General features: G+C 38.2%; 1 protein-coding gene across 3 annotated transcripts; it reads right to left on the reverse strand.

Annotated features, from left to right (window-relative positions):
- Nucleotides 1–11,086: 11,086 nt before the first annotated feature.
- Nucleotides 11,087–101,582, reverse strand: KHDRBS3 (KH RNA binding domain containing, signal transduction associated 3). Of its 3 annotated transcripts, none has more exons than XR_005630122.1 (11): nt 101,090–101,582; nt 74,924–75,042; nt 63,811–63,927; nt 61,610–61,756; nt 56,767–56,906; nt 46,040–46,232; nt 33,933–34,015; nt 18,750–18,808; nt 15,321–15,414; nt 13,833–13,889; nt 11,087–11,821 (listed from the first exon to the last, which is right to left on the reverse strand). XR_005630122.1 is itself a non-coding variant. In XM_039731510.1 (9 exons), exons 1-9 carry the CDS (start codon nt 101,175–101,177, stop codon nt 15,323–15,325), a joined length of 1,038 nt encoding a protein of 345 aa, XP_039587444.1. In that variant the 5' UTR covers nt 101,178–101,582; the 3' UTR covers nt 14,806–15,322. The 3 variants fall into 3 exon arrangements, 1 of the variants encoding a protein (XP_039587444.1); XR_005630121.1 differs by having other exon boundaries at nt 11,088–11,821; nt 15,265–15,414; XM_039731510.1 differs by lacking the exons at nt 11,087–11,821; nt 13,833–13,889 and having other exon boundaries at nt 14,806–15,414.
- Between the last annotated feature and the right edge of the window lie 42,597 nt (nt 101,583–144,179).

Consider the following 144,179-nt stretch of genomic DNA (forward strand, 5'->3'; position numbering starts at 1 on the left):
ACCCCAAAGTCAAGCTTAGTGTCCAAACCAGGCCCCACCTCACTCAGCTTTAGCAGCTGATTTCCAGATATGAAACTGACATTTGTAGAATTCACCATTGTGAACAAGAACCAAAAGAAACTTTGTTAGATACATACATGGGAAACTCCTGCCTCCTTTCACCACTTCTTACAGCCTATTCAGCAATTTTGCCCAGAGAAGTTGTGGATGCCCCATCCCTGGAAGTGTCCAAGGCCAGGGTGGATGGGGCTTGGAGCAACCTGGGATAGTGGAAGCTGTCCCTGGCCATGGCAGGGGGTTGGAATGAGAATGTTTTTAAGGTACCAAACCATTTTAGCATTCTATGAATCAGAGAATCTCATACTAAACTGAATGACTTTTAATTAACCTATTTAAATATATGTCTTTGCTTCATTTGGGTTTTTTATCTGATATCTATAATTTAGAAAAGCACTCCAACTCATCATCCAACCCAGTCGTGACCATGACTTGTCCTGTTCATGAGACATAACCCTTCTACAATGTCAAATTCTTATTCTACATTGTGGAAATTCTTTCAAACCTCTACTTTAAAAAAGGTAAAGTTGCTGAAATGAAGGCAAGCTATGGAGCTTGCACAGCAGGAAAGTGAATTTCATATATGCACAGAGAATCTTTGTGTGAAGACTATTTTTAGGTGAGCTGTACACAAAGACCAATCCTGAGGGTTTGGAAAAATTAGCATCCTTGAAGTTTGCAGCAGCTATTTCTAAGCTTGGCTTGGCTAGTCCTGAAAACCAGAAACAGTTCATGACTAGACTTTTCTCTGTGACTGGAAGGAGCTTGCACACCACACATGGCTAATCTGAATGAACTGCATTGGGGTCACTTCACAGTCCACATTCTGTGTTATGTAAAATTGCCAAGATGATGCATCTTCCTTCTTAAAAGAAAAATAGGTACTTGTTGTATGGATGTGTTTTGTGGTTTGTTTGTTTCTTTGGTTGGTTGGTTTTTTAACATCTTTTTTGCATAATAGATTGTTTACTTATTATCTAATTTTACCAAAACACTTATGTCAGATCTTCTGGTACAAATGGAGGAAGTCAGCTGAAAAACTACAGTTGGAATAAACACAAACTCAAATTAAATATAACTCACCCCAAGAACAGGCAGAAGGAGCACATCTGGTAGAATTTTAAGGCTATTTTTTTAGTTTCAAACACAAATGACCTCTAGTACACTGATATTTAATTACAACCCTTTAGTCTGATTTAGTAAGCCTAAAAGTCTGTTCTGCTTCTTTTCTGTGTGGGGTGAGGTGAAAAGAAGTAGTTATTTGCAAGGATATAATAATTTAAGGTTGCATCCCTACTAATATCGGATTTTAAATCTGCAGATGTTTGAAAAAGATTTTAAAGTCAAATAAGGCAGAAGATTAGGAGCTCTTTACTCCCAGGGAATTTCACATGCCTGAAGAACAGCAATTGCTTTGTCTTCTGCTGAAATGCCACTCTCTCTGGGGTAAAGAGAAGCAGCTGTGTAATAACACATAGTGATGCCACACAGGAACTTGACAGGAAAGGAAAAATTGCATGTGAAACACAGCAGCACCAGGAACTTCGCTAGACAAACTGTGCAGTCATTACCCTTTCAAATTTTTGGGACAGAGATGGAAATTAGGCTTCCTGTAGCACAGGGCCTTTAAACACTCCTCTGTGGCAAAGTCTGAAGTCTGATATCTTATTTGAAGCCTGGCAACCACCAGCTCACAGGGCCCTTTGCTCTGATGCTGCTGCAAGTGCTGCTCTGATGTCACAACAGCAGATACAAGCTCACTCACAAGCAATCTCTGGTTACAGAGTTTGCTGGTGCAAATAACTTTGGCTGCTTTCAAAAGGGGGTGGGGGGAAAAAAGAAAAAGAAAAAAGGAAGAAAAAATACAGGAAAAAAACCCCTGAAAAAACAGAAAGGCAGCAATCCAAATATGAATCAGAAGCTGTACCACCTACTGAGTCAACAGGAAACTGAATTGAGATAATAAATACCTGACTCTGGATGAATATTAGAGGCACATCAACGTGCTCTACTTGCTTTTTAAAGGGGGAAGTGCAGGGTGAAAATGAACACTGTTGCTGGATATCTAAGAGACAAATAACAAGCTTCACCAAAGGCTTAGAAGGTGGAGATGGATTTGCCCATAAAAGAATTTTGCTACACCTAATTAAAGCATTGGTAAATGTAAAAGGCACCCAGAGAAGGAACACTCAGGCAGCTGTTGTGGAGCTCACAAATCAGTGCTGTAACCAGGAGGAGGGGAGGTGATCTGATGGGTCATCAGAGTTTTGCACAAATTGCCTTTGCCTGAGCAGCCTGGCGGGAGGAGTGTGGCACACTGCAACTAACCTACAGGCCTGGGCAGGGGAGCAAGAGTCATCAAAACATAAAGGTTGGAAAATTGAGGCCAAATGTTAACCCTGCACTGCCAGGTCCAGAACCAAACCATCCCCAAGCACCACACTGACACATTTTCTGAACCTCCAAGGACAGGGATTCCATCACTTCCTGCACAGACTGTTCCAATGCTTGCCCACCAGTGAAAAAAAAATTTCCTAATATCCACTGAAGGTTTAAATGAAGGATGGAGACACAGCTGAGTAGATGCTGTCAAGTCCCACTGGGGACCTGATCTGTACCCCAAAAACCCCAACCATTTCCAGCACTTTGTGAGTCAGTTCTGCTCTTCCCATTCACTGTATATGGACACAGAGTCGGGAACCCCAAACAAATGAGGCATCCAAACCATCAGTCTGGAAATTTTCGTGGTAAGTAATGCTTATCAACCTCAATTAACACTGTGATGGTGATTGCTGAGTGATCACTCCCTGTCCACATCTCCACACACCAGTGAGACTTCCATTATATTTTCTCCCCTGACCAGTTAGGAAGAAGACTAAAAGAGTAGCTTAGTGGACAGGAAAGAAAATGAAATCTTGTGAATTCAATGAAGATCAATAGGACAAAGTTTGGGCCATTTCTGTGTGTTTCATGTCGTGTCATTCACTTTTCATGTTTTCGCTTTTTTTTCAGAATTTTCTCTTGTCATTTTGGAGCATTTAATTTCTTCCATTATTACTCCTGTCTTTTTGTTTACCTTTCTTGCCTGATTTTGAGAATTCAGTGTGAATAATTTTGGCAAGTTTCTGTCCTTTTCACCGTTCCTCATTTTGTCTCAGTCCATTTGGTTGTAGTCGCTGTATTTTTATATATTTTTTTTCCAATTGCATTTGATTTCATAATTTCTCCTTTCCAGAGGGTTTGTTCTACCTTTTGTTTTCTCTTTTTTTTCAAGTCAAGATTTCTACTTTGCCCAGATTTGCAAATATGTACCTTATTACAAAATTTTGAATTTGCCTAAAGGTCAGTGACTTGTGCTCTGATGATTAGATGTCTAAATCAAAGCTGTAAATCTTTCCAGCCTGTCTCCATTCTAACTAAATATAGTGTGTTCAGGGAATTTAAATTCTAACTTTTCTTTTGAAATAAACCAATACATCATGAGGCATATCCTAAACTATAGTTTTTTTTAATTTTGGGCTTTTAAAATTTTAATTCCTCTTACATGGAACTAATAGGAAAAAGACATTCATAGATACATGTACTAATGCAGAGTTGTGTTCTGCTCACTAGACCTGAAATACTCAGTAGGTGCTGAGAAGAAAATAAATAATATATTGCAGTCTGCTAGATATTCTGATGCTTTAATACTGAGAAGCTCCTTGAAAAATAATTGCCTGCATATATTATGAAAATTCTGCCTTGTTCTCTAGATGTACCTGTAGTAGAACAAAAGATCTGCAGGGGTAATTAATCTGTAGCACTGTTCCTCAAGCACCATCTGATTAACAGTATTTCCACTTACACAGTCCTTCACTGGAATGAGCAGAACAAGGTTTCAGCAGTGAAGGACAATAACAGGACTGGTGGTGAAGTAGCATAAGGAAATAAACTCTTTCCTGCTGATATATGCTGATCACTGTGAAGTTATTTCTAATCAGCTCACTAAATTCTGTGTTTGCACAGTACAGAAGACAGAGCAGGGAGCACCAACTTCATATTTAGTGTGTTTATTCATTATTAAATTAATTTTTTAACTCTATTAACAACTGCAATTATTTCAAAAGCCATTTCCCTGAGTCAGTAAGGAGGTGTGAGATAACCTGAGGCAACCAAATGAGGCTCTTGGCCTAGGAGCAGAGTTCCTGATGTTTCCCAGGGTAACCAAATCACACCTGGCACACTGCTCCCCCTCTCTTCAATGGCTTTCTACCATAACTGTCTATAAAGGAGCCTAGAACAGCTACAGGCCAGGCTTGGGGTCACATTACCTGGGTCTGACACGCCTGAAACACATAAACCTCAATAGACACTGATGCTGTGCAGATGCTTCCAAACTATTGAATAAAAGCTGTAATGGTCCTAAGGCCTGCTGGCTGAGGGAGAAATAAAGATTTGAAAACATCTTTCTTTTACCTGATGGATTTGAGAAGAAAAAGTAACAGCAAGAAAGGATGCAGAGTATTTTTAACCCCCTCCTCATGCATTTTTTTACAGAAGTGGAAGAGGGGAGGACCTGTGTCAGTGTGGGTTCCACTCAAGTACCTTCACTTGGGTGTTGGGTAAATGCTGACTGGTACACTGTCCTGAAAGAAAGTCATCCTTTAAAAAGATACATTTTTTGAAAATAAATTTTGAAATAAGTTATTTTAAAATTAAACAGTAACTCTGTTCATGATCCTTTTTCTTCTGCAGACCCATGCTTTTCTGGGAAAATTTCAGCTTCCAAGGAATATTTCACCAATGTTAAACTTCAGGCTTGCTTTAGCTCTTTTTCTGTATGGTGCAAAAATTATCTACCTGCATCACTACTCCCTTAACAGAACAGTGTTTGAAAGTTAGTGAATTCCTTAAGTGTTATGAGCCACAGAGGTATAAAGTCTTAGATTTTCATTAGTAGAAGTGCTGCATATTTTCTCTTTCCTAGTTAAAAGATACCCTGCACATACTCCAAAGGACAGATAATGTTATTTAAACTGCTCAGGATAACCGGATACATACACTGGAGGTTTTTATTTTCCTTCTGTGTAACATCTAATGGTTATTAGTGTGGACTGGATACTAATATTTCAAACAATAGACTGAAAAAGGAAAACTTTTACTTCACATTGTTCTAAGTTTTTATGCACAGAAATTCATCTGCTTTTTCTGTCCTCTAGGTTTTCCTTCAGGACTTAAGTTTTCTCTTAAACACAGACCAACATTTTCAGCACAACCATAAATTCATAGAATCACTGAATATCCAGAGATGGAAGAGAATCACAAGGATCACCAAAGTCCAACTCCTGTCCCTCCACAGGATAGTCCCAAGAATACAGATTCAGAGAATATCCTGAATTGGAAGAGAAATTCCCTCTTGTATAAGTCCTCTCAGCCAATATTCTACCTAATCCTGAGATTTAAGATGCTTATAACCAAAAGCATGTGGCTGTGTTTAACAGAAGGTTCTGGAAACAAATACTGAGCATGAAAACCTCCTGATCAATGCATAAACTAAGAAGGTTGATAGAGAAATATTCGGAGCAGAAGCCATCAAAAAAGAGTCTGCCTTCTTTTGCTCCTTGCTGTTGTTTTAAAGGTATCGACAAAGGTAGTTTTGGAACAGAAATATGAGTGAGATTCATCATTCTTTACTTCAGACATCTAAGGTTTAAACATCCAGATAAGTTTAATCACCCACATGAGTCAAGGGGGAAGAGCCAGGTGCTTTCAAGGGTGAGTCAGTCCCCTAAGCTCAATCCATTTCTCTCTCAAAAAGCTGATTTTTCCTTTGAGATTGTTTCTCTTGGTCGATGATAAGGGGAGCCTGGGCAAACAGTCAAGAGTTTGTCATCTGAATTGTATATACATAAGTCAGAACTAAAAAAATCCAACATATTTCTTTAACAAAATTAAGAGCCTTCTGTTAATTCAAAAAGTAGTCATTTAAAAAGTGCAATTTGTGAGGTTATCACAGCAATACCCAGAATTTCTAGGTGCAGCCTGCACGAGGAACAAGAGTTGTGTTGGTGTGTCAGCACCAGGAAATACTGACTGATTTCCCTCTCAGTTTGCAAGGACAGTAGGATGTGCAGTAGATAAAAAAACATAGACAGAAATGGAGAATTCACCCCTGTGAATAAAAGGGATTTTGATCATCTTAACTCTCACGTTAGTCTGAAAATCAGTTAAAGAAAGGAACAGTGAGAATTATTATACAATAATCATTGATCCATGACTCTCAAGCTTAGACACAGTTATGAGATCATCCAATCTAGCTGCTACGCAGGAAAACAAAGAGAGGCCCTTTCTTTTCATGTAGCTTGCTGCTGTGGTTAATCACTCTCATTTGAGCCTAATTTCCTATTTAAGACTGCAGGGTTTTTACTCAGCATTAGTTCTTACTTTTTTCACTACTAGATTAGAGTAATTTAGTACTTGTTATTTTCTCCCTGTGCGAGCAATTATAAACCATAATCAAGCTTTTTAAGTCTCTCACAGTAAGATATCACCTTCTGTCCTTTGAATTATTCTTTTGAAGGGCCCTTACCAAAACCATTAAATTATGTACACATGCCTATAAATATTATTCAGTACACAAAGTGACCTTTCAAAGGAATATTGATTGTGGCATTTACAAAAGTTATATGCTTATATCTTTGAAGTGTATCACCAAAAATTAGTGCTGCTGTTGCTGCTAGGTGAGAAATTTCAATGCCAGACCAGTTACATATAGGCAGAAAAATAATAAAAAAACCCCAGTTATCACAGGCCATAACTGTGACCTGTATTTTTCTTGCCCCTCTGGACTAAGATGCATCACTTCAACTTCCTAACATCAAATATGTTTAAACTGAGAGTGAACTTCAGGAAAAAATAGATGGAATAACCTAAACAGAAAGGAAAAAAAATTAAAAAGCAAGAAAAACAAGATCAGCAGCTATTACATGGCTTCCAAAGCTAGCTTAAGGAAGGTATGTTCTGGAACATGGTGGTTTTCCTCTTCTATTCCAGACTTTGAAATCCAAATTTTCTTTGAGTATTTAGCCTTCTTTTTAACAACCACTTCTCAGTTTCCTTTTGTGTAATATACTTGTATTATTTTTTACATTTTCATCTCCTCAAGCCTGTAATTAGTCTAATAAGATAAATGCATTTTATGGTCATCACCATCAAACACACCACAAAACTCTGCCACAATCCCTTATGAATTCATCCTGTAGCTCATTCAGGAGAACTGCCTGGGGATCAGCTCTGCTTCTTGACTTATTAATTCTGTCAGTCTTAGAGCGATCCTATTTCTGATGTTAAAAAAAAAAATAGTCTTAGAATGAATAATGAAAAAAACACACACACTTTTCTTATTAGTAAGCTGTATGAGAAAATCATCACTGGAGTATTTTAAATATCTAAGGGAATTTTCTATTCAAACCATTTGAAGTTAGGCCCTCAAGTGCCATAAAATAGTGGAACTATGCATGGTACATGCTCTAATTTTGAATTTTGAAAGTAGGTTTGTGCTGTCTTATTCGTTGCTTATAATTGAGATTGGCTCAGTTGGTCAGAGCACCTTGGTGCTGATAACACCAAGGCTGTGGGGGCTGTCCCTGTAAGAGATGGACTCAATGATCCTTGTGGGTCCCTTCCAACTCTCTTTCTGTGAATCTCTAAACTTCTACTAAAAAGATTAAGGCCAACTTTCACATGTGAATAATTCTGATAATCAGCATTAGTCAGATGATTTTCAGTATGCATGCAGGCAGAAGTCTATATAGTCTTTGACTTCAAACTGTAATTAACTGTTTGATTTCAAACTGTAATTAACTATCCTGAAGGTCTATCATATTTTCTAAATAGTAAATATTTATATTGTAACATAAATGTTGCAAAATGTTTTAGCAAAAGCCCAGAGTCCATGAATGCAGATTTAGCAGCCTCACTATCAGAAGCAAGAGCATCTTCATCCATGGATTTCTGAACTCGTAATTGCACTATCAGAAGAATCAACTCAATCAACAAATGCATTTTCCTTTTTTAATTTTTTTTTTAAATTATCATAATAAGAGTTGTTAATTCTGAGATGGAGCCTGCATATCTTCTCTCAGTAAGAAAGAAAACAGACAGCTATCTCCATACTAAACTCTTAACAGAGGAACAAAAAAACCAAGGCAGGTAATCAAATAAAAAGTGTTTCACCCTCCTGAGATGTTTAGGACATCAGGACCTTTGTGTTGATCTTCATAACCAAATCAACAGGAGCAGCACAAGTTACCACCAACTCTTTTGCCCCTGAAGACAAAAACTTGAGTTCCTGGGTTACTTCTTGAGTAAGCATTTGGAGCAGTTTACTATGTTTTGTCTAAGGGTGAAAAAATTCGCTCTCTGGAAGTCAGAAAAAACCCCCACAACTTCCCATTATCTTCACAAAGGGGTTGGAATTTAACTTTGGTTGAAAACTGTTTTTTTATCTTAAATTTCAGTAGGAACATAAAATTATTTATGCTATTTCATGCCAAATGGTTCTGAGCATAAAGAATGGGTTTAGTATTTAGCTTTGCAAAAGCAGAAACTATACTCCAAGGACTGATTTATATTTGATTTTTCCCTCTGTAATAAGATCAGAATCTTGTTTAGTCAGGATTTCTGGCTCAGTGGCTATCTTGAAAGAAAATGAGTTTTTTTGATTATTGGATATATAGATTCCTGATAAATTTTGCCATAAACCTCTACTAAATATAAATTATTTTAATTTCATATTTGTCAAGTACATCTCTGACCAAAAATTGGAAGTGTCCATTAAACCTATTTCCTAATGTCCTATTTTTAGGAGTGTTGACATCTCACACTTTTTTAATACCTTCTCACTGATGGGGAAAAAAGACCTAAAAAGAACTATACAGCAAAGCAGCTTTATTTTGGCCCCTGGCTACAGCTTAAATATCTTTAAAATCCAGGTTTGCCAGAGATGTTCTCTTGACTTGCAATCATGTGGAAAGCCTGCCTGAAGACAAGGGTCAATGCACAATGAAGTATCTGAGGCTGCACAAACATTTATCTTCACAATGTCTGCTTTAATACTAAATACCTTCAATAATTTCCATTACCAAAGGGGTTTTTCTCCCCATTAAACAAATGCAGCTGTCTCAGATAAAACTGCTGAGCTTGTGAAAGTAATCCTCAGCCCCTTCATCCAATTAGTCTTTTTCATAAAGTTATAAAGTCAAAGATATTTGGTGTGTATTTACTTCAGCTGCCAACAATTCTGGTGTTCTTGGACATGGGCAACCTGGAAATTCTTCTACAAATCTCACCTTTTAGCACGCATTTGTGAACTTACTAAAGAAATCAAATTATAATAGCTAAAATAGTTTTAAAAAGATTGCAAAATTCTGTGTGGGAAAATTGGAGAAGAACCACTCAAGAACAGATTTGATTTTATTTATACCAAATCATTATATATGCATTTTAACTTGAGCTTTGCATTCTGATCTTTAAATTTTCAGTTCCTTTGTTACCAGAAGGATGAAGTTCCAACATGAAATTTATGTTCTTCAACATCACTTAGAAAGATATCTGATCTCAAAGTATGTTCTAAATCATAGTCATGGAACAAACATCTTTTCAGAGATTTATTGTGCCTCATAGGTGGGGTCATCCCCAAAAGAGCAGACACAATGGTACAGGCTGTGATGCAGACTGAAGTAGCAGGCTCACATCTTCCTCAAAACCTTGGAAGTAAATTGATGAACTGGCACCTGGGAACAGAGCACCAGGACTGTGGCACAGTGTACCATCACTGAGGCTGCACAAGGCTGCAGGTGTGCTCCTGAAGTGAGTGACAAGTGAGACCCAGATTTCACTCAAAACACAATCACAAGAACTTAAATTTATACCTAGTGATGATAAAACCCAGCAGAAATGGAGCCACAGAGTCTTAGAGTGGTTTTGGTTGGAAGGGGCTGAAGTCCAGGCTGCAAAGGCTGGAGACAGCCAGTCCCTAAACTCTCAGTGAAACAAAGCAAAGTACTGGTAACCTCAAAAGCTGGATAGCCACAGGCAGCCCACCTTGACCAGACCCCAGTGGATCCTCTTAGGCCACTCAGCAATCAAACAAGATCCCAATAAAGCCACATTTGCCAGATAACCCTGACAGTCACACAAGTCACACTAGCAAAATGTTTTAGTATTGCCATTAAGCAGCCCATGACCCCAGAATGGAAGGTGATACTTCACTCCTTGAGTAGTTCATAGTGCTCCTCAAATGAGCTTGTGCTGGCAGTCCTGGTGTCCAAATTACAGAAAGTGAAATTGCATTCTGCTTATCTAAATTCTCCACACAGTATCTATACACAGTTTTTATACTTGGCCTGCATTTAAAATGTAAGGTGCTGTTCTACACCAGAGGCTCCTGCCTGTCAGTCTGAAGGAATTATTATTATACATCTCTTGTGCTTATTCAAAGAAGATTTTTTTTTCTTAATTTTGCTTTCACTTATTTAAATAATTACTATTCCTGGCTGTATAAAACAGTTTAGAAATGCAGTTTTAGCACTGTGAGAAATGAAGGCAGGGAAAACCTCTCCAGATGGTGAGATTAACTGACAAAATCACCTTAAATATTCAGAGGTTAAACATACAAACTTTTTAATGGTCAGCTTACTAAGTCTATTAAAAACTGCCTTACTCAAGATAATTAGCTTGGTGCCACAGTTAATAGGAAATCTTATTTTTATCCACAACCCCACAAATTCCAAGATATTTTTCAGCAGTCAGTATATGGAATTAGAAGTTATGAAAACCTGTTGAAGAGGCAGCATTTTGGTGTGAAACTGTCAAGTGGTATTGTTTATGTTCAAAACAGCAACAACACAGAACCAAATTATACTTTTGTTGGCAATAAATTGTGATTCAGCGAAGCAAAATGCATCTGATGGAACCATAATTATGAATGGGGCACATGTGCTGTGCAAGCAGTATTTATAAAAAAGAACAAAAGAAAATAAATTACCAGAACTTTATTTCTGCTACAAATTATCACAATCACAATTAATATAAAACAGAAAGCATTGAGGAACCATGATTGTTGGATACAAGATTTATCAAGGTGTAAAATTCTCATCCAAGACTCTACTACTAGAAAACCTGTGACTGTGTATTAGAGAAAAGATTTCTAAGCATCAAACACCAAGTGAAAGAGAATAAGCAGCATACTATAATTGATAGGGATTAAACACTTCTTGTTATACAAGTTTTTGAAAGAAATGGAAGTTGGAGCATTATATCTACCCAAGAGTCTTGTCTGGAGCAGACTTGTTTACAATTAGCTATTAAAAAAAGCTTCAGCAGAAAACACTAATCTTCATTTTAACTTATCCATGTTGTCCATACATTAGACAAGCTATTTCCAGAAGCATTTAAGTTCTAGTCATGAGACTTCACACACTCTCTCACACTTGCTGCATAAGGCTAAAAAGAGTCACTAAAGAAAAGGAGGTCACATTATTGCTTTGTAACAGGAACTTAGATGGAAATTCTTTATTGAGCTCCAAATAAAACATTGTTGCATCACTATACAGTTAAGAATTTCAATATACAATTATTTTTAAAAAGTGTATGCTGTATCACACTTTAAGGCTTTCATACAAGAAATGATGAGCAGGATTCTCATACTCGTTCTCGTCAGTGTCTGAGCATACAAGGTAAGTACAGTGCTCTAAGCAGTCCATAATTAACATGGCAGAAGTTCCTGAAAAAGAGCAAAATACACTTTATTTGTATATATCTTGAGACTAGACATCATGAATTCTCTGAAGCCTGTCAAACTGCAAGTAGAGGAATCAGACAATTATGCATATAATAAATGTATGTGGATCTAGGCAAGCATTGCAGAAACTGCTATCACTGAAATTCAGTGGAAATTTTAGAAGAAGATTCAATAAAGGCAAATTATTGATATGACTAATTATGACCATTAACATTACTTTTTTGACCAGTAAGATACAGTAACAGGCCAGTGTCAGAGTGCAAAACTCTACTAGAATGAAAACACACTTCTAAGTTTGTCACAATGGAAAGAAGGCTGCCTTCTACAGTGGTTTTCTTTCATGTAGAGACCTTTTTAGATTATTTTTCCCTCTGCTCAGAATCAAATTGATTTAATTTAGGAGATTACTCCACAGAAAAACAAAAGTGCCCACAAGAGAAATGCAATAGCAGAACAATGCTAGTGCATGTTATTTGAGGAAATGCCAAGATAAGTTTTGCACTGCAAAAATATAGTTTTGAAGAATATCCGATACCATTTGTTTGAACTGATGTAGTTTATTGTGCACACATAGGACATGAGAATTGATACTTTTTTTTCTTTGAAGAGGCATGGATACACATTTTCTTAGGAGAAATAAGATGTAGAGCATTGGAAGAAGGAAGACTTCATTCACATGGTAATCATTCAGTGGTGCACTTAGAGCCTCTGTTATCAGGGAGACACATTTATCTACCCCAAAGGGAATCTAAAACAATTTAAGGTTCTGTAGGACTTCAGGGCAGAGTAGCAGAGAAGTGGCAGAAATAACACATGCTGATCACACGTTCATCCTCATCCATATGGCATTAAATGAAAGAGAGTTGGATAAACAATACAGAATACTGAATCCACTTCTGATTCACATATTTATCTATTAGCCACCCTTGCTACTAGGTATTTTAGTTTCAACCCCTGAAGTTTCATTCTATTTAAAATAATTCATGATGTTTGCAGATGAACACTTTCTATGAAATTCATCTTATTATATGATTTAAGATGTGACCAGAAGGCGAGATTGTGCCAATTGTTATAAATATCTTTAAAAGATATTTATATATTCAGTTTTGCCACAGCAATTCTAGCAGCTGGTATTAAATCTTTCCCCTCTGAGCCCCAAAGGGGAGAAATCTTCTTGAAGCTCTCCTACTCTTAGAGTCCTTTGATTTAAGCCCTTAAAACGCTCAAAACAGTTCTAAAGCCATTTTGTGTGTACAAAAGGGTTCCTTTAGCCTGTGACAGCAGCCTCTTAAATTTACTGCAGTACACAGAGGCAGTGCAACTTATGCAATATTTCACAGTATAAAGCTCTATTTATCTGAGCCTTGTCAACTAAAAACACTGAGATCATGAGGTTAGCAGGAAGAATTACCATTCCAAGTAGAAAGAAATCTGTTTTATTTAAAATACACACCATCTGAGCATAAATACAGTTAAATTATTTCTTACTTTATATATTGAATTGACCAGAAACAGTAGAGCCAGCTATTCTTCAGCTAATGTTTCTTAATGGATTTGTTCTCCTTCAATTAATGCCAGAAATCAGTCTGCTACTTGTGCAGAAATGCCTGCTTTGAACATCAGGTTACAAAATGTATTTTTCATATTTTAGACATGTTTGTTGACCAGATTAGAGTTTTAAATTCCTATTTGAAAACTACAAGCATCAAATTACATTTGGTTTCTTCAGTTTCCCCCGTCCAATCAAAGACTTAATTGTTTGTGATGCTGCCAAAGTTATGCACACCTTTCAATAAACTGCCAGGGGAGTGTCCACACACTGTGACAGCTTAAGGTCCTGATTAATGGAAGTTTAAAGCTGTTGCTTTTCTACCAGAATTGAACTCAGACAGTGACACACAACTTAAAGCTTTGTGCAGAATTAAGGACCTGATCAAATATTATCTAAGTATTCCATTATCTAATAATTTCAGAGTTGAGTAAAGATACCTACCAAAGCATCAGAAGATTAGGGTTTTTGTTCTCTTGGCTGTCCAAGGAGGTGAGTTTCCTGACAAGAGAGGAAAAAAAATGTTTTTACTAAATTTCAAAGAATTTCAAATAAAAATTAAAGAAAACAATGCAAATCAAACTGTAATTAATAGAAACAATGCTTAAAAAAAGCTTTAGATAACATTTGCAATGTTTAAGTTACTAGAATTTATGGGAAAATAATATATTACAAACTATTGGTTATGAGGTTTTACAGTTGTTTAATAGGGAATAGTTTGTCCAAATTTAACTAGCTAAGCTAAGGCTTTTTAGATGACTAATACAAATTAAACGTTTTAAAATGATAATTTAGGTGTCCTCACAAGTATTTCCTACATTCTAAAATGAAACTTTCTAAGTTGTAGCCCTCCCTGTTTTTATTGGTTATATTAAGATAACTTAAGTGAGATTAAAATCTTATTTGATTTATTTACCTTTGCAAATGAAGACCGTTTTAAGGGTTACACATCCTCTGCCTCTGACGAATGCGACCTCAATTAGTCAAGTCAGAAAGTCTTTAAAAGCTTTGTGTTTATTGCTTCCAGCACGGAGCGAAGTGGTCATTAAGGTACCAAAATTCTCATAAAAATTCCAAAGTTGCACTAGTGAAAAAATGCTCAACAAGGTGAAAACTAGTCACATCTTTTTCCAGAAAATTCATTAGCTATTTTAAACCATTTTTAAACAAAAGTATTTTGATTTAATGTGGCACTCAAGCAGATCCATACCATTTGGAGATTTTAACCAGCATTTATATCTACTGTGAGTATATAGAGAGATACATTTAAGTTTAAACCATTTTGTTTTAAAAGAAGTTGCACAATGTTTAATATGATCCTTTTATGCTGATCACTGTTAAACACTTCTCCCTGTTTACTACTATTTATGAAGTTTTATTATAAGATAAAGCATAAAATTAATCTCACACACACTGATTTTCTTTCAAAAGTTTATTTAGTATCAAGCAAGGGTAAAACTTTGCTTAACACTACAGAACATTTCAAGACTTGAGTTACAAAATACCACATTATTCGCATTTGTAGTTTGCTTCCCTTTTTACGCATGTTTGCAAAGAGAAAATCTAGCAAATGGCTGAAAATAAAAGCTAAAAACTAAATTGTTGAAAACCTTTAAAATAAAAGGTTACACTTATGTTAAAAAGAATGGACTAACGTATTTAGTAAACCTATTTTTTGTTTAACACTAGTTAATCAAAGGTTATTTTTTTGATCACCTATTTTTTCAAACACAGTTTGGAAATAACAAAGTTCCTTGTTTTACATATCTTTCTGTCCAGGTTGTTCTTTCAACAAAATGTTTTAAGTTCAGTCCATCCATTCAGAATTTTATGCACTTTGAGTTAATAAAAAGGGATTGTTCATAGAAAAAATTACTTTGAACAGTATACAGGACTGGTGGAGATTGGATATTTCACAACATCAGACAGTACAATCAGTATCTGGCATATGGCTGGTCTCTGTAGACTCCTTTTGTTGTCCTTGCAGAAGGTGTCTTGTGTCGTGAGTTGGTCCATTCTTCTTGCCCTACAAGGAAAAAAGAAAAGAAGAAAATATGGTCAGAGCCCTTCCAACATTTTCAGATGCTGAAAGTAATTTTTCTTATCTGTGAATCAAACAGCCACATTCTGTTTACAGAAACCAAGGTGTACAAGTCTAACACTTGAAACAAGAAATCTGGCTACAGCACATCTATCTGAGCCATCCCACAGTGATTTCTCAGCACACAGGACCAGGGAACATGACAGGCTAATGGCCAAAATATTTACAGCTGTGGAAATTCAGCTGGACCTGCTTGTTGCAAATGCACAGAAATGTCAGCTCCTGTAGCAGACACACCAATAATTGCAATGGGATGAAATGAATGGAAGGTATGAATTATGTATAAGGAAATAAGCTGTTCTCAGAAATAAGTTTCTCTGCATCAGTGCCAATTTAGGCCTAATTCAAACATGCAAACCAAGCCTCAAGTATCACTACAAACACCTGTGGCTTTTAGCATGCTAGGGCCAATATTCCATTTCTCTGGAGGTAAACATACACCTCCTCTGAAATGCAAGAAATAGGAGGGCAGATTTTAAAAAAAAATATTAAAAAGACAAGTAACATTGGTTGTTTGAAATTTGGATATAAAATAACTGTGTAAAAAAAAGCCTGTGCTGTATTTAATGATTCATAATCCTACCACCTTTTAATAGTGATAAATATTTTAAAAAAGTAGTAAAAGTTATTATCTTAAATGAGAGTCAGACCTACTATGCCAGGCAGTTGCAAAAAGGAAAACAGAATTAAATGCAGAGTATAAGGAAACAGTACTTAGGTACGCTTTAATGATGAAAACAAATCAGAGTACTATGTCACATCTGCAAGAACACAAAAAAGCAGCAACAAAAAAAAATCCCCAAAAGAAAACAGATATGAAAACAGTATGTGTGTTTCCATACTTATTTTTGCTGAACTGTCCTGCCCTAAACAGACAGGTCTTCCAGTGAACCCAATGCAATCCAGACAACAAAGGCAGACTACAAATGTATGGCAGAATAAATGCAGACATCACTTTGTCTTTAAAAAAAGAACTCAAAGAACCCCTGCAATTTGAATGCTGAGGTAACTTGCTCTGACATGAGATATCTGAAATTAGATGACAAGGATCCCATATGTCAAGGGTTCAGTTTCACAATCCCTTCACAGAAGCCTCATCCTAACTACTTTTTAATAATGTAGATGGTAGGTGGCTGCCTGCAGAGTCCAGGCTATAAATCATACCCAGGTGGTCAGGACATTTGCCTAGGAGGTAAAAGGAACAAGTTCAAATTTGGTGAAAGGCTGAAAGAATTAAACTTTCACCTCAGGTGATTTCCAGGGGCATCTGGTAATAACCTCTTGTGCTTCTTCATCACACAGAAAGCAAGGTTTACATTAAAAAAGACCCTGAGCCTAATAGTACTGGCAGCTGACTGAGAGGTAGGAATTAAAAATATCCTAGCTTTAAAACACTGCTGCAAGAACTGATTAAATTAAAAGAGAAGTCTTGGTTACAGTTTAAGGGGAACAGTTGCTCTTTTTCAAGCAGTTGATCAAATTAGCAGGGTAAATTGTACAGGTCTAACACTTGAAACAAGAAAACAGTTGAAACAGAAATGAACTGTTTCCGAGTTCATTTTGGTGCTGTTCAGGGCTCCAAATCCTAAAAACACTGATATTCTTCCTACATCTTCTGGATTGTTACCTCAGTTTCTCAAAGGAAAAGTTGATATACCACCTGGGAATCTGAATTTCCTCCCAGCCAGCACTAGACAACTACCTGCTCACTAGGCAGTGTTACTTATTTTGAGGCATCTAATGTTCTTCTTTACATGTAGTGAAGATGGTTACTAATCTCTAACTCTGCTTTTAAGGGATATACTTAAGAAATAAAGCGTATAACTATTTATATGAGCAAAAACTACAGTGGCTGCAACCCATAATCATTCTTCAAGGTATTTATAGTCTTTCTTTCAACTTGAATAAATACACCACTTAATATTCTGAGTGGCTGTGCTTTGATAAATAGAAAACCAATTTTAAATGCAAAAGCAATGAAAAATCCATATTTTCAACCTTAAATATTGCAATCAATATCTCTCCCCATCAGTCTATCTACATTAAGCAGTTTCATACATTTTTTCCCCATGAATTTTGCATTACTGAAATAGTCTTAGAAATACCAGGTTTATAATGGGAAACAGTTTATTTTAATGCTGAAATAAAGATTTAAGCTATATATCTATCAACACCAACTGAAAATATTGGGGCACAGAGGAATTTCAAGTGATCTCTGCTTTTGATGAACTGTCTTTCTCCTTAAGCAAAATAATTAGTTTAAGCAGATATGTTGGGCAAACTACTGCATTTGGTGCATTTATCACAACTTAGTTAAGGTCATTTTAGTTTCAAGCAGGAAACACTTCCACATGGAGTTGAAGAAACAGACCTCCAAAAATTTCAAGAGCTCTAAAGTCATTGAAGCATTCCTCACTCAGAGTCACATCTTTTACACAGGTTACTAACAATCCTCAAATGTTTGAGATTTGAGAGACCTAGATTGTATTTCTCTGATCTCTAGCCAGAGACTTATCATTTATCCCTTAATCAAAGGTGCCTTTTAAAATGCTTTATGCTTCTAACCCGTAACAGATTTCTTTAATTAAATCTGTCACTATCACACTTGTATATTAAAAAAAAATAAAAAAGAAGAAAAAAGTGATCTTTACATTGGCATGGGGTTTTTTTTGCTTCATTATGCATTGTTTTGTCTCTGTAACCCCCTGCCCTCATGTCTATTAGCTACCTAAAGTGCTTCCCTAACCTTTACATAATGACTCCCTGCTTGATTTCCCAGGACTGATGCATGAAAATGAATTAAAACAAAAGCATCATACAAGGCTAAACCACACTCAATTAGGCCCTAATTCAGCTGGGAGCTTCAGCAGATTCCTACCTTGTACCAAGTCTCAATGCAAGCTGTGCCACACCACAAGCATTTGCTTTTGGCAGCCAAAAGCTCCTGGAAAAAGGTCCTCCACCCCCATTTTTTTCTTAAATCTTATTGAATGTGACATGAAAAAGCAGCATGCTTCCTGATTTAAGTTTTATTTTCTCTACATCTTTGGTTTTAGTTTCCCATGACTGCTTTAGCTAACAGACCACAGAGGGCATTTTTCTCAATAAGCGCACAAGGAGCTCTGTGACATCTCAGGAATCCCTGAGCAGCCATTACCAGGACTAAGCCTTGCCTCACAGAAATTATCCTTTCATTATGATTTTTTTTTTTTTTGCCAAGAGTCTGTTGCTGCAGTGATTGAGCTGCTAAAGCCACTCACCATAGGAGTCGTAGGTGTCTTCACTCAGTCCGTGGCCATAGTCGTAGTAATCTGCTCCACTGCAGGGCAGGAGGGGCATGGAGAGAGCAGGAAAGAAAACATGAGAAGAAATAATTACACATTCTACCTCCAAAAAGAGAGCTTGAAGGACATAGCACATGCCCTAAGGTAAGTATCCGCGTGGCAGTGACAACTGATGTCCTGCTTGCTTATTGATTAGAAACTATATTTAATTTCATTCAGGATTTTTTTTTCATTACTTGGCTACTCATCCATATTGTAAATGGATGTGGAAAATTTCCATTTAAAATTATAGTTGGGAAAGTTAAAGATCTTACAACTGTTAATGAAAAAAATCGAGATGTGGGTACTGAACCAATTCATTCATCTTATAAATTCCTTTTTGTCAATTACTAATATTTTGCTTTTGTATCTTCAAATTCACTGATAAGAATGCAATAAAAGGCAAATATTTGGTGATTGGAAGGTTATAAAACTGCTGTGTGTGTACAAGTTCCAGTGTCTTCAAAACAAGACAGCAGAACACAAATATAAAGGCTATCATTTTAACAGGAAGAAATGACAATAGGAACTACCTTAAAAGATTAATCTGTAGTTGTTAGGAATCAAAAGTGTGGATGAATACCATAATCACAGCCTAAATCAGTCGTCCCTTTCATAATGGTTTTTATATTTGTGTTAAGACCCCTGAATGGAAACTGAAGAACAGCCCTTATTACACATCATTCCACTATGCTCTCACATTTCATCCAAGTCTAGCTATGTGTAGTCTTTAACACAGTTTGTGGGATATGAAAAGCAAGTGCCTAAATAGTTATTTTCCTTTTCTTTCTAACCACAGCCAGACTCAGAGCTGACAATATCTGGAAAATACTCTATGAAATGATGCTACCAGATCAGTAGACTCTTAAACTTTTTATTTCCCTTTAATGAATTTATACAGCAAGGAAATACCTTTTCATAGAATCACCTCCCGAGTGAGAAGGAAACCACTAATAAATGATCACTAGCAAGTAATTACTGATATTGACAAAATGTTCCTAACATTAAATTGATTGCTAACAAAATAAACACCAGAGTGAAAATAAACCATTTATAGCCTTAACATGAATTAGCAGGTAAAGCATTTATATAAAACAAACAACACATCACAATTACTTCTGAACTGACAAAAGACTTTGTTGTGCTTCAGTTTGTGTTTATTTTTGGTTTCTTCTTTTTTTTTTTTTCCCTTAAACTAAACATTTTAAACTCCTCTAAATAACCAGGACAGAAAAAAAAAACAAACCAGTTTTGGTGTGTATGAATGTATATCTAAAAAGACTGGATGAGTATTTTTTATTGCTGGTATAATACTTCCTAAACAAAAACTTAACCCACTGCACTTTGAAGACCCACAAAGAATTATCCCTACAAAAACTTCTCTATGGTTTCTCAGGTGATGAGGATCTCAGAATAAAGGCAAAGTTTGAATAAGAAGTATTTTTCCCTGTAGCAGCCAGTCATAAAAGTCTTTATTCTGACAATGAACTGAAAACTGACATTCACTATCCTTCCACACAGAACTTATTTATTTTAAGACTGTGATCAAGTTTAGAAGTCTACAGCAGCTGAGCTCTGTCAATCCTGTCAGAATGACTTTGTGGAGTCCCATTTCATAGATCTAATACATCTATTAAACAAAAAAATGACTCACTTTAGAGCACACAAACTGCAAAACAAATAAACACCACAAAGGAAGGAACCTTTCACTTATACTGAGAGTACACATACAACTCAGCTTTATTAACAGACAAACCCTTCAAAATTAATCATCTGTCTGAAAAGTACAAGGTACAATGGGAAGGAAACTTGCCCAATGCAATTCAATACTCCCTGCTCTACTTCATTCATGTTCCATGAATAATGCCAACATTTTCCAGTCAACTCTGTGGTAAACACACCCAAAGCTTCAGATGAGAAAACTTCAAAACCCAAAGGAAAGCATACTGCCTGCAAAAAGCAAGCTTATTCAAAGCACCCTAAAGCAACGCTAAACTTCTAAATTGTACATTTTAACTCATTAACTGAGATAACTGAGATAGTTTAGTTAATTTCTGCTGCAAAGACTTCAGTAGCTACATTAAATAATTCTTCTTGTGGACAGAAGATATAATACACATTTTTGCTTTAAAATCATCCTTTACATTTAGGCTTTTTATATATATTCTCTGACATCTTAGCAGTCTGACTGAAGAATATTAAGCTTTTTATTTCCCTTAATGGATTACTCTGCAATGAAAGGCCTTTTCACAGAATCACAGAAAGGGTCATGTTGGAAGGGACCATAAACATCACTTAATTCCATGGGCAGGGACACCTTCCACTAACCAGGTAGCTCAGGTTGCCCTTCTTCCTTTCACTTTGTCTCACAGAAATCTAAAAAAACTGAAAAAAAAAAATCCACAAACTCAGTTAATTTTCTTCTTTATCTCACGTGACTCCATCTTTTCACAAAAAAAAGGAGAAAACATGACATGGATTCTTCCTTTTTGAACCCAACAAGGCTAGATAAGGATTATGCTTGGAGTTTTGTTTTCATATGTGAATTGCCTTCATAAAACCACTTTCTTTATTTTTCTCATATCCTATGCATCTACTATTTTAGATAAATAATTGGATTCCATGCTATATTCAGCTCAGTTGCCAAGAATCTTCCTAACCATCAAGTAAATGGTACAAGTGCAATTAACACTGGAGAATCAGCTGTGATTCAGATATCTTGTACACACAGTTCTTTTGCTTATATCCCTTCTTTTAGCTTATTTTGTATTCCCATTCCAGCATAATGGCTTTGGGCTGACAAGAGAGAAGACCGAGATGGCAAAGAAAAATTGCTTTGATTTTCCATGTCAGCATAAAAACTTGAAACCACTTAATGTTATGTCAGGATTAGAAAACAACAATAAATCTAAGTACGTTGTTTCTAATTGCTGAGGGCTGGGCAGTAATCCTACAATGCTCAGAAGAAGTGTGAAATGAGGCTTAAATAGTGTAAGTAAGGCCAGGGAAGAGCCTGTTTTCTGTGTTAAGAGAAAAAGCTTCAGACAGAAAGGAGCAAGCTCAGACTCTAGCACAGCACAGCTGATGAAACAGAAATGCTTCTCTATGGCTTTATTTAGTAAACCAGAGGACTGGGAAGCTTCCTGCCATTTCTCTAGAATCACTGTGAGAAGTATCTTAAAATACTTAAAATTAGAGGTATTCAACATAAATCTTCAAAGGTCCCAAGAAAAATTACTTCAATTTCTCAGGCTTTTCTACTAAGCTGATTTGTTTCTGAAAATATCTTGATGAACAAATGTTTACAAAAACCAAACAGGAATAACTGCTCTCGACATGATGGTGAAGTCTTAAGGAAATTGACCTTTTATACTTTATTTGCTATTAGGTTATTCTGACTAGAGACACTGAAAAATTCTCCTAGGACAGATATCAACAGTGGTTTCAACCCACCTCTCATGGGTCCCTCAGTACAAGACAGACACTGAGGCACCAGAGTGTGTCCAGGAAGGACAGCAGAGCTGGGAAGGGTCTGGAAAGTCAGTCCTGTGAGGGACAGCTGAGGGAGATGGGTGTGTTTAGCCATAAACCTGGAGAAAAGGAGGCTCAGGGGAGACCTTATTGCTCCTGAAAAGAGACTGTTTCCTGGGGGGGTCGGTCTCTTCTCCCAGACAACCAGAGACAGGATGAGAAGAGATGGCCTCAAGATGTACCAGGGAAACTAAGGTTGGACTTCAGTTAGAATTTCCTCACTGAAAGGGTGGTCAGGCATTGGAATGAACTGCTGAGGGAGGTGATGGAGCCACCATCCCTGGAAGTGTTCAAAAAATGTCTGGATGTGGCACTGAGTGCTGTGGTTTAGTTGACATGGTGGTGTTTGGTCAAAGATTGGACTCATCTTGGGAGGTCTTTTCCAACCTTAATGATCCTGTGATTCCATATCAGAAGAGGTCACTAGGCTATTTCTGGGACAAGCCTAAAACAGGCAGATCAACCACACAGTCCAAGTGCACTTCCAAAAATGCACGAAAGTAGCAAAAATATATTGCACTTAATTAATGTGATTGCCACAGCTCTTTACATTTGATACAGGCATCTTTTAGAATGGGCATGATGACATTTCTGCATTTGAAACAGAAGCAGCATGGCAGGGAGCCTGTTTGCTAAGGGAAGATTAAAAGGTCTCTGACTAAAAGCTCCTAGTTTACTGGAAAATCCCAGACTTAAGCACTGACAAGCCTGGTATAAGCACCAAGTGATCTGAAACTTTCTTTGGCTTCTAATGAAAAACAGCCTTGGCCAACAGTTCAGCTTCCAGTAATGCTTATGAAAAAACTGACCAAAAATTTCAGCTTTTTCACGTGAGTATCAGAAGTAATTTTGATTCCTTTAGGCAGAAACCAGGGCAGTTTCAGAAAGTGACATTAAAACCCTTGCAAACACCAAGGTTTCCTTTTGTGCCAAGCGAAGCTCCAACAAGCACCACCCTTTGTGCTTCCACCCAGAGTTGCACAGAACAACAAAACAGAAAAAGCAAATGAGGATCTCTCTAATAACAGTTCTTATATGTTAGACCCTGACTGATATGATTACATCTGAAGAGAACTCTTGCATAAGAACAAGCCTCTCTCCATCATTCCTGTCAGATCTTCACGCTCAGCTACGTCTGATAGCAAAAAGCATCTGTCAACAGCAAACAGGAAGAGCGTCCAAGACAACAATCACTTCAGTGAAGCTTCTCATAACTCTGTAATGTCTTGAGCATTGGGTACCTGTTCTCAATGCTTCTGTGGCTCACTAGAACACCCTATTCTGGAACCCAGCTTACAGCAGGACAGTAGAAATCCAGAGCATTAAGAGGAGACCCACATCTTTGCTTGTATCTTGTAGATAAATTTTCAGTTAATACCCAGTTAATTTTTCTGCTATTTAGTAGAGACTTCTTTAGTACATATATTTATCCCTGCAGCTCAGTTTATGTCTGTCAAACAGATAATAATCTCAGAAAAAAACTGACACCCCTATGTAAACACTTTAAAAAATACAGAGAAACTACACAATCTTCCTTGAATTATAGCCTATTGTACTCTCAAATGGATCATACAAACAGCAGATGTGTTATCTGTAATCCCAGAAGGTGGCCAGAGTGCCCTCTCAATGATCCCCTTAGCTATCACTATTTAGAAATTACTTTTTATGGCAGAAATGAGAAATTTCACTTCTGAATAGTGAAACGTCCTCAGAGGCATCTGCATTCTGGTGCTATCTACCAGCTCAGACCTATCTAGGTATTTCTGGCAGAACTCTACACAGTTGCCTAGAGCAGTTTTACCATCTGAATTGTCCAGTTATTGCTGTCTCAACTCAATTAGTCTTTTCATGCTACATTCTCATGTGCCACCTCTCAAGAGAGTTAAGGAAAATGGCAATTAAAAGAGGTGACTGAAGCACGTGGTACAAATAAGAATTCTCAGGAACAGCAGCAGCAGAAGCTACAGCTTTACCTTGAAACTATGAATAGAACACAGCAACAAAACATCCCTGAACATGAGAAATGCCAATCATATTAATGACAAAAATTCACTACATTAAATAAGAAAGTACCAGCAGAAAAACTAAAAACTGAAGTTGCATAAATTTAGTATTTTGGTTTGGCTGGTGAATTAGAACCAAGCCCCAGACACCCTACACCTCATCTGTCTGCTTTGCAAAGCAGGGTGTGAACTGCTACCATAACAAGCTAAACTTGAAGTCTTTAATTATCTAGGTATGTACCATATTTCAGGTGCTAAATGGAGAAAAAAGACATGACACAACATTAACATCAGAAAAATATGTTTTCTTCCCTTTCTCTCCCAACAGACAAGATTAATCTGGGCAGTGGAAGCAGCAGAGAACAGTGTATATATGAGAGAGATCAGCCAAAATTTCCTTAGACTATTCACTGCAATACTGGAAAGATCTGGGGTATTATTCCAGGTAATTCTTGGTTATCCCCCAAGTTCTGCATATGTCGTTGTCAGAGATCCAAAACGATGTCACTTGTCACAGACTGGAGTGCAAGACAACACTGCCTCTATCACACTGGCCTCAAAAAGGGCACAAGTGGTTTCTCACCATTCCATCAGCACAAATACTGCTCCAGAAGATTCACATCATAGCTTCTTATACTTTTAATTTACTGAAGGAACAGTACAACTTTCAACACCTTTCTAAAAATTTGGGACCTTACACATTGAAATTGAAGAGAGAAAAGTTATCATACCACCATGGGTTTCTATAATTCAAAAATAATGAAAGTGACATCAAGGAATACATTTGGTAAAAGAAAGTTCAGGTCTAATTGTTTTCAGGGCTGCATGATCATAAGCTTTACAATGTTCAAGGTCTTTCCAGTACTTCCCTAACATCCTTTGCACCAGCAGGGTTCAAACCTTGCCTCTCCAAGTACAGCAAGGCAGGACTCTTCCTCCAAAGGACAATTCAATCCATTTAAGTGCCAGGACTCATTTCCTGGCCTCATGTGAGCTCCACTACTTCTATCCATATTGATATTTGACGTACTTTACATACAGCAGGCATGATACAATGATACCGAGATAAATGTGGTTATGATGGTTAGTAATGCATTATTTTTCACCATCTATATCTGAACTATATCAAAATTGTGCTTAAAAGCACAACTCACAGCCCCCAATATTTCTACTAAAATAAAATACAAGGATAAACAATTAAGACCATTATAAAGTTTTCCTGCAACCATCTCCCATTTTTAGTTGCCCAATTAAGTAGGTATTTCCTTACCAACAGAAAGAAGGAAGATTTTTCTTCCCTTGAAAAGCAAACTGAATACAACAGGGTACTCAAAGAGAAAATTGCAACTTCCAATTACTGCTAGTAAGCAGCCAAAGTGTGTTGACTGTCAACCAGCAAAACAGTGTCAAATCTTCATCTACAAAAACATGTTCTGTGACAAAAACACGTTCTGAGCTGATGCAGCCTGATTTCTCATTCAGCTAACAGGCACTGGCTTCCAAGTGTGAATTTCCAGGGAAGTTCCTTCTTCACCCCACACCAGGGAAAAAAAGAGTCTTCCCTATATATATATCTATCTATATATCTGTATATCATGCCCTAGTCTGCAAATGTAAATTTAAAATGGCCTTTCTCTAGTCTGGAGAGAATAAGTAGTCTCTTTTCCTCATCTCTGTATCTCTTAATCAAACTGCTGGGAAGTTAATTATAATGTGAGATGTTTGAGAAGTCCTTTCTAAATGAATAACTTTAATTTGTAAGATTGATTATCCATGTTCTATCTCCAAAGCCCATATATCCACCACATTTCTACACCATCCTGCTGATGCCTGGCAACTGGATAGTCACCCTTCTTTGTTACCTCCATCCTCCAATCTTAAAGAACCTTATTTTTAAAACAAACTGTAATTAATTCAAAGCTTTCCTATAATTAAGATTTTTTTAAACTATGACTGATTCCACTAGTTACACTAACAGGTACAACACAGCACTTCAAGTTTAAAAATATTTCCTGTAAATGATTGTTTTTTCCTATTTTGGACTTGGAAGATCCACTTTGACCTTGTGGTTTCACTTCTGTAATCAAAATCCTACCAACTACTAATGTTCTTTAATTGTATTGTGAAATTCAACCATCCAGTTTAAGATGCTGTAAAATCACCAAAGTAAAATTAAACCAATCATGCAAAATTAATATAATTTTATGAAATTACTTTTCTTGATTTCTCAATACTTGTAATTTGATGTTACAGCTTTTTTTACTACTATAACACCTGCATATTAGTTCTTCTAGCAGTTTTCTAAATTTATTTTCAAATGCATTTTTACTTGTTTCCTAAATAAGGAGGTACAGACACCAGACACATTTAAATTTAACAGCAAAATGAGGAAGAAAACCAAAAGAATTTTATTGATTATAATTAGTACAGATTAAGAGTAATCCTAACATTTATTAAACACTGAAGCCATCTATCAGTTTCACCATGAGGATTCAAAAAAGCCTTTTCCAGTTTTATGAGTGCACTATGAGATATGCTTGTGTTTTTTCCATCACTACAGCTAAATCATTTTAGTGATATTCCCTTTTACTGGCATTTCAGACAAGATTTCTCTTAATCAATTAAAAAAATTAAAATATACTAGATTCACAGTTAAAACTATCTATGCTATTGAGGAACTTCTGAATAGTTTACCTTGTCACATCTTAACATGTAATTAAAAAGAAAACATCTATCCAAACCTGAAAAATTAGATCTGAAAAACTTGCAATAAATCTCTTTCAATAATGTAAGAGCAAAAATTAAGCAGGAAACCACATGCCAGGATTTTCATTCAAAAGCTACATTAGCTTATTTATGCTAATGCTTTAAGGCTTTATTTTGCAGAATTATAACCTCCAGTACACTCTGGTACATACCAGGTGTTCATAAACAACAGCAACACAAAATGCCAACCCTTTGCACAATCCCCAGAAATCAAACTCCTGGAGACTGATTTGATTTATAAGTCAAAGCATGAAATACAAACAGCTACAAGCATTAAAATGGAGAGAATTACATCTTGGAAAACTACAGTAACAGACACTCATTTGCATATAATGCATATTTATACATCCTGGAAATGCATGATTGCTGACAAACTCAACAATGTAAATTTAAAACACTGAGCATCACAAACAAACTGTTAGCAATTAACTTTCAAATACCAATAGCAACATCTCCATAAGCCAATTTCAAATCCATATGCTCAGCTCTTCATGAAAATTCTCCTATTAAACAGGAATGTCATCATCTTTTGTGTGACTACTAAGCATAGATTCAAAAAACACCTGAAAATTTGAGCTCCTAGTGGGAAATGAGGAGGGTATTTCCAAGAGCTACATACCAGGAATCAGCTTCTCTTGTAACTAAAGTGCCTCTGGAATAATATAAAAATCAGTACTTAAGAGATTTGAAGGATTTTTGAAAAAACAATTTAGTTGCGTGCTTCAAGCATCAGTTGAACAATAGCCACTGCTGGATTTCAAGGTGTTTTTCTAAGTCCTTTTCAACCCAGCATCCAGTTTCTCCACTGTTAGGTAACTACCACAAGCTGCCAAATACAAAATTCCTCAAACCTTTCACACCACAGGGGTTTTGTGCATAGTCTTCCTTATTACAAAGCAATTTTTTTTCTTGAATCGGTCACTTTTGAAATAAATGGTAAATAATGTAATGGATGACAAAGAAGACTCAGGGGGAGCCTTATCACTCCCTACAACTCCCTGAAAGGAGGCTGTGGAAAGGTCTTCTGCCATATGAGAAACTCTGGATATTGGGGAAAATTCCTTCACTGAAAGGGTGGTCAGGCACTGAAACAGGCTGCCCAAGAAACAGTGAAAATCTTAAAAGAAGTGTGGATGTGGCAGCTGGGATATGGTTTGGTGGTGAACATGGTGGTGCTTTGTTGACAATTTTATTTGATCTTTGAGATCTTTTCCAACCTGAACAATTATATAATTCATGACACCATGTTTTTAACATGCCTAGGATTTACCATAGGGGAAGTTATGTTTTTATGCATTTAAGTAAACGATCCAACAAAGTTACAGTGTGTAATACTTACTTCCCAACACACAGAATAATTTAGTGGCACTGAATAAACTTAGGTACATTAAAAAGAACTTGCCAGTTCCCTCAGCTCAGATTAGGTTAACTGTCTGGCTCCAAGGCTCACAAGCAACTTACAAGAATTTTAATTTATCACACTTTGGTATGATTGGAAGTGATAGTATTTATTGTTAGATATGCACAAAGAGCAGTTGAGAAACTCTATTTAAGTAAATGGCAAAATGGTTGTTGCCAAGAAAAAACTACAGTAGTATTAAGTAAATGCAGAAAACTGTAAACAAATCCAGCAATTTCTCCAAGTCTGAATTGTCCCATTTTTATGTGTGTGTTTAAATTAAATTCTGCAACGGAGTGAAGGTGAGATCACCTCAACTGAATATCTAAAATACTTTTAAAATTATGAATTATAATTAAACACAAAATGACATTGCTACTTAAATGACTCATTATTGTCCCTCACCAGATAATGGCATACAGCTACACAGAGTGTTCCTCTTATAGTTTAGGCTTCTGATCTCTGTTGTAGCGAGACAAAATAGAAATTTTCCAGAGTAGAAATCCATTTTCCCCAAAAAGGAGCAATCCCCACGTGCGTCCAGCACTATAACACACATACCATCTTTACAACTTTCAAAAAGTTATAGAATATGTTTGCTTCTGCAAATCTAGAAAAACCTTTTATTTTTTTTTTCCTAAGAAAAGTATCCCATTTTAAATGCTAGCAGACAAGCCTAAAGAAGTTCTTTGAAACTTCTGAGTGCATGAAGCAGACAGATGGGTTTTTTCCATTATTTTGTGCACTACAGTAACTGTATTAACCATCCTCTCTCGATAGTAGACCTAAAAGCACACAGTAAACCCTCTAATGCTACTGGAGAGGTAAGAAACCCAGCCCAATTTTCTCAGCAACCTTGCCACATAATCTGGATTTCAGCACCAAACCTCATTCCCTGGCATGTTAACTCTCTGCAGCATCTGTCACTGCTATGAATGGTTGATCATAAGTACCTCTGTAGTCATCTCAATGCCATTAAGCAGATGGCAGCGCTAAATCCAAATGATGTAGTACATCTCCCTGGTGGACTTTGTTTCCATACACCACCATTATTCTACAATTCCTCAGTGATAAATCTTATGTATTCTAGAGAACATTAAACAGTGAGCTGACAGAGACAATTGATTTATTAGCATCCATTTCCCTTTGCCTCGTATTTCCTTATTGTCCTCGCAAACACTTGTGCAGATCATGTACGGAGTCACTAAGGGACCAAAAGCACTTTGGCTCAATTTGAAGTCTATTTCAGGGATTTAAAATAACTAGATTGTTTTCAGGCTGAAAATGTTTAATCTACAGTTTTAAATGAAGATTCAACTAAATCCTCTTGATTCCTCCACAATACTGTTGGGTGAATTTTCGTAATAAACTTGGTCTACCATTAAAGGTCTAGCACCTGGCTATTAAAGCACCCCCTACTTTCTGCAATAAATCTAAGTAAATAATTACAATTCTAGACAGGCTTAGAAAGTGCTTTAAGAATGAGCTAAGTTGTACAAGAATGCTGGTGACAAGTCTACCTGTATCTGACATAGGCAAATATCAGCACCAGGACTCAAGTTTGGCTTTCACTACTGTAACTCATATTTTACCATAAAATCCTGACAAGGCTTTTGGCACACAACTGCACATGTGAAATTAATAAATATGTATATAGGAGAAATTTTATTAAGAATTTCTGACTACATAACATGCCCTTGACTGCATATCCTATAACCCTAAAGATTCATTGCATATTGGGGCATGAAGTGATAGAAGAGGATATGGCTTTAAATTAAAAGAGCAGAGATTTAGATTAGATATCATAAAGAAATTCTTTCCTGTGAGGGTGGTAAGGCACTGGCAGAGGCTGTCTGGAGAATTTGTGAATGCTTCATCCCTAGAAGTGCTCAAGAACAGGTTGGATGGAGCTTGGAGCAACCTGGTCTACTGAAAGTTGTTCCTGCCCATGGCAGGGGGCTGGAATTAAAAAGATCTTTGAGGGCCTTTCCAACTCAAACTATTCTATGAGTCTATGAAGCATTTGCTACCCTCTGATTTTCAGAAATTGCAATTTTCTTTAAAAAAATTTTAGATTGCTTTGGTTTTTTGTAACAAGACTAAACAGTACAGTTTATTAAACATCCCAGTTTATACTGATAAAATTATCTAACAATCCCTCTGCAAAAAACTATACATGTAATTTAATCTTCTAAAAATCAATTAGATATCTAGTAAAGCACAGTACAGCTTCAAGGGATATTTTAAGTCTTTTCGACCATAAAAAATAATTCTGTTAAAGATGTCCTGAAGCACTATTTGGGGCTTTGTTGCATGAACAAGCAACAATGGATAATAAAATGTTCTAAAGGAAAACAACATTTTTTTATAGGATTACAGGGCATTAAGATAGATGAGAACCCAGAAAATTCTTATGTTTCTCTTTCTTGTTAGTGCTGTGGCAGGTTTTAACTCAAACTTCAGCTTGCCAGACACAAGCAAGGATTCACACAACGTCAAATAAAATAACATTACACTTCTACCCACTCATGATTTTGGTGTCAGCAAGCAGTTAGTACATAGAATGGAATAATTTATTTGCAGAAGAAACAAAGTCTCAACTACCTTGATGGACACAGAAATGCAAAGTTTCCTATTCTTCATCTCTAGACATGTCACTCATCCTAATCCAACTCAGATTTGCCATTTAATGTCCAGATTAAAAGAGCAATAAAGGAGAGTCACACTGTGTGGTGCTGAAGACTGAATTTGGAGCATGCGCTCCTGTGCACCTACAGCAAAAGATTTGCTGTCATGCAACCTCTTCAAGACCTCCAAAATTACTCAAGGTATTTTAGACTCTATTGCAAGTTTCTACATTTAACAGAGGAATCCCTAAATAAGACAACTGTTTAAAGCAAAAATGAAAATTTTAGCTCTGCCATATCAAATATCATAATTGTACACTTGAGAGCATGAAGCCCTGTTCCTGCACTCAAACTTAGTCATGTACTAAAACAAGTAATTTAATGAGACAACTCATTTTCAGTTTACTACCTATTTCTCAGATTTCCTCTTTAATACACAGTATCAATAATATCATGGTATTTCTAGAGGCATCAGTATCAGAAGACATACTAGAAATACTATTACTTCAAGATTACTATTTTCAATTTAGAAAAATAAAGAGTAAGTAATTTCCACATGCTGGTCACCAAACAATGCATTTTAAACACATCACTGCTCTCCATGTGCAAATGCAATTTCTTTCCATGTTTTATGAGGGCAAAAAATCAAGAATAAATAAGGATAAATTATGAAAACAATGCACTTTGCCCTAATTTCCTTCATAGTAAGGCATTGTAATGCTCCTAAATATGATAAGTGATCTCATTGTGGTTACAGAATGATATTTTGCAATATGGGCTACTACTTGATATTCAGATTAAATATAGGAAAGCTGGTCTAGGTAGCTCAGATGGCTGTTTATAGTTATTACTTTTTGCCTGCCAATACTGTCCTAAAAATCTTTCTGCCAAGTCAGAAAATGTCCGAAAATGAGTGTTTATATCCTGTGAGAAAAGTGCAAGTAAAAAAATTTCTTGTTTCCTTTTTCCACAGAGCACTAAATAAAATGAGATGAAAAAAGTAAAATAATCATTAAGAAGGTAACATGGTCGTTAAAATCTAACGATATATATATTGTGAAACTATAGATAAAATACAAAGTAAAGCAATCATTTTATGAAATATCTCCTTCTAGACAGCTAAGCATGTGCAAATGTATCTAAGAATATTATACATATTCTTATGTATTAAATCCTTTACAAGAGCTATTTCATTCCTGGGGAGATTTGCTTTTTTCCGAATTTTAGTTCAAAGGAAGAAAATCTCAGTGAAAACCTTCTTAATGTGGGAAAAAAAAAACAACAAATCAAAGTAATGTTTAATTTTGACTCAGGCAAATGACTTTGTAATGAAGTCCAAATGTTTGTGTGCAATAAACTCATTTACCTACAGCACAAGCAAGAAGGCAGAACAGAATTGCCAACATAAAAGTTGAGGACTACTTTGGCAATTGTCTTTTAGGGGAAAAAATCCATTATCAGCAACTGTTCTCGAAACGTGACACTCTACAGAGTCTCATATTTTGAAGTTTCTAAACTGCAGATTTCTTAAGTCATATTTTTATCAAGCTTAGAGTCCGTAGGAGCCAAGTATCAGCCACAAAGGTAATTTGATTATTTTAGTTCTCAACAATAATGACACTTGAACTTTCCACTATGCTTTTTCACATTGACTAAATTGTTGAACACAGAAAAATATTCATTTACATAACAAAACTAAAGCTGGGTGTGACAACACTACAGCAGAGCACATGCCAGGTGTAAACAGCTTTGTTCTCAACTTTGCTGTGAATAATTCTGCACTATTTCAGATAAAGCTGCATTGTAAATCTTACATATTTAGTGGAAGGTAGAACAAATCTGCCTCAAATACACTTTTCAGTTTAATTCACTACAAGGGATTTATCAACAGGAACCTCAGTAACCCCACTTCAGATGCAAGTCATAACTTTGCCATAAAATTTCGGGACATTGTCAAAAACATTAAAACATCTACTATTGAGCAAATTATGAATGCTTGGTCTGAGAGAAAAAGAATGAAAATAAATTACAGTTCAGTAAAAGGTGGAGAGAAATTCTGTTTCCAGAAGTGGAGATGATCATCCAAGCTGCTCTATTTGTAATGAGATTTTTGCCATGAAGTTCAAACCACATAAAAGAAGTAGTTTTACTTCACAGCATGTTTCCCATTGTTGGGTCATATTGTTATTCATGGAGTTGCAAAATAATGACTCCTTTAGGAAAGCAAAATTAAAAAAAAAAAGTCAAAAGTGCTTAAAAATACTGCTGACAATGAAGTGGGAGAAGGAAAACAAATGGCAAGAGATTCAAATTTGTCACAAGGAGTTCCAGAGGAGTAAAACAAACTAACAGGTGTATTTTTCTTACAGTCAAATACAGGTAAAATACTTGAATACAACTTTGTAAAAGTAGTAAGAAAATTTAATCAGTTGTGTTTCAGAAAATTCAATACCTTCTAGAAAGTTGTCCTTTTTTCCTCCTTTTCCCCCTTTACCCCCTCTTCCCTCCTACAATGAATCTGAATTAAATTTCCCTGAATTTCCTGAACTTTTGAAAACTTTGACTTAGGATTTGGCATCACTAAAACTATTACAAGTTCTCAGTTCTGTTTCTTTTCAGCCCCTCAGAAATTTAACTTTTATACTTATGTGATATTAAAGACAAGTAACCTGGGGGTTATTTCTTAAATCCTCTCATAAAGTTTTTGCTGTTTAAGATGGAATCAAAAAACTCTAAGTAAAACTAACTGGCCAACCACAGAATACTTCAAATGCAGTTACATTTGGAGGCTTACCTTTGTGCTTGAGTGCTATAGCTGTTATCATAGGAATCATAGCTTTGCTCATCATAAGCAGCTCCATAGCCATCATCATACTCCTGAAATGACACAAAAGATGCAATATTAACTTCAAGCACACTCCAGAAACAGAGCAGTAACCCAGTTCTACACGTGAAAGACGAGAACTCTCCTGAAATGTATAACATATGTACACCATGAAGCGGCAAAATCTGAATAACCTATTAATCTTAGACCATAATTTCTTTAAAGGTATTTTAAGCTATTGCAATGTGCTTTGGAAATTTTTTTTTTTTTTTGGTTAACACTGGCTTGTGCAGATGACAGTACAAGAATTTCATGTGTCCATGTTCTCGAGTTGGAGTGAGCTACTGATCTTCAAGAAAGCTCTGGGAAGCATCTCAGGAATCAAAATATCTGAATAAATATTTTACAATTGACTTAGGTAGCTGACTTATTTCTGGACAATAAATTAAATATTCTATGTAATTTTGGATAGGAATGAACTTCCCAAGAGAAAAGATTAGCAAGAATGACAATTTTACTACTCTGAATGCCCTCTGAATATACTTCAACTTGTGTGAGTTCAGCGCTCAAGAAGAAACTACAAGTAAGCATTTCTTCTCTACACATTATGCACACTATTTAAATATACCATGTAACACTCTTCTCAAAACAGTGCTGTATTTGAACACCAATTTGAAGAAACTACTAACCCCAGCCATATAGAAGTCTAACATAAACAAGTGACAGTGATTATGTGTTTTCATAGAGAAGCATGAGCTATACAAATGTGAAGAACCATCATCAATTCACTGTTTTGTCCAATAATACACCTAAGTGAGCTAAACACAGGAAAAGCAGAAATGGCACATCTATGGCATTGATTCCTAGGCTATCCTAATATCTAAATCCTGCCTCAATATGCCAAAGACCTCAGTGGATATTTAGGAGTATGTTGTCAGATAAGAATGACCTAATGAGAAGACACTCTGAAGACTGGAGAATCATCTTTAATATAAATATATGTGTGTGTACGTGTGTGTGTGTATCTATCTATATAAAAATGGTGTTTTCTCAGCAAGTGTGTATCCAGCCCTGGCAATTAAAGGATAATGCCTCATGAAAGAAGCAACATTTTCACAAATGGAATATTTAAGAATCTTTCAGCAGTGACAGAAAACAAAACCAGCAATCAGTATCAATCAATTTAGGTCGGATCGACAAATGATGGATTGTCTAACTCTAGTAGAAAACATCTCCAATGATGGGAATCTGACAGCTTGCTACAGCAGAAGGCAGTGACATCCTCAAAACAACTGACAGAAAACCTAATTTCCTCTGAGTTTTTAGCAAGTTTTTCAGTTATTTGAAATTGCTTCTATGGAAAACAGGCAACCTGCCCATCAATAGGGCTTCACCACTGCTAGATCAGTGCACATGTTTGTTTCCCAGAAGAGATTTAGGAGAAGGGTGTCTGTGAACATTTGCCAGCACAGTTGAGTGAGTTTATTCAGTGGTTTGGAAGAAGAAACTAGGATTCTTTCAACTGCCAGTTGCATGGGGATCCATGAATAAATAGTCACTCATAAAAGGAAATGCATTTTGTCTTTCAGTAATTCACTGTCCTGAAACTAAAAATTAAAACGGACTCTTAGGATTTTCTTGCCCATCAGATAAGGGTTTTCTTGATAAGCCACAGACTAAACCCCAACCCCACTGCCTCCTGGCAGTATTCCAAACAGGCATTTTATTATTTATTGATGCAATACACAGACATCGGTTAACAATACAGACCCTGACCAACAGCAGAAGCTGCCTGAGCCAATTTCTTTGCTCTGTTCCAGAACATTTACATGACATTTGGTCTCCTCTCATAGACTCTCCCAACTGTGAACTAGCCATCCCTAAAACTTTCAAATCCCTTCCACATCCCTTCCAAACATCAAACTGGGCACATCCAGCAGTGGCAACAAATGAAAGTGGAGGACTGAAATTAACCTTTTAATTAGGAAAGTTTTGCCCCCAAGGAATCAGTAGAGACCTCTTGAGTAATCCAGTCCTCTCATTCAAATTTATGTTAACTATTTCACTGAAAAAAATGGGTCATAAAATAAAGATGGTAAGAGACTGCTTTGAAGTTATGTTTTTTCTTTGACTTCTTGAAAACAGAGGAACAAAATAAATTTGAAAAGAGAAGATCCTTCATAAGATGTTCAGCAGAAAAAAAGGAATATTTGGGGGAGGTCCATTCTGTATCAGACTGAACTACTTCTTTTATTAGCATTTGTCTTCCAGAAAATTTTTGCCCAGGATTCATCACTGTTCACCACTCCATGTGTGAATAAGTTGCCAACTGCTGAAATTAAGCCCTGCATTATGATATTGTTGATGGTGAAGCCATTACAGGCTTAGAAGCCTTGTATGGAAAGATATCTGGTTTGTGGTTTATATGTGGGACTCATCAGAATTAAAACTGTTAACATAGGCTTTTGAGATTACTGTAATCTGTTTAAATAGATCTATTGTCTTTTATTGATGTATTTCACAGAATCACAGAATGGTTTGGATGGGAAAGAACCTCAATGATCATCTTGTTCCATCTCCTGTCATGGACAGGGACACCTTCCACGTGTCCAGACTAGACCAGGTTGCTCACAGAGCCTCACCACCCACACAGGAAAGAATTTTCCCCTAATATTTACAGTTATAAACCTCAAAGTTTACACTAAAAACAAGATAAATATATGCAACATGATCTAAAAATAAAATGGGTTTGCTCTCAATAGCTTGTTCTGTTAAGAAATAAAATATTCAAATTCCAAAATATATGTTTACTCTGCACAACTCCTTTGAAGTAGCAATTAGGCAGGAGCAGCTGAAATATGTTTCAGAGCTTTCCCTGAACTAGGTCTGACAGTATTTGCTCTTAGTCATGCAGTATTTGAAAACGTTCTCTTTCAGGAGGTTACAAACAAGGTCAACCAAGACAGAATTTTTAAAATTTTAAATTAAATTCATGCTACTTGACTATTTACTTTCCGAATCAGACTTCTAGTAGCTTCAGTGAATGTTTTCTTTAACTTTATTTAGTATTTAGGTGAAATATCCCAGGCCATCTGGCATATCTCAGTGCTATAAAATACCATGCTAACTTAAATGAAAATAACTGTAATTTTTACACATATATAATAAAAATGGACAGCACTGAACTCACACACACAGAAAGCCTGTACTGAAGTGCACCTTTGTACTAAGTACATTCTATTAAGCCCAAGCATTGCTATACAGATTCCTTTCTATGTAATAACAAAAGAATTATACTTTCATAAGAACCTTCTCATTATGTTTTTCCTGCTGATTTTTGGGCATCTTTCAGGTACTTATAAAAGCATTCACTTTCATATTTAAAGCCATTATTCTTCTTCACATAGATGACAGTGTCTGTATTCCTTCCACCTACAAAATGTAATACAATGGACTTCCCTTTCTATTCATACTACCTATATCTATGAATTTTCCTAAATGTACTCAGATATCAGAAAGTTTACTGGTGAACCCATATTCCATCTCCCACTTCAAAACCCAAAAGCCAACACCAGATCATGTCTTCATGGCATGAACAGAAGTCTTTCATTTGTTATTCATTATTCTGCTTTTCAGGACAACCCAGAAAAACTTAACTCTTATCAGATTAGTCTGATCAAAAGGCAGCAAGTGTGCTAAACAGTCTGTGCTTACAACAGAAATGTGGGGAAGAAAGGGCTGAAACTCCTGAAGTCCTTTTAAACTACAGGTATTTATCACCCAACATTTGAAGTAACCGCCTGGAAGGTATCAAGAGCAACTGTCTTTACTTCAGGCTTAAAAATCTTCTCCCAAAATAACAGAAAAGCTGGAGTTACAACAAAGATCAGCTGAAAAGAATATAAAATCACTCTGTAAAATCTCAAAGCTTAATAATAAAGTCCTTTATTAAGCCAACCTATAAGTGTTTCTACTTAAAGAGAGCTTCTGCCTGCAGTGGTCTCAATGATGGTGCCCACAGGTGCAATAAATCCAAAGAGCAGCACTGGTAGCTGTAATTGCTCCATGTAAAGAACAGACATTATTCATTAATAGAATAAAAGGCAATGTGTAAATATGCACCATTTGAATATATTAAGTTACTATCATGGGTCAAAAAATTATAAAAGCAATCTTTGCCACAACCTCTGCACTCCCAAAAACATTATAAATCATGCTAAGCCTTGCTCATCAGTGCTTTTTAATTAAAATAGTACTCTGAACAAACCCTTGCAAGTGGAGAATAGGAAATGGTGGTTTTAAATTGGAATCTGTTGGCAGTGACAATGATAGACTATTGTTTGGACCCTCTTTAAGGAAAACGAACAATGTTTCATAGAACAAGACAGAGAAACAGGAAGAAAGAAGAGGGTAAAAGTGGCTTTTAACAGAAAGGCCATTTGCAGAGCTCGGAAAAAAGATCATGAAATCAATAAGAAATCAATTTTCCAGCTTCTCCCATCTACAGAAATCCATCCAAGGGAAAAAAATAAGGACACTACCACTACAGCTAAAATGTTTTCTTTTTACACTGTTTCTTTTCCTCATCATTCTTTGAAATTAATACTTACACCACTACTTTATCCCAGAACACCGGAGGAAAATATTCACATATTCCTTTTAGATCAAAACCATGAAATTAAAAAAAAAAGTTTATGCAGAGATTAACTTGAAGAAGACAACACAAAACAACATCAGTGCAATGAACTCCTTTTGGCAAATTGGAACTGTAAAGGGAAGGAACAGCCATTTTGTTACATGGGAATAACATCCCCCCCTCATTTAATGAACAGGGAATATGAGGCAATCAGAACAAATATGGGTAGCTACAACCATCTTAAGTCTGAGCACCAACATCAAGGACATTAGCAGCAAACATGCACAGACTGTAAGCTCTTATTTTGGAGATTTTCATCTGTTTTCATCCAGAAGGAGCCTAGTGCATATCCAACCAGAACAAATAAGGTTTTCATAGAACGAGAGATGCAGGAGTGGATTGTTTTTCATGTACCTCAAAAAAACCCTGAGGAGTTGCTAATGAATATAGACAGCAACATTTAAACCAAATTACTATCAGACCAAAACAAGTCAGGTTTTCTATACACAACAGCAGGGAGCAGTGCCAGAATCAGGAGGACTCATTCAATAATACCAAGTGTCAGATAAGCAGCTTAAACTAAAATAGTTAGAAAGGAATTTTACAGGAACATTATGGGTGAGCATTAATTTATGCAAGGAGAAAAGCTCTTCATCCTTTTCTCCAAAACACTCCACTTTTTCCACAGCAAATGCCACCCCAGTTCCTGGGAAAATGGAAACATTTGGCATTGTCTCTCCATCTCATTCTGAAAACCCCAGAGAAGATACAAGATTTGAAATTAAACAAAGCAATTATTTGAAAGGCTTAAAATATGAAGCCTTTCCCTGCCCCCCTCCACATTTATTTCTTATCGCTTGTCTTATTTACTATGAAAAAAGAACATAGTATTGGGAGAAAAAAAGCCAAGAAATAATGTTTTCATGTTATTAACTTGCTTTCCAGAAGTCTTACACAAATTCCCCCTGAATTTAAGAACAGTGTTAGCACTTCTAAAAAGCCAGAACTCAGCAAACAAACTGCTTAGAAAATGGCACAATACCTAAATGGAAACCACAACATTATCCACAAAGGGGAATAGGGACAGCATGGACAAAAGATAATTTCTCTGCTTCTTAGAGACTGAAGCTAATTCAAGCCCTTTCCAGGAACCCAAACAAAAAGCTTCACATTCAAACAACTAAGCAGATAAACTCACTGATTTAAAATGCTGCATGCCATTAGGAAGCTATCAACATTCACAAGACCACAGTAAATTAGAACATGGTGCAAATCTTGCAAGTGACACTGAAATTATACTTGAACTCCATTCAAGAATTTAAATTCTTTTCAAAGTCATATGCCATCTGGACTAGCCTTTACTTTCACTAAGGTTTTGCTACCTCAACTTCAAAAAGCCTTTATTTATAAATTTTAAAAATTAGGTTTTTTTCATATGGTATACAGAGATTTTTCTCTTTTTTTTTTTCCTACAGATCTTACCTTTTTCAACCCCAAACAGCAAGTGAATGTTAATGAGAAAACTCTACTTTAAAAACAGTTCACCACTCAAAATCAGCAGTGTATTAATAGCTCCAAGAAATTGCTTCCACATTAATCCTAATTTTCAGTTTTTCAAAATCTAAATTAATTATGATCTCAATAGGGAGACAGGGAATTCAAGCTTAAGACTGGAGATTAAAACAGAATTTGCACTGGTTTTGTAAGGAAGTGAAATAAATAGCAGGATATAGGTTTTTCAATGGAATGGGCCCTTCCCTGTAAATAGTAAGACTGAAATTATTCTTTTATCTAATGGATACCTGCATTCATATTTTTCATACTCACTGGATCATGAAATTAGTTTCTTAGCCATCCAGACAAATATTATTTCTGAATCAATTTTCCCTAAGGCTTACCAAATGTGTAGGATTTCCTGCAAAACCAAAAGGTCAGAAAGTGCTGTGTATGCTGGGACAGTACCATGGTGGCCCAGCACATCGTCTCCAGAGAGAACCAAGGGAATCTGAATACCTGCAACAGGATTTTGAACCACAGGCCTTCCAGTATCAGAAAAATACTGATATTTCACTTACAAAGAGAGACAGAGCAACACACCATCTGCTCATTATTTTGGGTGAGATCTTGTTAGACAGCAGGTTACAGTAATGTTTTGGGTCTTCCCCATTTCTCATGTGACACAGGACAAGCACAGTCTCATAGTATTGTAGTATCTGCAATACACATGTACTTCACAGCGCACATATAGTGCTAATTACAGTCTCACAATGCAGACCTAGTGAGAACTACAACCTTGAGTCTGAGGTCTGCTTTATTCATCAGTTAAAGCAATGTATTTCAGGAAATATCCACATATGAATGCTTCAGGAACTATAAATGTTATAAAAATCCCTGACCTTAATGGTTTTGCAGAAAGCAGAAGTAACTAAATGTACATTTTAAAGAGAATGTTTTTAACTTTGTTGCTATCAGTAACTTTTTTGCATCCAACTGTTCTGTACATCCTTTTAAGTGGCCTGTATCTGTACCCAAGTTAAAGTAATTTTGAAATCTAATTGGAAAGAAATTTGAAGTGCTCTTTTTCAAGTTACAATTTACTTAACATTAGAAAGGCTCCCTTGGTCTCTTATTGGTAGGCATTCCATCTTTGTTCCATTTCTTCATACACAAAGCAATGTCATTGAAGCTTTAGCTGCTAGAAACTACACATGTGGTCAGTTCATCAGAAAACTCTGCCCCTGAGTTAACCCTTGTCTGAACACAAGAAAATGTAAATAAATTGGCCAAAACCAGAAATAAAGCTCTGCCACAAATCTTCCCCAGAACAGGGAGGAACATTTAGATGTGACAGTCTTCAAAAGCAGTGTTGAACCAAATCTTGGCCACAACATACTAGACTGATGAGTTATTTTTTAGTGTATACATTCCATACTGCCAGAACAATAGATTTTAAATCCATTTTTAAAGTTCTTAATGCCTAAAAATGTGATTAGGAACTCAGATAAAACTCACTTTGCATTGAACACAATTAAGTAGCCAAAAAAGGACTTGACACAGCATCATCACAAATATATTCATGCAATGTACAGAAGTGAAAGACTGGAAGAATATTGGCAAAATATTTGCCTTTGTAAAATGAAAACAGCATCAAATAAAAATCTAGTCTTACAAAGCTTGTTGCTAATTTGGAAGAAAGCCTTAGAGGCTGGAAACTGTGAAGAAGACAACAGCAGGACGAGGCCAAGAGCAGCAAATGTTATGAGGCAGTAACTGAGACTGAGCAGTTCTGTTCTAACCCATGTTTGACTCAACATTTGCTAAGGAATTGACCTTACACTGTTACTAATTTCCTGCTTATTGGAAAATTGTAGAAAAGCTTAAAATTTTCAGCTAGTACTTAAATACAGTTTCTATTTCTTATCGTAATGAAATAAGTTGTCAGCTTAAAAATCCATAAAAATATTTTTTCCTCTATTGCACAGTATAGTTCAATGAGTAGAGAAAAAATCCTATTTAATTAAGAGAAAAATGTTCCTGAAACCATCTGTAAGTTCATCAACAAATGTAGCATCCACCAAATATGGTTTCCCTCATTTAACTATTTCAAAAATAATCCTGGCCATGCTTCACATGTCACAACATGTTTTCTCCTGACCTAAGCAGCTAAGGAAAGAAAAATGAGAGTCCTGTTGGTCTTCAGAGAAAGTTTATCACTGCAACCAGAGCAGTGAGTGGAGAACAGTGATTATAAAGCTGGCTGGCTGTAGAGGCTGGAATTTTTTCTATATAAGCTGATGCTACAGCTATTAAAGAGTCAGTCTTCAGAGAAAATAATAAGGAACTGTCATTTAGTGCCTTCAAGAGCTTCATCATGGTACTAGCAGTGTAGTGGGGTCTTAGGAGGAATGAGTCCTGCAGCTGAGATTCATACATAAGTGAGACTGGCAATAGTGGAGTGGGAAAACTGCTTCTATTGAACTGGAAAGAAGTGCCAGTATTGCTGCTAGCCCAGTATGTTGTGTGACATCTGCAGAGAAAGCCAAAGCATTCAAAGGACACCAATGCAAAGACCCCAGAAAGCTGACAGAAAACAGAGGCAGCTCACTCTGAGCAGAGCCTTCTGTAGTGGGCAAGATTCTGGAACAATCCCCTGTGGGCTCTAAACACAGGACAGCAATGCTCACACAGTTTTCTTGATCTTACATTAAAATGCATCTCAAATTAACGACCTTTTGCCTGTGATATTTTTCGCATGTGAAATACTGCCTCCAGAAGAAACTCTTCCAGTTCTTCAGAATGAAACAGGCATTCCCTTTCCCATTTTGAAGATAACTATTTATTAAAAAACAGCTACTTAATCAAGTAGGGGAAGGAGAGATATCAGGATAAGCAGGAGGCAGAACTGAGTTTGTCACAGATGTTAAAAATCCATTGGTTTCAAGGGCTACACAGAGTTAGCAAAGAGTGAAGAAAAAAGGAAGCGGTAATTCATTGTCTGTAACAAGGTAGATTTAATAGCACCCAACAGAGGAAATGGGCAAGGATTTTACATACTGAAAGTCCTCAATTACCTTTGAGATATTCAGTTACAGGCGTGAGCGGTTCAAAGCTTCCATGCACACACAGTTTGCTTCCTCCTGGACTTAGTTTAATGAGTACAAAGCAAAGGCTTGTAAGCCTAAGGGAATGAAAAGCTTCATGAATCCTCAGGACTTTCAAACCCTCAATTGAAAGTCTTCTTGTGGTGCGTTGACCCTGACTGGACATCAGGTACCCACCAAAGCCATTTTGTCATTCCCCTCCTCAGGTGGACAGGGGAGAGAAACCGTAAAAGTCTCATGGCTCAAGATCACTCATCAGTTACTTTCACAGACAAAACAGACCCAACTGGGGTAAATTAGCTTATTACCAATGAAATCAGAGTAGGACGATGAGAAATAAAAACTCAATTTAGCAACACCTTCCCTTGTACTCTTCCCTTCTTTTCCAGTCTCAACCTCATTCTGAAATTCTCTACTCATTCCCTCCCAGCAATGCAGGAGATGGGAATGGGGGCTGTGGTGAACTCACCACACCTTGTCCCTGCTTGTTCCTCCCCGGGGACAGGACACCTACCACTCTTCACCATCTCCAGCATCAGATTCCTCCCACAGGGACAGTCCAACACAAACTTCTCCAATGTGAGAAGTTTGGGCTGCAGTCGTTCATGAACTGTTCCAGTGCAGGCCCCTTGCATGGGGTGAAATCCTTCAGGAATAGACTGCTCCAGCCCTTCCCTTGGGCTGCAGTCGTTCATGAACTGTTCCAGTGCAGGCCCCTTGCATGGGGTGAAATCCTTCAGGAATAGACTGCTCCAGACTGGGTTTTTTTCCTCTCCCTAAATGCATTATCCCAGAGGTAGTACCACCATTGCTGGCCTTTGGCTTGGCCAGCAGCAGGACCACCTTGGAGCTGGCTCTGCTGGACACAGCTGAAGTTTCCAGAAGTGTCTCACAAAAGCCACTCCTGCACCCCTCTGCTACCAAAACCTGGCCACAAAAAACCTAACACACTTCTAAAGGTTTCTCTGTAACATTTCTGGATACCTCAGTCTCCAAAGCTTTGATAGTGCTTAAAATAGCTTTTGGTACCCCCCAGTGTTTTTGAGAAGTGTCTGTAGAATGAGAACATCAATCAACAAGACCATGTGCTCAGGCTGGCAAACCAGTGCTTTAGTATTAGATATAACTAAGCAGGAATTAGTAAAGAAGACACAGAAATACTACTAATGACTCATACCATGTTCCCTTCACATGTAAAAGATAGAAATAAGGCACTTAGATAATGCACTGCAAATGGACAGGTAAAAAAATACCAAGCATCAAATTTAATACTGAATATGCAACACACCAATGGCTTATGCCCCTGCTAAACCTTCTTCTAAAGAAAAAACAGACCACCTAGGACTGCTTTATCAACTATAGCTTTAAGTACTATAGCTATCTAACTATATCTATCCCTGCGCTAAGGTATCTTTTCTGGAAGATAAGTGATCCAGTTCTAAAGCAAATTTTAAAAAAAAGTTATTTAGTACAGCACTAGTTTTCTGTAGAGTGCTATTTTTTAATTATTCTCCTAAAAGTGAAGCATACTTCAGGATACTGAGGCAAACAGCTGTTACTTCCACACCACTGCTATAGACATATTCTGTAAATAGCAGATCATAAAGAAATATGAAGTTACTCAAAGAGGTTTCTAGTCTACCATCTCTCTATATGTTCTAAAATGTGTGTCCTGGAAACAGGTGTACAATGAGGACTGGTTCCTTGGAAAGCATTGAGAGAGAACCACTTATTTGCAGTACCCACTTTGACTAGTCAAGTATAGCCAGGGGAAATTCAGGCATGTTGTTAAAGTATTCTTCCTCAAAATTAATGAACTACATTAACGTCTTCTGATTTTTTTTCAGTTATAAATGTTTACACTAACAACATTGAACTTCTTCCCTTATACAGCTACAAGTCTTGTACAGAAAACTGGTTTTCTGCCAAAAGGGAAAAAGCCTGGTATTTGATTTAGATGGTTTTGGTGGGGATCTTTGGAAGAAAAGAGTTAAAGGTAGGTGAAAGAAAGGATTAGAGAAAGGCAAAAAAAAATCGAAATAGCAAAGACATTTTCAGGAACACAATCTCCTTTTTTGCCAGTCTAAACAATGAACTACAGACACACTTGGTCATAAAGAGGGCACACTAAAACCTTTAGTATTAAAAGCATTGCCCTTGAAGGTATTATTTTTCTGTAGACTAAATTCATTTTTATCACTCTAGTTTTGACTTAATGATCTTTTTTCTCTATCTTATTGCTCTGTAAGTTCAATTTAAGTTTTCCTTAACAATTCATAACTGCATAATTTTGTCATATAAACATAAAAAGTATTTTGATATGATTCTAATGTTTAATACAATAAAATCAAGATGAATATGTATGGCTTATTGAGATACACTGGGCATTGTAAAAATTTTAGGATTAGTTCTGAAGCTTTCATAAAAATACTTTACATGTCTAATCATTAAACTACTATATGACCACAAAGGCTTAGGAAGGAAGATTAGAATATTATTCTGTTTTAGTTGAGAATTAAAAGTCTACAACAATCATGATTTTTCAGATTTTTTGGGAAGCAGAAACCTAATATTAAACATTCAAGAGGCACATAACTATTTTGCCAAATGCACTGTAAATGTCTTTATGGAGGTGTATACATATAACCCCATTTTTTTTTTTCTTTTAATTAAACAGTTCAAGCCTGAAATGATAAAGAGAGATGACCACATTTGTCAGAGATGTTGGGTGCAGGACTTGCTTAGGTGCTAATTACAGAGACAATACAGAGTTCTGAAGGGATCTGACCTCTCTAGAATGACACAAGTTCCATGCACAGCACATCCACAGCTCCACTTACATATTCCCCGTAGGTCTCCTGTGCCGGGGGCGGCGGCAGGGGCCGGTACCCTGCCGGGGGAGGAACTCCTCGTGCTCTGGGTGCCAGAAGTCCCCGGCTCCGACTGACTGGTCCTCTGCTGGGAGGGACTCCCCTGGGAGCTGGTGCCCCTCTGGGCACTCCTGCTGGTGGTGGGGGCACTCCCCCACGGCCCCTGCAAACACACAGATCGCTGGCCATTAAACACTGTACCCAGGGCCTCCCTCCCAACACCTCCTTCCCCCATATCATGGCAGATTTGCTTTGCTACAGCCAGAAAAAGTCCAGAAGAGATTTAGAGTTTGTCCTTTCTCTGTACGCTTAAATCTGATTACACGCGTTATGCAAAAAATGTTGGAAGATACAAACTAGACATGGGATTCAGTGATGAACCTTGCACTGACTTGAGTCATTCTCACACACTCAGACACACCCAAAACAATCTGCTGGAATCAGTCAGCTTCACTGGAATTGTGAAATCACAAGCATAGAGTAACAGCTTCATTTGAAGGTGTCAGGCAATATCACACTCAAACCCTGCACAGAGGAATCAGTCACCACTCCCTTCTGATCCCATGGAAGCTTCTGAACACAACCCAAAAATCACACTGCAGTGCATCACAAAAAGTACATTTTCTTCTGCTTCTGAAGAGATTTCCATCTGTTTCAGAAAACATCCAAATGTAACAAAACATGCAGGGTGATTATAGGATATAATCTGATGTCCTACATCCATTTAAGAACACTAAATATATTTGGTCTCAAAATTCTGAAAGCATGATAGGCACTAACTTGCATTCCATTACTTTGGACACTTAACATACGGATGAAAAATATGAGACTTCAGTTGAACCAGTTTTCAAAAAACATTTGATCCATTTAGAAGTGGCTTTTCCTCCTACTTTCCTGTAGTAAAGAGAGAGACTTAGAGGTACAATCTGTAAGAAATTTGCGTAATTTACTCTCTTTTAAATAGGACATCTAAAACATTGGTAATAGACATCTCCTTTTTAAGGAGATAATTTCAACCCATGGACTATAATTGAGCCTGAATAACTGCTGTTGGCAAATAGAATTGTTCCAAAGAAGTCAGACCCTTATTATACACTCTAACAAATACATAGAAGGAAACAAAGCACAAGCTCTACCCTATCTTTCTACCTACTGAGCCATTATCTCAATCTCAAGACCAGTAATTGAGTAAAAATGTCCTGATTTCAGTAGAAATTTCCAACTTGAACAGCATGATAAAGATCTAGATTTGGCCTTATGATTTCCTATCCCATTTTATACAAGCCATATAATATCATGTCAATAAACAAATCAGAAAATAAGACAATTTTACCACAAATAAGTAGTATTTAAAAAGCTGCATCACTGAATGAGGAATGCAAAAAATGTGAAGATACAACCAGGTTAGATTTTATTAATTTTATTACTGATCAATACATAGTCACAAAGTATTTTAAACAAGCCTAGACAGTAAGTGATTTAAAACTGTGCTTGTTACTAGGTTTTCGCTAATGCCTCCTCAGGACAGGGTACCAGCTGCGGCTAATCTGTAGAATGCCTCCTCAGGACAGGGTACCAGCTGCTTATTTGACTTCATTGTAGTGGGGGCAGGGGTGAGCAGTGAAGTTTCCAGACACAGCTTGATAAAGTAATATAAGGAAATACCAAATGTGACACCTTCCAGGAGAAGCCAGAGAAAGGGAAATGAATCTAGTGGCATAGACTACAGTCAATACCAAGTCAAAAAAAAAAGAAAAAGGTTGGTAAAAAAACTCAAGAATCATTAGGCACAATCATGACAGCATCCTTCAGGCAGGGTGCAAGTGGAAACAGGAAATGGGATAGGCTGAAAAACATGGAAAGCCATTTAAGGGAAGAAAAAAGGCACAGTTTTTTAAGGTACCACAGATTTATTCTTGAGAAGTAATTAGAAAACCAGATCCACGTGATGAGGTCTTTTCTGCATTTAAAAAAAAAAACAGTTAATAGGATTGGAATGGTGATGGGTAGGAAATAATATTTCTCTTGCATTATGACACCATTTTTGATCTTAACTTTTCATAACTTTGCTCATTCCTCCTACACAACCTCTTAATCTGAGATGTATGGTTCTCATGGTCACTGCACCAGGCTGCAGGAGACTGGAAAAGCTCTGAGACAGAAAACCTAAGGACAAGAGAGTTCAAATAGCACCACACGGATTTGAGTTGTATCAGGTTATGATGCCAAGAGGAAATTTTTAGAAACTGTAAATTGTTATTTCTTTTAACCTGCATAAAAGTTTGTAAATTGTAAATCCTTTTAATTTAAGAACTAAAGAAGCTTGACAGACATTTACAATGAACAGACTCAAAACACAGAGGAACCACTTGAACAGGAACCCTTGCACACCTCTGAAAAACAACAGATCTGTTCAGGTATTGCTTAATTGGAAAAGGGCAGCTATACAAATTATGTTTAAAAATGCTTAAAAGAGTAAAATGTGCATATATAATATTGGGAGACAGCAATTCTGTGGGAAGTCAGAACAAATACACAATTATCAAAAAAGAAAACACATGAGAAAGGGCAATAGGAGCTCAGTAAGGCTAGAACAGGTTTTAAAAGAAATATCACTTAAAAGGCTGAACCCAACTCTAATCTCAAAGGAAGAATCCTAACAAAACAAAATACTCAGAAAACCAGGTCCAAGATAACTGAAGTCCTTCAATTGTCCCAGAATCAGAAAACCTCCCAGAGCGAGCCTCAATCATCAGAGCAGATCAATTCGTATGTATGAATGTCTACATGCATGTGTACATTAAGGTTTTGCTACACAATCAAGAATAACTGAACAAGCTGCTCATGGTAGAGCTGTTCTTACAGTAATCCACTGGATAGTGCTGCCAATGCTTTAGAGACAAATTGCAGAACTAAAGGAGCAAATAAAAATATGTGCACTATTTTTCAATAAACTACAACAGAGGTTTAGATGCCTACTCTAATTTGTAGTTGAATCCCAACCTGAATTTTTTAGAAAAGAAAATTGCTAAAAAAATCCAATTTACAGGAAGGGATATTTGGGAGTTAATACCTACACATATATAAATTTATATATCCTACCATTACACAAACTAATAGGTTATGCACTATGACTGCCTACAGAACATCTAGCACTAAGATTGGTTCAGAGGTCAGGACGAAAATAAATACAATTTTAGAAAACATAAGAGTACACACAAAACTTCACTACTCAACTGTGCGTATTCACAGACTTGTTTCCTAAATCAGCTTCTTTCCTAATTAAAAAAACAAAAACCTCCAAACAAAATAACTGGAGGTGCATCAGAAACTGTGTCAAAGATGACGAGCGGTCTAGAACCATTCACATATCAGGAACAATTAAGAAGATTAAGGCACTTCATACCACCAGTGACAACTGAGGCTTATCTGACAGGTCCAACAGAAACATCAGAGGAATGGAGAAGGCTGAGGGGGTGCCCTCAGCACAATCTACACCTTCCTCAAGGGGAGCAGTGGAACAGGAGGCGCTGAGCTCCCCCATGGTGACCAAAAGTGACAACTGAGGCTTATCTGACGGGTCCAACAGAAACATCAGAAGAATGGAGAAGGCTGAGGGGTGCCCTCAGCACAATCTACACCTTCATCAAGGGGAGCAGTGGAACAGGAGGCGCTGAGCTCCCCCATGGTGACCAGACACAGCATCAAACAAAACTGAATGAAGCTGAGTTTGAAATTTTGTTCTTTCCTGAACTTTTCATGTCCTAATCAACTACTTTTGAGGGGTACCCATCTGCTTCCAAAGACTCTGAAGAAATTGCACTCTTTCATTGAAGAAATTCTCCACTCTTTCCTCTCTACAACTATCTCACCTATAACTGAAAGAATCTTTGTGCAACTGCTAATAATTAGAACAATTATTTTACATATTTCATCCCAGCTATGTTTTATTGTATTCAGAGATACCTTAGCATCAACTCAAACTTCTCATGGCTCCTAGACCAGTTCCACTATTTGCTTCTTCACCCAAGGACATGCTTCTGCTAGGCAAATTTCAGGTGCCACCAACTCTCTTTGCCTTTGCTACCAGACTGCTGGTTAGTTTTATTTCCTTTATAAAACCTTTGCAACAAGTTACGCATTATCAAAGCTGGTTTGTCTGCCCATTGTCTGTCTTGACTACCAGCTCATTTCTTAAAACACAAGAAAGGTATATTTTTGTCTTTATTTTCCCTCCTCTCTACCACAGTGTCACCTCTGTCCCTGTAAGAAATCTTTCAAATGCCCTCAATAAGAACCCTTTTGAGTAAAAAGTCATAAAAAACTTCTTACAGTGCTGAGTCCAGACTGATGGCATGCACTGAATAATAAGCACTGAACCTCCCACAGATCTGTCTCCAAACTTTTTGAGAACTTTGATTGTGCAAATACTTTGGAACAGGGTTAGAGTGACTTTTTTTCAGGAAAGGTGAAATAAAAAGGTCCTTGCCAATTACCTCTCAGAGTATGACACTGCAGTCAGTACACAAGTGCTGGAGCATCACAGGGGACTCTAGCATTTAAATTTCTTTTTGCCTTGTTTTTGAGAAAAACTTTAAGTACTGATTAACTGCAATTTCTATCAAACACTAGTATTTAATTATTGGCAGTAAACACACTCAGCAAATCCTGCTGCCTAACCAGGTGCTGTTATTGTCACTTCCAAAAAGCTTTAGCAACAAAATGCTCAGCTATGCACTTGAATCCATTGTGCCCTACTCTCAAAGAAACATTTTATTGCCAGATTATTACTGCTTCAAGAAAATTTGAAATATTTTTTTCATCTTTATAATCACTTTGGGCTTGACTTTCTTGAATTTATTAATCTGGCAGTGGTGAATCCAGTGAAGAAGTTAACCCTTCTCCATTAAACACACAAGTAATTCAGATTGTTAAATTCTGAATAATTTTACTCCCAAAGCTGGGTAATTGTCTTGTAGGATCTGCATTAAAAAATGGCAGAGCCTTTTTTGGTACCATGGACTGGACTAAGTAAAGCAATCCCAGTAACTCATTTAATATCTTTTATTTCATGACAAAAATGGGAGGAATAATCTAATCTAACTCACATACCACCTCATCCCTTAAAGATATTGCCATGAAATGTGTTTTTGTTGGAATCTAACTCTCATGACATTATTTCATTACTTGCACTTGCAATTCAGTGCATGAGGAAAAGGAAAATACAAAGTGAAGCACAATTTCTATGAAACTATAAACACACTAGAGAAGGGGAGAAAAGCCTCTAACAAAAGTGTCAGAAGGTGCTAAAGTGATTTGTAAACACTATGGGGTAATGATAGATGATGGTTAATGTCTAAAAACATGGAAATGCAAAGTCTACCTTACTGTATCCACTTATAGTATTACTTAAGTATTGCATTTTGTGATTAACATCTCATTGTCTGAATTCTGAATTTGTGTAAGTAAGAACATTTTCAAGAAAATCTAACACCAAAATCTAATGCCATTTAGAATGCTACCCAATGTTAGACTCAAAATATTTGCGAATGTTCAGAAGGAATTCACAAGTACTGATCTATTTCCCACTGAAATAGTATTTTACCAACTTATACAACTTAGATATTTCCTCTTTGTCCTTTGTTAGCAATAATATTTAACATTTCTACATTCTACTAGTCCCACAGTGTTTCTAGGATTTATTTCCAGCAAACTAACTTACTGCCCTTGCCCACAGCAGCAGGCACAGCATCTCATTTACACTCATCTCCAGCTGCCCTCAGCAACAGCCACTTGCATAATTTCATTTAGCACCATCTCTGCTCTAGAATCACACTGATTTTTATTTCAAGTTCAGCCCATCACTGGATGGCTGAGTAAGTAAAATTATTCTGATCATGAAATCCCAACTAGAAACAGTTCACAGCTTTCCTTCACTTTTAATGAAACAAAAAATTGGAACAGTTAATGGTATGAAGATCCTTTTCACTATTTCCCCCCAGAAATATTAAATGGAAGAATAGTTTTAAAATAAAAATACTAGCAAAATTTAGGATCAGTTCTCAAACACTACATTATTCAATGAGGAAACACTTGGAATTCTTTAATTTTAGCATTCATAGTTCTATATATCTGCAGGGATTTACACTGTTCAATAAAAAGATCTAACAAATTTGGTTACCAGATGTTGATATATTATTTTCATTTGAGGACAGACAGCTACATTCAGGGTACCTCAAACAATAAATATTTTTGTTTTATATAAGACATCTGCAAAATAACAGACTGATTATTTCAGTGATAGTATTTTAAAATACTAAAACACTGATATCTGGATACAACTCAGATTCCTGACTTTTCCTCTTCTTGAAGAAAAAAACCGAAAAAAATAAAAGAGCCACTATTGACTTAACACTCTTACAGAAGTTTTATTTCATATTTATATTTCAAAACAGTAATATATATGTTCATGTTTCAATTTTGTGGAAAATGGGAGAGCACAAAACTAAAACAAAACATGGTGAACATTAATAATATCTGCCTTTGGCTAGATCCTGAACTGGCTTTGTCAAATATTTTTTTTGTGCTGCAGAATCTTTTGCATTTCACTACCTACATCTTCTCAAGAAAAAAGTGATTCTTCAAAAAAAGAAACCAGTTCATTCCAGATGTGGCAGGAAAGCAGCTGGAAGTTGTGAACACACTGCAGCAGTGATCCACATCAGCTCATCTTACTTCTACCATGTAAGACAACAAGTTCTAACTCACAACTTCTGTACAAGTTTTATTTTTCCCCACACAATACAGTCATTCAACCATTAGGACCCCAGCCATGCACAGACTGAAATATGAATAATAAATGGAAAAGAAAAAAAAAACAAACCCTCCACACCCTCTTGAAAGCATATATCAGAAATCTGCCATTTCTTTAATGAGACTATTTTTTTCAAATACAATCTCTCTTAATCTGAGGTGTGAACTCAGCCAGCTCTACCTTATTGTGACCTTTCAATAACTAAGTGAAACTGCTCATAAAAAAAAAAAAGGAGTCATTTTATCAGGGGCCATACTGATAGGACAAGGGACAACAGCTTTCAATTGAAGAGGGCATGTTGAGATTGCACATAACAAAGAAATTTATGATGAGGCTGGTGAGAGAGCACTGGAACAGGTTGTCCAGAGAAGTTGCAGATGCCCCATCCCTGGAAGTGTTCAAGGCCAGGGTGGATCTTGGAGCAGCCTGGTCTAGGGGAAGATCTCCTGCCCATGGCAAGGGGTGAAATGAGATGGTCTTCAAGGGTCCCTTCCAACCCAAACCATTCTGTGATTGTAGCACTGTTTTCTAGCCATAAATGGCAAGAAATGGTTCCCCTTATGCCACCCCAAGGTATCAAGGAACTTCTAGACAAATTCTTAGACTTACTATAGTCATCCTCTAGAATTTCACTTTTAAAACATCTCAGTTGGAGTCACGAGTGATCCTTGAGTTTTATTTTTAGTCTTAAAATAGTGTGTAGTTTTAGAGAGAAATGCTGCCACAGCTGCAAAACCTCCTTAAAGGTGTCATTAACATGTATAGAGTCATAGAAAGTTTGGGTTGGAGGAGACCCTAACCATCATCAAATTCCAACTCTGTTTCCATAGGCAGGAACACCTTCCACTGGAATATTAATGTGTGAATTTTAAGTCATTGGTTAATCAGAAATTAAAATTCATATTTTGGTTGCTATAATTTATAAAGCACTGATTCAGGATGGGAATACACATGCACTAAAGAAACACTGACTCCTAAAGAATCACATTTTCTCGTTTCACACCTTAACAGCATCACATTAAACAACATGCATCCTTCTAAGCTTGCTATCACAATAAATTAAAAAGCAACTGGTATGATCATTTTATACAGTTGCCTCCAGAAAAGAATTTAGGATCATAATAAAAACAAAGGAATAAAACCAGACTTTTACCACTTTCCCTTCTTGTTGTACAGAAGAGGGGTTATGTCAAAATAGTTAAAGTGCTCAGCATGAACACTACAGAAAATGCAAGTGCTGTGATTACATCTGAAGGTCATCTTTAACAGTATTAGAGACAAAAACTTGGGGTAATTTGGGGGGGAAAGGAAATAGCTATAGGAAGCAGCTGTATCCTCTGAGATGAATGACGAGAAAAGAGCATTCCTGAATGTAAAGCTCACAACACACACACAGCTCTTCCAGAACAAATTCCGTCCAGTCACCCACAAAACCTTATTTGGCTCTAGAGTTACCAAAATTTAAGCATGAAAACCAGGAACAATCCAGAAAAAATAATAAAGTTGCTAAACCACAACCATTAGGAAATTACTTACCACACACAGGAATGTCTGCACATAAACTAAAATTTTTGTATGCAAACACAAATGTACAGCTTTCTACAAAATAAATTGTTATGGAGCTAAAAATAGATTTAATAAGATGTATTATATCCAGTTCCCACATTTCTGATAAGGAGCAAAAAAAGGCATAAATTAGTACTTTTTTAACTGAAACTATTCAAGAATAATAAAGGTTCCAAAAGTGGGAACTTAAACACACTCAACAGGATGTTTAATGTATAAAGGCTGGTATCATAACACCATTTCTGCAGATTACAAAGAAAGGTTAGGATCAAGGTTTTAAACTTCATTTTGCAAGTCTTCTGAGGCTTTGCTTCAACTTCTCCTGGATATCTCAGGGATGCTGCCTATTGAAACTGTTTTATCCAACTCTGAGACAAAGCCTTTAAAGCTTTGCTTCAACAAAAGTGTTATTCATTGAAATCCATTTCTGCTAAAAAAGAATCAGAGCTTTACAGCTGAGTTTGAGATCTTCAGCTCAATGGCTGTAGAATCTCAGTAGCAACAGAATTGAACTTCACTTAAGGAATATCCTAACAGAGCACTTCAATTTGAGAGAAAAGTCTCTTGGAGTTTAACACAAGCCTTGAAGTAAGGACAAGTCAAACAGACAGCCTTTAACTTTCCTTTAAAATGTATGTGAAAAATGATGATGACAAAACCACAATCTTTTACGGTCATCTCCAAATCAAACACTAATAGCATTTAAATTTACCCTTAAGACACTTCAACTATTGAAGACCAACTTTGCAGGATTCTGTAAGCTCTGTAACAGCGTATCTCTTGCATAAAATGCAGATTTGAAAAAATAATTTACCAAAATCCAGAGGAAAGAATGTTATGTTAGAAATGTAGATAAGCATGTACTAGGTACTAACAGTGTAAAATAGTTATCAAGCTTTGCTGATAGGAGCCAACCAAACAATAGCTTCCGTATCCCAGAAAAATTACCTGAAGGACATGGAAAATGAAATAAGCTTTAAATAGTACTGCAGATGTATCTGTACTGGGAGTCTGTAGCAGAATTACAGACATCTGTGGCAAAATTACAAACAGCTATTTAAAAAACAAAAAAAATTTGCAAAATAAAAACCCAAAAAACAAAACAAACCCCAAAAAACTCCAAGACCAAATGAGGTCTCCAATTTGAAAGAACTCTTGTATGGCTGATTGCAATACCAAAGGGTGAATCTTGGTATATGAAATTAACACTACTCAGAACATTAAAATCAAGAAAAGCAGTATATATATATATTTACACAATATTACAAAACACAAGCACAACAATTTGATGATTGAGAGAATTTTTTCTTCCAGCACACAACCCACAGTAAGAATAATTTCTTTAAATTAAGATTCACTCTGCATTGCATTTGAATAATTTTCAGGATACATGTAACTAAGCAGATCTATATAAATTGAGTATTTCCTTAGTGCTGCTTCTTCTAACATGCTTCATCATCTAAGGTAAAATGCTTCAGGGTATTATTAAGAAATTAATTTCTGAGAAATGCATTGAAAACAAGAAATTAGTTTACAACTTGCAGTCAGAAATGCAAGTTTCAAGTTGCATTGACAACTGTACACAAAACAGAAGAAAAGATCACCACAGTTAACAGTCACACTTAGGTGCTGCAGCCACAATCCCTGTATTCTGTAACGTAAACAGTTATGAACTTTATTTAGGTTTTGTTTTCACACTTGAGAACTTGAAGGGGTTTCAACTGTCATCTCAGTACCGCAGTGAAGATGGGAGATGCTAGAGTAAAAATAATACATCTCCTGTGACAAAGAAAAACAGCAAAAGCAGTAGACTTTGCCTACTCCCAAATCAAACAAAAGCCACTTTTCACAAAGTGCCACTCAAAGATGAGAATCCAAATTCTATCTCCAGAGTGCTTCTGTATCATTTCATCATGACTATGACAACTTAGGACCATGAAAAAGAAAAGCACACTGTGTAAGTTGGAGATGCTGCCTGAAATTCACGTCAGTTGAGGTAAGACAGATTTACTGCTGTCGACTCCATAGGGCCCAAACACAAACTGCACCTAAGGAGGAGCTCAAGGCTACAATGAAGGTGCTCACAGTAGGATTGAACATCTCCTATGCTGTGCACTGCTTCTTTAAAAAGGCAGCATTCAAGTTCCACAAAACCATTGCTAATTCAGTCCAAATGAATTAAACTCCCATCAATAAATGAAGGTTGTTTCCCCAATCTTCTGGTCTTCTTTTGGGAATCCTTCATGTTGTACTTGGGAGGGAAACTGTGTTGAGGGAAAAGCTTGAAATACATACATTCCAATGAAATTCCAAATACCTGGACAAAGCAGGAACAGGTACTCCTCTTGCTCGAATCGATGATTTTCCACGGACAACTGGAACTTCTGCACTTTCTGAGCCACCATTTAAATATGTTAATTCTTGAAGTTGTGCCTGTCTGATTTCATCATTGTAGTCCTAAAACAAGGGGGAGGAAGAGTGAGAAAAAAAAATCAAATTCTTTACCCATCACTCTCAGCAAACACTGTTCCTGAAAGTTTCCTCTTAAAAAGTTGAACATTCCACTGAAAAAGTTTAATATATAGAGTAAGATAGGAATAATATTCAGTCCAAACATTATTAGAGAATTCTACATAGTAACTTCCATTTTTTGCTCAGGCATATATTTATTCCCTTTGCATATATTTTTATGCAGTTTTACCAATTAAAATGGCGAAGTTAAAGTGCTGCAGAGATAGGAGGAAACTAGGAAAAAAAATAAAGATCCCATATTCTGAACTGAGGTTGAGTTTGTAATTCCAGCTGTAGAATGATTGTGTATAAAAGCAGGAAAAAGAGGAGAGAGAGAGAGTTGCAAATGAATAGAGAATAAATACACTGTTGAGAACAGCACATGAAAATGAAGGAATAGATTAGGAATCTACACTTTTAAAGTCAGTGTTATAGAATAAACACAGGAATTCATTCAATACATACACCCACTGTTATCTAATAAGAAGAGCTCAAAAAATTAAATTCTATAATATGCAATGGTAAAAATGCCAAGGACATATGGCTTATTTCTGTCTGCACAAATCCTCTGCTCTCAAGGTCTAGCAAAAAGAAAGCTCAGGTTTTTACACACAGAATTAATATGGTACTTCTCAAGCACAGTTTTCAGGGACCTTGAGTCAACCTCCAAAACAAGCAGAGCACACAGGAATAAAACAGACCCAGCACTGAACTCTTGAGATATAAGTATTTTTCTCTCATTTCTCCTCCAATTAAAGTGAGCCAAGCAGAATGAAGCCATAAAGGTGAATTAAAGATAACTATTTTACCCAAGGTGCATCTGTACTGAGTATCAAAATATTAATAGGGGCTCCTATAGGAACAAAGGGATACTTCTGATACAACAGCTCTTCTGCAAATCCTCCCATTTCAAGAAGGAAGGTTTGTTCTAACACCACTCATTTTACAATTCAATGACAAAACAAAGAATCTGCATCTCACTGCAAATCTGAGTTTATTACATTTACTCACTAGACAGGGACCAAAAGATTGTCAGGCAGTCTTAAAGACTTTGAAACATAACCCTGCACTGAAAGGAGATTAAAACTTCCATGAATTCAAATCTCTCAATTATCCTTGAAACATTCTGCTTCTCCTAGACTTCTATAAACGGAAATAAAAAAGTTCTCCTTTATATGCCATTGCTGAAGAAAGTTACTGGTGTTAAAGCACCATAACAGCATTTTGTCCAAACTGCCTTAAATAGGTTCTGAAATTTAACTCCCAACTGCCCACCTGAGATCATCATCTCTTCAGCAGCAGACAAAACACCAAATATGAAAAAGACTGAAATAACTAGAAGACTGAAATAACTGTTTCAAATGGCTAAGTTCTAATAGCCAAAACTACCATAGCCATAGAATCACAGAATTGTTTGGGATGGAAAGAGCTTTAACGACTATGTCATTCCAGCTCTCCAGCCATGGGCAGGGACACTTTCCACTAGACCAGGATGCTCAGGACCACATCCAGCCTGGCCTTGAAACCCTGATATAATACAGGGACAGGTGAGGTTGAAAGTACCTGGCTTTCTGACCTGACAGAAGTAATTCTGAGATAACCTGTATCAAGGACAACAAATCTAATACTCAAACTAGAGTGCTGACCAAAGAGTCTGGCCAGAATAAAGGGACGAACTAAAGAGTCTGGCTAATTTAAAGGAAGGTAAAAGAATATCCTTAAAGTCAGAAGCCACAATTCCAACTGCAGAAGAAAGGTAAGACTCAAGGCAACATAAGCATAGCCAAAAACACCCTAAAAAAACAGTTTTTATGTTTTGGGTTGAGTAATGCCAATAGTTTAAATGAAATTACACCACTGTAGCTACTTGAGGTTAAGTTTCAATGCAAGGGAAATGCCATGGATCCAAAGATCCAATAACAGAGGTTGAGGCATTTTTCCTATAGTCAGCTACTACAAAGATATTCTGTATTCTGCATTCTAGCACCAAATGTGATGTTATGTTCAGCACTGATCTGAAAGATGAACAATAACCACATTCATAAATTTGGTCTAGCATCTAAAACTGTAGGAAGTCATAATGACCCCACATTGTAAGGAGAAGGCAAATTATGATCATAATCATATATACTCATAGCAGGACATCTTTCCTGAACTAAAACAAGTAATTTCTTAAGAAAGTCACAACAGAGCTTGGAGGGAAAAAAAAAAACAAAAAAACACAAACACAACAACAAAAAAATCCAAACAAACAAAAAAAAAACCAAAAAACCAAATCAAGTTGCATTTGGCAGCAGTGAACCAAACAGTAGTTCTAGAGAAGAAAAAACTGCTCCTTATTGCTTCAGTGGCTGCTGCAACGGGGGGGCAGGCAAAAGAGATTACGGTATTTAGAGCAATTCTGATAAGCTCACATTTGAAAAGCCAAAGGGAAATTAAGACAGTATTGGCTTGATCCCACAGTTCAGGAAAGATTATGTAGCATCAGTTCAGCTCAGTATAATAAAGATGCAATGATCAAAAAATAAAGATGGAAAAGTGCATAACCACCAGTCAATGGAATTGCTCATTATCAGTCTGTAATTCTACTGGCTTAACACACTAATGAGTAGGTTTTGATAAGCTTACTTCATTTACAGCAACATTAGGGAAATCAAGCTCAGTGAAGAAAAGCAAGACCTCTGATGAAGGGGGCATGGGGATCAGGCATATCCTTCCTTCCAGCATGTACAAGAAGCATTTATCAAATTGGACATATTTCTATCTAAAAAAGGCAGCTGTTTGCTGTCTGGAATAGCCAAGAACTTAATTCTCCCTTATCTCTCCACACCATTAAATCATGAATCATGTAAATAGAGTAACCTTTGTCATTATGACAGTCCAGCATTCCTACAAATATTCTGTAGAGTATCCCCTGTCTGATCTGTTAGGACATCTGAACAGTAGTGTGCTCATTCACCTCTTTTCATATGCATCAAAAAAAAAAGCCATTTGGAACCTGCAGACAAATATACAATGTGATGCTTGATTTTTTGTAAGATGAGAACATAATGCCCAGGACATCTTTACTTTTTAACTGTCCTAAAGTGCATCTACATTAGGGTTATTTCATATCAGGACATATTCCTACTGAACTACCTGATGACTGTCATTTATCATCATTTTGTTCATACCACAGTGTAGTATTAGGGCACGTGAATTCACTTCATTCAGACAAAAAACAGATCAGAAGAAACAGTCAAGGAGCACACAGCTCCAGTCACCTGGAGACTTAGTTTCATAAAATATGTTCGGTTGGAAGGGACCAAGAGGGATCATTTAAGTCCAAATCCTGGCCCTGCATAGGACACCTCTAAAATCCCACCATGTGCCTGAGAGCATTGTTCATTCCTTGAACTCTGTCAGGCTTGGTGCTTTGACGATTTCCCTGGGGAGCCTGTTCTGGTGCCTAAACACTCACTGGGTGGTTTCATAGATGTGAAGTAGGTTTGGTACAAACTATCATTTCCAAAATACACACAGGAGCACCAGCAGTTAAGTCACCAGCACCAACTGCACAAGACACAATCCCACCAGGTTCCCAATGTGGCCACTTTGGCTCCACTCAGACATTTCCAAGCTGTCACTCAGACACATGCCTCAGGAAACTTTCCTTGGCCAGATTCCCACAATTCCCAGATCTGACACAAATAAAGACTAACACTTGGGTAACATTTTTAGCAGTAAAAATAAAAAGAAGTCAATGCACCTTGAGAATGCTTTGCTTTCTATACTATTCCTTTGATCACCAATAAAGGCAGAAGAAATGTTCACATAAGAGCTAAAACAGTTGGGAACTTCATACAGAGAAATATCACCTCAAGTGCTCCAGAACTTCCTAAGAGAGGCTGGATATTTTCAAGCAGTTTAAGATTGAAAAGAAGTAAGGTTGCTTTTTACATGAGGAGCAGATGAAGTTACCTTCTTATAGAAGACATTAGAAACCCATTACCTATATATATCCCAAACCTGGAGTACAAAATTGTACTGGAAACCAGATGTCAATTTATACACCCATACAATGGAAGCTGAAGTATATACCAGAGAACAAGTACAGCTCATGAATCACTAGTATTGTGATAAAAATGAAGATACAAGATAAACCTGTATTGATTCTCAGCACTCAAAACCAGGATTACAGGTGAGAGAAATACTACAGCTTCAAATGTATTAATTCTTAAACAGAACTGATGCTTCACGTGTACCAAGAAAACATTAAAGGCACATATTTTACAGATATTTACAATTATTTGTAGTCTATGATACTTTGCATATGACTAGTTAAGCAAGAATAAGTTTCTCTTTTACTGTAGGTCAGGTGATGAGATTAGTGTGGACTGTTACAGATTCACCTAGTAACTTGCCTGTATCAAAATAAAGTACTTGACAATCATAATTTCTTTCATAAAGGAAATCAAGCAACATGACCTGACCAATACTATGCACTGTTCAAAATAACAGAACAGTTTGGGTTGAAGGGACCTTAAACATCATCTAGTTCCAATCCCCTGCAATGAGCAGGGATACCTTTGCTAGACTAGCTTACTCAGTTTTAGAGATAACACTTCTCACTCAAGACTACCAGAATTCTCATTAAAAAAAATACTAACAGGAATGAGGAACTTCTTAATTTCTTCCAATGCATGTCCCATTCTGGCATATGCTTCTGCAGGTGGAGCAAATACTTCAATTAAAACATGTAGGTCATCATTTAGGTGGAAATACTTTGCCTCTCCACTTTTCCTCAACTCTTCCTCCTAGGAGATAAGAAAAAAGATTGGTTTTACACATTCTTGTTTGAAACACTGTAATGCAAGTGTGGAATTTTCTCCAAAGGAATTTGCAGACACTGTTCATTCATGTTCAGATGTCTGCAAATAAAAATAATGTGAAGTTAGAGCCAACAGCTTCTGCTCACATACAGAAATTGTAGCACAAGGAGGAATGCTTCCAAGAGTTTTCCCAGGTGCATCAGTTTCATGAAGACACTTTTTTTGAAAGTCTACAGAAACAGGTTTGATCTAATATTCCACAAGAACAAGCTTCTTTTACCAATATTATTTCAATCTCAGTATTACTATGCTGTTCTCACTGAAGTTTTTATCCAATGAGTGGCATCCTCCTCAGAACTGAGCTATTTGGACATAAAGCTAACAGCATATGAAATGAGGGAAGAGAACATGAGCAAAAAGAGTTCACCAGCTATTTCAGTAGCAAGCTTATTTCTTTCATCTTCCCTCACCCAACCCACTTCAATGACTGCAAAGCTGAGTTCAATGGAGTAAAGCAGAGCTCAGTTCTCAAATACTGACATTCACATGCAAAATATTCACAGAGCAAAGGGGCAGCACTTGCTTTTTTCAGGCTGCCCCTCACCCGTGTGTACTTGACTGGTCCAAAGGGATGAAACCAGCACTAAAAATAATTTCACTGTTTTACCAGACAACACTATACCACATAATTAGCAGTTCTGTTGTCTAAAAAACTAACACTCCCCTGCAGCTTCCTGTATTTGACAAGCACCAGATAAACACTTCACACTTAAGATTACTAAAATTGTAAGTTGCAATGATAGCTGAAATCTCCCTTGCACACCCCTAATTATGGGTTGAGGTTTACATGTGACAATCCACTTCTGCTCCTCATGAATAACATTCTTATCAACATAATTTGTGTTTAACTATGAATATGTTTAAAACAGAAAAAATAAGTCTAGATTGCTGTCAGAGCACCCAGACCAAGAATATTAAGAGGTCACTCAGCAAGACTAGACTCCATCAGTAAAGTCATTATTTTGCCAATAAAAATAAGAGATCATATAAATAGAAAGTAACCTAATATAAACATGACAGCTCAAATATTTAGTTTTAATAGGAACTGCTTCTCAGTTAAATACTTTAGACACAGTTAGTCAAAACATGAGCCACTAGTACTGGAAGCTAGTTGAGTTCTCCATATACTGGTTTTTAGTATATACTTGCACCACACATTCCCTGTCCTTTTCCCCTAAAGAGAAGAAAAAAAATCACTGTGCAGTTTGTTTATGCAGAAAACAGAGTGCTAAGAAATTTCCTTTCTGTGTTTATCAATCAAGTTGGCTGATAAAAGCAATAAGCAACAGAAGAGTCACCATTTTCTGCGTAGGACCTGGTAAAAAAGCATTTCAATCAGCACCCTCAACAAAACATACAGAATTTCAAAGCAGGTTTTTTTAAGACCATTCCCATAACCAAACTTTTAAGACCACTCTGTGCTTTTTTTGCTAAGTTCACTTTATTATTGTATTTTATTTTAGCTCTGTAACATGACTTGGCAGTGCTTCCATTACTTCCTCCACTACTTGCAAGACCAGAAGTTGGACTTTGATGATCCATGTGGGTACCTCCTAGCTCAGGATATTCTATGGTTCTATGAAAACACTACACACAAAAACTCTTATAACAGCACACAAATTAAAATGAGCTCACCCACTCACTGGCTATGTCTCACAACCTTGGGAACACATTAAGCATTTCAGGTTTTTTTTTTTTGTTTCCCATGAAAACCAACATAAAAGCCACAACTTGCTCCCATTCCCTCTTTGACAGCAATTAAGCTTCCATAAAATTCTGTCTTCCATTACTTGACATCTCTTGGCTTGACTCCACTGCATATGAAATCTTGGCTTGACTGGCCAAAGAGACATTAACCAATAATCAATATTAGAATCTCCTATGCTTTTTATTTGTTCCAATTTTTGTTACAAGGTTTGTTCCCCTCCTCAGAAATTTAAGGTAAGTATCAAAACTCCACTGATATAGTCAGGCCTTACCTTTGTCTTGTCCCTCATAGAACCTTTCCCCAAAATAGACATTTTTGTCAGTGTTTCTTCCTGTAAACGCTTTAGAGAATTGCCACGTGGACCCAAAAGTTTTCCCACAAAGTTGAACTGTAAGAAAACAAACAAACAAAAACCAACACATTAACTTCATTGGATTTTTAATTGTAAATTAATGAGCAATGAGTAAATTAAAAGGGATATTTTGCTGAAACAGATTTGGTCATAGGTGCAAATAATTAGATCATAAATTAAAAAATATTAAGTACAATCATATAGTACAATTAATAGAATGTCAGTGGCTCCAGCAACACAGAAGTATCTGAACTGAAGCATGACTTGGTGTCCATTACAAAGCCCTCTTGCTCCAGCTAACAGGAGACATCATGCCCAAAGGCTTTTATCCCACTGAGGGACTCCAACCATCCCAACATCTGCTGGAAAAGCTGCAGACAACCCTGGAGACCCCTGGAATGCATGTGGGACAACTTCCTGACCCAGGTAACAGACAGACCTACCAGGGGGGAGGCATTACTGGATCTGTTGGTCACCAACACAAATCAGCTCAATGAGGACACCAGGATTGGAGGCAGTGATCGTGCATTGGATGTGGATCAGGTAAGGAGTAAAGCTGGCTTCAAGAATTTTAGGGAAGCAGACTTCCCGCTCTTTGGGGAGCTAGTCAGTGGGATCTCCTGAGAGACTGCCCTCAGGGATAAGGAACAGAGCTGGCAGATCTTTAAGGAAGTCTTCTATTGAACACAAGAGTTAGTGATTCCCAGCAGCAAGAATTCAAAGGAAGGCAAGAGACCCACATGGCTGAGCAGGGACAGGCTGGTCAAACTAAAGGGCAAGAAACAAATGCACAGACAGTGGAAGTTAAGACAGGTGATCTGGGAGGAATACAGAAATGAAGTCTGCTTGTATAGAGCTGGGGTGAGGAAGGCCCAAGCACAGCTGAAACTGAATCTGGCAAAGGACACAAAGCAACAGAAAGGGTTTCTCCAGATGTCCCAACCAGAAAAGGAAGGTTAAAGAAGCTATTGTTCCCCCTTTGCCCTGATAAACAAGCCTGGAAAACTGGTTACAACAAATAAGAAGGTTGAGATACTCAACAATTGAAGTGACACAATCACGTTAAAAAGATAGTTTTAGGCAGAAATAAAATATAGTGATACTGAACAGCAAACAAGATTAAGCCTTACCGCCTCAAATTTATGAAACAGTTTCTAAGTTCTTTGCTTGTCCCTCTACTACCATGTCACTGAAGAGCCACGATGGGCTGCACTAATCTCCCTGTTCCATCTGGAGTTACTTGAAAGGACCTAACAATGGAGAAATGGCCGTCCCAAATCTTTTGTTGTTACACTGGAAGTGCTGATGGAGCAAAGGCCCAGCTGCACTCACTCTACAATACAGAAAGTCTACAGCTCCAGTTAATTTCTTTCAGCTTTAGACAAAAAAACCCCAAGCATTAAAGGTCAACTAAATAGGGAAATATAAGTTTATTCCCCTTACTAGTTGCACATTTAATTCCCTATGTAGACCTGACACAACACAATTGAGAAAATGGCTTACAGATGACTAAAGTCCACAGAGTTTATTACATTTAAGGCCTTGCATGAACCAGTCTTTTCTGAAATTATCAGGTCACATCAAAAATTCTCAGGGAATTTCTTTGATTTTTTTAATTAGAGTTGTCAATTTTTTTCTTATAGGTCCTAAGATACAGTCAATAAAAATATTAATCAGAAATATTGAACAGATACAGGCAGAAATTTCCCTTGCTGAGAATATTCAGGATTCAAGGCCACTGATGGGGTCCTGTGCAATTTAATTTACAATCATTATTTCAACAGAAGTTTGAATATCTGAAGGCACAGATGCTCTCCAGAGACTCCTTTAACTTGGACTTCTGGTTTTATTGTTTCTGAAGATATAACTAAGGAAGGAAAACAAATTGAAACAATTTGAAACAAATTTGAACCTCAAGATGTCAATTACTCCTTTTCAAGAGTTTCCTTAAAGGAAGCTCATAGTTCAGCTCAAAGTAAAGCTTTCATGTAGAGGAACACCACCTCAGTTTTTTAAGCATTACTTAAGATTACTTATGTCTACTTATAACAGCCTTTTAAGCTACAAAATAAACACTTACATTTTACTGCAGCCATATTCTTTCAGTTAAAACCAAGTAGTTTACTGTTGTGTAAATCTAAAATTTGATGTACCAAACTTCAATACCTCCAAAAGTTGTCATCTTTTAAAAGCCATGAAATCTCTAGTGCCAAAGTCAGACACTACAGAAGCTATACAAGGACTGCACAGATGACATGTTCTAGACACATTTCAAGAACATTAAAATGTATTGTCTGTATCCTGAGATCCACTGAACTATTCTTTTCTGTGCACCAAGGCTCCAAATATTTGATTTGACAAGTCTGAAGCATAAGAAACTTGTGCTGCAAGTCTGAAATTCTGCTGATTTAAAAGCACAATAGGTGTAGCTCAAAAGCACAAACAAAGGTTAGTAAAATACAGCTTGAAATGCACCCACAAAGCATTTTTGCTCCCACATAACAAAACTGAAAGGATCTGGAACATTTCAGTTGATTATTCCATAAATAAAACCCATTTATTATATTGAAGGAATCCTTTCAGGAGAAAACAGATTAGTTACTTTGAACAGGTAATGCATTTTGTTCAAACTATTGGTTTATCTCCCTTTTAAATCAAATTGGAAACATCTGATCAAAGGTTTATTTTGAGATATTTCATAGATACAGGAACACTCAAAGTATCAGTCACTAAGTTACTATTATTACTTATTCACTGCTTTCAATCAAATAATAGAATGAATCAAACCTAAAGGTACAAATTCAGCACACAGTAAAAGAAATTTTACTTACAAAATTAACAAATCCTCTTTATCTGCTGGTGTTACAGAAGCAAGAAAGCCTGGCAGATCCAGGTTAAGCTCTTACCCAAGACTGCTCACATACAAGTTGCATGGGGGCTTCCCATGTTCCACATTTAGGGTTTATTTGCCCCAAGACCACAAGAACAAAGAATAAATTCAGGTTGATAATTGAACTCAAAGGTTATAAAGCTTATAAGGTTTGAGTTAAGCTTATTCAGCTATATCTGAATTAGACACACTGGATAGTAACAGACAGACATCTGAGCAGCTCTGCCCGAGTCAGACCAGTCACGTTCACGAGTGCTGGGTCACAACCAGACATGCCAGACTCGCCTCTTTACTCACCCCTCTCAAGCAGCACAATCACCTCCAAACTGCTGTAAATACCAAAAATTGTCCTCATTTTCACCAATTTCAGCGTAACATTGTATTAAAGCAGTCTCGCTGTATTCCAGTGCAAGTTGGTGAAGTTTTCTGTTCTACAGCACAGATGAACTCTTAAGAGTCAACCATAAACGTCACTCTACACTAGATCAACTTTGTTAAATCAGGAATTGTCTCTGCACTAAGACAGCTTCTAATGTATTAGGTAAGTACCAGTAAACTATGGAAAATGGCATATATAAGAGGAGATAAAGTCCCCAATTCAAATTTGCTTTTAGACTAGCTCTGAGGGATTTGACAAATATGGTATCTCATACAAAATTACAGACATCTTTGCAAAAACAATTGCAAGACTCAGGTTAACAGACCTGGGAGGTAAAAATTAGATAAGATGGGAAAAATTAGCACCTCAGCTACACTTCTAACTGAATAATATTCTACTATTGATAAATGGTACCCTCTGAACAAAATATAATCTGATAATACATTCATTTGAGCAAAAGGATGCAAGATTTGAGAGGTGTTCTTATTCCCAAAAACTGAGAACTGGTTTACTTTTTGGGTAAAGATACACCATACAGTGCAACAGCCCTTCCTCAAATTCATGGGACATGGGATTTTTCTCTTGACTATGGTGTCCATTAGCTGGCAAATACTGGTTAACTGTACTGAAGGAGTGCATTTGTTTCCCTTTTACAGATTATCATAAAGTCTGTAACAAAAATCTCTAATTTAAAATACATCTTAAATATAAAACATCTTTCACAACAGAAGCAACAAAAAAAAAAAGAGGTTTTTGCTTCAAAATTGTCTCCTTTCTTAGCTGTTCATAAATCCTCATTTAAGAAGCATTTTTTCAGTTATTGTACAATGGAGATTATGGGCATCACTTTGCAGCACCCATTTCCTCAGAATCACCAAATCAAAACATGAGTTGAACAGTTGTCTAGAGATTTGCTTCCTTACCACAGCACTGCTTGAAACTATTCCCTGAAAACATTTCAGAAGAAACACAGTTACAAAGAACATTCAAAGGACAAGATATTCTCTTCAGAACCATTTGAACTACTATACGAATTATAACAAAAAAAAAAATCTAATTCCAGTGCTGCAGCATTTTTAAATGTATACATTACAGAAAAGGGGATGTAATAGAAAAAGTAATCCTTGTTTATCTCCAACCAAGGCAAGTCTGCTAAGAATGGTTCATCCAGCTTAAAACACTTAGTGAAAGTATAAATGCTTGACCAAATGCTTTCCTGTACAGCTTTAAGCACTCCATTGTTATTAAAGCCATAGAAAGCTTTCCTGACAGATTAGTTTTCTGCAATGGTTTCTCTGTGACAGGGTCACTAGGAAAAAAAAAAGTTAAGATTCAGAGCACTTTCCCCTAGAATGACCTGAAACAAGGCAAACTTCAAGGTTTTTCCTATTCATCTCAGAAAGATAAAGTTTTTATAGAAAGGTAAGTGCTTCAAGCATCAATGTTACACCACAAACTACTCTCCTTCATGTAACATGGTAATGGACCTTTAAACATTTATTCATAGCAGAAAGCTTGGTCAATTTTACTATAAAGTTGCTCAAATATCTCTGGTATTACTAGTGATGCTTATTCCTCCACATTATTTCTGGTTATGCAACAACATTTTCTCATTTCTGTTTTAAGAAATGAGCTATTATGAAAAATTGCTTTCTAACTAGTCATGTGATTAAAACATTAATCTCTCCATGACTTTACATAACAATGGCAGATATATTGTATATGACAACGATATTTTAAAACCAGTATTTTCACTTTGAAAGTTGAGCTAAAAGGCTTAAATGGATACCAGTTCCACAAGTCAGTAACTTTTGAGAAAATATATTTAAAGTATTACTTGGGGGAACAACAGACCATTTCTTCCTAACTTCTGAGATTTACCCAGTATTTAAGTGTAGATCTATGAGCAATTTTTAAAATGGTAGCCTGTCAAAATGGAAATAATTATTCCCCACAGTTTTGATCCATCTCATGGAAAGCCATCATGATTCCATTTACTATCCCTGGAAGCTATTTTCTTCACCTAATTCAGAACACCCAGGTTCAGCAAACTGTCAAAGCAAAATCAGGCTCTGAGACTAAACTACTTCACGATGCATATTCATTAAATGTATGGGAGGGGGATAACACCTTCCTGACTCACAAATACACAAAGCTCTAAAACACCTTTCACATGTGATGGCTCTTCATAGCAGTGCTGAGACAAATCCAGAACCCCTCCACAACCACATCAGGATCTTCCTTGAGCAGCCAGCTCACCTTTTATGCCTTTAAATCTGTGAAAGTTTGAAGATTATTTTCAAGCATGAAACACAAAAGAAATACAGGTTTAAGCATCACATTCTCACACACAACTCAGTCAGGTTAAGTATTCAGCAGATCAAAGAGCAAGTCACTCTAACCCTAGTGACACCCTTAGTGCCCTAAGCTGACAAGATCTCCTTCCACTACCTGCAGTTTAGACATCCAGCATCCACATGGACTCCTTTCTATAGGTAACTTGATTTAGAAATAAGTTCTACACCAAAAAGTTAGCCCTTTTCCTATAAGGCTGCATAAAAGCCCAACCTTGCTAATACTTATTTGTAGTAGATGTCCCAGTTACAACAGGATTGCAGACAGCATTACCAAAGCTTATTCAAGCTTCCCCTAAATACCTCAGATTAATTTCTGTATCACAGCTCTTCAGGCCTCTTGGAGGCATCTGCAGAGCTGAACCAAACAAAAAACCTCTAAGACCCTGCACAACAATATTTTGAAAAGATGTGACTGAGCCTGCAATCTATAGAGGAGTTTACACAAGGTTTTATCTTACTAGGTAAGACTGTCGCCATATCAAGACATATTAAATCAGGGACTTTTTTTTTTACAGAGTCTGTAAATAACACAAGGAAATTTATTCAAATACACAACCAGCTTCCAGGAGAAACTGAACATAACTCCTGGGACTAACCATCTTGAGTTATTTCATAGCACAGACAAAATTCAGGCTGTCTTGGTTATTCCATCACCTTCCATGAAGGTCCAGGTATTAAAAAAAACATTTAGACCAACTATCTGTAGCATAAGATTAAGCATGTTAACTAACACTGACAAGAGTTGAGTAAGACAAAGGTTCCCAGTTAAAGGATATAATTACAGAGTATCACAGAAAGAACCAAGAGCTCTTAGGCAGGAGGCCAGTTAAGCACATCACCAGGAACACTCAACTATTTGTGCACTAAGCAAAAGACCAAAAACTCATTATTTTTCAGGGTGAGCAAAGATGCCCAAAAAAGTGCAATACACACTTTTCAATGTGAGGTATACCAGTTTATTTTCCAACAGAAACCCAGCTGCTCTGCACTTCAGTTGAAGAGCTTCTGCTGCACTTAACCTGTCACCTTCCAGGGCTGTCAGAGGTAATTGCACAGGACCCAGCCATGGGCTCATGAGAATGGATCTGACAGGACAGGAAATGTGGGCAAGCATTACCAAGCCAGGCTGATCTGATCAGAGCCTGGACTGCCTGACCTGTGTTGAGGCTATTATGATTTATTCAAGGAATCAGAGTTACAGAAAAGTTTTAAGGAAGGAAAAGGCAATGTAATATACATTTCAGGTCTAGCAAGCTGTCTTGCTTGGGAAGAGGGAAGTGATGGGTTGTTTTGGTTCAACAAAAATTAGGATAGGATTAATTAAATATCAATATACATAAACAGCAGGGGCATCTTTCTTTCCCAGAGTCATCCCTGGAAAACATGAACACAGGAATAGTTTCTGTTGGCAAAAATAATTTATATTTGTGGTTAGTTTCAGTTTCATCTATTTAACACTGTTAATAATTTAATAATTTTAATAACTTGGGGGATTTTTTGGATCTAATTTAAAAGCAGGATCGATTATTTAGGGGAATATTTTGTTAATGAAGTTGAAGCAAACTTTGTTTTTCTCACTACTTTCTGGTTACCAAAGTTAGTTAGATTAAACCCAAACTGCAACCCAATGTTTGAGAGATTTATCAATTATTACAATGATTTTGTCAGCCTTCAACAGCCAATTCCCAGGTCACTAACCCCATAAAAACTACATCTCCTGAAAAAAATGGAGAGGTCTTTGTTCAGAATCTTGCGAAATAGGTAACGGCATTAGACTAGATTGCAGGCAAACATGCCAGAATGATAGGAGAACTCTGAACTCAATACTGGCATGCAGAAGATTTTTTGCACAGATTTCATCCATATTTAAGTCTGCAATTTCATTCTTTTGAAGCATTTGTCACCAACACTAATCAGGAGAAAGAAAACTCAAAAATGAGAAATAAATTGTCTAACCAGTTTTCTGGTTAGGAATTCTCCCTTGGTATTTTCTACCAACAACACATTTGCAGCAATACCAACACCTACCACGGGTAAAATGGTCTAGGAAACTGCACACGTACACAGAACAGCAGTGCAGAGGCACAGAGCATTTATGCAAAACAGCATTTAAGGTTTTCATGAGGATCACAATATTTTTGCTAAGCTCTGCAGAAGAGAATCACAGGATGGAAGGTACCTTAAAGATCATCCAGTTCCAAACCCCTTGACACGGGCAGAGCCACATTCCACTCAATCAGGCGGCTCAAAGCTCCATCCAGCCTGGCCTTGAACATTTCCAGGGATGAAGCATCCACAGCTTCTCTGGGTAACTATACCAGATAGATGCCTCACTGCTCTGTGAAGAATTTCTTCCTACTATCTGATCTAAATCTCTCCTCCTTCAGTTTAAAACCATCCCCGCTTTCCAATCACTCCTCGCTCTTGTAAGAAGCCTCTTTCCAGCTCTCTTGCAAGCTTCCTTTAGGTACTGAAAGATGCTGTAAGGTTACCCTGGAGCCTCCTCCAACTCTCTTATCCAATCTTCCTAGCAGAGGTGCTCCAGCCCCAGTCATCCTCATGACCTCCTCTAGACTCATTCAAGCAGGTCTCACCAGAGCACAGCAGAGAGGAAGAGTTCCCTTCCTCACCTGCTGCCCACAGGGCTTTGGATGCAGCCCAGAACACCTTTGGTTTCAGGGCTGTGAGAGCACATTTTGGGATCATGTTGAGCTTCTCTTCCACCAACACCCCACGTCATCCTCTTCAGGGCTGCTCTTGCTCTATCTTCTGCCCAGCCTGTTTTTGTGTCTGGGATGGCCCCAACCCACAGAGATCACCTTGCACTTGGCTGAACTTCATGAGCTTTGCACAGCCCCACCTCTCCCATCTCTCAAGGTCCCTCTGGATGCCATCCCATCCCTCCAGTGAGTGTCAGATGCACCACACAGCTGGGTCAGTGAACTTGCAGAGGGCACACTCAGTGTCACTGTCCATGTCACCAACAAAGATGTCAAACACTGCTGGTCCCAGCACCAGCCCCCAAGGAATGTCACTCCTCACTGGTCACCACTTGGACACCGAGTTGATCACAACTCTGAGGGCGACCATCCAGCCACTTCCTTACCCACCAAGCCAGCCATCCATCAACTCCCTGTCTCTGCAGTTTAGGGACAAGAGTGACACATGGAACAGTGTCAAATCCTTTGCACAAATCCACATAGATAACGTCACTTGCTTTTCCCCCTTATCTACCAACCCTGTAACCCTGTCAAGGGAGTTCACCAGTTTTGTCACACACAGCTTGTCCTTAGTGAAGCCACCTTGGCTGTGTCCAATCAGACAACATGGATAAATATCCAACACATGCGCCCTGCATACAGTTCAGGGGAACCAAGATGACTGGAACAACCCTATATCCATCCCATAAATCTTGACAAAGTATCTCTAACTTCTCACCCCTCCTCTGAACACATGAAATATAAGTAGGATTAGCACCTCAAAAATGTATTGATGCAAAAAGACTTTTCCTCCCACATACAGGCATCTAAAACTCATGTCAGTGCAGACTACATATCCCAGGATAAGGTTGCCATGTTGAAGCTTCATACATAGTATCATAATTTATTAAATCTCAAAAATAAAACCAAAAGCCTGGTTCTAATACCAAGCGATAGCAAATTGCAGTGACTCGTTGTGGTTTAGGGCAGGTGCTTTTCAGAGGTATCAGGAGTACCTATCATAATTCTGAACTGATACTCCCTATGCAGTGAGAAATTTTAGTTCATTTTGACTCTACAAAATATTTAATGAGCAAACTTTATCAAATATCCATCTATATGCAATAAAATTGAAATTTTTGAGAGAAGTTGAGCCCCCAAATATTGGGGTAAAAATATTCTTAAATATTAAGTATCTAGGATTTATACACTCTGGTGGAAGAGAGATATATGTGAATAGAGATACCAATATTATCCTTTCTGTGGAGCAGTTGTAGTAGAGATGAAGGAATTCACATGACATTTCTGTTCTGCACAGCTGTTTTATTTTGCACCCCTGGACCTGCCTGGACACAAGTTCAGGCTTATTTCCATGGCACACACCAGGCTTTATTCCAGTTCAGTGTCTTTATGGGTCAGAATCAAACAGCAGAGCATTTCTAGCCATTCAAAATATGGCAAAGGCTTTCCTACTAGCTATCCTAAATAATTTCAGTGTTTAGTCCTATAAAGAAAGTTGACACTAAATAAAGAAGCAGAAGTATCTTTGAGAAGGCAGTGTTTCCCTTTTTAATAGCCAGTTTGCCTGTCTTGCCCCTGAGCCCAAGTATCTACATCTCAATATTTAGAAGTAAAACATCCTGTTTGCAAACACTGACCATGGAGTAAGGGGTTCCTATGTTTTACCTTCCCATCTTTGTATTTCTCCATGCTTGTACATAGCTCTACTTAACCATAAAAATGACTTAAGTCAGAGTTTCAAAGAGGCGCCCACATGATGTGCAGTCTTGCATTCACTCAAGGAATATTTAATGAAACTTTGAACAGCAGCAAAGAAATCCCTGAAAATTATCCTGCACAGGCCTGTGAGAAAAACACTGATACTGTGCAGAAAAAAAACCAAACAACCAACAAACAATTATAAAAGGTTTTCCTAAATAGGAGGGAGGAATGGTGACTTTTTTTTCCTCCATGAACAAATAGTCTTGAAACTTCTAGCAGGAAAAAGCCATTTCAAACAAATTAAAAAAATGCTAATCTGATTGTCATAACATTAACCTTAAAATTTTAAGCAGCACCAAAATAATAAAGTTCCACAGCCTACTGAATGTTGCATAAATGCTTCCAGGCAGCAATATTTTAGTGCAGGATAATACTTGGCAGTAAAGAAGTGTTAAGAATTCATGGTGGGCAAAGATATTAATGAAACAGTCTCTACCCCTCCAGAACAGACTGCATAATTTAGCAGTAAAGCTATAACTCATTCAAGAATAACAATGGCTGAAGCTTTAGAGAATGAGATGAAAATTTTCACAATTAGTTCCTTAATGGTGCATTTTAAGCTGCACTTCCAGCTACAATAAGAAAGTTTCAAAGTCTGGCATCAGATTCAACTTCAAAACTTGCTTTTCCTTTTGATATGCGGAAGAGGAGGATCCTACTACCCAAAAATATGGTTCAATTATTGCTCTCAACATATACTACTTTGTGTGATCAGCACCACTTTCCTGCACATTTATTCCAACAAATAAAGAATGTAGGAGATCTAAGGTAGAATCACTTCTGCCTTAGAGCTCTTACAGAACAGATTGCAGAAGAGCAACAGTAGTGACTGGCAATAGTTTTAAATGTTACATTAAATAGTTAAGATACTAGTGAAATATCATTTATAAGAACTTACATTCATCAAATATAAAACTGGGCTTACCTTAGGGAATTGTTTTACTGGAATCAGAACTTTTTGTCCCAACTTCATATTCTTATTGATGACTACATCAATATACTTTTCTTCTTCCTTTCCTTCCCCTTTTTGGAATTTTTCAATTTCTGTTAAAGAAAAAAGTTGTTTTTTAATTTAATGCAGAAATATAAAAGCCAAGAATCTTCAAATTCAGTATAAATAAATAAATATCAAAGCTAATACTGTATGGCATACTTATGCTAAATTGTGTAATCAATACATATAATTGGTTATACAGGGCCAAAAGGGTAAAGCATGTTTCCCTTTTTTGTATATTCATGCTTATACCAGCACCTTGAATTAGCACTGCAAACACTGTACTCACTTACCACTTAGGATATATTTTTTTATATGGCTCAATCAGTGAAAACTATTCCTAGATACCTTTGAGCATGTATAAATTAAAAAACATAGCATAGTTTAATATTCAACAATTTTATTCCTCTTCTATAAATAAAGTGTCAGTTTTCATGGTGGCTTTCTACAGTGGACTTAGGAACAAATGTCAAGTTAATCTTTTGGAATTTCAGAAATGTAATTGAGGCACATAGATCATACCCAAAAATCCGAGATTAGTGTTATACCAACAATGACATTATTAGGAATGGGATTTAGAAGTTGAAACCCTGGCTTGCATGACTCTATTCATTCCAGAGGTACACACAAAACTGACTCTTGATTATACTTTTCTCCAAATATTGACTCTCTAATATGCTGATGAAGAACTGCAGATTTCATTTCATTAGAGAGGATTCATGAGCACACAGGGAGACGAAGTGAAGCACTTCTTGAGGTATTTTCTGGATTGGGTCCATCATGCTGTGGGCTGCAGCACTGAATGTCAGCACACACCAAAATCCAACCCATTTCACAAGTGCCAGAGAAGTGCTCCTGTGGGAATCTAGCACTTGTCCTGCACAAGCATCTCCATGTATCTTGTTAAGCTGTTACAACAAGAAACACCCTTCTATTCTACTGGACCTCTAGAAATTAAGGACATTCATCAAGACCTTGCAGTTTCTTTAATGGGAATGTGATCTTAGGCTGAGAGGAGACTGTAATGAAAACTTGAATGCAAAGAAACCAATCAAAAATACAGGAGAAACCAGCCTTCAGTAAGTACACTTTCAAAGACAGTCTGGTTGGAAATTAGGTCCAATGAAAAAGAGAATAAACCAACAAATTTCTAACTACAAAAAAGTCCATGCATTATTAGCAGATTTGTTTAATGAATACCACTCCAGTTCCATCTACCCGTACAGAATTCAGATGCCAACATCTTTTTTAATAACTGAAACTTATCTTCCATGCAAGTTTTAACTTCACTAACACAAAACAGGAAAAAAACAATTTATCCAAGTTACTGTTCATTTACCCAATTTATTCAAGGATTGTTCAGTCCCTGAAAACTAAGGAAGTCAAACCAGCCTCAGAATATCTGAAGGCTTCTTGAAGGAAAAGAATTCCTCAGCTGTACTTCCAAAACTTCTTGTCAAGTCTCCATAAAGTTTTTGATTCCTATGGGTTGTAGCAATGTAAAAATTCTGAAGAAGCCCCATCAAAGTAACCTTGCTCCAGCATATCCTTTGTTTGGCCATGCTCAGTAAACACAAAGTCTCCAGCACCATTATCCCACCAGCTAACAACAACTGAAGAACATTTCAATATTCAAAATCCAGGTAAAAATGGAAATTTGGAAATGCCACATTACAGACTGGGGAATTATGAGCAATTAAACAAATATACAGTTACATCAATTTAAATAGGAACTCATCTCCAGGTTAAATTAAGACTAAAATTTTATAGGTTGTCATGTTCCCACTCAAGAATCAGCTGACTGGTACCTTTTAGAAGTCAAAGCTTCCAAATATCACATTCAGGTGTAAAAGCATAATACTGTCACAGCATTCAAATACAGATACACCTCACACTGCTCTTTCCTCATATAACAAGGGCAGTAGTGACAAAGCTCTTTGATTTCTCACGATAAACAAGATGAGGTACTTAGAGATTTTTATGCTTTACAAGTAAAAACACTAATTTTAAGGCTGCTGTCGGCATTACTGTTAGTATAAACATTCAAAGCTTAAAACTGATCAGAAATTTGCTAATCTTTAGCAATATTTTACACCATGAGATGCTGATTATTAAAACTGTAATAAAAATACATCAATTTTTAATGATTGAAGCAAATGCAGTTGCAACAAAATTTGATATGATTTGGTTTATTATTGATTTTAAATGTTAGGACTAAAATTTTTCCTAAGTCAGAAAAGTACAGTTAAACTCCATTAAATATTAAATTCAATTAATGCATTTTGCTGTATTTTTTTTTAATGACAGAGCAGTGCACCAAGACCCCCCAGGTAGTTCAATTGATCCCAGCCTGGTGCAAGACATTTGAGTTCTCAGTCACTCTAATTACTGTTACAGTAAAGGACTTTTACTTGAAGCATCTAAACTTAAAAAATAAAAGTATTTTCAACATCAAAGCCCATGAACTGGTAAAGCTAAAAATATATTCTCTCATGTTGAGTCATACACTGTTATCCCCAAATGCACAGCATGGCATACACTGCAATCCCCCTGCCCACCCGAAAGTGAGAGCCACAACTTTATGAATCAGCAGTGGCTTAAGGAACTTCCTAGAAATTGCCAAAAAATATTACACCTGGAAATTAGTTGTTTCAGACATCTCTGATGCACTTAAAATACACTTTAAGCACAGAGTTCTACCTCAGTAACATTCTTTAGCTGAGCCAGCTGCATAAATTCCTTAAGCGATCAATACAGTGCTAATTGTATTTCCTAAATACTTTAGCTCAGAAAGGTTATTTGAATTGGTATTTGAAGGACTTGGTTGCAACAATGTGATTAATGCTAAATATGCTCATAATATGGGACTACTTTGAGTTGATAAAAAACATGAAAAGACCATTCTCTTCTTGCTCTAGTAGATACTGAACTTCCAAGTCACTAAAGTAATTATTAAAAGAAACACTTTATTTACTCCTTAAATCAGTCTTTCTACCCCAAGTATCTACACACTTTATTGAGCATTTTAAGCAAAAAAACCTTTATTCTTTTACTTGCACTGTTTAAACAACTTTCTTTTTGCTTGAATAAGCTACTGAAACCCATTAAGAGGCTGCAAATCAGCTCTCAGCAAAATGGATCACAATTTCCCCCATTTGTTTTAAAGACAAATTACTTTACTAACAAACAGCTATAGTCCATTGCCAAAGCAGTACAAAGATTAAGTAATTTTTTCCTGTTATGCTCTAATGTTAATCAAACTGATTTAAGACTTTCTGCCTCTTCATTGCTGTTGTAAAAGACTTTAGTTTTGTATTAACAAAGTCCAGTCCACTAATCACATTTTATCTCAGATTTCACTTTATTTCTTGCACTTGAAATCTAAGATGAACAGGAAATACAGTTAAGCATTAGAATTTTATCCATATCTGCACAGTTCTTGCAATATCATTCACACACATCAAGTTTAGATAATTAGGGAAAAACCATGCCAGTTCACACAGGAAATCCAATCAGATTTTCAAGGTCAAATGGATAGGAAGATTTGCCTTTTCTTAATCCTTAGATTACATTCTGCACTGCTTTGCTATATGAAGCAATACCATTTCCTAGATCACAAACAGTAAATAAACATGTGATTAAAGCTTCCTATAATGCTAGAGATTAAAATCTCATGTTCTCAGACCAAGGATGCAGCTAATGCAACAGGAATTTCACTGCATGCAATAATAAATGCAGGGATCGTAAATCTTTTCTTTAGATTTAATCATAGCAGAGATCTAAGCAATGATTAGTCCTCAGTTAATTCACCAAATAACAGTGGTAGATACATCAGATAATGAGAAAGTAGAATTGTTTCTTATTCTTCAATTAGAATTAATCTTCCTGGGGCAGAAGTACAATCCAGGATTCCAGCTCCCTTGGCTAAGCCAATATAAATACTTGTGTTTAATGCTGAGCAAAGTGATGCCCTATTTGTCTGTAGTAAATCAATATAATAAACATAAGAAGTAATGTCAACCTCAAAGTAAATAGAAATGTTTACTGCATTTGTCCTTAAGGCAACATTTCACTTACACAAGATCAGGAGAAACAGACACCAGGTCAAATTGCCTGCAAATCCTTAAGAAAGTTTCTACTTTATTTCCTGAGATTCAGATGTCTTACCAAACACACCATTATATCCAAGTAATTTTGAACTAACTTTTTCCTGCTTTGGATGAAAGAAAAAGTGAAAAATGCAAGGCTCATTCAAGGCTATCCACACGATCACAGCTTAAGAGAGCAGGGCATTGATGGAACTGCACTGCAATTGCACTAGAAGTAGTTTCCACATTCATTTTGAAAGTGAAAATATTCTTAGAATTATATTATCCTTTAAAAATACTCCTAAATCAAGCAGGTTTGAAAATTACTAACATTATACAATAGAAGCAATTGATTTTGCTTTATTTGGGCAATTTTATTGCCTTGTATCTAAGAAAAGGAAACATCAACATTTAGACTGACTCAATCAAGCATGTTGTACAACTACTGAAGCATAGCCCAACAGCAATAATATTTCTCAGTGAATTCTCACAACTTCACAGCTGACTAAGAAAAGTCACACCCTCCTCAATTCAGAAAGCTCTTAAGTCAAACTGAAGGCTAAGCATCTTTACATACTTCCCCTGTCCTTTCAGCTCTTGAAAACTCACAGGTTTTGCCCACTGATGGAGACAGAACACTGAGCAGGATGGCCATTTCCTCTGGCAGCACGATTCCTTTTGGTTTCACATCAGAAACAAATCAAAGTGATTGTACTACAAAAAACATACCTCAACTTATTAGTTTGCATTTTAGGAAGACCTCCTTTAAGGAATACAGTCAAGCTTTGGTAAGAGACAAGTGCCCAGAGGAAAAGGGGGCTCCAAGTCAGTTGTAGCTGAATTTCAGGAAAAAAAAAGTGTTTCCTTAATGGACAAAAACTGACAATATCAGCATTCCATACCGTTTATTTGGAAATTTTCACTGTGGCAAACCTCGAAATTTATCCCAGAAGACATATTTTAAGAACACCTATCCTTAAAAAATATATAAAAACTTTTCCAATGAAGCCAAGCCATAGAAGTCTGCTGTGCTGGATGCTGACTAATTGCCCACAGACTTTACAGGAGTTTTGTAAATCCAGAGCACACAAGATGGTGAACTCAATTACAATTCTAATTTTTATTAAATTGATGAGAGCTTAATCTCATTATTGTTGTAGTAAAATGGTCTTGATTGTGCTTTAAATTATACATCTTTTACCCTGGACTCCTTTGTTCCCTGCCCTAGTAGAGGATGAATTCAAGTTCTTTGAATCAGCACCTCTCCAACCAATACTTCTCAATTTTGAGCTGAAAACAGTACTGCACAGCACGAACTTGAACTAGAATCACCACACCAAGGCTTTAATACACTCCAAAAGTCTTGCTGAAATAAACCTCACAGACTTCCTTACAACAGCCTCTAAAATACCTACTGCTCATTCCCTGTCCTCTTGATCAGCATGAAGCTGCACAACCTTCCCAATTTTTGCACTAAACAAGAGGCAACATTAGCCTCCTACTCCTTTTGAGTATCTTAAAACATGTCTAGCATAGTCCAGTTTGCTCCAAAGCAGTTTCTCTTTTTAGACATTCACAGAAAAATGCAGAATTTCTCAATTTCAACTGTATATGGCATCTCAATCCCCCAGAAAAACACATAATTAAGTTCAGCAACTAAACATTTTCTGATATGAGTAAATGCTTAGACAAATATCCCTTTTGCTACCCTCTAAGATGTTTCCAAAGTAAATACTAATTAGTGTGTCTTCATTAAAAACACACACACACAAAAAAGGGGGAAATTAGGGAACTAAAATAATCAAACAAAAATAGCCTCAAAATATTTAAAATAAGGAAACTAAATATATGTGGAATGGCAATATTTGGACTCATCCTGAATGGGTCTAAAACACACATAAAAATGCAACAGAATTTTCCATTTTAATGCTGTTTTTCTATTAATGCACCCATCCCCATTCCTTTAAGAGCTTCAGAAAATTTCATCTATTCTCCTCAGCCAACATTTGAATCCTTTAAAAATTCTTTTTAAAAATTGCAAGTTTTGCATCCATAATAGCTCCTAATTCTGAACTGGCAGAGAAAGTAACGCATTAAGAACATGACTTGTGCATAAAAAACTACACTAATTTGTTTCAACTAATGCTCATTATTACAATAGTTGAATTCCAAATAACTGTCTTTCACATGCCACCTTAATTTTCTAAAAGCAACTGACAATGAATCTAATTTCAATTTACAATAAAATAAGCAGTTCATGCCAGAATGATGTCTACAGCATTCAGAATCCTCAAATTAATAATAATATCCCTGTTGAAGGACTCAAACCAATCTTTATTTAAATTGCATTCACAGGCATTGTAAGTTCTATTTTACACTCTAGGTACTACTATCTGCACTGATCTGAAAATAAATTTCAGTCACCAACATGACAAATATTTTGAATGGGCTTTTTTATTTAAGCAATTCAAAACTAAATGAACACCCATTACCTTCACATCAAAAATGACTCCACTAAAATCTGTTTAGACTGATTAATATTAGCAGTAAGGTAGGAAGTACCACAGTAGGAACTGTCAAAATCATGCATAAGGTATTAACAGATGTTTAATCATCTTGCTCAGGAAGAAAACAAGATGTAGATGGCAGTCCCATATCCTCAACCTACTCCACTGAAAATTATTTATCTCATTGTGAAGACAACTTATAGCAAAATGCTAAAATCAGCTGTATGATTTAGCTACTCTACCTACTGTACATTTACCTACTGCAGATCTTTCTTTAAGCATTAATATTTCTAAATTAGCAAGGTCAGGCATCCTCTAGCTACAAAAAGTCAACTCATTTGTTCTGTAACTTAAAAATAAAATCCAGTGTACAGAGCATCTTAGACTACTTGGTTCATAGGACCCAGGCAAAATGAAATTAATATTTTGTATCAGGAGTCCTTCCAAGCAGCTGTTTCACCTTTTTCATTTCAGCATTTGAACACAGCCAGGTAGCTCTTTCACAAGATTCCACTTGACATTTTGGTGAGGAATCAAGAAGGGCCTATAATCTTTCCTCCTTATCACACACACAGCACTGCAGAGTACTGCTAACTTTCTGTGACTCCTCTGACAACTTTCACAAGAAAAGGCATAAATCAGATCTCAACTGAAAAATGGACACAACCTGCAGCTCTCAATATGCAAATATCACATTTTAAACTATTGCCAAGGTGAAGCAGTAGCCATAACACATCCAGTTGTTGACCATTAAGACAGACTTGAGCACTATTAAGACCACACTTTAAGGCACTGGCAAAGACTGCAGTCTAAAAATCCGCCAGCAGATTCAAACAAACCATATTTAATACTTGAAGATAGCTATGCTAACAAAACACATCCCTGTGTTTTGTATAATTGATAGTTACACAAATAAGTGTGCAGCTGTTTACTTAGCATTATGCAAGATTTATGTAGCCACCAGCAAGACAAAGTGTTCTCTTCTACTTCTCTAAAAATCATTTTTAGGCAACTAGAGCTTTGCCAGGAGCTTCCATCCCAATGACAGAAGACCAGGGTAGAGCCTCACACTTTGGCAATCTTTAATTCAATAATGTGTCACATCCCACTGATAAATATCAGTAAAACACAACTCACTTCTGTAAGTCATAATTTACTTGAAACCATCACTAAAGCAGAAGTTTCAGGAAACATGCACAAATACTGACAGAGATAGCTGATGTCATCAATAGGCCACTGTTTTTGTAAGGTCATGGTCATCAGGGAATGTCACTGAGGCAAGCATTCCTATCTTCAAGAGCACGGAGGAGGATCTGGGACACCACAGCACAGTAAAACTCACCTTGATCTCTTGGAAGGTGATGTAGGAAACAGCTATTGAAAACCATTTCCAAGCATAGAAGGCCAAGATGAGAGAGCAGTTTGCACAAATTCATGGCGGGAAGTTACATGTACTAAACAGCACTATGAACAATGTGAGATGAGAAAAGAGCTGATGTGTCCACCCCATCTGTAGTAGGGCTTCTGAGAAGCCTCCCACACCCCATTTTCATGTGGACTGATGAGGCACACGACAGAGACATGAGGCAGACTGAAAACTGACCTGCCTGGCTCAAAGGACTCTGTCAGGGGCATCACAACCAGGCCAGACAGGGCCAGACATCAGTGGTGAACTCTGAGAGTCAATGATGTTTAACATCTTCATCAGTGACCTGGCTGAAGGCACAGAGTGCAGTTTCAGCAACTTTACACAACAGAAAACCAGGAGCAATCCAAACACGAGAGGGTTGTGATGATACTCAAAGTGCCTCGAAGAGGTGGAGGAATGGGCAGCAATCCTATGCAGTTCAAAGGGAAGTGCAAAGTTCCCTGCCTATGGAGGAACAAACCCATGAAAGAGAATGGCCTGGAAACCAAACATCAGAAGCAGCTTTGCAGAAGAGGACCTGAAGCTCAGAAAAAAAAACAAGCAGAGCATCACCAGGAAGGTGCACTTCCAAAGGCCACCAGCACCTGGGCTGCACCAGAACAGCACTGTCAGCACTTTGGAAGTGGTGATCCTTCCTCTAATGCAAGTTTTAGCAAGTGTCTTGATTTCTGTTGTTTTGTTGAAGTTTTGAAATTATTTTTTGGAGCAAAGATTTGTTCCATCTTTGGTATTTTTTTAAAAACTAATAGTTCAAATAAATTTTTCCCCCAGCCCAAGATTTATTTCTCATTAAATACTGAAACATAGAAAGCCATGATTTGTTACCTGAAAGCATGGCACAAATCAATGTCATTCATTCATCACAGGAATGCTAGAACAGTCCAGAGAAACAGATATGGCCCGACCCAGGGTACAGCAGTCCATTGTTTTCCCTCTCCACTGCACATGGCTGAAAATGCACACAGCATGCAGCTCTTCCCACTGCTTCCCAGAATGCAACATTGTCCAAAATGCATTTCATGTCCAATAAAAACTTGTCACTGTCCAAAGAGTTAGGGAAAGGAACAGAGATAAAGCTATTGCAAGTATCTATAGTGTTTTTAAACTCTTATATTTAATTCAGTGAAATTCAGAGTTAGCACCAGACTCTGCTATGACTTAAATTCACACCCACTGATCCTACATAAGCTTTACCAACAAGTATAACTTCAATCTTACTATAGAATTGATAAAAACATCTATATATTCTGTGGCATTGCACTGATTGAGTGAACTCAAAGTGAATGCAATCACTGCTTAGCGCCTCTAAAAGATGAACCATTAAAAATAGCATAGACACGGAGTATAGCATAAAAACATAGCAAAAATAGCATACATGGAGTAAGCTTCATGTATAATCTCTTGTTTCAACCTACTGTTTGTAATTGTCTCAATTACTGTTTGTAATTTTTTGTAATTGCTGATTTTTAACACAAGCTTCCTGTGTTCTTTGATGTAAACTTCTCAGAATCCTGAGAAATTCCATGTCTGAAACTTTGTTTACTAAAGCACAAAATATATGTATATGTACAAAATATAAAGCAAGCTGTGAAAAAGTAATCTTGTATAGACAGAACACAAAACCACAAAAACAGGTGTATGTATGTCATGGGTCATAAAATAGATGAGTTGTATATTTTACTCTGAAAAACAAACAAAAAAAAATCACAATTTTTAAAAATGCCTTCATAATACTTATGAAAAAGGTAACACCCTAAAGCATCCTAAAGCATTTGTGCATTCTGATGCACAGATGTAGGAAACAAACCTATGGACTGTAATTGGCACATGCAAAAGAAAAGGGACTAATTCCAACACACCCTCCTGGATTAGTTTAACACAACCCTAATCCTCTAACCTCAAAGCCAGGTTGGATGGGCTTTAAACAAGCTGGTCCTGTGGAAGGTGTCCTTGCCCATGGCAGGGGGATTGTAACTAAATGAACTTTAAGGTCCTTCCAACCCAAACCACTTCATGATTCCTTCAGAAGGACATCACTTCCACTGCCAGCAGATAAAAGAGGTAAAGCACCACTTTTGATAAAATTATTGTAGGCAGTGCTTTTATTTTTGTCACCCATTACAATCCTGGGCTGCAGTAATGTAGCTTGGCAAGAAAAACATACAAAGGCAGCTTGCAACTGTCCTGGGGGAAAGTGCAGCTTAAAGAAATGTGTAGTAATTTTTTGTATGAGCTTCAACATAAATTGGATGTTAAAAACTTCAAACATCCAAGTTAAAAATTAACTAGCAGAGGGATAACATTAATTACAATCCCTTCCACATGCTCAATAGCAAGCAAACCCAAATTATTTTCTGTGTATGAAGACATTACACAGGATAATGCATATTGCTACCATATTCAATTTTTTTCCAAATATTTTGCTATTAAACTTCTTTTCACTTCACAGAATGGTACAACAAGATCAGACTCTCCTAGAAGTGTTTTAAGCTTGAAAGTCCATCTTAAGGACTCAATCCAGCTGAAAATCTTAATGAAAGGACCAAACATCTTTCAACAGACCAGTCTTTGCAGGAAAGTGGTCACATCTACAGCTGCAATAAATCTCTGCCTCTGTAGGACCATGTGCCTGTCAATGCAGCATCTTCCCTGAGGAAGGCAATCTTCCAACTTTCCTGGCATCTATGAAGAAAAGGTTTTTTTCTTTAACTAGTATTTCTAGCATTCACCTAATAGAACATTATGCATCTTTCCAAATATAAGAAAAGCTGAAACAGACCATGTTTTATACCTGCATAAATACCTGAAGTAACTACCAACTTGCTCCAGTAAGGTTTTGCTGAAACACACCTTACAAAGCTAAAATACACTACAGTTTTAGTAGCATTTATGATATGGGTTTACTAGCAATAAGAAACAGCTCTGACTCAAAAATCTTTCTCTAAAGAAAGTATCTTCATGTTCACCTTAAACAGAACTAATCAGCTCCTTCTGGTTAAGTTATATTTTGACTTAGTAAATTCGTTTACAAAAAGTATCTTCCTCCAGTAAAAAGTATTTTTAAAAGTCCAACTTTCTTTCCAACAGACATGATTATGGTATAACCTTAAGAATCAGGAAAACTGCATGTTCTGTGCAATTACTCAGCAGTCAAGACATTGCAAATTTATTTGTCTTACTAGTTTGTTTTGAAGACAGTATAAAATCAAATGTTTATATGAAAATCTAAAATGTGATGTCTGCATTTTACTGCAGTCAAATTATATCACATAATTATTTGATAAATTAACTTTAGACATGTTACTGTTTTAGTTTTCATCCAGCTAATTTCAGAATGCCAGCTTTCACCAAACACTTCTTCCCAGTGATGAGCACATGGGTTCTTAGGTGAGTAATTCCTACATTCAATAGTTTAAACAGCATATTTCAGTACATTTCCACAGATTATACACTGAAAATCAACTACTACAAAGAGTCACAGGCACAAAACAGCTGACACCTTTAAGTGCAGTAGAACAATTCACAGTCAGGGAAGTTCACCTACATTCATTCAAGGTGAGACAGCAAAAACAAAATTGGTCATATTTTTAACAGCCATGCTGGGAACCTGCAGAAGCTGCTTCTAACCAGACACCTGCCCTGCCTGTCCCCCACCTGCCTTCACGGCCCCATATATTCAAGTTTCTGCTCCTTCATCACTTCTGTCTGCCAAGAAACAATAAGAAAAGTGCCAACGCAAACTACCTGAGGTGCCATTACTTCTAGATTCAGTGATGCTTAAATTGCTTTTATATGGGAAAGAAAATGTTGATGCTCCATTTTCCAAAAGTACAGAATGAAGTTATCTTCTAGATGGGGCAGAGGACAAAGGGAATGAATTTTAAAAAAAATACAGCTGCTTAAGAAATTTTGAGTCTGGGTACCTAAAGGATGAAGGTTATTGCTGAGACAGCAATAACCAGTTAATAGGTAGACTTTTCTATTGCTCCTTACTACGAAGGGAAACGAAGCAAAAAATGAAATTTGGGAAGAAACTTTAACATGTGCACCCATGAAGTCTTCCTAGAGAAAGGGTCATATGTTACTAAGTTTCAAATCTCACCTCCCCCTCTCCATTCATTGACTTAGAGCAAGTGCGGGGATGACACGTCCAGTCACATACAGAAGAACCACCTAAAGAGGCTGGAACGTGTTATTTTGCATACACCCAAGAAATAAAGGTGCTTCACTGAACTGAAAACTCTGACTGTCCACTAATGCGTCAGAAAAGAACATTTAACCACAGGGAATATAAACTCTTTCTCATGCCAACAGGAGAGACACACTCGCAAATCCCTCTACCAAATCTGACATGTGGGTTTAAAGACTCAATCACCAGTGTCACAGAGCCAGACAACACCAGAAATGCTACAATGAATTTTCGTTGATCATAAATGGAATTACATTCCCAGAGCTGCTCCTTTGGCAGGATCCCTTTCTAAAGCAAGACACAACTAATTTAATAGATTACTACTCATACTTGTTATAACTGTAACTTTAAAAATACAAACATAACAGTAAATTATCAGAAAGAGCTGGGAATGAAGGAAAGCTTTTATCACTAAATTCATACAGCTTTCACTTTACCCTTGCATAATAACGATGTATTGGCAGTATCCCTTGACAAGAAGCATGAGATTAACTATGTAGCTGGCCAGGAATATCTATTCTGTTTAATCTATTTTTCTGAAGGGGCCATCTGCTCTTATTTCTTCATTTGGTGGCTTAGCTTGGAATTGCATTCACTATTCTGTTAGGATTTCAATTAGGTACACAAAAAATTTCTCCCATGTCAGGATGGCTGTTTGAGGGTAAAGTACTTTAAGGGGAAAAGGTGTTATTACAGGAAGTTGATTGACTATTATTGATACAGCTCAAACAGCTGATTAGTCATCAATAAAATGAAAGAAAAATAATGCTAACATTTGTTTTATTGCAGCACAGCTTGACATCCATTACTAACAGTATGCACAGCCATTTTTAAGGTACCAAACCTGAATAAAGGAACTACATTTGCTTTCTACATTCCCTCCACTCAGCTCTTTTCCAATGACTCTGCAGAAAATCTTCAGATCTCAGCTTTAATAACAGCTCCTTTCCAAATCAGGAGCCAAAAAATACCTCATACAGATGCTGACAAGACATTCCGACGTGATTAGCATCATTTGCACAGACTTAGAAATAATGAAGTTACTGCTAAAACACTTACTGAAATACAAGCTACAGGGTTGAGCTCTAGCTAGTTACTACTACTCCAGTGCAATAATAGAAAGTTAAGCAAAATTGTCTGAAAGAACAGTAAATAATTAAACCTATAGTTTTACCTTATACTTTATCCAAGTGGGGGAAAATAAAGTACTTTTGATTCCGTTATTTCCTATCTATTTCACTGCTTTCCCCAGAAAAATGACCAAGCAGGAGGCTATCCAGCAAGCTGAGTACTTCAGCTATTGCCTAGAGTAACTAAATAAATACTCAGCATCAGCCTCATGCAAGGCATCAGAGCAAGCAGCCCCCGAGTCCAGGCAGTCACTGGAAGCTTGGGTCATCGCTCTGAACACAGGAACAGGAATAAGGGATTGGTACCTTCAGGACCTACAACCTACTCAGAGGCAGAAAATACATTATGTCAGCACAATGCTCAGCACACCAGTCAAGTCTAAACTATAATCTAGAAGTTAAGAAAGCAAATCACATCCATTTTCCACTATCAGGGCATTAATCTAAAGGATAATTCGCTTAGAGCTCTTTATAAACCTGATCCCACAGCCAGTTACTTGCCACTTATGTGGTAATGAAATACACACCAGCATTTTTAATTAATTTTACATTGAACTACATGAACTATTACTTAGGGTTTCAAACAAGGCCTATTATTTCAGGTCTACAAACTATATAAGTGCATCTATAAATAAATAATTTATAAATACCATTATGGTAATTTCCCTGTACTCTCCATTTAATCAGTGGATAATAAAGGAATATTTTAAGAGCTTGAAATTTAGAAGTCTGGGAAAATTTCTTTTAAAATTTTGTTCAAGATTTTTCAAATTGGACTGACAGCGGTCTTAATAGTTTAAGCATACATGAAGAAAACACCACGGGGCAAAGCTACTTCATTGAAGGGTTTGGGGTGGAACTGACTTTAAATATCATCTAGTTCCATACCCCCTGCCACGGGCAGGGACACGTTCCCCTAGACCAGGCTGCTCAGAGCCGCATCCAACCTGACCTAGAACAATCCAAGGATGGGGCTTCCACAGCTTCTCTGGGCAACCGGTGCCAGTGCCTCAGCACACACAGAGAATTTCTTCCTAATATATAATCCAAATTTCTCCTCCTTTTGTTTAAAGCCATCCCTGTGTATGATATGGTGTTATCCTCAATATATGAAGTGTGGGGCAGAAAGAGCTGGTGAACATTTGGAGTGGGAGGAATGAGGAAAGGGGAGGGTGTTCCAGGTGGAAGCGTTTGTCTCCTCGAGCCACAGTCAGGTGTGATGGAATCCTGGAATTCCTGGAGATGGCTGAACACTTGCCTGCTCATGGGAAGTGGAGAAGGGATTCCTTGTTTTCATTTGCTTTGTGTGCAGCCTGCACCTCGCTTATCAAAGTATCCTCTCTTCACACAGAGTTTTGTAGTTTTTAATCTTCCGATTCCCGTCCCCATTCCCTCGCGGGGGAGGAAGGGAGCGAGCGGCCGCGGGCTGGGGTTACAGCAGGACAGGGACACAGCTGCGCTTGAGGACAGACAGACAGAACACATCTGGCTGCGAATTCTGCTGCCACGGCCAACACCGACGGCACCCGCCTGGCACCGAGCCCGCTCTCCCGAGGGGCTGGAACCTGAGCCCAGCCCCGGGGATCACACCCGCTCCTGAGCGTTCCGGGGAATCACACCCGATCCCAGGAGCCCCAGTCCCGCCTCTCCCGGGGATCACACGCGATCCCGGGAGCCCCAGTCCCGCCTCTCCCGGGGGATCACGCCCATACCTACAGCCCAAATTCCGCCTCTCCCGGGGATCACACGCGATCCCAGGAGCCCCAGTCCCGCCTCTCCCGGGGATCACACGCGATCCCAGGAGCCCCAGTCCCGCCTCTCCTGGGGGATCACGCCCATACCTACAGCCCAAATTCCGCCTCTCCCGGGGATCACACCCGATCCCACAGCCCCGATCCCGCTTCTCCCGGGGATCACACCCGATCCCACAGCCCCGATCCCGGCTCTCCCGGGGATCACACCCGTTCCTAAAGCCCCGATCCCACCTCTCTCGGGGATCACACCCGTTCCCACAGTCCCGATCCCGCCTCTCCCAGGGAATCACATTCGATCCTACACCCCCGATCCCGCCTCTCCCGGGGGATCACACCCGATCCCACAGCCCCGAGCCCGCCTCTCCCGGGGGATCACACCCGTTCCTAAAGCCCCGAACCCGCCTCTCCCGGGGGATCACACCCGATCCCACAATCCCGATCCCGGCTCTCCCGGGGGATCACACCCGACCCCGGGAGCCCCGCAGGGCCGGGCCGCTGTCGCCCCCTCCTGGCACCGCTCCAGAAATAACTCCCGAAGCGCTCTAAAACCCTCTCGAAACGGCTCCCCCACAAATGAAACATAGATCCCCTTTTCTCGTAATTAGTGCCCTGATCATAATAGAGTTGCCTGGCAAAGATGCATTCAAAAGTCGTTCTGCAAAAGCTGCATCATAAATAGCTCTGCATCACTACATGTAAAACGCTGTATTAGAGTCTTGTGGGAGAGCCCACTGTGAAATGCTTCCTGTGCTCATATTAATAGTTCATAATGGCCCAAGATCCTAAAATTCACAGATGATATAAGGCTGGAAAAATTCTTCAGAGGTCATTAATTCTCTGTCATGGTTTAGCCCCAGCTAGCAGCTAAGCCCCATATAGGTGCTCCCTTCCCACTAAGAGGATGGGGGAGAAATCTGCAAGGGTAAAATTAATCAGACTTTGTGGGTTGACATAAAGACAGTTTAATAGTAGGTAAAGCAAAATCCATACACATAAGCAAAACAAAACAATTAATCCAACCCTTGTCATGGCCAGACAGATGCTCAGCAATTCCAAGGACAGCAGGGCTCTACCACACGTAATGGTGACTTGGGAAAACAAACACCAATGCTCCAAACTTCTCCTCTTCCTTCTTCCCCCCAGCTTTATACACTGGGCATGATGCCATACAGTCTGGAACATCTCTTGGGTCAGTTGGGGTCAGCTATCCCAGCTGTGTCTTACTCCATTCCTTGTTCCCTCCCACCTCCTTGCTGGTGGGGTGAGGAGCAGAAAGGCCTTGAATGAGCATAAAAGGCCTCTGTGTGAGCTCTGCTAAGCAGTAATGAAAACATCCCTGTGTTATCAACACTGTTTTCATCACAAATCCAGAATAACCTCACATTGGCTAATCCCAGCCAAAAACACCACATGCCTCACAAGCACTTTATGACTACACTTACATCATTCCCAGCATTTGTTTCACGTAGTATTAACAGGCTTCTGTGAAGACTCAGGTGCCTGCAGAAACAAAAAGGTCTAAAGCACAGATAGAGCAAGCCTTAAAAACATGATAAATATTTTGTTGTATGCTTTCATACGGTGGGCCAATAAAAACCTAATCATTTTTCCAGACCATGGATGCATGGTGTAATAAAAAGGTCAAGGGTATATGATAAGCAAAAAGAATCTTTAAGACTAATCTTTGTAACACAAGACAAACTGGACCACAAGAGTCTTTTCCAGTGTTTAAGATCTAGTACTAGGTGCTGCATTTCACCTTGCAGACTTATCCAGCCTAGGATATTACTGGGATAACTCTACATAGGAAGCAAGTGTTAACAAGGGCTAAAGGTATCACTGCAGCCCATCTGCTGTGAAACAGCTTAGCTCCTCCAGACACACCAGGCTTTAAATGGAGCAACTGAAACAATCATTAAGAACAAACACTTTTCTTCTGAAAACATCCTCTGAAACATCTCCAACTATGAAAAATATTTTGGGGAACCATTTAAAGTAAGGCAGAAAACTGATCTGTGACCAAGTTTTTCTTCAAAACTAGGATTTCTTGAGCCTAAAGTAATAGGCCAGAAGTGGTCATGAAGCAGTTGGATACTTAATAAAGCAAAAAAATGCTTTCTGAACTTTCATGACTCTACAGATGGATCAAGAACATCATACCCAAACTGTGTTTCTATAGCTGAGAAAAATCTACTTTCCTTCAAGCTCAGGAGGGGAGATGGGGCACAGTTAAACACAATAAAAACTCAAATAACCAAAGAGACATGAAGAACCATAGTGCCTTTCATTTTCACAGAAGAGAAATTTATCATTTAGCATTAGTCTGGTGGACAGAGAAGGAAAGGGTGATTTTTTTACTTCACTGCTTTACCTCATGGAGCTGTATCACTGAAGTCAGCATAGAGGGCACCATAGCATTTCTGCTTAATAGCAGAAGAGAGGCAACAAAAATGTCCTTAACCCTCAAATACTGCAGGGAGCACAAACTGGGCTTCTTACCAGGGACACATCAGGACTGGTACTTGACGACCTCTAGTTAATTAGGACATGGATCAAAATGAACCAGTAACAAAAACCTTTGTACACTACCAGCAAACAGAAAAGGACACATGAAAGGAAGAATGGCCACATTAGAAGCAGTCCTTCCATTTCTACATCTGAAAATCACAATTTTTATCCCAAAGCAGTAGGAAAAATTGGCTGAAAACATCTAAAACCTTTTGCTTTCAAACACATCTGCGTCCCAGAGTACTGTTACTGAATGGTTTGAGGCAATAAAAGGCTACAGACACATTTCTTCTCCAAGCATTCAACAAATGCAGCAGCAGTGAGAGAAGTAATTTACAGAATTATAGAATATCCTGACTTGGAAGGGACCCACAAGGACTGAAGTCCAACTCCTGGCCCCGTACAAGACCAGCTCAAGAATCCCACCATGTGGCTGAAAGCATTGTTCAAATATTTCTTGAGCTCTGTCAGGCTTGGTGCTGTGACCACTTCCCTGGGGAACCTGTTCCAGTGCCCAACCACCCTCTGGGTGAAGAGCATTTTCTCAACATCCAACCTAAACCTCCCCTGACACAGTTTCAGGCCTTTCCCTCAGGTCCTGTCGCTGGTCCCAAAGAGAAGAGATCAGTGCCAGCCCCTCATGAGGATGTTGCAGACTGCAGTGAGGTCTTCCCTCAGTCTCTTCTTCTCCAGGCTGAACAAGTGACCTCAGCCACATTTCACATGGCTTCGCCCCCAGACCATTCATCTTCATAGTCCTCCTCTGAACACTCCTATATTTTTCCTATATTGTGATTTATATTGTGGTGTCTGAAACTGCACACAGTACTTAAGATATTTTCCTACACTCTTTGTCTTGTCCACATAAAGGCATCTTACTCAGACTGTTCCTTTTGAACAACCCTGATGGATTACTAAAGTCAAAGAAAATCAGTAAATCCTCAAAGGATTTGCAACTTCAGATTTTCACTGTCACTATATTATACCAAGATCAGCACAGCAGTGGTTGTTATAACAAATTTTTTGTTGGATCAAGTACAATGGGCTTACTGAAATGATTTCTAATATTTTAGGTTTCCAATTACTTTGTCAACAAATTCTTCCTAGAAAATAAAGACTTATAAAAGAGCACCTATACAAGCCAAAAATGTGAAAGATTTACCATCTAAAAGAATTAAACTGACATTTTTTTGCTGCCTTGCAACTATGTTGAAGTTGAGTTGCTACCTGCAGCCAAAAGTCTGATAAACACATCAAAATAAGAAATGAAAAGCATCCAGAAAATAGCAGCTAGAGATGGAGAACAGAAAAGAAATCCATTTAACTGCCTAGTTTCTTAATAAGTTTGCCTTGACAATAAGGTAAAATAGTGAAAAACAACAACACAACATAAAAGAACCATAAGTGATGAATATGACAAAGGCAAGTTGAAGCAAAGGAAAATTTAAAGATAGGATAAACACACAAAGAACAAAACATACACGGCGCAGCTGTTGAGGTACAAAAATACATCAGTCAGTCTAACAATGCTTTTTCATGCATCATCTCCAGTTACTGCTCTTGAATTTGCTCCTTGGCATAAACAGCCAACCTACAGCTACTGTACAGCCCAAGTCATTGACAGTTCAAAGAGCTTAACAATTTAGCAGGGATCAAATGTCCATAAATGCAACTCATTATGGGGCAAAGATGTCAAGATATTCAAAATCTACTGGTCCTTATATCTGGTTTAAGAGTTAATCATCCACTGCTAAAGCATTGTGCATTTTTTCATTTGTACTTCTTGGCCAGACATTTCTGCATCAATTTGAAGGGCCTCTTTGCACCTTTATTCACTCCTGCAGGCAGTCAGGCTCTCAAAGCACAAGTCAAAGATCCCTTTCACACACCAATCAGACTAGCAAGAGGCCTACAGACCTTCTCAAACTTGCAAAGCATTGTATTTTTCCATGATTTCCTCAAAGATTAAGACATATGGACTTGTGTAAGTAGAATGTCACAAGAAAATTAAATTCCTGAGTCCATATGCCCTTATGGCCTTAGCTTAAGGCCATAAAGATATTAATTTTCTAGCTACTGCTACACTTGAAAAAAAAAATCACATTTGGCTAGAAATATATGGCTCTAAAATAATTCCCAGAACTATCACCACCACTACCAAACAGCTCCCCTAGCATGGGTGAGACTTGCCTTCCCAGGAGTCAGGGGTAGACAACCCCACTTTATCAAGTATTCCACATACCCAGTATAGAAGCCTTGTCCTTTGTTATGTTCTATTTGAAAAACAGCATTAATAATGTAAACATTAAGCATGCAAGATTCCTGCAGAGCTCAGCTAAGAACAGTCAGTTAATTCACCATAAAATATTAGGTGTGTCAGTTACCAGTTAATCTATTTAAACATGCTTTTTACTGAACCCTGCTAAATACTAATTAAAAAGTCATGCAGTACCACACTGAATACTTTACAGGCGCTTCTCAACTCTGAACTTGGATACCTGATTCCTTCAAACGAAAGTGCATCCTAAATTCTTTTGTTTCTTAATTATACTTGAAGCCAGAGGGCAGAAAGGTCACATACATAAATTCTAAGTACATGCAAGAAAAGTCAAACAAGCCACAGGCCAGAGGAACAGTGCTGTGACCTTCTTGCTGATTTCCCCAGTAAATAAGTACTCAGAAGGTTACGGTTTTAATTTGCATGGCTGGTGTCAAAAAGGATTGAAAGTGACAAACCATGTCAGGCTGCATTTGAAACCTTTAAATTCAATCTCTCTCATTGACTGCCAAAGTGAGTGTGCAAGTGAATGAGGAGTCAGCTTTGCACTAACTGTGATTGCAGCGAGTGGCTCTAGGCTCAGTCAGGCTTCAGAACAGATGAGCCCAGGGATGGAGAAAGTATAATTATCTTCAGCTGCATTTTGCAGAAGCCCTGTTAACATGACTGGAATATCTGATAAATCACTTCCTCAGCCTTTTAAGAGAGCAAGATTGGAATCTAACTTTTAGGAAGCGCTCTGACTGCTCCAATACAGTTTCACTGCAGTAAAAGCAAAGAGCAACCACAACAAAAATGTGAACTTCTGAAGTTTTACCAAACACAGATAGCTGAGATGAGAGACAGACTCTGAAATATCCCTTCTGCCCTCCAAGAGTTACTACTTTTCATGCTGCTTTAAGAAAACAGAAATACAACCCAAGTCAGCCTTCCCTAGTTTGATGGTGCAACCATTACATCGTATCCATTCCCATTACTGCCACTTCAATTTCTCATCACACTTGGCCTGGAAAATATCCAATTCCACCTAAATGTTTTGCTTAAACTCTTGTCTTCTAGTAATCAGACTAAACCCAGAAGAGTTTATTTCTGGTTAACTGCTAAGAATGGCAACTGAAAGTGACCAGCAGTCTGAAAAAAATCTGAGAAGCACAAAACTTACTACGTTTCATATGCCGCTCCGAATAATTTTAAAACACAGTCAGCTTTCTACAGCCATATCTCATTTCAAGTGCTTTGAAACCCACAGAGAGTAGGACACTTGAAACAAGTATTGTTTGTGACTGATACTATAATGACAAAAAGGAGAGTTTGGGGTTACACAGATGGAGTACATTCAACCCCATTAGTGAATGGAAGGAGCAGCACCATGTGTCTCTGCCATGCCACAAAACTTGTCCACACAGGAAAGTGGATGCTTCAGTGGCAAACTGATTACTTACATTACAACATAGGTATGTCACCTACACAAAATCACATTTGTTTTTGATAAATTAAATAAAAGCACAAAAACCCTTGCATACCTAGATTTATTGAAAGTTGTCCTGGTTTTGGCTGGGACAGTTTATTTTCTTCCTAGTGCCTGGTACAGTGCTGTGATTCAGATTCAGTATGAGTTGACAACACAGTAATGTTGTGGCTGTTGCTAAGTAGTGCTTACTCTAAATCAAGGACTTTGAAGCGTCTCACGCTCTGCTGGGGAGCAGGTGCACAAAAAGCCCAGAGGGAACACGGCCAGGAGAGGTGACCTGAACTGGACAAAGGAATATTCCACAGCACAGGATGGATACCCAATATATAAACTGTGGGGAGTTGACTCAGAGCCACTGATTGCTGCTCAGGGACAGCCTGGGCATCAGTCAGCAGATGGGGAACAACTCTATTATGCATTACTTGTTTCTCTTGGGTTTTAGTCCTCTTTTTAATTTCCAGTATAATTGTTATATTTTACTTTATTTCAGTTATTAAACCCACAAGTTGTACCTTTTTTCAATTCTCCCCAGATTCCACCGGGGGAAAAGCAATGAGTGGCTGCACAGTACCTACCAACCAAGCTGAGCTTAAACCACAACAAAAATCAGTAATATATATGGAACCTTAATTTACTGTTGAGCTCCTACTTCAACAATTTTTACAAAGCCATCTCTGCTGAAAAGAAAAAAAAACTTAAACCACTAATGTCTTCCACAAAGCAGAAAGTGTACTCACCTCACACTCAATTCTCCCTGATATTCAGGGAGGAACAGCTCTGATTAGTGGTCCCAAGCAAAATTTGACACAAGAAACAGCAAGCCCCTGCTGATCACCACTAGCCATGTGGCTCAGGGAAGCCATTCAACACAGTTAGCACATACAGCCACCTACTGATAGGAAGGCTTGGTATTCCTGTACATCATCTCATCGACATTCTAAAGGAAGCCTTGCCAACTTCAGATACTACCTCAAATCTCAAAGCAGCTAAAATGAGCTTCTAAGGAAGAATTCCAGAGGTCCAGTCTGCACAAGAGAGCTGTCTTTCAGCAATGGAAGCAACCCTAACTTTCATTATGTACACATTTAATTATCTACACAAACCAAACAACCGCCAATCACCCATATTCAGGTCTCCCCTGTTGGAAATGTGTCTGGTATCACCATGTTTTATTTACAGTTTGCTTCTTCCATCTGCAGTTTCACATACTTCATTCAACATTCACTAACTGCTCGTCTTGAATCGCTACTATAAATAAATGTGAAAGAAGGTAAAGTAACTTTTCTGTCATGGATCCTTCAGTATTTTTAGAGCATCACTCATGAAACAAGTTATGAGAATTAACACTACACTTGCACGTTTACCAACATTTACATACAACCACAACTGCAGACAGCCTTCGAAATAAGGCTTGATTTCAGAACTACCATCACTCCCACAGAAAAATATTTTTCAGATTTCACATAAAGATGAGCACATGAGAATTGAAACTAGGAAAACACAAATGTACTAAGCTTTTCTTTCTCAATGCAATCTCATCTTTCCCCACGCTCCTCATTTACAGAACTTGCTATAAGCTAATAACTGGACAAAATTCCAGTTTCCACTGTCTGGTACCAGCTGCAAATTAATCCTATTATAATGCAATCTCATCTTTCCCCAGGTTCCTCATTTACAGAACTTGCTATAACTGGACAAAATTCCAGTTTCCACTGTCTGGTACCAGCTGCAAATTAATCCTATTAGCATGGTCATCTTACCACACATGCAAACAAGTCTATTTCCAATCTATAACATGCTATCTATAACAGGGTTTATAGGCAAAAGAAATCCCCTTTTTTGGATAGCTTAATGTTTGAGTATACAAACACATCTTAATTAGAAGAAGAGATAAAGTCTAGTCTCCTGGAAAAGATTCCCACTGTTCTAAAATTTAAGCAGCAGCTAAACGTTTCAATGACTCTTTAAAACAAAATTTAGACAATAAGTATTGTATTTGTGTCCCAAGGAAACGGGGCATCAAATCTTTGAACAGAGTTCCCAACAAGAAAAATCAGGACTTGCTATGCAGGAACATTGAAGGATACTGATATTTGATTTTACTGCTTTCAAAACACTGTTTCAAGGCAGAGAAACTTCTGTCATATCTTAATTCAGAAAGACAGATGAATAATACTGCCCACAAAATTATTCTTACAGCATCTTAGTTATTTCCACATCTTTCTTTTTTAACTGAAATGTTACCCAGGAACTTGAAGCAGGTCAAGCTCCACTTTTTAAATTTAAAATTATGTAATTTGTGCGTACACAAATTATAATGTGTAATTATAAGCATAATATGCAAATTAATCCACTTCCATTTGAAAACTATAATTACTACATTTCAGAAGTCTAGACCCAGGATTTTCCATAGAAACCAAAATTCAACATGACTGGAAATTTGTTAGCCATTTGGCTCTTCTGTCTAAGCAGTAAACATACCTCAACTACTTCAGCATCTCTAAAGGATTCTATTTCCTCCATACAACTCCTACAAATTACTCTTGAGTTTCTGAAGAAAGCCAGCTGATGTACAGTAGCTCAGTTTAAGTAAATACAGATAGCAAATTTAATGCCACTAAGACACCAAAATGCTATTACATAATTAAGCTGGTTATTTAAAGCACTTAAAACCTTTGCTAAGACATTCTCTCACAGATACCCAAAAGAAGCCAGACTTGGAAACCTGTTTCATTCTAAACTTAAAAGATAAACAAGTCCAGTTAAAAAACTAGACAAGCTATTTTATTTGCCTCCACATGAACTAATATAGAAAATAGTCAGTGGACCTGGCACACAAAATCCAAGCCAGAACCATTATATATACATTTCCACTAATAATTATCATTCATTTAAGTGCATAGAATTATTGCCATTGAGAAAAAAAAAGTCCCAGATAAAGTTATGTCATGGCAGCATGGGTTTGTAAAACATCCCCTCCTGAAGTCGTATTTCCCATCTGTATTATACAGGCACTCGATTTGATCTGGGTCTTTGGTGGTTCTACAATTAGACTATTTTAAATAGCTACTACACAGATTTCCATTTTAAACTGGAGCTAACCAGCTGATTAGTCACCCTCAATCTTTCTTTTCTCCACCTCTAACATGTGAAACACTTCAGATATAATTCAAGACTTCACTTTCAAAGTAAACAAAAAATCAGGACACCTACTAGATTACAGAGGTTGGATGCACATACATCTATACTTTTACACTGACAATACAGGTTCTTTTTCTGGAGTTGAATATATGCATGCAGATACTGTGATGAAAGGCAAAAGTTTCAGTCCTCCCATTTATCATTTCAATAAGAACCTCAAGAAATATCATAAACTCAGTCAAAAGGACAGATTTACTTCCTTTAACACTGTTTACAAAATAGTAAATCACATACTTCTGTAACTCCCTGGAATAACTTACACATGCAAAATGATTCTTCACTACCTGGAGAGGAACTTCAATAATTTGTAGCCAGCAAATTTAATTTTTACACTTTTTCATTTAGAGCTAACACAGGAAACAACTACTTTTTTAACATAATTCTCCTTTCCCCACAATCAACAGGGACATTTTTACAGATTTAAAGTTTGGGAAAATATGCAAAATACCAACCACCCATGAATATGGACCTTCAATTCACTTAGCATATGCATTCCACAGTTGAAAATGTGGCAGCTACCCCTAACTCCAGAGTATTCAGAAAACAGTAATTCTCCTTCTCATTCTGAGACAGGCATTTGCATCTATTACACATCAAAACCTACAACACACAAGAAGAACCCACATCAACTTAAACTTGTTGTTATAGGATGCAAAGCACACCAAGCACGGCTTTGTAATCATTGCAATTGAAGCCAAAATAATTTTGGCTATCACTATATTTGGTGTGTTAGAGGATCAGTTCATAGCTTATTTCACTTGAGCATCCTAAGCACTAGACAAGCATTGTCTTTCCAGAGCTGTACTTGAAAGTCGCCTGCCAATTATACAGTATCTCCAAAGGTACCTTAAATCATACTTTAATTCACATAGAATGACTTTTTAGTCAGGACCGCATCACTGAAACAAAAAACTAGCACTTTAAAGCACATCTGACCTGACAGATGCAGAAGGGGTGGGAGTAATTTATTATCTCGAGTTATATAATTGCAAAATAAAATATGCTTTGTGCTTTCTTTAAAGGCTTACTAAAACGTAGCAGAGCCTAAAGTTTCTAGGAAAAGCCATCGGCAATAGGCTCGTTGTTACGAAGGCTCACACGCATGTAAACAATCGGCTGTTCATTGTTCACAAACAGGGTAGAATAGGAAAACCTTCGGGGGTTTGAATTGACATGCAGCCCAAGCAGAGCACAGCAGACACGGCCATTCAGCTCGGAATAATCTATAACTGGAGAAAACACGGCGGGAAGAGGGGCAATGCGGGCAGGCACCCAGCGAGCGCGGCTGCCCGGCAGGGGCAGGGGAAGGCGCCGGGAGCCGGCGAACACCGACAGCCTGAGCACAACAAACCCCCCCAAGCGGTGCAAGGCAAGAGTGAACCCCGCTCCGAGAACCACCGGGAGCCTGAGCACAACAAACCCCTCCGAGCGGCGCAATGGGGAAGGGTGAACCTCGGGCTGAGCATCCGCGGCCGCCGCCGCTCACTCCGGCCCGTCCCCACCGCGGGACAAGGCACCCCGCGCCGCCCCGCCGCCCCTCACCTTGGTTGACCAGCCGCAAGGCGTGGGTGAAGGACGGGTCCAGCGAGTCCTTCTCCGCCATCAGCTCGGGCAGGTACTTCTCGTCCATGGCAGCGGCCCGGAGCGGCAGCGGAGCCGGGGCGCCGGGTGCGCCCGCGGGGAAGGAGCGGGTCCGAGTCCCAGGCAGAGGTAAATCCTCGGAGGCAGCGCTTCCCCCCGGCCGCCTCCCGCCCGGGGCTGCGGGGACGCATCCAGAAGGAAGCGCCGCAAGCCCCCGGCCAGGAGGGGGGAGAAAAGGGGCGCGGGCCGGGGGGACGCCCCCCCTCAGCAGACAAGGGATGCGGACAAATCACTCTGCGGAAGCGCTCAAGGAGGAAAGACGGGGAAGAGACGCGCCCCGGGAGCCGCTGACCCAGGCAAGACGGGAGCCGCACACACAATAAAAGAGCCTGTAAGGCGGCGGCAGGCGCTGCGCACAGACCCACAGCACAAACAACACCGGCGGCGACACAGCGCCCACTGAGCGCGCAAATCGCGCCGCACCAGGTTTATATACTGCCCCAGACCACGCCCCCGGCGGCCTTTAGCCCCGCCCACGAGCGGTGCCCCGCCCCGGCTCCTTCCAATGGGCGGGGATAGCAGAGCCCCCCAAGTGTCGCCGCCTTGCTCAAATGAAGGCTCCTATTGGATAGCGTGTCCTGTCAGTCAGAGACCAGCCGCAGCTTCTCATTGGTCGCTGCTGCTGGCCCCGCCTCCCCGCGGTCGGTGAGGGGCCGGTGCTGAGGGACCCTCCCAGAGCGGCTCCGCAGCGGGAGCCGAGCGGGAGCGGGACAGGGACAGTGCTTGGAGCAGTGGCGCTCATAGAGCCCCCTCATAGAGCCCCTCAGACCCCACAGTGACTCCTCCGACACACGAGGCCCCTTCGGGCACTCTCCGGGGCCATAGGATCTGTGAGAGGGGTCGGGGATCCAGGACGGCGTCCTTTCCATCCCTGTCAGATCTTACGGAGAAAGGCATATCTTGTGTTGAAAGTAGAGCAAACGCGATTTTATTTTCTTTTTCCCTCTCACAAACAGCGGTTTCCTCTATCCAGCGTTCTGTGCATTTGCCTCTAGTAATACAAACCACTTCATAAATAGCAGCCAAAAACCCGTATTTCTGATGAGTTGCCCAGATATGCGGCTGTAAGTGGGTTTGGGATTCACCCTGTTCTAAACCAGGAAAGAGAAGCAAAGTTTAAAAGACCTTGCTCAAGCCTATTTTTTTTTTCAGAGGATGCTTTTGTTATACAAGGTCACGATTCGCTCTGTTCTTTAGCTTTGAGCCTTTACATCGCTTCCTTATTAGTCCTTAGGTGTCTCATCAATGAATCTTGGGTGACAAAAGCCCGGAGGAAGCCAGACCAGCTCTTCTCTGTCACAGAGCACAAGGGCAAAGCTGAGCAAAATTACTAAATCACTGAAGCCAAACCCATAAAGTAACATTTTAAATCTGTGTTTACTGGATAAGCCAATAAGGAATTTTGATGATCTAGACTTAAAAGACCACGAAAAATACTCTTGTATCTGTGAATTGCATAACCATACATTTACTTCTGTATTTCATTTAAAAAAAAAAATCTGGGATATATCTTACTCATATCCTTGCAATACAGGTAGGAAGAAAGCCCTGAAAAAGTAAACCAACATAAGAAATGCACACGGAAAGCTTGGAAGCAGAGGTTAAGGCTCCCTTCTCAGAACTGCAAGTGCTCTTTCACCCTGAAAACCAAAAGACTATATTTTAAGCTATTTTATACCTTGTTGTATTTCACAGATTGCAATACCCTATGAAACAATGGCCGGTATGTTACAACATGAAACATACTCGATTTATACTGTCTGTACAACCATTCCAAATAAATCTTGATCCAAAATGAACAGAAGCAAATTTGCAAAGTTCTATTTAAAAAATTCTTTTGCATTACATCAAGCTCAATGGATAGAACTAAAGCATACAAGCAGCTGGAAGAATTTGAATTGAAACAAATGTTTTTTTCAACCTTCCATATACGTCTTCTATATAAAAGTACTGAAATGCAGCCATCTGTTGTGAAACAGGCAGGCACATACAACTCTTGACACAGAACAATATGTAGGAGTGTAATCTTTATTGAGTGACCTGGAGCAAAAAAATCCTTATTTTTCCAGTTAAGCCTAAATGTACTTAAAGTTGTACCAAAGCATGAAGGACCTCAGTTATGTTATTACAATTTGTGTAAAAAACAATTCACCTTTCTTGGAAAGAGTCATATTCTCCCTGGTAACTGATTAAATAAACATTTGGTGTTTCAAGAAACCACAGTATTTCTTCCCATATTATACCAATTCCCTCTGGCTTTCAACAAAGAAAGACTTACTGGAAGTCTGAAGACGTGGTTCTCTCCAAATCTGTAATAATATAGGAATTATAAAATTATCCATGTTGTACCCTATTGTTCAAACTCAAACCTGCACATAACAAATGCAGGATATTGTTTTCTCCAATGAAATTCACTAGGATGCAATAAAATAAGACAAGGGCAGAAAGGATGGAAAATTAGAAGCCTTGGGCCCTAGAAAGCAGCCCAGGATGTGGTTAGCTGGGAAAAGCCTGCTGAGCATCACTTTTACTGTCCAGGAAAGGCAGGAAACACCATCTTCTTAAGGATTGATTGCTTTCTTACTGCTGAAATCTATGCAGAGCTTGAAAAGCAGCCTTGCTCAAGGAGCTGCCTGGTAAGGATTAGCTGTAGGATTCATGAATATTGAAAAGCCATGAGTCCAAACTTCTAAAACTCATGACTTAAATGTGTTTTCTCTCTAACAGTACATATCTACTTTGCTGTTTAATGCATGTGATAGTCTCAGGAAGTTAGTTTGATGGGTGGACATCAGTCAGGAACCATGTCAGACTAATATCCATTGCTCCCTTTTTAGCACCAGATATCTGACCTGACAGTGTGTCTATTTATAAGCTGAAATTGTGGGTGCAAAAATTAATACTCATATGTGCTAGAAGCATTAGGATGTGGATGTGTTGGTATCTTCACTCTCAGGAGTGAGATTCACTTTCTTGTACCAACAGGATGTGAGGGGAGCATGTGTAAAGAGGCAGAAACTGAGCTGTGTCCTCTCTGAAATATGGATTATGTACAAATTTATCCACATACATTTTCCTTATTTGTTGGATCAACAAAACAAGCAGTGATTACAAGCAGTAATTTCACCATTAAGTCTTTGTACCAAATATTGCAAGTACAACTAAACATTTGTCTTTTCCATGGAATCATTGAATGCTTTGGGTTGGAAAGGTCATCTAGTCCAAATCTACTCCTGCAATCTTCAGCTAGATCAGGTTGCTCAGAGCCCCATCAAAACTGACCTTGAATATTTTCAGGGATGGGGCATCTATCACCTCTCTGGGAAGCCTGGTCTAGTGTTTCAGCACGCTCATTGTAAAAAATTTCTTTATATCTAGTCTGAGTCTACTATCTTTTACTTAAAACCGTTGCCTCTTGTCCTATCACAGCAGCTCCTGCTATAATGTTTGTTCTGATCTTTATTTTAAACCCCCTTTAAGTGCTAAAATGCAGCTGTAAGGTCTCCCCAGAGCCATCTCTTCTGCAGGCTGAACTGTCCCAACTCATTCAGCCTTGTCTTCACAGGGAAGGTGTTTCAGACCTCTCACCATCTTTGTGGCCTCCTCTGGACCTGCTGCAATAGATCCAGTCGTTCCTGTCCTGAGGAGCCCAGGGCTGGATGCTGCTGCAGGTGGGGTCTGATGAGAGCAGAGCTGAGGGGCAGAATTGCCTCTCTCACCGTGCTGCCCACAGGGCTGTGGGTGCTGCCCAGGACGGGGTTGGCTTTGTGGGATAAGAGCACACCAGTCAGTGACAGCTTGGTGTGATCGTCGAATAAATGGAACACTTGTCACAGGAGAGGAACCAAACAGAGTGGGCAGTAATTCAGGCAAAAACAACCTTGTGGTTGGGACCTACTACAAGGCACCCGATCAAGGGGAGCCTGGTGCAGCACCCTCCCTCAGATACAGAAGGCACTGCACCCACAGGCTGTCACCCTGCTGGGGCCATTTCCAATTCTGTGCTAGACTTTACATGCCTTTAATGTAGTCCTTGCTTCTGATTAACTCCTGGGTTCCTGATTTAAATCTCAGACCACAACAGGCTGTTACAGAATCGTTATTTGTTTGAGACTTCAGCTCACTAAAGTGCACACTGCTGAAGACCTGTAGAGGCAGGGTCTGTTTAGAGGAATGGTTTGTCACAAATACCACATTTAGTGATTGATGTGACTCACCACAATTCTGACTAGCATGTTGCTAAGTGGGTTCTGGCTTCCTTAATATTGCAGTGTGTTACTTGCCAATTTCTATTAGGCGTGATAAAAGTACCATTGCACTCCTTTCTCCAATATTCCTGTAGCTTTTTTCTTTTTTTTTTTTTTAACTTGCATGCATTTTAAAATCTGAAAAAAATAAGAGTGTACTGTCACATCGAAACATCCATGACAAATTGTTTTCAAAAGCTTTTCTCTAAAAATTCACCTCTTTCTCTTTTATACCTTTTGCCTCACAATTCAAAGTTTAGGCTTTTTTTGAACCAAATCAAGGTAATCAGCCAAGTTAAGGTAGAACACAGTACATAGAATATATGAGACCTATAGTGCAAAATTATTACATCATCTAAAGCAGATACATTTTATTATTCTACTTTACTTTCTGTCTAGGTCCCAAAGGCTAACACACTGTATCAGAACAGTCTCTCTATTTTCTAGTGCAGTAATTGAGTCAATACATTGCAGTGAGTTCACCACCTTTGTCATTATATTCAATGCCATGATCTGAAGGATTTTTTCCTTTCTTCTAGATATTTTGCTGTAGCAGTGGAGCTGCAGTGTAGTCCTGTAGGAGCAGTGTAGTCCTGGAGCTGCACACACATGTGCCTTGGTCATATGATGTGCTTGTAGGCATCTTCAGGAACTTTGTTCACTCTGCTCTGAAGTATTTTTTAATATTAAAAGGGTCTTTCCTAATCTTGAATAAGGTGCAATGATTTTAGGCCCATTATTTGTTTTATGCAAGTATTTTTAAAAAATCTAAATTTTTGTAATTTTCTATTACATATTTGCTAATACACACTTCCTATAATTCTAATCATGCAAAAGATATCAACATTATCATGGCAAAAATACTTTTTCTAGATAGTATTTTTCTCTTGTGTCATATTTGAATATAAATACATTTTTTTAATAATCCTTTCTTGATCTTATATCTGTATCTATAAAGAAATGTTGTACCATTGCTAAATTCCTCTGCTAGGCGCTGTTGCAAAATTGTACACTCTTTAATTTCCTATATTCCTGCCTAGTACACTTACAAAAGGGGCTTGCTTTGAGCACTTTGTGACTGCCTTCTCTGGTGCTGGGACAATCAACATGTATTACAAACCTTGATGCATCTGGTCCTCCCACATACCTCTTTTATTGCTCTGAACGTGGGTGATGCCAAATCCAGTACACCCTTATCTCTGTTATACCTGTCCTCTTCCTGCTTTCACATCTTTTAGCACATTGTGTTGTGTGCTAATGAATGTTCTCTTTTGTTCTTAGGACAGCTTTTTACAGGGTGAAATTGTTTGTTGCTAATTTTTTCTTCTTCTATTCAATGCATTAAAAGCTTGTCTCTCACAGACTGTCTTTCCTAACTACCAAGGCTTCATCAGCCATAAGTTATCTGTTGTCTTGGTAAGACCGTGATGTGGCTTCCAGCATTTATCTTTGTATGGTGATGTTTTCTTGAAAAAGAAACAGAACTCAATTCAAAATTACAATCTGTGTTTTTCTGTCTGCTTGCATGAGTTTACTCGATACGAGCTATGGAAATATCAGTGCCTTTTTCCTGTTACCGACTGGAACCAAGGTGAAGAATATTAGCTACTCCAACCCTGAAATAAATCTGCTGCCTTAATATCTTCTATATGCCACTATTTTCTGCAATATTTCATTTCTGATTTACCCATGGCCTATTTCTTTCATTATTGCGCATGAAAACCACAGTTTCTTTTCTTCTGATAATATATCAGAAAATAACATTGTTCAGACTGCTCAGATCCTCAGAGAGTCAGAGTAAACTAAAGTTATTATATAATAGAGGCCATTTGGTGATGGTGGTTTATTGCACTTGCTTTTAAACTTTAACTCTACACAGTAATAGTAAAGCAGTCTTAGAAAAAGCATTTCTTAAGCTTCTCTTAAGAGGAAGGAGGGTTAGCAGTAAAATGTCCATTTTTCTCTTGGAATAAAAAATCTTATTTAAAAAGCTGGAGGATGAGCCAGTAACTCTGCAGACTCTGTTGAGACCAAAGTGCATACAAAAGTAATGCTGCTTTCAAGTGACCTCACATACCTGAAGTGAGATTATGATGCAAAGCAGCAGCTCTAGGAGACCCCCAAAAGAAGCAACTGCGGGGAGGAGGGAAGAAAGCAAACAAAAAATGGCATAAAACATTTTCTGTTCAGAAATGGAACCATGCTCCTTCTATACCTTCTACAAAGCAACACAGAAAGAGGAACTCACCATGGAAGACTCAGCAAGACTCAGCTCCCACTCAAAGCACACATGCAGATCAGTCTGTGAAACGTGGATTTTGTACATGCACCCACTCTGCCCGGATACATTGGAAGGATCAAACAGTGCAAAATGTTCTCAGCATCCTGTTCTTGGTATCTTTTGTGATGAAAAGAGTTAAGGAACAGAGAGAATCATCAGTCTTTGCCATGAGAGGTTTGCTCAGCTCTCCAGCAGTCCCTAAGAAGGATGTTGTGTTTTTATGTCCACCTCCAAATAGTGTCATTTGCACTTATAACACAAAACAGGTCTGTTTTCTAAAGTCAATTCTTTCAACCTGCCCATCAATACCATCTCCACAATGTTGATGTGACTGGTACATCTGTATCTCATTGCTTCATTTTTAATATCACATAGCCAAGTAGCACATATATACAAAACAATTGTTTTTTTAAAATATTTCAGCTGTGTATATATTAGTAAATGCTAATAATTTTTAAAAATACCTTGGATAGCAAGGCAGAGTTTTGTCACCTTCTATATTTATGAATTTTATCTCACAAGAAATCTGTTCTTTAAATCTGTCACATAAGTTTAGATTAATTTCTATTAAAACTTCTACTCATGGTGTTTTGGTCCTATATTTTGAAATCAAATGTTTGCTTGCAATTTTGCTACAAGCAAACTATGTATTTAAGTTAGTAGTTCTTTAGCTTTAGACAGTACATAGACAGAATCATAGAATCACAGAATATTCAGAGCTGGAAGGGACCCAAAGAGATCTTTGAGCCCAACTCCTGGCCCTGCACAGGACATCCCAAAATGAGTTGGCACTGCAAGATACTTGGAAGAGCTGTTGCTTTGGGGGATGTTAAAGGAAAGGTGGCTGCGAGAAGAGAAATAGGAGTCACTAGGAAAACAAAACAAAACAAAATGAACAAAAACCCAACAAAACCCCTAGACACCTGTTTCTACAAACTGCCTGAGAATTCAGTGGGTGATAATGGCCTGATTTCATATTTTTAATATAGAACTCAAATGGAAAGAAAATAGTCCTGACCATACATTTCCAAGTATCACAGCACTTCCATCTATGTATTAAGTTTTTGCAAAATGAGGGAAAGTAAGAAGTAGGACTATTTCATTATAGCAGGACTATTTCATTATAGATCAATGTATAAAGTGAAATGATAAGGCAAAAATATGTCTTTGCTTTCCTGCTGGAATATTTTCATTAGATGCAGTGTCCCTCCCTCGTTTCCTTCCCCATCATTTCTCCTAATAATTTGGGTTTCTGACTTAATGCAGTTATGTGACTTATACTGAGAAATAAATTTTTGTCAAAATAAGTTACTAAAAATCCATAGTTTGAATTTTATTCATGCACTGCCTTGTTTTGGCAGTGAACAGCCACAAATGTCAACTCAGGTAAGAAGTGCTTAGTAAGGCTTAAAATGTATCCAAGCACACACTTCCTTAAAAATAATACCTCAGTAGTCTAATATGTCAATTCTGGGTCTTATTTAGGGGCCTCTAGATATTTTATTATCTTTTTCCAAAATAGTGGAGGATTAGAACATATTTCCTAAGGAAACCACTTTTGTTTTCATAAGGAAACTTAAGTTTTATTGACTTTTGAAGAGTTTTACCTCTTACAGAGTTCAAGTAAAAGTGCAGTGCTTGAAAAGTACAGTATGAATGGGTGTTTGAAATTACCTTGAGAAGGGAATGATATCTTTATAGCATTAGTATTTGGTAATTGATGCCTTCATCCTAAAATCTCTACTTTACTGCTCCAGCAAGTCCCAAAAATTAGCATAACAATCCTAAAGAACAAATAGGCCCCTTGCTGTAAGTTTCTCAGCTACTGATTTTTTCATTCATTACTGTGATTTTTTTTTCCTGGTGTTTTGCCACAAATCTCCTGTTCCCATGATACTGTATGCAGTTAAAATTATCTCATCTTGGATTTGTTTTTCAATAAACAGAATGTGCTACACAAATGTGCCATATTCATGGTTGTATTATAAAACAAATACTATTCTCTAAACGACACAAATAATTAGATTTTTAATATCCATTATTGTTTGGGTTTGTGGTTTTTTTTACTTCTGATTGCTTATATTGTAGCTATAAGTATAATAATGTGATCTCTTATGTTCTGTATTGCATTAGATTTCCACAGTAAGATTAGGAAACAATACTAAAAATACCCAATGCTAAGTATAACCAGATACATTTCTATTTCTTTTTTTTTTTTTTTATAGCACAGAAATAGAACAGCTATAATTTACACTAGTAACAGATCTAATTTCAGTAAAAACACTTCAGGTAGGCTGGGACAAATTAAAGCATAGAAGTGGGAATGTGTGAAAGAAACATATGCTTTCATTTCAAGATTATTATATTTATCTACAGTGGTGCTAAAGTCTTTCTGGTTTTTCAATATGGAAGACTATTCAAATGTCCTTAACACAACAGGTTAGTGGTCAAGTGCAGCTTTATAAAACATTGCTTTGCCAGATGCTGTTGTCCTTTACATGCAGGGAAAATATCAACGTGAATATTTTTTTCTTGACAGCACAGACAGCACAATCTTACAGGCAGCTGCATGCTACAGAACCAAAGAAAAGGAGAGTGCAAAAGACCCCACAAGGTTATCTACTCCAACAGTTTGCCCAAGGAAGGAGTCCAGGGAACACATCTGCTGAACTGCCTTGCCAAAACTTGGATACAATGCCCCCAGTAACAACTTTCCCTTGCACTTTCCCTTTATGTAAAACATTGGGGGCTGCAAATGCCCCAGGAGAGAGCTTGCTGCAGGACCTGAGCTTCTGCCCTGAAGCTATAAGGCCATAAAGTTTATCCCACTTGTTCAGGTTATGCAGGGTGATTTTATGCATCCTGCATCATGCTTGGTAATATTCACCCAACCTAAAAATTGTGAACAATTATGTGATATTTTTCAAACCTTGGTATCTATAGAAGTGCCCAGTTACCCCTTCTAATATCAAACGAAAGATAAAAGCCTAAATTTACCTGCCACTATAGTACCCCTCACTATATATGGAAAATATTTTTTGTAGTCGTATTATGCTAAATCCATTAGACCTAAACTGTTGATCCAGTCTCAGGTCAAGTTTGGCAAGGGCATCCACTCTGAACCTTGAGAATCAACAGGAGGATCTCTGTTACCCATTGCATCCCTTACTCTTTTCCCTCCTTACCCATTTGTGTCCCTGGTTTCAACAAAAATCTTCATAGGCTACTCCCCAACCATTTTTTATATGTGGGCTTTATTTATATAGTAAGTTGTAAGAGTGAACTTTGCCATCAAACTTTGTCATGCTTTTGTAAATTTATATCAAGCTTTCTTTTGCTGATCCCTTGCTGGTGATTCTTTAATCAACCTAAACCACTCATTCATGGCAGCAGCAGCTAGCTTTTCCTTATTTACATTGAGCTCTCAACTTCTGGGTTTTTTTGGGACTTTGTTTGGTTTGGTATGGGTTTTTTATTAAAGAAAATAAACCCATACATCATTTTGTACTGATTACTTTTATCCAGAGCTGCTGACCCAGCAGGAGTCTTTACTGGAATTATTTCTAACCGGGTTTTAAAAAAGCCATCAACGTCCACTCTTAAAACCTACAAAACCCTAAGGCCTCACACACAGCTATTGCTTTTTATAATGTGTTTCTTTATCCAAATTGAGAAAAAAGAAGCCCTGAAATTTTGAATTCATTTCTGCTTCTCCGATGTCTTAGAACCAGCCCACCAAAAAAGGTCATTAGCACCAATATAAGAAATTTTGGAATAAATGTCAATATGCATTAAAATGTGAAAAGTTATATTATCTCATATTAAAAAACCCTTTGTGTGTTTTAAAAAAAATCAAGACATCCCCAAAAAGCTCAAAATGTAGCCCTAGTTGTTTCCTGTGCCACATGTCATTTAACACTTCCTGGGCTGAGGAAATTCTTAGAAAATTTTACTCCTCTTTTAAATTTTGTTATGAAGTAATCAGTTATAATATAAAACATTGTACAGATGCAACAGTGGAGTAAGCTGAGACAAGATAGGGTCCCTGTGAAAACCTAATCTTTTGTCTTCCTTTACAAATACCTGAAAACCCTGAATTGAGAACATCTCTACAATACAATTGTATTGACTAATTCAGTTGGGTCTTAAAATCCATTCCCTGACAAAGATTCAAGAAGAAAGTTCTCTGTTATATGGATCTTGACAGGTATTGAAAAATAACTACTTTGCAAAAAGAAGACCACTCTGGGAAATGTAGTTCTACTGCAAATGGTTATTTTGCTAATTAAGCCTTATTAACATCCTGGGAAAAAGGAGATGAAGAGTTGGTAGTGTGTGGTAAAACTGTGTCTCACAGATAAGACTGTGTCATGAGCAAGGAGCCTTAGAGTGGAACAAGGGTCCATAACCTTGATTGTGGTCCATTTGGCCTGCGTTATCTGATGAATTTAGAGCCTGTGTTTTGATTTCTTTCTGCAAAGAAGACGTGTTTTTTTTATTAACATCATGTAGGACCATTTGGTTTGGGATTCATTCTTTCCTTCATAATAGGGTCTGAGAGAAACGTGCATTAAATCATCTGTTGAGCTCTTGTTAAGATGGGTGGCTTTTTGCGGGGTTTGGTGGGTTTTGGTTTTTGCTTTTTTTTTAGCACAAATTTTAGCACAAATTTTTGTAGTAGTGATTGGAATCTTCAGTTTTATTGAATCCTCATTATTTCAATATTCAGTGGGGTGATACATCTTTTGTTTAAACCCATCTGTTGTCTGCAGGTTGTGGTTTTAGTACGCAGTGTAAGTCAGTTTCCTGCAATGCTCCCCTGCAGGCAGATGTTGCTCTACCATTGGAGAACAGTTTTAGTGTGTTGAATCTGAACAAAGGAGAATTTCTAGGAAAATGAGACTTGCTATTTACTTTGTGAAACAGCAATCTCTTACATTTTCTAACAGGGTCACCAGAACTGTGTGACATTTTTTCTTAGAAATTCTTTGTGAATTCTTTTCACTGTCAATCCGAGCCTAGTAATGGAGGTTTAAATCAAAACACTCATTTCTAAACTGGGTTCTGTATTAAGTGTATCTGAGAAATAAAAATGCACAGCTTAAATTTTGTATATGAAAAATCATTACCTCTAGGTAACAACACACAGAGGTGAAGGAGGGAGAATAGAGGGTGAGTAAGAATTGCTGACAATCATGGGTGTAGTTCTGTCTTCTTTGTTTAAATTACTGTTCATCAGTAAAGCTGGGCAGCAAGGTCACCACCTGTGCTTCAGCACTGAGTGCACAGCAAGGACTGAGCTCTCTTTCAGTGTAAAGGTGACACAGCATTCACTTGGCAGGGAGGCAGGGATAAAACACATGTCTGATGTGACATGACAAATCTGGAATAGCACACCTGACCTCCAGCTTGATAGAACATATACATATAAATTATATGTGTTCCCTAAGGTACATATATATATATATATAAAATAAGGTATATATACATATATAGATATATATATATTTATATATGTACCTCACGTGTGTGTATATATATATACATCTATCTATCTATCTATCTATCTATCTATCTATCTATCTGTCATGTGTCTATCTATCTGTCTACACCTTAGCATTTAGTAGTACTAGATGCTTATGCTTACACAACTGAATTGAACCTTTTCCAATTAATGGAGAATTTCTTTGCAGCTTATGGAAAGTCCCTGAAAAACACCATCTCCTTTTACAGACAAAAATGGTTGGAATGGTTGGGATTTCTCATCTTGGTTAAGGACACAAATATATTGATTTCAGACAGTATTTATTATCCTCTAAATGGCTGAGGTGTATCCAATGGCAACACGATGTTTCCTTGATATTAACCCCAAAGAAAGCTGTCATAAAATGATTTGTTTTTACAAATTAAGTCTACTCTGTAAGGCTAGTGATTTCAAAAATGTTTAAAAATGTAAATACTTGTGCCTCTGTAGCTTAGCCATATTTTTTTCTGTGGGGATTGAAGTTCTTCACCAAGCTTTTCATGTCTGGATGGTGTTTAATGACGTTACAGTTCTTTGGTAGCCTCTTATAAGCAAACTAGGATGACAGCAGATAAAAATAAGTACCAGCAAAACTGGTGATAGCTATGACCTCATTGTGCAAAAGGTTGTGTAGGTGTTTGACTTCAAACGTATGCGATGGCCTCTTATGATGGACTCTAATGAGCACATTTATAATGGGAACAGAAAGCCACCAAAATTTTAGCTGAAATGAACCTTCTGTGTCTTCCTTCTTTTCTCAAGATTTTGTAAGTCTGTGGACTACTATCATCTGCTTCAGTGAGCAAAGTTATCCTCCAGGAAGAGCTGATCTGCTCAGCTATTTTCTATAGCAGTACTTCAGTTAAGTAGGACTCCATCAGTATGAACAACTTGGAGTGAAATTGTCTCACACCAGCATACCAAAGACAGATGGATAAAGGACTGCAGTGATTTTTTTGCAATTTTTTTTTTTTAGGTGCCTGGTCCCAAGAAATGGAAGCCAGAGCCTACCATATGCCTTCTCTGCAATGCTCCAGGAAGAACTACTTCCCTTGAGGAGACAGATTCACTAGGGCACTGCTGGTACCTCAGCAGTTTCCAGTGGAAAATTCTGAGTGTAAGAGAAGTCATTTTTTCTGTCCTTTTTGCAATTTAGGCACCATACAGAGTTCTGTTAAGGACATCCTAGATAACCTTCTCAGAGTCCACAGTCAAAGCCAGTTGTGAAGGGATGATGTCTAATCAAAAAAATAGGGAAAAAAATTGTGCTAAAATCATTGTGATGCTCTTGTGCAAAATAACCTGCTGGATTTAACACTCAATCAGAAATGCTTTGACACCAGTGCTTAATGCCTTGAATTTAGAATGTGGAGTCCTGGAGTCTCGACTTGCCCTCAAGATTTTTTCTTGTTTAAATCCAATGTCTACTGAATGCAAAACATAGTAGCCTGTGGATACATTCAAAGTGTTTGCCTGTGTTGAAAAGGAGGAAAGATTCATATGGCAAGGGGAGAATGGATGTGAAAGAGTGAATCGCTTTCTATGAGAGGAAAATCTTCCCAAAGCATACAAGTTAGTTCTCAACAGTTTCTGGGTAAATATTGTGGCTACTGGCTAATATAATGACTGATACTGCTGCAGTTCAGGTTTCATAAAGAAAAAAGTTACAAGTGTATTTTGGCAGCTTTTGTCCTTCTGAGTATGTCTCCTGACTGTTCTCAGAAGACATCTTCCAGACTGGGTGTCTGAATCTTAGGTGCTGCTCTACATATTTTCTGGATCCTGTCAGAGCTCATGCTTTGGGCTGTGAGGGAAAGAAGACAGAATTACATCTGTTTGAAAAAAAAAAAAAAAAGCCATATTTGTATAAGAATGGAGTTACCATAAAAAATATCCTCAGGTCTTTTTTTTTATTTGCACATTTCTCTTTAATTGTGCATGACTATTCCTAAATCCTACCGCTAATTTAGTTATAAAATTAACTTAAATAGCCATAGAATCCATTTTCTAAATATATAATGAATGTAAAAAAAAAATCTCACTGTCAATCCTGCAGGAATGTAAACTTTCCTATTCCATTTGTTCCGTGGATGGAAAGATGCAGAGAGGCAGCAATTTAAACATATCTCAGCATCTCCAACCTAATAATATTTTGTTTTGTGTGGTTTTTTGGGGGGCGACATAAGATGCTGGGGTTGAGATAAGTGTTTGTGTTGATAAAAATGACATAAACAGGAAAAGCATTTAAAGAGAAGTCCTCAGAGCCCTGCTTATTACAACAGAAATTCCAAAGCATCCAAATTGAAATAAAACATCTTTGTGCATAATTCTTTTTATTTGAGAAAAGACGTGAGGAAAAAGCATTTACTGAAGAATAGTTTTGGTTTTGTTAAACTTGGGAAAACCAAAGGGAACACCTTGGGAAGCCTTCCCTCATTTATAAGTTCTCTTTGAGAAGCAAGCTCAATGTCTATGTGCATTTCTGGTGTGTCCAGAGCAGAATATCACCACCTTAGGGTTTAGGAGCATCTATATTTCTTCATTGTTCTTGTGTCTCCTTCCCCCAGTTAAAAATACTCATCTGCATGATTTATAGTACATAACTAGGTGTATGCTCTATTTATATAACCTAGTTTTCAACATTGTTTTTGTTTTGCCCTTTCCCATATAAAAGCTAATAAATCTAGGAACTCTCCATGGAGTAAATTTTAAAACAAATGTCCTCTAAGCCTGTCTTTTAGCTTTAACAGCTACTACATTATTGACATGGAAAAAATTTACAGCAATTTCCAGACAATAGGTGTATGCAAGTGCATATTTTCTTATTTTTATATGGAAACATTCTGATTTTGTACCCTGGTAAAAGCAAGAAAATCTTTAGTCAGTTTTAAAGAAATTTTCAGAGCTTATGCATCTGTGTTTTTAGTGTTGCGAGTCAATCCCAGAATTTCACTGTTAATGAAATTAGACTCATGTTAGCAGTTAAATAGATAAGCACAAATACTCTCATTCCTTTTTCTAAAAAAAAAAAAAATCCTATCCAAAATGAGGACTACAATTAATTATAGATGAAAGTTTCTGGCAGGTCACGACATTGTAGTGAATATTACCAAGTTATTAATTATGATGACTATTCTATTCAGTTCACAACCCATCATCAGTTGTTTATAGCTTTCTACTCCCACCAGCTTGTAGAAACAATAATATCCTTTAGGGAAAAAGAAAAAGGACAAAGAATCCTCTAGTCCTATACAAACTAATCTTCCAAATAATGAAGGTAGTTGAGTTTCATTTGGTCAAATTTCAGATTTTTCTGGAACTATCTATCCTGTACGGCTTAATTTGTAATAACAACATTGGAAATACAACCTCTAAATGCTCTCTGATGATGTTCTGGGTGCAACTGGTTCAAGAAAGCTGTTCTGGTTACCTAACCCCAGAAGGCTTAGGCTAAGTAAACAACTAAATTGTTTAATAAAACAAATGAAACTATTTCCTACCTGCAGGTTACCTCTGACATCAGTGTTGGAAATGGCAGCTTTTAAAATGGATTCTGTAATATTGTTAACTCTCATTACACAGGGATGAAAACACACACAGGTCATCAAAGGTTCCTCAGCAAACTTTTGGGGACTCTCAGCACAATGAGCAGTGTGGGAGCAGAGCTGATTTTTAATCACTGTCTATTTTGTGAATCACAAAAATAGAACTAAACAAAATAGACTATTTCAGTTGGAGGGGAATTACAAGACCATCTAATCCAACTGCCTGACCAGTTCAGGGGTGACCAAAAACTAAAGTGTTTTAAGGGCATTGCCCAAATGCCCCTTAAACACTGACAGGCCTGGAACATGAACTGCATCTCTAAGAAGCCTCTTCCACTGTTTCACCACCCTCTCAGTAAAGAAATGCTTCCTAATGTCCAGTTTAAACCTCCCAAGAATGGTTTTGCACCATTCCAATGTGTTCCATCACTGGATCCCAAGGAGAAAAGCTTAACATTTCCCTTTCCCCCCTCAGGAAGCTGTCAGAGCGCAATGAGGTTGCCCCTCTGCCTCCTCCAAACCAGACAAGCCCAGAGCCCTCAGAAGCTCCTCACAGGACATGACTTCCAGCCCCATCACCATCTTTGTTACCCTCTGGATACAGTCATGAACCTTCACATCCTCACCTGGTGGTCCCAGCCCGGCACTCAGGGCTCCCACCCTGAGCACAGCAGGATCATCCTCTCTTTCTCCTGCTGCTCATGCTGTGTTTAATGCACCCCAGGATGGGATTTGCCCTCTGGGCTGCCAGGGCTCACTGCTGGCTCCTGGAGAGCTGATCCTTGTCTTCAGGGCTGATCTACAACCACTGCTCTCCCTGTTTAGACTTTTTCTGGGCATTACTCCATTCTAGATGCAGAATCCACAGTTTCAGCTTTTAAATTTCATCCTGTTAATCATTACCCAATTACCCTATTTGTCAAGTTCCCTCTGTAAGACCTTTTGTGTCTCAAAAAAGCAAACCACACTTCCCTTTTTGGTATCCTCAACAAACTTGCTAGTGGTGCATCCAACTCCTGCATCCAGATTATTGATAAATATGTTGAACAGGACTGGCCCTAGAAACAACTCCAGAGGAACACCATTGGTGACAACCTTTGGAACTCTGTCCTTCAGGCAATTCTTCACCCAGTGCTCCAGATCTTTCTGTAGCTGGACAACTTCTCCAGAAGATGCTGTGATGGAGATGGACAGTATCCAACACTCTGTATTCTTCCTGAAAAGCCTGAGCTCACTTACCAGATCGTACAGTTTATTTTCCCTCCAGAGTCCCACAAGGAGTCTCCTTTTCAGTCAAGCTGGATTTCTTTCCAACTTGCTTAAGATACAGTTGAATTGCTGGATCCTCAGCTTCCAAAAGTTTTTCTTAAAAACTGATAAGTTATTGATGACTTCCAAGCCCTCAGAAGCAGATTCCCAGGATAATCTTCTAAATATCTTGTGAATAGTTTTAAGTTGCTCTCCTGAAGTCCAGGGTAGCAACTCTCCTGTCCCTTTTTCTCATTGCACTGAAAATTTTAAACACAACAATGTTGTGATCTTTGTGGCCAAGTCAGCCACTTACCATCACATCCCACATGAATCCTTCTCTTTTCACAAACAGCACATCTAGGAGGGCATCTTTCCTGATTGGCTCACTGAGTACCTGTGACGAGAAGTTATCTCCTACAAACTTCAAGAATTTTCAAGATCTGTCAGTCTGTCAGAGCAGAATGATATTCCAAGTTTTGTCTGGGAAGTTGAAATCTCCCATAAAGACAAGTGGGTCTGAATCCCACATTTAACTTGACTATAATTTAAAAAGTTTTTTTTAATATAAGGTAGAAGAAAACAGGCAGAATATTACCCTAGATTCACAGAATTCTGAAGGTTGGAAAAGACCTCTAAGATCATCAAGTTCAACAATTAACCCAGCACTGCCAGGTCCAGCACTAAACCATGTCTCCAAGTGCCACATCTAAATGATTTTGAGCACTTCCAGGGATGATGATTCCACCATTTCCCTGGGCAGCCTGTTCCAGTGCCTGACCACTCTTCAGTGAATACATTCTTGAACTTAGCATTTTTTTTTCTCTCTCTGGAGTAGAAGCAAATGATTACTCTTTGTTTCCTTTGTCCAGCAATAAGAACTAAATAAGTACCGGAAATAAGGAGATATTTTTGCTCTTCTTGAAGCTGGTGGTTATCTTGTGCCTGAGGCATGTAATTTCTTCTTGTCCAGCTTATATAGAGGATAGCTCTAAGGACCTCTCTGAATTTTTTTATATGAGCCTCATTACAACAGTATTGAAGAGCATGGCAGTCATAAATTGAATTATCTGCACAATACTGTGATAATTAGAGAATTAATCTTTTGGAGATGAAGATCCAAGGCAGAGAAAATTGTCCAAAGGTAAGCTATGGCAGAGCAGCAATTAGCTTTCAGTTGGCACCCCAGGGAGCAAACCACCTTCCTCTGGTGTCCATCATTTTCTGACCTGGGCTAACTCTGCTGCCTTGTCACACAGCAGAGCACAAGCCAGGTGTGTGGCTGGGCCATAAAATTAAAACTATTTAGTGTCATTGACTCCAGTTTCTGCTTATAACCATCATCTCAGGTGACACACTCTTGCAGGAGCACGGCTATCAAACCTGGAGCTGATTTTCATTCTTGTAGCTTTGAGTAGAAGCAAATTTAAGCCAGCTGTGTCCAGCTGCCTGAGCAGCTCTTGGCACAGGCAAATTTGCCAGACAAGATCTGACATTCCCATGGATTAACCTACCAGACTCACTTTGACATTAAACCTCTGCACTAAGGAGGAGTTTCAATTGAGATGTGCATTGTGTTCCTCTGAATGAGTTCTGTGCGGTGAATTAAATAATTCCAAGTATAACATGCCTTAAAATTGTTCACTTTGGGTTCTTTGTGTTGTATTTCTGTACTTAATGCTATCAGCTGCTCTTCCTGTGTAAATTGTTGTTGGTCAGTCAAGGCAGCTGATATCACATTTATCAATAATTAAAGGTGTGTTTCTTCCTTGAGATGAAAATGCGGAAATAGCTTACATTTTAAATATTTTGCATAACAGCAGAAAAGAAAAATGTTATATGTGTGATCTGCTTCAGGAATTAAACTCTTGTACATATGAGTCAATAGAGATCATAAAGTATTGTTTTAAATTGAAGTTTTCATATGCAATTTTCATTATAAAATTATAAAAATCCTAAATAAACTGTATTTCTCTAGATTGTGGCAACATTTAAAAATACAGTAAATGCATAAGAAGAATACTAGGTAAACCCTTCTCTGACTGTGATACTTCATAAGTGAAAGTCAAATCTTTTTATGAAGTTACTTCAAAATATTTGAATGGAGAGTTTTAAAAAATGTACAATATTCTTCAAATTGCCAAAGAATAGTTAGTTACATGAAAAAATAACATTTTACTTAGTTGTAGCTGGAAGAAAAAAGAAATTGGATTTTGTGGACTTTTATTCTGATGTCAGTATAAGAACAGGATGTCTCAGGCTTCTGTGGTTTCTGATTTTTCATCTCTACTGCACTCAGCTTTGTTTTTTTCTTCTGGGATTAAAATCAAAGTGGCTGATACAGTATAAAATTAATAAAATGCAAAATTAAAGAGTTTTTTCAACTACAAGGAGAGTCATATTATGGTTACTTTCATTTTCCTTTTTTGCATAGCAGTTTGCAGTTTAGAAAGTATTCATTCTGCAGACATCCCTAGATTTGTAATTTACAAGGAAGTTCGTTCATAGTCCCATAAGAGTTTGGATCGTTCAAGCCATTTTTTAATCAGGATTAAGTTAGATGATGCTGTACAATAAAACAAACACAAAATTTAAAACACAAGCACTTTAGTCTCTGTAAACTAGCAAAACCTAGCAAAAGTCGCGGATCATTTTTATTGCAAACATTTTCAGCGCCATTCAGGGTAGGTAAAAGTGCACCTCTAAATGAGTGTGTTTTGTGCTCAGTGGTGCTGTGGTTCCTGAGGTGACCTGCACACGAGGCTGTTTCTCTGCTGGCCGAGCACCTGCTGCAGCGGGAGAGGCTCTGATCATGCACTTGCTGAGTGGCAATAGTGCCTCCCGGTGGCCTCCTCTCTCATTCATCCCCGACGCCTTTACATTTTACAGCTGATTTTCGTCTAAAAATCATATTGTTTCTTTTGTATTTTGAATGCGAAATGCACACAAGTGCCCTCCTTTTATTGTGTTCAACAAGCTGCAGGCATCTCCCTACCTGCACTTGCAGGATGCTTTTTTCTGAATTCTTCATAGTATTTTTTACTACAGTTGCAGTAATTGAGGCTCAGACTGGAAACTTCAATACACTGCTTTCTTTTCATTCTGCCTTGGCAAGATTCTGAAGGAAAATGCACAAAACATTGTATTCCTCAAGTCAAATTTGCATCCAGAGCAATTCCTTTAGCAGCATCCTGAGCAATCTGATTGCTGGAAACTTATCATCATTTGGTGGAAATGATTTAATGAGTCTGTATTCTTCAGCTTAATTACATGCACTATATTTTTGTGTTGTTTATGACTCTCCAAGAGCACACAGGTCCACTTGACCTCTCTGCACAAAGCCCACTCAGTCCCTCAGCCCTCAGAGAGATGATTCATGGAAAGTCACTGTGAAGGGGCTATGGGGACAAGCTGTATTCATTCAAACAATAGTGTATGATGAGTTGAGGCAGTTATGCCTTTTTTACATGTATTCAATTGTATGTGAATTTCAAACCCTAATTAAATGGCTCTTTTGCTGACTGAAAAATTCCCTTTTTCAGAAAGTGAAATAAACAAGATCATTTATTCTGATTTTTTTTTTTATATTAATATTTTAGTAGGGGTGTAGCTTTGGGGGTTTCTTTGATGTTTTCTTTCTCACCTTAGTACTGCACTTGAGATCTCCTATGACCATGAGAAAGTGCCTCCGAATGCTCCAGGCCCTATAAAATTTACAGGAGACATTTTAGGTAATCATTTTGAACATGGAAATCTAAAACTCATGACTGCCATGCACCCATATATTATTGGCTGCTTTTTTTTTTTTTTTTCCTGGGTCGAATTCTGTCCAAAAATCTGGCCAAGCCCCTGTGTCCTTCAATTAGTAGAGGTTTGCCGAGGTGAGGAGAGATGTTGTAGGTTGAAGAAAGTGTCAGGTTGGTTTTCAGAACCTGAAGAGCCTGGAATTGCTGGTGGCTTTTGTCTGTATGACTCATGACTATGCATCACCTGGTATTTATGGATTTAGACACAGCTTTAAAGACAGGAAACAAATGTGAGGTAGTGTGAATCTGTACCAGCAGCAGTTTCAGAGGTTTTCAGCATAGGAGTCCTGAACTCTTTGCACTGTTTGGTGTGCCCAGATAGTGCAGATGTCAATATGCTGAAACTGTGGGGTAGTTAAGCTGGATACAGGCTCATTCTGACCTCTCTGTGTCAGTATGTGTGATGTATCTATGCTGTGCAGTAAAGATGTGTGAATATTGCTAGGGGAGTGCTCTTTGTTGTGTTTTCTGTCACTGGAACCATCCCTGATGGCAGCTTTCTCACAGTGTTAAATACCTGATGTTATATAATTGTATTTATTTCATGTTCATAAGGATATAAAGCTGTTGGAGAGTGTCCAGAGGAGGGCTGCAAAGATGGCAATTGTTATATAATTGTATTTATTTCATGTTCTTAAGCATATAAGGATATAAAGCTGTTGGAGAGTGTCCAGAGGAGGGCTGCAAAGATGGCAAAGGGCCTCGAGAGGAATCCATACAAGCAGTGACTGAGGTCACTTGGTTTGTTCAGCCTTGAGGAGACTGAGGGGAAATCTCATTGCAGTCACAATTTCCTCATAAGGAGAAAAGGAATGGCAGAGACAGATGGCAACCACTGACAGGTGCCAAGGGAAGCCTGAAGCTGTGTCCGTGGAGATTTAGGTTGGATATCAGGAAGAGGTTCTTCCCCCAGAGGGTGGCTGGGCACTGGAACAGCTCCCCAGGGAAGCGGCCACAGCACCAACCTGACAGAGTTCAGGAAGCATTTGGAAAATGCTCTCAGGCACATGGTGTGGCTCCTGGGGTGTCCTGTGCAAGGCCAGGAGTTGGACTCAGTAATCCCTGTTGGTCCCCTCCAGCTCAGGATATTCTGTGATTTTGTGATAGCAGTGACTGCCTCAGGACCTGGTTTTCAGCTGTGTTCTGTACTTGGTCTGGTGTGCAGCATGTTCGGGCAATGGTTATATGAAACACAGCAGTGAGACATGGTTTCCCAAGTCCACATTGCAGAAAAAGAGGAAGGAAAGTCAGCTTCATCTTGAGCCAGGTAATCAAAGTAATTAAATCCCGAGTTGGATCCAACAAGCAACTTTGTATGAGGTTCAAGCCTGTTTGGATGGGGCCCTAAGCAACCTTATTTAGTGTGTGGCATCCCTACCCATGCGGGAGGGCTTGGAAGTGGATGATCTTTAAGGTCTTTTCCAACCCAAATTGTTCTATGAAGCTATGATTCTATGAAGTTTTTGTTTACTATTGATGTAAAATTAAAAAACTTTAAAAAAACCCAAAACTTAAAAACCTAAAAATTATCAACTACATAACAAACAAACAAAAAACCCCAAACAAGCAAACAAAAACCAAAACAAAATGGTTCATGTCCACACCTTTATTTCTGTGATTTTCCATTGCTTCATCTGCTGTCATCGGCTTGCTCTGGTTTGTACTCTGTGAGATTTCCTTGCTAGTTGAGTTGCTTGGGAGAGGAGAGGCAATGCTTGTCCTGCAGCAGCTTTCTCTTTGTTAGACACTTTGTCTCTCTTGCACATTCAATTCACTAGTGCCCTGTAGAAAAGAACATATTGCCTGACACGATATCTCTGTTTAATAAGTGGCTAAATCTTTCTATGTTCCTGATATCTTGGCTTTGATGGAGATGGAAGGAGGATATTAAAAGCTTTCAGTAACAGGCATGTGCTGGAAGGACAATCTTGATGCTGTCCTTTGCTAGCATGTAAAGGTTAAGTGTAAGAGGGATATTGTGCATTAGTGATTACACAGGAAAGCATTCTGTATCTGTTAATCATCTTTCTCAGGCATGCTGTCTTAACTTTTGTATTTTGGCAGGCTCTTAATTTAGAGAAAATTACTTTTTTATTGCAAAAGTGGTCAGTCCAGGTAAATTATGAGTTTTCCCCCTTTTTGCTTTAGAACATTTCAGCCTCCAAGGCAGTAATTGTTCACAATCCTCTTCTTTTCCTGGCTCAAAAGCTCTGTAGAATTACTGTTATCAGTTTTCTGTCCTATGCCAGTATATTTGAACAGCAGGGATGCTGCAGCCCAGCATACAGGGCTAATAATTGCTCTGCTTCATGTTCCTGATGTTTATGACTTGTTGTCTGGAGCCCAGCAGAATTGTGGGAAGCATCTCAGCTTAGGAAAGATACATGCTGAAGCTAAAGCAATATTCTGTTGAAGAGACTGATGTAAATAAGAATCCAGAGTACTGAAAATTTTCCTTTCTAAGCAGTTCCCAATTAATTTATGACACTGAGCTGGTCTGGGAGTACCTGCTATGGCTTTCAGGGGCTGGCTGATCATATGATTTAGTCTAGATGGTTTTTTCCTTTGACTGCTGCTCCACGTGCTCCATTCGTTTTGAAAATGACAGCTCTGCTCAAAAGTGCCCAGATGGCAAGAAGAGAATGCAGTTGCTGATGGCAAGAGCAGACACCAGATCAGAGCACTCTGAAGGTGCTGCTCCCGGAGCTGTTATTTTCAGAGGAAAAGGATGTCCCACACAGGCAGGCAGAAGGCAGACAAGCAGTGTGCACAGAGGACAGTGGTGAAGAGGATGCAGGTGAATGGGCAGTGTTTACACAGAATTCACAAAATGACTAGGTTGAAAGAGATCTTAAAGATAAAATCAAGTCCAACCTATGCCCCAACACCTCAACTAAACCATGACATCAAGTGCCACATCCAGTCTTTTTTTAAACGCATCCAGGGATGGTGACTCCACTCACCTTACGGTGAGCAAGGAAACTTCTGACATTACGTCCAAGCTTGGATAAAATGTGGAGACAAGAAGAAAGCACAAGGTGGAAAGAGACTAGGACCAGAGCATGATGAAACATTCTCAGAAAAGCAGAGAAAGGAGAATGAACAGATGGATGTAGTATAACTTTTTACACAAAAATGGAAAGAAAATTGTAGTACTAGACTGACAACTTATCTATGTATACATTTGTGTATTTACTTATACATACACATACATATATAGAAAATGCACACATTTTCTTAATAGTGTCTATATGAACATCTGCTGCTAGTATAAAATGATCCTTGTACTCTTTGTGCATAGTTTGAGAAAGCTTACCCCTTTGCTGTGAGAGATAAGAGAGCTTCTCTACTTCTCAGCAGAAGGAATATTCTGTAGCATTTCAATACCATTATCTTATTCTAGTTCCTCTGTAATTCTGTGAAGTGGATGTAGAGACTTGGATAATTCAAGTGTATGAGTTAATAAATTACAGTTAGAGTATATCCAGTTACCATAATGGCTCTTAAATAATTAAACAAAGCAATCTTAAAAAGGATCCTGCTACACTGCACTAACTAGAAAGGTGTCATAAGAGTTACTAAAAACCTATCCCTTAAAGTCCCATTCCACTGTGTACATACAGCACAATTAGTGTCTGCTTTATGGGTATAAATCAAAGCCACAGAGTGCTTGTAGGCAATTGAGCTGAATTTAATGATGAGAATTGTGTGGGTTATGAAAAATGTGGTTGATGAGGATCTATCAGATGAACAACCAAGCCTTGCTGCAACTGGCTGTAGCCCCCTTCCAGGTCACTTCAGGAATTATTTCTTATAAAGTTCCTTCACACTCTTCAAAGAGGACGTTATTTTTAAATCAAGATCTGAAATAATATTATTGGAAGACAGTGGTGTGTATTGACCATGCTTCAATCAGGCCTTGAAGTCCTGATGAAAGCAGAAAGCAATGCTCTTGTAATTAGTTCCACTAACATCTGACAATTTATTTGCATAGGTGAAGGATGCAAAATTAGTCCTTTGTTAGGACTCTTTCAGGACCTAAATTTGTATTTGATAGCAATGAGTTAATAATGGGCTGATTAATCCTTTGTAGAAACTTAAATGAAAATTTTAAAAAATCCAGAAACAAAAGGAAAACAACATTTAAAAATAATTCTTATTGAATTCTCATTCACATTAAAAAATAATAGTGTTATAAGCATAGTTCTTTTTCATGGGAAACTAGACATACTGTCTGAAAACTGAGTAAGGTATATGTTACATGTAAAGTATATGTCTATGCCATAAAGCATATCAACAAAACACTCTCTGGAAGAACTTTACTCAGAGGCTTTTTACTGTCTGTGGTATTTCAGATGTTCTCACAGCAGGTGGACCATATATTGTACTACTTTATTTGAAAAATTGCAGGAAAGCAGCTGGTGAAATACAAGGTGTCATCCAACACTTGTTTCATCTACAGTAAAGCAGACCAGTAATGCAGGTTTCTATGATTTACAATAAAGATCCAAACCACATACTCTAGACAACTCATTCAGTGCTCTTTTAATAAGAACTAAGATTTATATAGTTCCTCTCATCTCTCAAATGTCCCAAAGCATTTTATGAACTCCTTCAAACACCATTTTTGAGAGGAAATGCATGGTCCATGAACAACTTCTTGAGCAGGAAACAGTTATCTGGAAATAGATGCAGTACACCAGTTTGGGACAGGAAGAGAAGGACAAAGATGTCAAAACAGAATGACAGATAGTATGTATAATTAGATATATTATGAATAAAAGCAATTTTTCTAAGCACCCTGTTACTGGAAACTAGCCATTAAGCTTCAGGATTTCACTTCCCTTAGGAGAGACGTTTGTATTTTTTAACATATAATGTAAAATCAATCCAACTCTGAGTGTTGAAATACTTTCCTATGTGTGCAGCTGCAATAAGAATGTATTTTTGTCACTGGTAGTTACACTGTCTTAGTATCCAAAATAAATCAGATGCTGTTCAGTTGCTGTAGATATAGTTCTGGAACTGGGGAAAAAAATCACAGGACAAGAAAAAAAGAAAATGAGGGATGTGCAAAAAATTACAATGGACGATACGGCACTTCTTCTATGCCTTCTTCACACTTAGGATTTGTCCTGATCATTTAGCCTGATTTGTCATTCTCATTTTCAAAAATCCCTCAGCTTTCCTGCTTCATATCAGTGGGGAGGTTGTTTTCACCTTGATGTCAATCAGTGGGAGTACAAGGAGTGTTCTCCCACAGGCAGACTGGATCCAAATCTGATTTAACTTTCATACCATGTAAATGCAGGGTAAAGCAGGACAGCCTTTGATGTGCTGGTTTGTTTGTTTGTTTGTTTTAATAAACACTATGAGCAGCAGTGTGTGATATTTTTTAATTCCTTTCCTTGCCCTTTTGAGTTTTCAGGAGCCCTGGAGAGGGTGCCTCTGGGAATCATTTATTTACAGACAAGGGAAGGGAGGTTTATTGAGTAGTGAAAATATCATCTTGTTTTGTTGCTGTATTTTCCACTTTTACTTTGAGAGATTAACCTGTACAAGAAAAGCACTTTAATGGAATACAACTGCTCTATGAAGAGGGCCTGAAGAGATATCTATGCAGTATTTATATGCTGTCTCAATTACCACTGCAAAATAGTTTGATGATTCAGCAAGGGGCCCTAAAAGTATCTCCAATAATTCTTTCCCATTTAGATCTCTGAAGAAGAATCAATTTTATACTGTTTCCTGGTCTTTTATTGCCTTTAGGTCCCACATTTCAGTATAGAAAGTGCACTTGTAATCTTCTGTGAGCTGGAAATGCAGATGAACCAGGCAAGAAGGCTGTGCTGAATGGGAAGCCAAGAGTTTGCACCAATGCAGGCTGCTCTGTACAAGATACTGGGAGGTGAACTTGCCTGGTTTCCAGTTACATTAAAAAAAGGGTTGGGGATATACCCTTCACTAAACTTTCTCACCAGAAATGTGAGGCAGCAAAGGGAAATGTTTTTCTTTAAATTGTTTGTGTAGTTACTGTGCAAAGCAAAGGTATAAATTTTCATTGTCTCCAAAGGCAAAAGCCCAGGAGTTAAGACAAGTGAGGAAAGCAAGAGCAGAGGGTGGAAAGAAGCAGTGCAGAGCCCTGTGTGGGAGATGCTGTAAAGCAGAATATTCTCTGCCATGTCAGGGAGCACATCAGGGGAGCTGGGACAAGTGTCAGTCGCTCGGGAACACACCAGGAGCTGTTGTTGAGAGCACTGTGACAAGTTATATGGAGCACCAAGGGACACTCCAGACTTTATCAAGAGTGAGGCAATCATTTCCACTGCCATAAAAGTATCTTGGCAGGCAACGACTATAAATGTAATAAAAGAGGGGGGTGGGGGGAAATGTTGTCTGTGCCCATAAAAGAGGACAGTGATTGTGCAGTTATAGTGCTTCATAAAATCCTTCAAGTTAGCAGGAAGGGAAGAAATTGGGCAAAAAGATGAGTATGAAGCAACACATTATATTTTTCTGGAAACTGGGAATGTGTGTGAGGGAAAACACTGTTGGGTCTTAGTCTGATTTTATACCACTCTATAAACAGCAGCTACTGGCCACTGTTGCAGACAGGACTCAGCAGGCTGGACCTGTTCTCTCAGTGTGGTTTAAAACTCTTTTAAATTTCTAACTAAAAAAAAAGGATATTAGTAGGACTGAGAGAAGCAAAATTATTATATTTATTAAGTACATACAGTGTTTTCACTTACTCTAGGACAAAGAATCATGCAAAGGGCAATGTGGGAACTGAGAATTAGGTGAAAACTCATTTCTGTAATTTTTTTTTCATCTATGAAACCATGGAAAAGAGCAAACAAGAAACATGGATGCTTTTTTTGATAGAATTCCATAGTTGTCCACACTGGTTTTGTATAAAACTTTTTTTATTGTGTTCTCTTTTCTGACCTAAATTACCACATTCATAGCTAGCAAATGACTGATATAAACTAGATCACCAACAATTGGTGAAAAAAACCCAGTTCTGTCAGTTCAGAAGAAAAAATTGTCTGTCCTTTACTTTTTGCCTTATTTTCTTGAAGGAATCTTTGAGTCTGAATGGTTAAGTTCAATATATCTTGTATACATCCTAAATACCAACTGAGACAGTGCTGAAAGTTTTGCGGTTTACCCTAATTTATTCAGGCTTTATTCTGCTTCTGTGAGATAGGACATAGTGGTGGGCAAGGATTCAGACTTGAAAACACGTGCCACTGCAACAGGAGATTTCAGTTGTTTAGATACAGCGGTTAATGAGAGCTGTGATAGCTCTCTGGAGATACATAAAAGGCTACTAATGACTAGTTCATTTATAAGTGATGAAGATCTCTCAAGATCAAAATCCTTCCAAAAATACAATAAATAGAGAGCTGTGAACTTGCAATGGTCTTGACAGTAGTACACTGTCACCTCAGCACTGAGAGTTCTTTAATGCTCAACTTTTAATGGAACTATTTTTCATTTGCAACATCATGCAAGACATTTAATTTACCTTTCTCCTTCTGCTTCATATCTCTGCGTTGCAGAGCACAGTAGTTTATGGCTACCAGATGTCGACATTTTCTCAGTCACATCTATTTTTTTGCAGGAAACTTCAGTTTCAGTGGAGTTAAAAGATTTTGTGCAATTCTGTGCAACCACAATGTGTTCAGCACCTCTTCATTCACAGGGGGACTCACAGACTCCACTCTTTGGATGGTCAGCCCATTTGGGAAGTTTCAGAACTGCTGTGCAAACATAGATCAGCTGGGAAACAGTGATGCATCAGATCTTACCCTTCCTGAAACGTCAGTGCAACTCTGTATTTTTGTCTAAAAAATACTTATTAGAAATACTGTACACCCTAGAGATAAATGTTTGAAATTCATGAGACCCTCTCCAAAACACCATCTAATCTCTATGCACAGAAACACATGGCCATATGTGAGCACTGGAAAAATGTCTTTATGTATTTATCTCTTTTCAGATTTTAATCTGATTTTTAGGTCAAAATTTTATGGTTTTTTTATGGATAGTTTTCCTGTATAGTCCAACTTAGTAATTATTTACAGAAGTATTTCATTTTGTTTTGTTGGTAAATGAATACTTTGTTGTTTACGTGGACCCTTGACCTTGGGGCAAATCTTACCACAAGAGTTTTTCTGAGTCACTGGGAGCTGGACATGAAGGGCAGCCCCATGCTATTGGCACATTAATTGTATGACTTGTGTACAAAATATGTTCTACTATTCCTTAGTTCCCTCACAGAATACTCAATAAAATAATGCAAAATAAATCTCTGTTATGCTTTGCATGCAGCTCTCTCTTGCCCATGTGGGATGAATGGCAAGACAGCCATTAACTCCAGCAATTGACAATCAAGTCCATGATTTGGAAGTGAACTCAAATTACAATGGACAGCATTAGTGTTCCAGGAGCTGGAGAAGCAGACGGTGGTTCATGACCTGAAAAGTATCGAGCATCTGTAACTTTCACTGAAGTCAAATTATAAATGCTTGACACCTCCCAGTGCTTGTCCCGCTATTCTGAAATGCAGATTGTGACTAGATGAGAGAAGATGGCTGTTTAGGAGGAATAATTCTTTAGGGTTAAGTAATCAGAAAATTCATCAGCAGCTGAATTATGTTAAGATGGATGGAGCAGATCTCTTTGTACCAAAACTAAAATTTTAATATGCCACACATGGATGAAAAGGATTTTGACCATTATGTCACTAGAAAATTAATACAGCTGTGAATAATAATGGCAATCCATTCCAATAACATGGATATTTATATAATATTGCCATCTGATAATGGTTAGATCAGTAAGGAGTTGTAATTACCACTATTGATTAGCTCTAAATTATGCATATTGATGACTAATGCTGAAATAATATGTTGTTTTCAAAAAACCTCTCCTCCACTTTCACACACTGCTTCTTGATCCCATTCAGCTCTCCAATCTTTTCCATTAGTAATTGCACTTGTGAGGGCACTGGCACTCACCTCTTATGGCTTGTCCATTAGGATTTGTCTGAGAGCAACCACTACCATTTAACACATATTAAAAAAAGAAAAAGGAATTCCAGTCTGACTTAATCCTAATGACACAAAAGTAAGTAAGATCCTGGATTAACAGTGATCCCAACAATATTAATGACAATAATAAAAATAATTGAGTTACTAGAAAGCTAAATAATCTATTTGTAAGATCTGTTTTCATGAGGTCAGTCAGATTGACTCGAAGGCCTATTTTTCAAATGGTGGTTAGAATGGTTTTCACTTACACAATGAAATACCCTTTTTTGGGGGATTTCCAAAGTGTGTTCCACATGCCAGGATTTATCACTTTCTCTGCATTACTCACCATCTTTAAGCAATGAAGAGGAAAATTTAACTTAGCCAGAGGGTCATTAGGAAAGTGCAGCAGAGCTCAGATCTGTTTACTGTGGTTTGACCTGTGGTTATTGGGCACTGAGATTTTTTGCACTATTGACTCTTGTTGAATTAATTCAGTGTACAACCTAAGTACCTACAAGTGGAGTCTCTGGTGTCTGGGACTGCATCCAGATGTCAGGGGTTTCACTTTTCATGTGATGTAAAGGGAGATTTAGGCAAAGAAAGCAAGTTAGGAATGTGCAGAGGATGGATGAGTTCTCATTTCTGCAAGAGCTACAGCTTTCTTCCTCCTCCTCTCTCTTTTTTCCCTCTGTTATGCTTTAAAAACCCCTCTAAGATGGAGAACTCAGCATTTTTCTCTGGGATTAGTGATGTGCAAGATCTCTATGGATGTAAGATTCAATGAGAGCATATAACTATAGGCAGGTCACTCCTAATTGTCATGGGGTATTAGATCAACTCAACCCTTTCAGAGCTCAGGGCTCTCTCCATGCAGTCTGTTAAATTTGCCAAGCATCTGGATGCTTTTCCAGCCTTCACTGTCATCCAGAGATGAGCAGTCCCAATAAAGGTCTTTCAGAGAATTTCTATTTGGAAGCTAGAGCCCAGAGTCCTCTTTTGGAAAAACCCCTGCAGTCTGTCAAAGGGCTCATGTGATGATGATTCACTCTTGTCTTTTTAAAGATGCAGGAGAAGCTGCACTTCACCTTCAGTACAAGTGGTTGGAAACTTACTCACAAAATGTGACCCTGGTCCAAGGCCTTTCTCAGGCACAGTGGTTTTAAAGAAGCTGCACCTCTCTGTTCAAGCATTTTCTATGTCAGCAATAGGGATGGAAATCCTCTTCTCTGCTAGTGCAGTCTGCTGCCTGAGAGCAATCCAATAGGTGATGTGTTATATGGGAAATGTTGGTAGTGCCATCAGGTGTCACTGCAAATATAAATGTAATCTGCAGCTTCCAGACAGATCTGCAGCTTGGTATGATGATCATGTTGACTCTGAACAGACTGGATGGGGTCATCAAGACACTATAAAACTTCTTTCTTACTCTTTTTACCTTCCAGCCCAGGTAGAAAGAAAGAGACAGGGACCTATCCTCTTTGTCAGGGCAATTCTAGGCATGCACAGTGAGTTCAAGGGCAGGAGGAGAAACCTGCTTTGCCGGAGGTGCCTCAGTGGTGAGTTCCAGCTGAGCTGAGCCCCATTTAGATTTACTCCTTCCACTTCTGTTTCACTTGCCAACACCTTTCCCCCACCTCCACCCTGATCTGGCTCAAATTTCTGACACCAGTCATTTCACAAGCTGTTACTCTCCTAGGACCTTCAATTGCTGCATTGTCCAAGGTCAAAATTAGTTATAAAAAAAAAATGTATCAAGTCCAAAATGTAGGTTATTTAGAGGGAATAACATGTGGTGCAGTTGATATGAGGAGGTGGTATAGACATGTCTTTCAAACTCTCAGCCTTCTGAGATATGAGAGGTAAGGGGCCAATAATCCTCTTCCAGCTGTGAAATATTAAGACACATCTGAAATGTTTCTCTTGCAGATTTTACCTAAAAGTTGATTTATCGGTACTTTGATGCTCAAGTATATTCAGTAAATAGGACCACAAATGTGGCCATGTTTCTGGCTTTATAAACCTGATGAATTATTGGATGTGAGACCTTTTACAGTGCAACCTGTGGTCAAAAGCGAGTACAGTGATCTCAGCCCTGTTTTTAGTGGTCAGATGTCCACCCTACTCATTGGCCCCTGCAGTCCTTCCAGATGACAGGATGACAGCTTACTTCTGGAGGCATGTTTGCAGAATAAATAGCTTTAATAACATGCTTGTCAATTCATGACAAAGAAGTTTTCTTTTTTCATTCCTTGTTCTTTTCCCATTCCAGGCAGAAGCTGAACAATTCATTACCTTTTTGTAATGTAATACATTCTGCCTTTAAAGGAAAATGTCACATTCCAGCTGGAGCTAGTCAGTACTGATGTTTGATATTTTATCAATATAAGGGGAAAGTGGCAAAGCTGTTTTTTCTTCTTTGTTCTACTCTCTTAGCTCACCTGGCCACCAGTCTCTTTTCCCATTTTTCCTGCACAATAATACACAGCATACCCAGGAGTAGAGGATTTCCATGGGTCAAACTCACTGCTGCCTAAGCCTTATGCAGTCACAGTAAAGCATCCAATTCTGCTGCCATATAGTCCAGAAAAAAATTATCTTTTCTTCATCTTCTTTCTGGCCTTTGACATAATTAAATTGGAAGAAATTAATTTATTTTTTTTTAATTTGAATCACAGAATCAGTGAATGGTTGAGGCTGGAAGGGACCTCTGGAGGTCAAGCAGGGCCATCTAGAGTCATTTGCCCAGGACCACCTGCAGATGGCTTTTGAATATCTCCAAGGATGGAGACAACATCCCTCAGCAACCTGTGCCAGTGCTCGGTCACCCTCACAGTATATTTTTCCTGTTGGATCCATCTTGTCTGGAATTCATCCCCTATATCCTATCATTATTTTTATAAACTGCCTTAATAACATGCACTGCTGCCTGCTACAACAGGAATGTGATTTTTATGGTCTGTGATGGCTATAAATTTCACCCTTTTCTAAGCATCTTTCTTGGCATGAACATTTTCATACAACAAAACCAAAGACTACTGCTATACTAAAAAGTCAAGAGTAACCAAGACCATCATCTGCCCCTAAAGCAATTAGCTTGCTGAAACTCTGTGGCTTCCAAACCAGGGTGACTACATGCAAAATTCCTTTTAGGAGTGATGCCTGGCCTGTGCTAACTCCCAAAATGTTTGGGGGACTGCTGGTTGGCATGGACCAGAACAGCACCAAGACCATCTGAGTGATCTAACAGCACAATCGAATATCCATGTGGGGATATTTCCTGGCAATGTTTAATGTACTGTGTAGACACAGCCATAAATTCTACAGGAAAGCTACATTAAAAGTGGCTATTAGGTAAACAGGAAGAAACCTTTGACCTAGAAAACACTTTGTGGTCTGCTCTGTCATTGGAAGTGTGTATCTTTCAGACAGTTGAGAGAAATCGGTACTGGGGTACCCAGCCTGCTGCTCAGTTTGCTGTGAGCATTACTGGGGGATTACACAGAAGAGGGAGGAGTGCCAATGCAAACCTTCTACCTAAATTTAACCTCACAGCTGAGTTAACTCGACTGATATCAAAGTAAAGCAGAATTTCAGACAAATAAAGTGGAGAATTGCAGTGCAGAAGAATCTTTCCCCCGTCTCACACCAACTAGTTATTTCCCTTCCAAGGCTTCAAAGGGGAAATAAGGCATTCCTGCACACTGAGCTTTGAAGGTGAGCTGCTTTGTGAAAACTCCCTGCAGTGCTGTGTTGCTGAAACCAACAATCTGAAAATGTTAGCTCAGCTTTGCTATAACCTCACTTTCAAGTGGCTGTGGAGGCTAAACACAAATCAAGCAGTTTCTTGAGCTATATCTGAAAACACAAAACAAAACTAAACAAAAACCTCAACAATCTGAGTTGTGTGTTCCCGGCTTCTGTAGTAACTTTCGGGCCCTGCTCACATTTCACTTTGTGTCCAAAATTGAGAGCCACAAAAGGCACAGAGCGGGAGGGGGGCACAGAAACCTTGTCTTTTTTCCCTTTACCTATTAACTGGGAAGAGAAACGGGCTCCCAGTAGGGCCCAGTAAGGCGTTCAGCCTGGAAGACCTGGGCTAAGAGAAGCTAGATGAGGCCTTTGAGGTTTGACAATGATGCCTAGGGATGAGCACAGCAGCTCTGCTAGGAAAGGGCAGGTATAACTCTGCCTTTTATTGCACATGCCGCATGGCCACATTTCAGTCCTTCAGTCCAGCCATGGCATCAGACTGTTTAATGCTTACAGAAAAAAATACAAATAGATGTTTTGTTACTCTGGTTTTACAAGGTTTCCTCATCTGGTGTATCCATACAGAGTCAGTCACATACAGCAATGCAAAACTGTTACATTTCTTTTCAGTGTACAGCCCTGTACAGTTCAGTGTGCAATGGCATTTGTTGTATGTGTTAGTAATGCAATTATTAATTTCATATTAGAGAAAACCTTTTTGCTGACTTACAGGAATTATATAAAAATTATTTGGTATAAAATAGTTCAGAATGTTCCTCACTTAGACTCATACACGTTGGAAAAGACCTCTGAGATCATCAAGTCCAGCCACTAACCCAGCACCAAACCCTGTTCCCAGACGCCACACCTACACATCTACTAAATTCCTCCAGGAATGGTGACTCCACAGCTGCCCTGGGCAGCCTGTTCCAATGTTTGTACTGTCTCAGTTCACAGTGTTAAACTGTCCTACTACCTATCATCATTCCCTTTTGAAAACTGCTGTGAACTTACAAAGCTTTATCCCATGTCCATTGAAGTCAATGGGATATAAGAGGTCTTTTAACAGCAAATTAATTTTTCTGGTGGATTAAACGGCTTTAGGTAAATGGCAAATTAAGTCATGTAAATTATCATTAGCCTAAAATGTTATTCTAACATTATTAGTTTTACTACAGTTTCCAGGCCAGGGACTGATCTCAATTACACTGGTGTGAATGCAGATAGCTGTTAACTTAGAGCTACTAAACTTTTTTTAACATTTTCTAATGGAATAGATCAGAATCCAGACCTATTTTTTTTCTTGGTGGGATTTCAAATGCAGGTTTCCTTTGCTAATTTTCCAGCTGGTATTTCTGACTCATGTATAGTCAAACACACTGTTCTTTATTAGACTCAACCTTCTTGCAAAACACTTTTTTTTTTCCCTTTCGCCATTCTGTGTGCTCTTTCTTTGGAGAAGAAGAAGTGATGCAGTTGCACAGGTAATGCTTTACCTTAATTTAAATCCTCACTTTCTTCAAGAAGTTCTTAAAAACAAACAAACAAATAAACAAAAAACACTAAAAACCAACCAAAGCCTGAGTTTTTCTCTAATTCCTATTGAAAAGGGACAAGAAAAATGTAATTTCTACCACTATGGAATGACAATACTTTAATGTCTGTCTTCCTAATAAAATCTAGAGGAAGTTTATTTTCCCTAGGTAGCCTTGTAGGTGCATAAATAACGGGGTTTATAAACAAGTGTCCCTATCCATATGGTCACCCATCTGGTGGTGACGAATCCCAAGAGAGATATCAAATACTGGAAGCAAAAACATAAAGTTAGGGAAAGCTGCTAAGACGTTAGTTATACACTTTGCAAAATATAAATTCTGATATCACCATGATAATTAATGTTTTTCTGAAGTGTCTCTCATCTTGAATGACCCTGCAGGTACTTTACAAGGAGGAATTATAACAGACATGATTTTATGATATGCAAGGGAATTAAAAATAAAATAAATTTCTGGGGAAAAGTTCAGTGTTGGAGGGTGAACACTTACATGAACCTGCAGTTAAAGCCTTGTCTCCCTGTGCTCTAAATTCAGAGCCTTTCCTTGGACATGTGTGTTTCCAGTGCAGTAGAAATGAGAAATTAGAGCTGTGGGAATAGTGACCTCTTTGGACTCTGTGCCTCTCTGTGAGTGGGTGTGTCATGTTAGGACAGCAAATCCCAGCGTATCCCTCTTTTTTGGGTATTTCTTATGTAATTACCTTTCTACCCTCCTTCAAACAGGTGAAAGAAGAGGGATTAAGGTCAGCATGAGCACTCTCTGCAAACACACACACTTCCATCCCATATTTGTGGGTATGGCAAGGCTTGTCTTTGGCAAGTTGTTTGGAGTGTGTCTGTGCTAATTGCCCGTGTGCTTTGGGAGAGCTGCTGGATAGAGCTTGACAGCTCTTTCTTAAACCTGTCTGCTCCTATACTTGGATTATCTGTAGATCTCAGTATTTCTCAAAAGAAACTGGTCTGTGTAAGGAAACAGAGCAGAGGTGTTTTAAATTGTTTTAAAGCTATATCCAGAGTTATCCCTTTTTTGTGGGGGGCATGAATGCTCCTGTCAGCTTTCTGCTCAGCACGGTTGCTGGCCCTGGTCTCATTTTGTGGTAGGTAATTCTGTCTCATACCCAGAGTCCAGACACACAGAAGAAAGCTCTGCATTTTGCCTAGGGAGAATCAGATTCTAAATATCATACATATATTGGCTTCCAGGCATAGGAGTCTCTTATTTGAGCTAGCTTAGGAAGTACACTTCAGGGAATTACCATCTTTTGTTAGGAAGTGTTCACATCCTTTTCAATGGCAATTGCAGGGTACTGCCACTAATCATTCCTGTCAATTTTTTAGTAGTTAGATACTATTCGAGTGAGATTTGAGGAAATTAACTAACTAAAAGGCTCTCCAATGAATATTTTGGAATACAGAATGATTAATCTTCCTGCAAGATCTGAAAGAATTTCTGATGTTTAGAGTGTTTTGACTGGTAGTCACGGGGAAGATTTTCAAAGGTCAAGACAGAAGAGGAATGCAGAATCTACCCAGGGAAAGATTGGAGTTTGCTATATAAGCAAGTTAAATTTACATCAAATCTAAAGGGAGATTAACATTATTTAAATTTTCAGTGCTGAAAAACAAATTACTATAAAGTATACTATTCTACCACAGTGGTGCACTACACATGCAATAAAGATTAGGGAGCTCAAGCTATTACTGTAGTTATACATGGTTATTGCAAAACTTTGGATCAGAATTTAAGTTTCTGTAAGATTTTCTGGGTGCAGTTAGCTTGTAACATCCAGATGTCTGCATTAAAAGAAGTTATAGCAGATCACGTTCCTCCTGTGATTAGTGGCTATAAAGGCTGTAACACATCATCCCAAATACACAGTGTTCCAGGGCCTTTGAGTCAAGTGTGATCACTTTATCAGCAAAAAAGCTATGTACTCATAGCTGTCAGTGCTGGTAACTCAGTTTGGAATATGGCAGTCACACTGTGCTGTGCTCTGCTGGCACTTTATTGCCAGCAGTAACAATTCAATAACACCTCCATAACCCTATTGCCATTTGCTCATCCCCGAAGTTACACCAAGGAAAAACTTCTCTACAGAAAATGTCCTTGCAGGGGTGAAGATTGACATCATGTGGAGATGCTGGAACATAACCTGAAGACAATATGGATAAAAATGGGACACCACCTTTATTGCCAGTAGTGACACAGGAAAAAAAACCAAACAACTGGGCTGTGTGTATACAGTGTGTTCAGATATGAGAGCTGGCTCTTGGGGAGATGACTCTGGGAGTCAGAAACACTGGGTGTTTAAGTAAACACTGGAGCAAACATTGCCCTGAAACACATCCTCCAGACCCTTGGAGGGCTGATCTATGTGGCTGTAACTGTGGAAAATCCCAGCTCTGGTTATCACAGGGTGGCTTGACTATGTAGAGCTGGAAGTAGTGAAAAAAAAAACCCTTGGATTTTAAACTGAGCTTATTTGATATGAACATGACTGGCATGCAATGCTTATGGAGCTCCACAGTCACTTTGAGGTGCAGAAGCACAACATAAACAGCAATCACAGACAATTTTTAGGACTAAAATTATCTACAGCAAAACAGGTATAATGAGATACTGAACAAAGAGAAATTTGTTCTCACAATGTTAGGAGGGCTGAAGGGGTTGAATCTGTGTCTCTGAATAGCATATTATTTATCAGTCTGAAAGACATCTGGAGATGGCTCAGCTGTTATGATACCCATATTTCATATTGAACATAGTATAAATTCTAATCTAAATGTGTTACTGATTGTGGTGGTGCAGTTTCATTTGAGCTTTTAATTCTCTTTATTTAAGTATGACTATTGCATATTGATTTTTAACATTTACATGTGTAGACTGTACTGTGCATATTGCATTTTCCCTTAAAATTTACCTGAAGATGTGAGGTGAAAAGTGTGGAGTTTAAATTTTCAGAGGATGAAGGGGGAATTGGGAGATGAATAGAAATGCTTATGAGAAATCCAGATAATAATCCAATAACTCAAGTAGGAGGAAACCTTTGTGGGACAAGAGAAACCTACTGATGCTCTGTGACTGTGTTGTTGATTTTTGAGATATTTGTGTTTAATAGTAAAGAAGCTGTTATTGCAGCCTACTGAGGAAATGGCAAATGAATCACATGTGGGGATTCAGGGTCTGGGGAGGAGGTGAGTAACCTTGAAAACCAATTTGTCTAGTTTAGCTAGAAGCAAGCATTTTTCTGCTCAAAGGGCTTATTTGTGGGCAAAATATCAATGTGATTCTTTATGACATTGATTTTTCTCTGGGAAGCTGAGACAGTGTGGAGGATATTTCCCCATGAGTGGTAAGGGCCTCAGATTACTTGAGTTTTGACACTTGAAGCCAATTGAAGGAGTCCAGTGTGGGGCCTATTTGTCACCAAATGTGAGGGACATAGAGAAACACTTTAGCTGCAATTTTCTGAAGAGAATCAGAGAGATGTATCCAAAATGCTGTCTCCAAACCTGAATGACCAACTGTGAGAAGGGGTACAGGAGGGAGAAGTGGTCAGTTAACTCATAAGCTCTTCACAGCTGTAAGTGTTGTGATAATTCCTGATACCTGGGAAGGAAGCAAGGAATTATCTTCTCGATTAGTTGTGTATCAATACATTTTTCCAAGTTTAGTTACTGTCTTGGTTTGACCCGAAAGTGAATTTTTGGAAAAGTTGTGGTCAAACCAATCAGTGGCCAGATTTGAAATTGGTACCTGTGGGTGGCCAGTGAGGATTTGGATACGCCTCTGAGAACACACAGGGGTTAAAAGCAGAGCATTCCCGGAAAAGCTTCCTCTTTGGAGTCTGGCAGGTGAGCTGGTCTGACCTCCTCCCCTGCCCAGCTGCGTCTGGGTGGGGTAGGGGGAGGCCATGCGGCCTGTGGGGAGGGAGGCCGGAGCCCCTGAAAGGTGCAGGGGTGGAGGAGAGGAGGAGATCTGGGATAGTTTGGGCAGCCCCCCCTGGGGGGGAATGATAGAGACTGTGCTGGCTTGGAATTTGATATCTTGTGCTGGCACCACGGCCAGGAGGAGAAGAGGAGGGGGCAAGGTGCCCAGCCGCTGGCAGGCCGAGCTGAGCTTTTAACTCTTTTGGTATTGAAACAATGGAAGCTGTAAAAACACTGATCCTCCTCAGCCAAGAGTTTAGAGGGGACGGAGGATGAGAAGGAAGAGAGAGTTTGAGTAGTTGAAGAAATGCCAGCAGATGAGAGTACCCTAGATGGAGGAGATGATTGGAGTGGCTTTGGCTGGACTTTTCTCTTACATAGCCACGGGTTAAACCAATTTCTTCTGATAATGCAGAGACTGCACCTTGGGGGAGGCAGTTAGCCAGAAGCCAAGAATGATAAGACCGCGAAGAAAAGTAGAGGGAACAGAGGCTGAGGGGGAGGGTGTGGTGGAACCCTCTGCCTTCAGCGAAGGATCTCTGTTCCTGAGACCCAGGCCCCAGGGGAGTAAAAATATGGGGGGGACAGGTGTCCCAAATGGTGGGAGAAGGCCATTTCTTGGAACTGGGCGATAAAGCATTCTTAAAAGGACCTAAGGAGCAGTTAGGTCCTTTGGACAGAGGTGAGAGCACTGGACATGGAAGGAAGATGGTCACCACGGCAGATTCTCTCTGGGCAGCTGCCGCGTGTAACGTAGAAACACAGGAGGTTCCACTGTGTTTCCTGGGGAGGCCCACGGTGCAAGAGGGAGACTCCTCTCTCCTGATGAACTGGGGGGAAGCTTGTGTGAAGGAGGGTATTGGACTGAGATTTGAATGTTTAAGGGGTGGGGGGAGGAAGAGTGTTTTGGGAGTGTTCCATTGTGGATTGTTGTGTGTGGTTTTTTTTTTTTTTTCTTTTTTCCCTTATGTTTCTGTGTTGTAGATTATTAAAATGTTGTGTTTTTTCCCTCCATCCCCAACTGGGAGCCTGCTTTGTTCTGTTTCTGGGTCACATCTCACAGTAACCATTTTGGAAATATATCTTTCATGGGGGCCCTGGCATTGTGCCAGGGTCAAACCATGACAGTTACTTACTGTCACTTTCTGTCTTATTTCGCCCCCAAAATGTTCTGTTTATTTTTAAGAATTACTGACTTAAGGATCTAACAGCCCCCTGCTGCTAGGTCCTGCAATGTGTGACTTCTTACCATTTCAGCAGCTTCAGTCCAAAAACTTGAATTATTGCCACTTGACAACTTGGTTTTCCCGAATAATGTTATGGAATCTTATGAAAAACCTTTTAAAAGTGTATTCTGCACATCTATTAGCCACACGCTTACTGAATCTCCATGAAACTGTGACTGGATTGGTAAAATAGGATTTCCCTTGACAACTTTTATCCAACACATTGTGTTTATCCATGAACAAAGTGATCTTACTCTTTGTTAAAGCTTCGACCGTCTTGTGAGTGATGGAAGCCAGACTTTCTGGTGTGTCTTTCCCAGGAGGAATGACCTAGAGGGTTTGTTATTGCTTCTACACTTGTTTTTCTGCAGTTGTATCACTGGACTTATGTCACAATTGCACTGCTTGGAGATAAAAATGTCAAGGGGTGCAGCATGGAGTGTCATCATCTGTGAAGTGACATAATCATGTGGAAAATACTGTAGTGGTGTGTTGATATGGATGGATCCTACACTTCCAGCATGAAGAAAGAATGCTCCCATTCTCCTGGAAAAATAACCAAGGTAATGACAGTGTGTGCTCTGAGCTTCACAAGTGGTCAGTAGTACAGAGTCCAGAGTAAAACACACTGCCTTGGGTTTCATAAGAATGACATTTCTTCCTCTGGGTGTAAAGTCTCTCCACCAGATTGGAGAAGAATGAGAAGTCTGTTCACCTTCTCATGCAACCTTGCCTCTCTCGTCTGAGGATTCCTACTTGAAAGAAATCAATACTTTATTTCATGTTGATTTTATTTCAAATACATTCTTCTAAGCACAAAAAATACTGTCTTTTTTGGCAAAGCTCAACCTATGAGTCTTTAATGCCAGGTCTGGGATCAGTTCAGCACCAGTGAAGCCAAGAGTGGCCCTGTCCCTTGGAAGCCCTTTCCCTTGGATGATAATGGGGAGAACCTGCTGAGAGCACCATGGGCAGAGCTTGTCTTGGGCTGACTTCTGGCCCGGGGAGTGGCTGTGCTCCCCAGCTCTGCTCCTCAGCCCTGCCCAGCTCTGGCTGTGCTGGATGCAGCCCTGCATGGCGTGGCTGTGGCTGCTGCTGAGGCAGGCTCCGTCCCCGAGCCACAGGGGAATGGCCTGGCGTGGCCTGGCCTTGTCCATCCCTGTCACCCTGTTCTTTTGAGTTTTTCTAAGCCTTCTGACGTTTACATTCTTGCAACAAACTTTCTCACTTGGACTTGATGTAAATAATTAATTGTTTTGCATTCTTTTCTGGAGGAGGAGAAATTTGGTGGATTGTTGGTTTGTTCGGTGTCATTGGAGAGGTGGCACTTTCACCCTCCAATCCACTGTCACTTTTGAAAATCTATAAATGCTGGAGTCAGAAATTAAACTGCCCTCTTTTTTACCTTGGAGAATCCAGTGTCCACGTATTTCTATTTCGTGTCCTGGAGTGACACATCCCCATCTCTATCCCCAGACCTCTGCTGCTCTTGCTTGGGGCTGTGGGGCAGGATCTGCCTTGTGTGCCCCTGCCCTGCCCACCCCATGGGGCAGCCCACGCTGCTCTCTCTGCCTGGGTGAACCAGTTACCCCATGGTACCTTAGCAGTCAGTGGTGAAAAAACCCCAACAATATTCAGCTTTTATAAGTCAAATACCAGAGGCATCTGTGAAGAGTTTAGGACAGTGCATGTCCAGTTTTCCACAGAGCAAGAAGGACAGCAAGCTGGAAGGCACTGACCACTGGGATGGTCCATCTGGAGTTTCTGCACAGTCAGAAAGGCTGTGCCATCTCCATCCTTGGAGGGTTTTAGGACACAATTGGACAAATCCCAAAGCAATCTGGATAGACCCCATAACTGGCACTGCTGAAAACTGGGCTGGAGGCATCCCAAGGTCTTTACCCATTCAAGTTATTCCAGATTTCTATAACTTTAAGTTATTATTAGTCATACATTTTAATAATAAGACCAATTAAGAATGGATCTGAGCTAAGCATGAAACAACACAAATTCAGAATTGTAGACTGTTGATTGACTTTATTTCTTGACCCTTACTTCTTCTGCACAGTCAGAAAGGCTGTACCATCTCCATCCTTGGAGGAGGGTTTTAAGACAAAATGGGACAAATCCCAAAGCAACCTGGATTGACCCCATAACTGGCACTGCTGGAAACTGGGCTGGAGGCATTCCAAGGTCTTCACCCATTCAAGTTATTCCAGCTTTCTATAATTTTAAGTTATTATTAGTCATACATTTTAATAATAAGACCAATTAAGAATGGATCTGAGCTAAGCATGAAACAACACAAATTCAGAATTGTAGACTGTTGATTGACTTTATTTCTTGACCCTTACTTGGTTTCTCTTATCCTTTGATGGAATATTGAATTTGTCAATTATGACATGTTTCAGTTTCAACAGCATGCGACAAGAATGGTATCTAGCCCTTCAAAAATCAAGAGAAGATGAAAATTTCCTTATTAATAATTTAAAAATTATTTGTGTTAAGCAGAAAACAACACAAATTCAGTATTGTAAACAGTAGCTTTGATTGACTTTATTTCTTGACCCTTACTTGGTTTCTCTTATCCTTTGATGGAATATTGAATTTGTCAATTATGACATGTTTCAGTTTCAACAGCATGCAACAGGAATGGTGTCTAGTCCTTCAAAAATCAAGGGAAAGTGAAAATTTCCTTATTAATAATTTAAAAATTAACTTCGCTTGCTCCAAAACTTCTGTTCTGGACCTTGTCATAGAATATTCTTTGAAGACTTTTGCTTTTATACTGTCTGATATAGTGTTTCATTCATCTGAAAAGTGATATTTATTTAACAA

This window comes from Passer montanus, unplaced genomic scaffold, assembly GCF_014805655.1.
Source record: "Passer montanus isolate IOZ18808 unplaced genomic scaffold, ASM1480565v1 scaffold78, whole genome shotgun sequence".
NCBI lineage: Eukaryota > Metazoa > Chordata > Aves > Passeriformes > Passeridae > Passer > Passer montanus.

What these genes read in the sequence shown, in the direction of transcription:
- KHDRBS3 (XM_039731510.1), bottom strand. Translation starts at nt 101,177, where the DNA reads ATGGACGAGAAGTACCTGCCCGAGCTGATGGCGGAGAAGGACTCGCTG. An exon ending in CTTGCGGCTGGTCAACCAAG is followed by an intron (nt 75,043 to 101,089) that starts GTGAGGGGCGGC and finishes TTTCTTTAACAG; the next exon opens with AAATTGAAAAATTCCAAAAA. An exon ending in CAGTAAAACAATTCCCTAAG is followed by an intron (nt 63,928 to 74,923) that starts GTAAGCCCAGTT and finishes GTTTTCTTACAG; the next exon opens with TTCAACTTTGTGGGAAAACT.